Source organism: Podarcis erhardii (assembly GCF_964252035.2).
Source record: "Podarcis erhardii genome assembly, chromosome: 6".
In the NCBI taxonomy this organism is placed as follows: domain Eukaryota; kingdom Metazoa; phylum Chordata; class Lepidosauria; order Squamata; family Lacertidae; genus Podarcis; species Podarcis erhardii.
The window spans coordinates 94,324,569-94,435,109 of NC_138510.1; the positions used below are offsets into that span (position 1 = coordinate 94,324,569).

At 45.8% G+C, this 110,541-nt stretch overlaps 1 protein-coding gene across 1 annotated transcript; it reads right to left on the reverse strand.

Annotated features, from left to right (window-relative positions):
* Positions 1–17,460: 17,460 nt before the first annotated feature.
* On the reverse strand, positions 17,461–91,511 carry QSOX1 (quiescin sulfhydryl oxidase 1). The gene is made up of 12 exons (XM_081865153.1): positions 91,158–91,511; positions 66,226–66,326; positions 54,093–54,141; positions 52,560–52,662; positions 47,384–47,474; positions 43,842–43,987; positions 37,079–37,213; positions 35,627–35,756; positions 28,062–28,178; positions 25,671–25,806; positions 22,333–22,509; positions 17,461–19,311 (listed from the first exon to the last, which is right to left on the reverse strand). The coding sequence occupies exons 1-12, from the start codon at positions 91,444–91,446 to the stop codon at positions 18,485–18,487; spliced, it is 2,301 nt and encodes a 766-aa protein (XP_081721279.1). The 5' UTR covers positions 91,447–91,511; the 3' UTR covers positions 17,461–18,484.
* Between the last annotated feature and the right edge of the window lie 19,030 nt (positions 91,512–110,541).

Below are 110,541 nucleotides of genomic sequence, written 5' to 3' on the forward strand. Positions count from 1 at the left end.
CCAAATGGTCAAATACCGGCCCAGGTCTAATCCAAAGAGCAAGTTCCAAAGTCAATCTGTAAGGTCAGAAGATCCAGGGTTGGAACACCTGGGGGCCAGTCCTAAAGTCACCGTCCAGGGCAGTTCCTGAAGCAGGAAGTGGAGCAGAGAGAGTGTCTCTCTGTTTTGCTTCCCTTTTACCCTTCCCAGTCTGGAATGATGCACCTGAGTTTGCTCCAGCTGTGCCTCTCTACTTGATGAAGCTTGGGATCCTCACCTGCCCTGAGCCTCATGACCTCCACCAAGACCTAATGAGCCTCATTACCTTCATCTAGTGTGCTACTGAGCTGGGCTGTATTCCCTTGCCTGCCTCAGTCTCCTGGAGTGCACTTCCTGATGGCTCAGAGCCCACCATGACCACGGAGACAGGGGCACCTCTGGTTCTGGTGCTATGTCTCCTTCCCCTGGCTCCGATGAATTGCCCCCTGCCCCCTCAACATCCTCTGAGTAACTCCCAAGTCCCATATCTTGAACTTGTCCCGATGTGTACCAATCACGGCTACCCCCTTGCTGGGATCCTTCTCCCCTTCCTTGATGTCCTGCCAACTCATGACCTAAGTGTGCTGGGAGTTTTTAGGAGACTCCCTGTTCCCCTCACAGGGCTGCAATGCTCAGAGTGGTTTAACAGCCAATTCCTCTTCCCAGGGAATTCTAGGATCTCAATCCATAGCAGTCAACCATTCTTTATTTAAATCTTCCCTGGTCTCCTCGCTGGCCCTAGTAGGACCAACTTGGCCAGCTAGCCGTGGTGATCATTTGATGTCTACTGACTGGGTTTTTCCTTTTCCTTTTTTCCTTTTCCTTTCTTTCTCCCCCCCCCCCAAAAAAAATGACCCCTGAATTTTTGAACTTTATTGATATTGATGCTGCATTTTATGTTGCATTTTATGCTGTTTTCAAGCCGCATTTTAATCAATGTTTTATATTTGCTGTTAATTATTATTATTATTATTATTATTATTATTATTATTAATACTCCGCCCTCCCCAGCCAAGGCCGGGCTCAGAGCGGCTTACAAGCAATAATAAAAACAAGTTAAATGATTGCAACTTAAAAACAAAATTAAAATACAACATTAAAATATTGAAACATTAAAATATTAAAATGTTAGCCGCCCTGAGCGGGCCTTAAACCGGGAAGGGCAGGGTATAAATAAAAATTGATTATTATTTATTATATTTAGGTTTTTTAAAAAAAAAATGTTGTTGTTTTATTACCCATTCTTCAGTCCCAGAGCAAATTACAACAATTTAAAATGCAGCATTAGAAACAAAACATACGCCTCTCAGTTGTCAAAAAGGCCAGTGTAATCCCTTTTTATGATGTGGATTGTGCAAAAAAAGACTTTCTAGCAAATATTCTCCACCTTTGCATTGCCAGGGGTTGGTGGGGTTTGTTGTTGTTGTTGTTGTTGTTGTTGTTGTAAACTTCACTGCTGGTGGCAGACAATGTAAGTTTGTAGGACATAAGGAAACTAAAACCACATACAGCTAAAGTGGGGGTATTATAATTGAGAGAATTCTCCCCTCCGCCCCATTTTTTTTTATGAAGAGCTGGGTCGGGTAGGGGAGGAGACCAGTTTGCTGAAAAGAGGACAGTTGGGTGGGCATGTAAAACCTTAGGCTCATTAGTACAATTTCTAGCATGTGCCCAAGGGAAATCAAGGTGAAAGGCAGCAGCGGAGCTTTGCTAATGAGAAGGAGGAACAAACACACACACCATTTATCAATCTAAGGGTTGAGGAGGGGACAGGGCACTTCAGAGTCCGCAAAACAACCGGTTGTACAATGGGAATTGTCACAAAGATATTGGGCGCCCAACACATACCCTCAGGCAGGGGAGGGACTTGTCTAAAGGGAGGGCAGTTCTGAGTGCCAAAATCACTAGGACCTGCCAGCCACAAACGTAGCTTTCTTTTTAAAAAGGAATAGAGTGGCACCTCGAGTTACAAACACCTCAGGTTACAAACGCTTCAGGTTACAAACTCCACTAACCTGGAAGAGTTACCTCAAGTTGAGAACTTTGCCCAGGATGAGAATGGAAATTGTGTGCTGGCGGCACAGCAGCAGTAAGAGACCCCATTAGCGAAAGCACCTCTCTAGTTAAGAACCTTGCCAACAAAGGTCCGTATAGTTAAAGCTATGGTTTTCCAAGTCGTGATGTAGGGAAGTGAGAGCTGGACCATAAAGAAGGCTGATCACCGAAGAATTGATGCTTTTGAATTATGGTGCTGGAGGAGACTCTTGAAAGTCCCATGGACTGCAAGAAGATCAAACCTCTCCATTCTGAAGGAAATCAGCCCTGAGTGCTCCCTGGAAGGACAGATCGTGAAGCTGAGGCTCCAATACTTTGGCCACCTCATGAGAAGAGAAGAGAAGACTCCCTGGAAAAGACCCTGATGTTGGGAAAGATGGAGGGCACAAGGAGAAGGGGACGACAGAGGATGAGATGGTGGGACAGTGTTCTCGAAGCTACCAGCATGAGTCTGACCAAACTGCGGGAGGCAGTGGAAGACAGGAGTGCCTGGCGTGCTCTGGTCCAGGGGGTCACGAAGAGTCAGACATGACTAAATGACTAAACAACAACAACAAGTTAAGAACAGTTCCAGGTTAAGAACTGACCTCCAGAACGAATTAAGTTCGTAACTAGAGGTGCCACTGTACCTTCTTTCCACTAGTCAGGCCAACACAAGACATTAAGCAAGTGAAGTTTTCCCCACTACTTGTGCCAGGAAAAAAGCAAACACCTTCATCTGCTAATTTTTTGTGAGCCAGAGTCTCTGTGTCTGTATAGGCAACCTTGGAGAGAAAATATGCAGAGCTGGCTGGACTGTGGCGCAACGGGTCAGTGCCTCTGGCTGTTAACTGGAAGGTTGGTGGTTTGAGGCCGCTCAGGCCATGGGCAGGATTCCTGCACTGCAGCGAGTTAGACTGGACGACCTTTGGGGTTCCCTTCCATCTCTATGATTCGAGGATTCTCAAGCTACAACAAAAGCTGCTGTGGCATTTAATACAAGACTTGGCAAATTGCCTCCTTGCTGGAAAACAGTAGATGAGGCTTCCTGGTAAGTCTGCAGCACAATGCATCCCATTTTATAAAAAAGAACAAAAGGGACGCTGGAAATAATTCATAGAATCATAGGGGTGGAAAGTACAAAAAGTGACCTTCCAACCCAACTGTCAAAATGCCCAGACCCATACAGCATCAATTTATACCTTCTTCAGTTTATTTTTGGGGGATGCAGGTGGCACTGTGGTCTAAACCACCGAGCCTCTTGGGCTTGCTGACTGGAAGGTCAGCGGTTCGGATCTGCTTGATGGTTGGTGAGCTCCTGTTGCTCTGTCCCAGCTTCTGCCAACCTAGCAGTTTGAAAGCACACCAGCATGAGTAGATAAATAGGTACTGCTGTGGTGGGAAAGTAAATGGCGTTTCCATGCGCTCTGGTTTCTGTCACGGTGTTCCGTTGCGCCAGAAGCAGTTTAGTCATTCTGGCCACATGACCCAGAAAGCCGTCTGTAGACCAACACTAGCTTCCTTGGTCTGAAAAGCGAGAAGAGCACCACCCCGTACAGTGGTACCTCGGGTTACATACGCTTCAGGTTACATACGCTTCAGGTTACAGACTCCGCTAACCCAGAAATAGTGCTTCAGGTTAAGAACTCTGCTTCAGGATAAGAACAGAAATCGTGCTCCGGTGGCGCGGCAGCAGCAGGAGGCCCCATCAGCTAAAGTGGTGCTTCAGGTTAAGAACAGTTTCAGGTTAAGAATGGACCTCCGGAACGAATTAAGTACTTAACCCGAGGTACCACTGTAGTTGCTTTTGACTGGACTTAACTGTCCAGTTTATAAAAGCCAGGCCTCGGTATTGCAGAGGGTGATATCAGATCAAATGATCCCATATGAGTAACCCAAGTCATAACACTACAGAGGAAGCAGGGGGTGAGAAAGGGTTATGTTTGTGGTGGAGGCACATTTTCAGGTTGTAAGAGGCAAAATTATGGAAGGGATCTATTCCAGAGAAAGAGGCAGTGGCAACAGTTCTGGGCAAGGAAAATGTACATCTCAGCTTCTTCCTACTGGTGCAGAATTTCAGCTGTTGGCTTCCAACAGCCTTCCATCATTACACAGTCCCTTCTTTGGCACAGATAAACTCAGGTCAAAAGCCCGGCCAAAGCTTCTCCTTCTGCCACCTACACAAGAATTCGTCTCTCTCTTAAAGCTGCTTCAAGATCCAAGGCAAGGGACAAAGTTGCAAGGGGTGGGGGGAATCGCATATCTCCACAGAGAGTTCAAGGTTTTTGCTTAGCTATGCTTTAATGAATTTTTATAGTTTTAGGCTGCCATAAGGCCCTTTACGATTTGATTTCAAGAGAGTGTGTGCATCATCACCTCATGATATTTTGGAGTTGGGCAAACTCAAATCCCAAATTGGCCACAGATTCAGGGAGCGGCTTGACGCTGTCTCCCTCAACCTCTCATTCTGTGAGCCTGTAAAATGCGAATAATATGTCAGCTACCTCATAGTGTTTCAGGGGTGATTAATGAGATACAGAATGTGATTACTTTGCAGAGACTTAAGGGGGAAAGCCATGGTGCAAATCTTAACATTGCTGTAAAAAAAAAAAAATCACCTTGCAGAACACAGAACTCTTACAAAATGCACAAAAGTCCTAAGTTATTACTTACCACTATGGGTAAAAAGGGACGCAGGTGGCGCTGCGGGTAAAACCTCAGCGCCTAGGACTTGCCGATCTCATGGTCGGTGGTTCGAATCCCCGCGGCGGGGTGAGCTCCCGTCTTTCGGTCCCAGCTCCTGCCCACCTAGCAGTTCAAAAGCACCCTTAAGTGCAAATAGATAAATAGGTACCACTTTACAGCGGGAAGGTAAACGGCGTTTCCATGTGCTGCGCTGGTGCTGGCTCACCAGAGCAGCTTCGTCATGCTGGCCACGTGACCCGGAAGTGTCTCCAGACAGCGCTGGCCCCCGGCCTCTTAAGTGAGATGGGCGCACAACCCTAGAGTCGGACACGACTGGCCCGTACGGGCAGGGGTACCTTTACCTTATGGGTAAAAAAGTTAAAGGGTCCCCTGACCATTAGGTCCAGTTGTGACCGACTCTGGGGTTGCGGCGCTCATCTCGATTTATTGGCCAAGGGAGCCGGTGTACAGCTTCTGGGTCATGTGGCCAACATTCCTAAGTCACTTCTGGTGAACCACAGCAGCACACGGAAACGCCGTTTACCTTCCCAATGGAGCGGTACCTATTTATCTACTTGCACTTTGATGTGCTTTCGAACTGCTAGGTTGGCAGCAGCTGGGACTGAGCAACGGGAGCTCACCCCGTCGTGGGGATTCGAACTGCCGACCTTCTGATCGGCAAGTCCTAGGCTCTGTGGTTTAACCCACAGCGCCACCTGCGTCACCACTATGGGTAGGTGGGAGTTAAGATGTTTGATATGAACTTCTCCATGGCCCAGGGCTGTCCCCTTCCTCCTCACACATCTGGCTTGGATTTAGACATGTTGGCTTTCAATAACTGCTCCCCCATCCCAATATTATCTCTTGTGTGCCCTTGTTGCCATCTTGCTGATAAAAATGGAAGCCACAACAGCAGCATGGTTTTTCAGTGTCACCAAGAGGGAGAAAATACTGTACCTGTCAAACAGATAAGTTGGCCATTATAATGCTTGATGAAATGTCTCTCTTCCGTTCTGCTTTGGGTTCTGTCATGGTTTGAGAGACCTGTGGTCAAATGCCTGCTCAGCCACAAATGTGGGTTTTTTCCCCTGTTACCCCTTAGTGTAAACTACTTCATAGTGCTGCTATTTCCACTGTGAAATGGAGAAAAGGAAGACATCGAAATTACATTAATACCTAGAAAGATTTTACCGATAGGAGTCTGAACCACAGCACTGTTAAGCAATTGTTCTTAGGATTATGAATAGCATAAATTGGAATTGACTAAATCCTGATACACACACACACGTTTGATTTGATGTAGTACATGGGTGTAGTCAAAATATATGGGAAGATCTTCTTTGTATCCTATCCTATGTCAGGCCATATTCTGAAATTTGGCATGCCTCCCCGCTCCTATGTGGCAGAGAGCTATGTGGGATTTTTAAGTATGGGTGATGTTAGTTAGAAAGGCCAAAAAAAAAAAAAAAAAATCAGGGCAAGTCAGAGACAGAACATAAAGGAGATGAGGAGGATGCAGGAAAATATAACAAGGGAAAGAGAAATAAAAACCCAGTTGCATAATTACATAATACCACCCCTCTGAGATGCGCCAAAACTTTACTGAAACCAATTTAATTGCCTTCACAACTTGCCTCAAAATTTGCCTTAGGAGAAATTTGGTGGCAGCTTTTAGAAGGAAAGGAATGGGGAAAACATCTAAACCTTTCATTGACACCTCTTTCTTTCTTTCTTTCTTTCTTTCTTTCTTTCTTTCTTTCTTTCTCTCTCTCTCTCTCTCTCTCTCTTTCTTTCTTTCTTTCTTTCTTTCTTTCTTTCTTTCTTTCATGTGATGGCTGAAATGCATCAAAATATATCCCTCTAAACAGGGGCAGCGAGATCTCCCTTGTTGTCTTGGTACATCTGGGTCTCCCGATGGCCCCCTCCCCAACTCCATCCTGTAAAGTGAAGATGTAAAGTGGGGGTGGGGGGGGAAGAGTCCAAATCGGATTGACACCCACTACCCCCCTTAATAAAGTTTATTATCAGCGGTCTGTAATCCCTTTAAATCCCCTGCAGCGGGGGAAGGGCTGGGATTAGGGGAGGTCAATGTAATCCCAATGAATTGGTTACAGGAGGATTTAGCTAGTGCCAGGGGAGCAGATGGCCAAAGTCCCAGCTATGGAAAACAACCATTTTCTTTAATGATTTGTAACAAGGATAAAAGGACAAGAGAAATGGGAGCAGCGGTTCTGGATTTTGTTTTTGGGGGGTGGGGTGGGCGTGGGGGATTGAATGAAAGGAGGCAAGCTTTTGCCATATCCTCAAAAAAATAAAATAAAAAGGAAAAAATAAAATAAAAAGCAACTCTTGACACTCAGAATGGAAGCTTCACAGGCGCTAACCTTTGCATTGTTCTTGTAAAATGGGGTTTTGGTCTACTTCTCACTCTGGCGTCAAACCTATGTCACTTCTGCCCCCTTGTAAGTGTGGGGGGGTTCTTATGGTCCAAAGCGCCTTTGCTGGGGCTGGGGAGAAAGTCCACTCACACGGAAAGCACTGTTTAATGTCTGGATAAGATATAAGGATTTGCTTGAAAATAAAACTCCAAGGTGGTTGTCACCAATGGAAGCAAAGGCTCAGAAAAAGCTCAATATGGAGGCCAATTGGCCAAAATATTGGGAAATACTGGAACAAGAAGGAGACAGATTAAAGCTGCAGAGTTTTGAAAAACTAAAAAACAAAGTACGGGATTGGCTTCATTATTACCAAATAATGGAGGCTTATAATTTGGATAAGAAAATTGGTTTTCAGGTGGAGAAATCAAAATTGGAAACAGAACTGTTAGATCCTAAAACTAAGAACGTGTCAAGAATGTATAACTTGCTGTTGAAATGGAATACTCAGGATGAAATGGTGAAATCTGTTATGATAAAATGGGCACAAGATGTTGGACATAACATTATGATAGCTGACTGGGAACAGTTATGGACCACAGGTATGAAGTTTACGGCATGTAATGCCTTAAGAGAGAATATAATGAAAATGATATACAGGTGGTACATAACACCAGTCAAGCTTGCAAAAATTTACCATCTGCCCGAAAATAAAAGTTGGAAATGTAATGAGACTGAAGGTACATTCTTTCACCTTTGGTGGACATGCCCAAGGATTAAGACTTTCTGGGAGATGATCTATAATGAAATGAAAAAGGTATTTAAATATACCTTCCTGAAGAAACCAGAGGCCTTTCTCCTGGGCATGGTCAGCCAATTGGTGCCAAAGAAGGACAGAACTTTCTTTATGTATGCAACAACAGCAGCAAGAATACTCATCGCGAAGTATTGGAAGACACAAGATTTACCCACCCGGGAAGAATGGCAGATGAAAGTGATGGACTATATGGAACTGGCGGAAATGACTGGCAGAATCTGAGACCAAGGTGAAGAGTTGGTGGAAGAAGATTGGAAAAAATTTAAAGTTTATCTACAGAAACATTGCAAAATTAAGGAATGTTAGAAGGTTGTTGGAATGAAGTAATGTGGATTTAGCAGAAATGATATAAAGGACTAGGTTAAAATTGATTTTTTAATTGGTGAAAGACGAGAATTACAGTATATTAAGATAAATTATTAGGATAAAAACAAAGCTGGAAAGGATTTGCTGAAACATCTAATTGAACTAGAATACAAAAAAGGGAGGTGTGAGGAGGTCAAGGAAATAAGCAAAGGAAAGAAAGTTATGTAAAGGTTTGATCTGGTGTTTTTTTATCAATTGTTTGTATTTTTTCTGTTTTTGTTTTTTCTCTTTTTTGTCCTTTTATTTTTTGTATCTTTGTAAGCTTTAAAATTTGAATAAATACTATTTTTTTAAAAAAAAAAAAAAAGAAAGTCCACTCACACAAAACTGGTTAGGGAGAAGAGCTCAGTTCTACGTCTTCCCCACAGCCGGCCCACCCATTCATGAAAGGCAAAGTGAGGCAAATGCCCCAGGCGGCAGGATCCACAGGGCCAGCAGATCCTGATTTAGATCACTATTCTCCCCTGTTCCTGATGTAGATCGTCCCTAACCCCTTCTTTCCTGGTGGAGTGGGGGGGGTGTGTGCGTGTGCCATTTTGGGGTCTGCCTCAGGTGCCAAAATGTCTTGGGCAGGCCCTGATCTTCCTTAATATTCTAGTTCTCTCTATGGATAAAATTATTTTGGGCCTTCCATTTGATAGGAATATGGCCTACTTCCAGGGGGTGCAAAGACCTGGACATGGGTGCACCCCCTGGAAGTCAGCCATATTCCTGTCAGAAGTTTGAGGGCAATGGACAGGGTTCATGCTTGGCTTTGCAATAGCCTGAAGGGAGAAGGGCCTGGCCGAACACAAGAAAAGGTGGAGAAAAGGTTGCTTGTCGCCAAGAATCTGAATGCCCGTGGAAGAACCTGCATTTGTGCCTTGAGTTTGGCGCACAAAATATAGCAAACGGAGCTGGCACAATTCTGAACCAGTAGTGGAAGTTGGCATTTGTAAATATAATCCTCTGAGTTAAATGCACAGTGCAAGCAAAAGAACCATCCTATTAGGGGAAAATGTTCCAAGGCATGTCAACTGCTGCTGTTATTTTTCACCTTATTAGGAATTTGTTTTTTCCTAATGGTGGTGGTGTGGTGTGTGGGGGGGAATATACCGTAAATTTTGTCTTAAAACGGGTGAGGCAAGCTTTTTAAATACAAGGGAGTAATGTCCCTGTAGCCTTATGAAGCTTTGCCCTCGGGTGGGAAAAATATTGCGCCCGGGAAAGGGAAGTGGGAGTCAACAGACACTCAAGGAATAGTTTCGGAGAAAAAGCTTTTTTTTTCTCCCATCCATGAACTGGTAGAATCATAGAATCATAGAATCATGGAATCATAGAGTTGGAAGAGACCACAAGAGCCATCGAGTCCAACCCCCTGCCAAGCAGGAAACACCACCAGAGCACTCCTGACATATGGTTGTCAAGCCTCTGCTTAAAGACCTCCAAAGAAGGAGACTCCACCACACTCCTTGGCAGCAAATTCCACTGTCGAACAGCTCTTACTGTCAGGAAGTTCTTCCTAATGTTTAGGTGGAATCTTCCTTCTTGTAGTTTGGAACCATTGCTCTGTGTCCGCTTCTCTGGAGCAGCAGAAAACAACCTTTCTCCCTCCTCTATGTGACATCCTTTTATATATTTGAACATGACTATCATATCTTTTTTTATATATATAAATATTTATTAAAGTTTTTGAATACAAATACACAAATAATAAACAATCTTACTTCCAACACAACGTAGTTTCATCAATTCTTTGGACTCCCTCACGTCTCCCGCTCCCATGTACATCGTTAAAAGGTTTTTCCAAGCAAATTATCAACTTGTTTACGGTCTTATATCCACTCATTTAAATATAATCTAGCAATTCTCCAAAAAAATTTATGTTTTCTTTAATCTCACTTATCATCGACTATCATATCACCCCTTAACCTCCTCTTCTCCAGGCTAAACATGCCCAGCTCCCTTAGCCGTTCCTCATAAGGCATCGTTTCCAGGCCTTTGACCATTTTGGTTGCCCTCCTCTGGACACGTTCCAGTTTGTCAGTGTCCTTCTTGAACTGTGGTGCCCAGAACTGGACACAGTACTCCAGGTGAGGTCTGACCAGAGCAGAATACAGTGGCACTATTACTTCCCTTGGTCTAGATGCTATACTCCTATTGATGCAGCCCAGAATTGCATTGGCTTTTTTAGCTGCCGCGTCACACTGTTGGCTCACGTCAAGTTTGTGGTCAACCAAGACTCCTAGATCCTTTTCACATGTACTGCTCTCAAGCCAGGTGTCACCCATCTTGTATTTGTGCCTCTCATTTTTTTTTTGCCCAAGTGCAATACTTTACATTTCTCCCTGTTAAAATTCATCTTGTTTGTTTTGGCCCAGTTCTCTAACCTGTCAAGGTCGTTTTGATGTGTGATCCTGTCCTCTGGGGTGTTAGCCAGAAGGAGCAAGTGTGATAACTCACAAAAAGCATGCACGGGTTCAGTCATGTGCACAGAGTATATATTCCCCTTCCAGTTCCCTCCCCCTTTCTCCTCCCTCAGGAGTCCTGCCTTGAGTTCCCCTGAGCATGAACAGAAAGCTCCCCTGTCTTGGGACTCTTTTGGACTCTTGGCGCCCTTGCCAGGAAAGGGGGGTGAGAGCCAAGGGGTTGAGGAGCCCTGGTGGTTCAGCATGTCCAAGATGTTGCAACCGAATGAGATAAGATTCAGTTCTCAGGCCTGCTCTGACAGAGTCTATTCATTAGCTTTTTGAAGCCTTCTTGTACTGATAAAAAGTACAGTGGTGCCCCGCAAGACGAATGCCTCGCAAGACGAAAAACTCGCTAGACGAAAGAGTTTTCCGTTTTTGAGGTGCTTCGCAAAACGAATTTCCCTATGGGCTTGCTTCACAAGACGAAAACGTCTTGCGAGTTCTTGCAAGTTCCCTCCCCCCCCTTTTCTATTTTTTTTTTTAATGATATTTATTAAAGTTTCCAATAAGACACAAAAACACACAAACATACGCAAACAAAATACAAGTATAATTTCAATCCCTTTTTTTTCTTAAACCTTATTTCCCCGACCTCCTCACACCTCCCCCTTCTGTATTATAATTTCATTATTATCCGCTCAACAAGTTCTTGTCTTATTTCTCAACCTTAACTTAAGAATTTTATTAAGTCATGCTATTATTTTCCTTTTCTTCTTTCTTTCATTCATCAATTTATTTTTAGAACCTTATATCTATTTGATTTAAAAAACCCAATTTTAACTTAATCTTAAACCTTTTTCCTAAAGTCGACCCCAATTTCCCTTCCACGATTTTTACACATTCCATAAAAATTGCAAAAATAAATAAATAAGCATATAAACAAAATCTAAACAGATTATATTTTAACACCCTTTGGATTCCCAAATCCCACCCTCCCTTTCCCGGTTTTGATCCCCAAACCAATGTCCATCAGTACATCTATTCTCAGCCTGGATCCCAAACGCCTGAGGCTTTTAAACCTCTCTCAGTTTCTCTCTGCCGGTCTTTTTGACAGTCCTTTATTTTCAACACCGACTCTCGAAGAAGCTCTGTCCCAATAATGTCCATTTTTCTTCCAAGCAGGCCTCTGTATTTAAAAGTGGAGCTCAAATTTTGTTTCTTAAATCTTTTAAATCTATATGTCCCAAAAGCTCCAATTTCCATCTTAATCAAATTTATGCTACCAGGCCTCTGGTCCAGCTTTGTCTTCCACCACATTATGGCTTCACCTTCAATTTCCAAGTCCTCATGTGTCTCTCGGGATTTGTCAAACTTCATTTCCCCAGCTGCAGCAGCTTCTGTTTCAACTTCAAGGGCTTTTGGTTCAGAAACAAAAACTTGTGTCAAGTCTCTTCCTGTTCCCATAAGATTGTTTACTGTATCATTCAATGCTATTGTCCTTGTTGTCAACATATCACTCTGGTCCTGGAGCTTTCCCAGGAGATAAAAAGTCCTATTCAGCTCAGCAAGTATTTTTCCACTTACAGCCATTTCTTGCAATATCTCAAGAGTCCCCTCTAGGGGGATTCTGTTTACTTAGTATCTTTCCAGTTTCAATCCAATAGACCAAATGTAACTTATTTTCCTTTGCTCCCGACAATTTGTATCCAAATTAAAGAAAATCTAACCAGCAGAGTCACCAAAAACAATGTTTCCTTTTATTTCCCAGCTTTGACAGCTAGTTTGACTGCTGTCAAAGTCCGTATCTTTTCAGCAGGCTCTCTCACCGATCGCTCCCGGGTCCCGGGGGGTTGCTCTTTAATTTAAACCGAATCTTATCCTCCAGCAAAATCAATTGTACTGTCCAATCACGAAGATAATAATTTTCTTCCAAAAGAACAAAGATGTTTCTCCCAACTTTAGTTGGCTGGTCCTTGCTTTAGATTATCTACAAAGTGGGGGGGGGGGGCGGACTTCCTTTTACACCTCCCCCGATCGTGCCGAATTTAAAAAAGAATTTCCCTTTTAAATCCAATTTCCATATTACTCACGGGTTGTTGCTTTTAGTCCGAATATTTAAAGGAAAAAGTCAGCGCTCTCCATTCATGGAGATCGGAGGGAATCCGCCATTAGATGTTGGCGCTAACCCGGAAGTCCCCCCCCCCTTTTTCTAAGCCGCTAAGCCGCTAATAGCCGTGCTTCGCAAGATGAAAAAACCGCAAGACGAAGAGACCCGCGGAACAAATTAATTTCGTCTTGCGAGGCACCACTGTAACGGTTTGCCCTTGCCACAGCAACTTTTGAGAAAAGCAGAGAAGAGCAGAGAAAAGTTGTTTTGGATTTTTAGAAGACAAAAGGAATTTTGGACAGTTTTGAGGCCTGGTTGGGGGGGTGACTTTGGGTCTAGGTGGGGTCACCTGTCCTCACCTCCTTCATCCCCAGTGACTGATCCTGTGGTCAGAAGCGCCACGTGGCACAAACTGAAATGGTCCGTCCCCCCGCCACTTGTTTTACAAAAAAACCAAAAACAAACAACCCCAATTCTTAACATGCCAAGAAAAGAGGCAAAGTGTTCTCCTGCTGCTGGAAATATGGCAAAGATATTTCAGGAGTGCCTAGAGTATTGGCTGAAAAATGGCTTTAGTGGTGAGGAATTTCCCCCCAAAAGGGTCCAGAAAGCAAACCAACACTTGGCAGTTGAAGCCTGCTATGAGAAAGGCAAAAATATTCAAAACAGGATGTGACATGGCGCCCCCCCCCCGCAAGAACACTTCCAATATATTTTACTAATCTTGCTGGAATCCTCTTTGTGTTCCCCAAAATTCCTACAAAGGTTTCATAGGAGCAAATTCACTTTAGGAAAACTTCCAAGGCTATTCCAGATTTATTTGAACAGTTTTGTGAGCTGCGCCCCCCCCCACCCCCGCAATGCATACTTAGGAACAAAAACTTTGGTCAGACGCGCACCAATATTTATTAGCAAAAATAAATTTATTCCACTAATGTAGTTAGACACAATAACAGCGCGAGAGATCAGGAGCTCCTTGGATCATTCCTTTGCAGAGGCAGAAATGGAGAAAGATGGAGGAAAGGCAGTGTGCCAAACTCATTTGGATCTAAAGAAGTGACAGCAAACTTTCCTTTCATTTATTTAAAGAAGCTGGTTCTTCACTGTTCCGTTATAAAATGCTTCAGGGGTCTGGGAGTGCAGAGAGAAGGGGGGTACAGAATAAGTAGCATATGCATTTATTAGTCTGGTGTAAAACAAGGAGGGGTGGCCTGTTTCCAAAATGGCTTCCAGGTAAACTGCTGTAAAAACAGGGTTTTGAGAAACACAAAACACATACGTACCGGTGACCTGCTCTAGCTACAAGTCACCAGTTCATACCCTCCCTTTCCCCAGTTCAGAGTGTGGTCCAAATATATAGGTCTGGGTTTTCTCCCCCCCCCCCCCCACTTTTTGTTAGAAGTCTGCACATGAACAGTATGTCCAAAGGAGATCACCAACAGGCCTATTTCTCTCATTTAGTATTATGGTAACGAAGTGGGTCAGACTTGGCCCAAATGAATTGTGGAGTTACTAGCCAGTCGTTCGGGCAAATATGGCAGAAGAAGATTGAGCATGGAGATGGGCCTACGTTCCTACTCTTAACTAAATTATTTTTCTTTGCGATGGGGTCGAAAAGGCACGAAGCTCCTTCGGAAAATGCCTCCGGTTTCACTCGTAAGGACAATAAGCAGCCCACCACCTTCAAGCAGTTCAGTGGGAGATGGAAGCAAGTTCCACACTTTATATCATCAGATTTTGTACATATTTTAACAATTGAATCATGCCAAACTGCATAGAATCATCAAATTGTAAAGTCAGAAAGGGACCCTGGAGGTCATCGAGTTAAACCCTCCACAATGCAGGAATATGGAGCTTTCCCCTAAATGCTGCCAACTTTATTACAGAGTCCGAGCAACTATAATGTCAGTTTGTGCCATGAAACACATTTGTAGCCTCTTAGCAGAACACCCCACATGCAGTTCCTTTGCAAGCTACTACTAAGAAAATATGGCCGAAAGACACTCCTTGTTAATGCCATAGTCTCCTCGATAGGGATACCTGAGAAGGATTGACAGCTTCTCAAAGCTGCCATTTAAACACAAGCAATTTAATACTTAAGGCCCTGCAATTGCTGTTAAAAGACATACAAGCACATTTTGGGGGGTGGGGGGCAGAGATGCTTGTAGCAAGAGGGCTTGGGCACACAAGAGACATTCATACCATCTGAAAGAAAACCCCAGGCCCCTTTGAAGAGAGAAAGGGTAATCTAAGGCTTTCAGGGTCATTGATAAGCATACTTAAACGTGAGAGAACCTAAGAGCAGCCCACAGGCAGGGATAGACAATCCTGTTCTTTTACACACAAATGTAGCTGTTTTCCCAACCACACAGAAAGGTTTCTCTGCACAATCTGCAGCCCAGAAGGCCTATGTTCGCAATCTGCCTAGTGACTATATATGATTCAGTTAACGCTCGACAGGGTTATTTGTTCCACAGAGCTCTCCTTTTCCTTTCTTTCTTTTTTTACTGCATTGTTATCCATAGCTGTCAACGTTTCCCTTTTTTAAAGGTAAATTCCCTTATCCGAATAGGATACCTCGCAAGAAAAAGGACAAGTTGACAGCTATGTTGTTATCTCAAGCATCTTCAGGGTTATTTGTTCCACAGAGCTCTCCTTTTCCTTTCTTTCTTTTTTTACTGCATTGTTATCCATAGCTGTCAACGTTTCCCTTTTTTAAAGGTAAATTCCCTTATCCGAATAGGATACCTCGCAAGAAAAAGGACAAGTTGACAGCTATGTTGTTATCTCAAGCATCTTCTGGAAAGGCAAATGACTGCAGGAATGGCCAACCTTCTTCAAGGGAGTTTGAAAGAAGCACATTTGTTCCTTGAGATGCACACACACTGCTCCAAAGGTTTCGTATAATTTTAGCTAACGTATTATCCAGAAAGGGGTTAGACCAGTCCAGTCCCCACATCTAGGGAAAGCTAGTGATGATTTACCCCCTTCAGGTGTTTTGTGTCAGAATATCCCTCCTTTCCTAACTTTTTCCAAAGCCTTTAGATGCCATAACTGAGCATAATGTGGCTGAATAAAATTGCCAGCATCTCTCTGGAGTCAAGAGAGAAACAAAGGAGAAAGGGCCAAGCAAACACCAACAGGTAACAGGAGGAAGTCTCCCAGCAATGAACAAAAGCATTTAGATGCGTCTCGAAAAATAGGTCAGTCCCAATCATATTAATGCACATCTATGTAAGTGGGTTTCAAGTGTTCAAAGCATTTCACATATGTTAAGCACCTCAGTAATCCTGACCAGTTTTGTAAAACAAGCCAGTATTACCATTCCCTAGCTTGCAGGTGTGGGGTTGAGGTTTTGAGAAGATGGTTTGCTTAAGGCCAGCTTGTAAGTTCTGGACAGAGGCAAGATGTGAATCATGGACTTCCAAGCTCACCCCTTGCCACTGAAGCCACCATGCTGCCCCAGGCCAATGGGGCTACTCAAAGGCAGGACGAGATGGTGCAAAGCCCTTGTGCAAAAAGCGAGCAGCTTAACTTTCAAAGGAGAGCGGGGAGACACCAATGAAAGGGAGTGGTGGCAGTAATGCAACCTGGGATGGGGGGTTGGCGGATCGCGGATCTTTTGAGGAATGAGTCTTCTTCAATTATCTGCCTGTGCTTTATTTCAACATGGCTCTATTTCCATACTTCTCCAGAGCACAGCTACCTGCTATTGTCACCAGTAAAAAACTCCATATTTACCATGTCTTATTTGAAAAATAGGTTCTATTTGAAAACTAGGTTCCATTATAGGGATGACGGTGCTGCTATCATTAACTTTGCTTCGTATTCTTAGTGAACAGCCAGGCTCATTCACTTGTTATGTTTCCACTCTAGGTGTTAAAACCACCAATAATATACGTGTCAGGGATCTCTTCCAGTCTCTAAAACTGAAACCCAGCTGTTTTCCTCTGCGTTCAGGAGCCTAAGCAGCTAAGGCATGCTAGTTACCCAAAAGGGATGACGTGGACCAGAACTGGCGGGCTCCTGAGGTCAGAAATGGTCTGTTCAGTCAACAGCCCTCCTACGTTTGAAGTCTCTTCCCTTCTGAACAAATGGAGATAGTTAACCTGCGGCTCAGGACCAGATTTGCACATGCAAATCTTTTCTCTTTTATTGGCAAGGAAATCATAGGCCGCTGGGTGTTGATAGTGACAAGCGCAGCATGGAAGATAGGGGTGTCCCTTTGGGGTGAAGGTGAGGGTTGCACGTCACAAGCTGGCTTGGAAAGAAGACGAAAGGGAGGTAGCGGGCAGGTTGGCTGGTGGGAAAACAGGCAAATGCTTGCTGTGAGGTTCTTTGGCATGGGATCTGCACTCTCCATTGCTCAGCCATGACTGTTAGGAATAGCATTTGTGCCTGTTGCCATCCCCAGCACCCTTCTATTTCTTTACAACATCGTTCAAGTCCAAGACCGTATGGGGCAGTTTTTAGCCTTTGCTCTCCTAATCCAGGGAGCAGAAGGGACACATGGGTGAGGCAGACAACAAGGCCTGACTATGCCCTACCGCCAGGCTCATAGGAAGGACTGCAGAAGAAGGAGACAAACCTTTAAAATGCTTGTGCCACTCATATATACCCAAAAGTACAGGTGAGGTTGTTGGTGGAGATAAGAGTTCTAACTCTCTCTTTTTTTTAACAGATGCAAACATTGGCTTTATTGAAGGTAGTTTCACAATGGCTCAGAAGCTTTGGAATCCAGTTTAGTAAAAAGAAATCAAAGTATCTCCGGCGGGCTATCGTGGAACTGCGCTTCTACACCTAAATTCAAGAAATCAGGACTGAGTTTTCTTCCAGGTAGGAAAGGGCTCAGATATACCTCAAGACACCAGGCACAAAAAGTTCAGCTTCGTATCCACAAAGTCCATCATGTCACTTTAACCTGGAACAAACCAGCTTTTACAAATTATACAGGTCTCCGATTCATATTTGAAAATAGTCATTTTGCCGCTGCTCCCAAACCATCCACATAAAAGCTCTGCAAGAACCTTGTTACACACTCTGATATTCTGAAGAAGGAATATGCTACATTTCCATGGTGGGGTCAGAATGTGTTCAGCTAAAGATCCCACAAGGCGAGGACGTTTTTATTTTTTAAGCCCATTCACTCCCCAGACAATCACACTATCCATATGTGGTCTGAAATGGAAACCAACACCCCTTTCAACAACATGTTGCTCAACAATTCGTACTCCATTATAGATACAGAAATGAAACACCCACACACATACACACTGCGGAAATGGTGGCATAATGAGCACTTGCCGTGGGTGGCGTTCAACTAAGTTTTACTCAGAACAGACCCATTTAAATTAATGAACAGTACTAAGTCAAGCCCATTAATTTCAACAGGTTTAGTCTGAGCAAAACTTCAATTGAATACCACCCCTTACTTCCCTCCATCCACAGGCTTGCCGATTCCTTACCTGCCCGTGGCCACTGTTGCACACTCAGTCGGTCAAGCACCACACCACATGTATGTACTTTTACAACTGAGATACCTGCATGTTTTTTGCATTTGTGCATCCATAAACCAGAGTAGGAATTGTTGCTGAGGAACAAGCATCGTGGGCATGCAGCGCATGCGCACAAACACACACACACACACACCCCTTCTCCAACCCGCTATCTGCTGACGCTCTGCTTGTCTCTCTCAGGCTTGGAGGAAGCCTGGGCGGCCCTTGCGGTACCTCATGCGCATGCGGAAGAAAGTGTACATGCCCAACAGGCACATGGAGGAGAGGAAGTACAAGACAATGCACAAGCTGACGTCCAACCTGGAGAAGCCCGCCCCCAGGATGTGGAACCATTGGCTCCTCCTCTGGATGACCCCGCCCTCCTTCTCAGACTCCTCCATGATGCCCACGATGTGCTGGGCTCCCAAGCCCTTCTGCTGCAGGAGCCGCCAGGCGGCATCATAATCAAGAGACTGGTGGCCCCCGTCCTCCATCCGCACTAGCCCAACGTCCCTCTTACTGCGGCTGTTCCTGATGCCGGCCTGGCCTGCCATCTTCAGAGCCTTGCTCTTGAAGTGTTGCTCGCTGAAGGTATCCAGATCGACAATGTTTTCCTCCAGCTCTTTGGTCTTGGTGTTCATCTTGACGATAGAGGGTTTGTGTGCCTCCAGGGAGCCTGACCGTTCAAAACCAGATTTCTTCCTTTCTGTCCTCTTCTTCTCTTCCTCAAAGGCCTCTCCATCTCCTCTGCTAGTCTCTTGTCCTCCTCCTCCTCCTCCTTCCAGCTTCCTGTCAGCTTCGTACTCTCTCTCCTCAACATCTCGGCCCTGTCTGACCCGAAGCCCTTTCTCAACTTTCAGGAAATCCAGGTAAATGTTGCCTCGTGAGAAATGACTCTTGAAGAATCTCAGGATGGCCCTCTCGTCCCACATGAGCCTTCCGTTAATGGTGATCTGGCATGACCAACACAAATCTTTGGGAGGCCACTGGATCTTGGGGAATTTGGGGTCCTCACTTGCAGTGCCTAAACAAGGAAGATAACAAGGGAAGTCTTAGATATTACCATCTGTGCATATTACCAGTAAACTATATTGGAAACTAGCAGTATCTATAAGCAATTTTGCTCTTAGGACAAAAGGAGGGCAGCAATTTTTTAAAATCAAATCATTAGTTGCCTAGGCTCCGCAGAAGAGGGGGAAAAAAGGTTCAGCTCAGTTTTTTAAAGTTCATTGGAAACAATGCCAGAAATTATTCAGCAAATCATAGTACAATGACCAAAGCTCTATATGGGCACGTGAACAGTACCCCATAGTGCAATCCTAGCCGTGTCTACTCAAAAGTAGGTACTATTCAGTTCTTCAGGTCTTACTCCAGGGAAATGCACTGGATTGCAGTATCAGTTATGAATGACGCACCTCGTGTTTGCTTAATCACCAAGGACCACTGAGCCCAGTATTTTGTTTCCAATCAGTCAAATGCCTCTGAAAACTCACAAGCACAGGCCATGCAGGAGATGGCCAGCCCTTGTCATTGGTCCCCACACAGCTGATATTCATAAGCAGACTGTGCATCCAGGTATACTAAGTCAGCATTTAAATCCTTAGCACAAACACTGCCAAGACTACACTAGGAGAGGCAGGGAATCTGCCTTCTAGGTGCGTCCAATTTTCTGAACCAAGTGGAAGGTTAGTGCGAAAGTATGGAGGCTGGTATGCTTTACATGCATTGCATGGTTGTGTTACAAATCGTATCCTAAATGTGGAATCCGTTGACAACTACAAAGGAACGCCAGCAGTCTGAAGGGAACGTCTGAGACTACGGTGTTACCGCAGTAGTGAATGTTGACAATGGCGATTTGCCCGTGTTCGCTGAGTTGTCTTTATATTTTTAAGACAGATGCGCCTTTGCACTTGTTGACAGTCCCAGCATTTAGAAGATTAACCAAAACACGCAGCCACCGAATGGCGTGGTGAAATTCCGAAGAGGATTTAGCATGTTTCAAGTGGCTGTTACCTACCGTGGGCTTGAAGAAATAAATAGGTTTGGGAGGGGCGTTAGGAGAGAACCATATCGGATAAACAAACATCAGAGGCATTGTGAAGCTGGAGTACATGCTTTAGAAAAAGGGAGATTATGTCCCAGGGGGAGGGAAGAGAAGGTATAAAAGCCCAAGAGGGACAAAGAAGGAATAATTCCTTTGATTCCTTGGCTGGGCCAATGTGCCCCTCCTCTCTGCCACAATCATCTGTCAGCAGGAATCACCCCCTCCTCCCCATGTAAAAGGAAACAGGCCCGGGGAACAAGGGGTTGCATCTGTCTGCAAAAAACTGAACATGTGGGCAGCCGTCTCGGGAGGAGGGTCCTCCCAGGGCACGTGTCGGCCTTTAGAAGCCCCCCGCAGCAGGAAAGGCAGAGAAGATTTAGTAGGTACATCGCCACCAGCTGCTTGTTCAAGGGCTGCGGTTGGCCCGCATTTCTGCCTCACAACTGAACTTGTGCGTACGGCAGGGGGTTAACCATTAGTGATGCACTTGGCTGCATTACATTGCTTCAAACCCTCCCTTTCCAGGAGGCGGTTGGGCAGCTCTCTCCAGAATGGTGGGTGTTAAGGCTGTCTTCTCTAAACTGCAAGGGCCTCCAGGGTGGATAACACGCAGGGAGTTATAGGGACACCAGAACCAGAAATATGGCACGTTGCTGGGTGTCTTTTCCTCCAAAGCACGACGGAGTACAGAGCAAACTACTAAGAGAAAGAAAGGCCAATTTGCTTCCATCAATGAGGGGCGATTTATCTTAACTCAGGAACGCTTTCTCCCTCAATCAGTCACTGACTGCAACACAACAGAGAAGATGAGGGTATCTTGTATCAAAAAAATTGCTCCCCCTTTTTACTTTCTCCAGCTGCCCACTCCCCACTTTCTGAATCGTGGTCCAGTAATTGCAGCAAAGAATCTGGGCAGAAAAGGCCAGTGGCCTTAACAACCAAATCTGTGGGCACAAGGTAGGTTTATAAAGCTACAGTCCAAATTTATCAGCAAGTTTTGAACATAAATGTCCTTTCTGAAAAAGAAACTACTTAATACACTATCTATTTATGGGAAGTTTCCACCTTCAACTGTTCTGAACATGTCAGCTGCATTCAGGGTTCCCAAGTATTTTATTTTTATTTACTTTATTTATTATATTTGCATTCCACCCTTTATCCATGGATCTCAGCGCAGTTCATGACATAAAAATACAATATAAAAAATACAGGGTACATAATAAAAATAAGAACAAAAACAAGCCAATAAATGCCCCCACCAACTTACAGTGGTGCCTCGCAAGACGAAATTAATTCGTTCCGCAAGTTTTTTCTTCTTGCGAGTTTTTCGTCTTGCGAAGCACGGTTTCCCATAGGAATGCATTGAAAATCAATTAATGCGTTCCTAGGGAGACCGCCTTCAGACCAGGTCCGGGGACAGTCTGTCCCCGGACCTCTTCTGAAGGCTGGCGGGGGGAGAAGGACTTTTCTCCCCACCGCCAGCCTTCAGAACAGCCTTCTGAAGGCTGGCGGTGGGAAGAAAAGCCCTTCTCCCGCCGCCAGCCTTCAGAAGAGTTCCTGCAGGGCTGCCTAGGCTGCGGATAGGAGCCTGCTGCCCGGCGCGAGGGGCTCTCTGAAGCAGAGCGCCCCTCGGGCGGGGCAGACATCTGCAGCTTGGGGAGCCCTGACGGACTTCCCCACAGGGCTCTCCAAGCTGCGATAGCAGCCTGCTGCCCCGCACGAGGGGCGCTCTTAAGCAGAGCGCCCCTCGGGCAGGGCAGACATCTGCAGCTTGGGGAGCCCTGCAGGACTTCCCCGCAGGGCTCTCCAAGCTGCGGATAGCAGCCTGCTGCCCCGCGCGAGGGGCGCTCTTCTTCAGAGCGCCCCTCGCACAGGGCAGACATTCGCAGCTTGGGGAGCCCTGCAGACTCTCCAAGTCTGCCAATAGGGAGCACTCATCCATGTTGCCCTGAGACAGACAGACAGCAATCTACATGCAGCCAACCAGCAGCAGTGCCTTACCTGCCAAGCGAGCATTGACTCTGTTGTGTCTTGACCAAAGCCAGAGAATACTGCCATCTTTGTTCCTCACTTTGTTCATGGACTCTGCTGCCATGGCCTCGAAGTGGTCTGCGCACTGCCGGCAGCCAAAGAAGTAGTGGATGTACCCTCTCATTGTAGGGAGGACTTCCGGTGGTGCTGGGGGGGAGAGAAGGGAGGGGAGGGGCAGACTCGTTAAAATGCGAGTGGGCAAAACACCCAGACCAACCGCATGCACCCTGAGCCCTCTCAGGGCTGTTTGCTGAAAGTATTACTGTGTGGAGTAAAGTACCGTATTTTTCGCTCTATAGGATGCACCCGACCATAGGACGCAACTTGTTTTAGAGGGGGAGAACAAGGGGGAAAAATTCTCCCCCTCTCTGCTCAGCGCCCCGGCAGGAGAAATGGAGTCCCTTCCATTTCTCTTCCCGCTTCGCTGAAGGGACGCTGCGCAGCTCTCCCTCTCTGCTGAAGCCAGGAGAGTCTTGCTCTCTCGGCTTCCGCAAAAGGAACCCAAAGCCTCTGGAGCGCAGCACGAGGTCCTGCTGCACTCCAAAGGCTTCAGGCGGCTATCCCTGAAGCCTGGAGAGCGAGAGGGGTCGGTGCACACTCCAGGCTTCAGCAAAAGCAACGCGAAGCCTCCTGAGCATGGAGGGAGCGCTCCCTCTGCGCTTCGGAGGCTTCGCGTTGCTATTGCTGAAGCCAAGGAGCCTGCATTCGCTCCATAGGATGCACACACATTTCCCCTTAATTTTTGGAGGGGGGAAAGTACGTCCTATAGAGCGAAAAATACGGTACTTCACTTCCATACTGTCCACGCTGTAAACTCAAGTCAAACCTAAATGTTTGCAAGCAAACCTCAGTTGCCAAATTGCAAAGTGTTGGGAGGAAAGGCCATTTTTTTCAAGGCGAAATAAGGAGATGCTTAATATTTCACTTGTGTACTACTTCTCCCCCCCGACCCCCGGCCGCTGGGGTTCTAGGCAAACCTTTGCCAGAAGGAAAGTGGCTTTTGGGGGGAGTGCTATAGGAGAAAAGCAGAATGTGGGGGTAAGGATTTGGCACAGCTTTCTCTCCAGGTTCTTCTCTACTGCAAATATTATGTTCTTATATGAGAGTGTTGCTGTTGCTGTTGTTGTCAGGTGCTGGTGTGGTTGCTCGAGAGTAAACAGGCAAGACTCCGACCTGTCTTTTCCAGGCTTTATTCTTGGTGCAAACTATTTACAGTGAAGAGCGTCGTAAGTTCATGTCTGGCTCAGTCGCTAGCAGAATCCGGGAGTGGTCGTTTTTTGTACCTCCCCCAGCATAAAAGTCGCGTCACCGCCAACCTTTTCCGCCCCTCCCTGCGCTGAAACCTACTGAGCAGAATGGGCGCTGGGAGGGGCGTACTTCCCGCCTCTCCGGTTTGCTCAGGCTCGGTGTTGAGGCTCTCCCTAGCACCCCCTGGTCCCTGCCCCTCTTCTTCACTAGAGGTGGGGCTTCCCTCCTGGCCGGAAGAGGAACTGCTTTGCAAGATTTTCACAGGCTCCCTATAACACAACTGCCCTTCCATCTCTCGCCTCTGAGCTGACGGCAGTTCCCTGACAATTATTATTATTAACTGCCCTTCATCCAAGGACCACAGGGCAGTTTACAATATAAAAACACAAAAATACATTACAGTACAGTAACAAACAAAAACAATGCCCTCCACAAAGTTTAAAAGGCCATTTATTGTTTAATCAGCAAGAGGCCTGGGAGGAGAGGAATGTTTTTGCCTGGTGCTTACAAGATATATAATGATGGCACCAGGCGAGCTTCCTTGGGGAGAGCATTCCACAAACAGGGAGCCACCACGGAAAAGGCACTTTCTCGTGTTGCTGCCCTCTGGACCTCTCGATACCTTGAGGTATTGCAGTTTAGACAAAGTAATGGAGGATAAGGCTAAAAATGGCTCCTAACCATGATGGCTATGTTTTGCCTCGAGAGTCAGGGGCAGTCTACCTCTGAATACTAGTTGCTGGGAATCACAAGTTGGGAAAATGTGACTTTGCTCGGGTTCTGATCCATCCAGCCTTTTACATTCTTAAATCAATGCCTTTACCTTCTACTCTGCACATATTTCTGGCATTAAGTAGGGAGCAAAGAAATTTGGCAGCATAGATAGCACAGGAATGAAGCACTTTACTCAGTCAACTATCATGGTTTCAGAGCGTAAATGCAAAAATCCTGTGGTTTTTTTTTAATTAAAATTCGCAGATGTAACAAAAAGACAGTTCTGCACCAGCATCCCTAGTCACATTTATTTTCACTTTGGTGTGACCTCTCTGAATGCTTCCCATATGTGTACATATTTCTTCCTCTGAAGTTCTTAAAATATATACAGTGGATGCTCGGGTTGCGAACGTGATCCGTGCGGGAGGCACGTTCACAACCTGCAGCATTCGCAACCCGCAGCACCGTATCTGCGCATGCACGGGTTGCAATTTGGCCCTTCTGCGCATGTGCAGTAACCTTTTCTGGTACTTCTGGGTTCGGCGCAATGCGCAACCTGAAAACGCACAACCTGAAGGTATGTAACCCGAGGTATGACTGTACAGCCGTATCTTGGTTGTCGAATGGCCAGGAACTCAGACGTTTTGGCTCCTGATCAATCAAAACCCAGAAGCGAGTCTTCCGGTTTGTGAATGTTCTTTTGGAACCTGAACATCCGACGGGGCTTCCACAGCTTCTGATTGGCTGCAGGAGCTTCCTGCAGCCAATCAGAAGCCATGATTTGGAAGTTGAACGCTTTGGAAGTCGAACGGACTTCTGGAACGGATTCCGTTCAACTTCCAAGGTATGACTGTTTAACTGAATATGGGCAACGACACTCAATTTTAAATACTCATTTCATTGCTGTAATTTTTGGCAAAAGACCAGCCAACCAACAATGGGGCAGATGAACAGACTCCCACGAGAGGTGGTAGACTCTCCTTCCTTGGAGGTTTTTAAGCAGAGGTTGGATGGCTATCTATCATGGATGCTGAGACCCCTGCAGTTCAGCGGGTTGGACTAGATGATCCTTGAGTCCCTTCCAACTCTCTGATTTCTATGTTTCTATGGACTGACCCAAGAGAAACCAAAGATAGCCAAGCCGGGGTGTGAATCCAGGCCTTCCACTGCCAAGTCCATTAGCCTAATACACTCCTACACATTGGCTGGGGATTAGAGGGCAATACAGATGATAAACTGCCATGTTGTATGTGCTTTGGGGGAAGAAAACGGTACCTGAATTCACCTGGACATGACTTGGGCTGTGGGTTTACTACAGACCACTGAGCAGGGGCTGCATTACTCACTGTGAGGTTGAGGGCTAAGCAGTGCTTCCTGCACCGTCAGGAGATGGAAGAGAGTCCAGAGGCCACATGGGAAACCTCTCTTGCTCCCTTGACACCCTACCCAGGTTGGATTCTCTGGCAGCCAGGCATTTGGAAGCTGAAAGAGAGAATGCAAAAACAAGGTGAATATTAGACATCTCTCTCTCTCTGTGTGTGTGTGAATATGTATAGGAAAGTTTTTAATGTTTGATATTCTGCTGTGCTTAATGTGTTTTATTTGCTAGACGCTGCCCAGATGGGTGTCATATGAAGAAGAAGAAGAAGAGGAGGAGGAGGAGGAGGAGGAGAGAGAGAGAGAGAGAGAGTACGCATGTGTACATACACACACACAGTAAAAAAAAAATCCCATACTAAGATTATGCAAAACTAATACAGAATAAGGCAATCCCTGTCTTCTAATTATAACCCATTATTGACCACTGACTAGCTCCTGGAAAAGAAATATTAGCTATTTAATCCCCTATGCAGGATTTAGAGAATGTTTTACATAATGCATCCAATTTTGTCCCTCCCCTGATGGAAGGGCTCTTTGATCCAGCACAGGCTTTGGGAGAAGCACAATTTCTGCAGATTCTCCCTTCCCTCTACTCTACCCCGAGTGAGGGGTAGCAGCAGTGGCACAAACCATCTCTCCCCTATCACAGGCACCTCTGCTGGATCAAAAAGCCCCCCCACCAGCAGAAGGACACAACTGGAAACAAACCAATGTTTATCTTCACCATAAATGATATATTCCATAGTTTCTACACTTTTCAAAAATAATAAAGCCAACTTTGCCCGCCCCACACAATCCAAATGGAGGCTATGTTTAATTTTGAGGCTAACAAACTTAATTTAACATCCAATGTTTCAGTAGCCCCTTTTAAATAGGACAATCTATGGATCACAGAGAATATCTAAGCTAGCCATACGTTCATTGAGATTTTAAAAAGTTGCCCAATGAATTTTAATCATAAGACCTGCTCTCCCCAAAAGTGATAAAGAGAAACATGAGTTACATTGACAGTGTATGTATACTTTAATCTTTGACAGGCATAGGCAAATTCAGCCCTCCAATGTTTTGGGACTACAATTCCCATCATCCCTGACCATTGGTCCTGTTAGTCCTAGGGATCATGGGAGTTGTAGTCCCAAAACATCTGCCTATGCCTGATCTATGAGGAAAGAGATACCACTTAGTGCCCACAGAACTGTAGTTAGAAGGGACCCTGAGGGTTATCTGGTCCAACCCCCCGCAATGCAGGAATCTCAACCTGTGGTCTCCCATCCAATTAGAAACCATATTGGACCCTGCTTAGCTTTGCAAATGTGTCAGCAGTTTTACTGCTGCACCACTAGGTCATTTTTTTTTTAAAAAAGCCAAATCTCTGGGACGCTTCTAGGTATGAGTTCCCCAAAGTGATGCCTATGGGCACCAATGCGCCTCCCTCGACGCCCACCAAATTTGTCTATAACATTTCCCTCTCTCTTTTACCTTTGGTAGCAGCTAAGTTTAAATCAAAGTGATATTAAAAAAACAAACATTTAAATCTCCTTGATTGTAACCAGAAATAATAAGAAAAAGAGGTTGACTTAAATCCAGAATGTGGCAGCTAGAGTGGCCACCAAGACCATGTAACACCGGTCCTGAAAGACCTACATTGGCTCCCAGTATGTTTCCGAGCACAATTCAAAGTGTTGTTCAAGCCCTAAACGGCCTCAGCCCAGTATACCTGAAGGAGCATCTCCACCCCCATTGTTCAGCCCGGACACTGAGGTCCAGCGCCGAGGGCCTTCTGGCGGTTCCCTCACTGTGAGAAGTGCGGTTTCAAGGAACCAGGCAGAGGGCCTTCTCGGTAGTGGTGCCCAGTCTGTGGAATGCCCTTCCATCAGATGTCAAGGAAATAAGCAACTTTCTGACTTTAAGAAGACATCTGAAGGCAGCTCTGTTTAGGGAAGTTTTTATCTCTGATGTTTTACAATTTTTTATGTGCTGTAAGTCGCCCAGAGTGACTGGGGAAAACCAGCCAGATGGGCAGGGTATAAATAATAATATATTATTTTAAAAAATAATTGAGCCATTTTGTGGTGGTGCCCACAGGTCCAAAGGGGTTGGGGCTATTCTAGATCCACATTCAAGCCACTCAGGGCAATGGTCAGGCCCAATGGATTTGAGCTGTCTGCCCCAGCATGAACCAAAGGCACCTCAGAGCCTGCCCCCGGGGTATTCCATGGCAGACCTGGGGTTTTTTCCACAACTTAGTGTGGACAAAGTTCCCAGAAGACAGAGCATTTCAAAACCACCTGAGCAGAAAATGGAAGAGACCACCCATGCTTTTGAGGCAGAAGGAAGGCCAGTGAAATACTGTATACCTCATATTTATTCCTCAGCGCTTCCTCCCACTCGCTCTTGGAAACGTTTGTCTTTGGCCTTAGCCAAAAGTCCAGGTTGCGAAGATAGTTCATGATCGGCAGGCGTCCGGGAAAGTACTGGTGTAAAGAAGAAGAAAAATGCAGACAGGAAACAGGAAGGATAAGTAACAGAAGCCAACTAATGTCTACTTGTACCAGGTGAAAACGAAGGGGGTGGCCACAGACCATGACACTCCGGGGGCCAAAAGTGTATAATACCAATCATGTGGTAGTGCAGAATAAATAGTATGGGGGAGAGAATTCAATTCTTGTGACGTCTTCTTTTTCACGGACAAAAAAATTGGATCAAACTTCCTCTATCCTCAGGTACAGAATTATATGCACAGGTACAGAGGAGGAGTGGATTATTCATGTAGTTTGCTTCAAGATGGTAATTCCTCTCAGGGCAAGTCTCTACACTGGTTCATCTGGTTGCGAACAGGATCCGTTCCAGAGGCCTGTTTGCAACATGAAAAGCCTGCAACCTGAAGCACCGTATCTGCCCAGGTGAACAGCGCGATTTGGTGTTTGTGTGCATGCGTGAAGAGTCATCTAGTCCAGTGTTTCCCAACCTTGTGCCTCCAGCTGTTTTTGGACTGCAATTCCCATCATCCCTTGCCACTGGTCTTGCTAGTCAGGGATGATGGGAGTTGTAGTTCAAAAACAGCTGGAGGCACAAGGTTGGGAAACACTGATCTAGTCTAACCCCCCTGCAATGCAGGAATCTCAGCTAAAGCATCCATGATGGACAGCCATCCAAACTCTGCTTAAAAGACTCCAAAGAAGGAGAGTCCACCATCTCTTGAGGCAGGAGTGCAGGAAAGGGTGGATGGGGGCATGAACCATCATGGAGGGGGGTGACAAATTGTCAAGGAACAATTACTGCCCTACTAGGGCGGTTCATTAAAAACTTTTTTAAGAAAATGCCCGCTCCAAAGGTCTTATCTTACAACACTTAGTTGTTGGAATCCTGCCTCTGTCAGAGGAATGTGCCACGCTCCAGGCACCGGCTGAATTCCCTTGTAGACCTCCCCCTGCGACTCCCGGCAGCTAAACATGCGAGGTCTGTAATCGGCGATCTTTCCCGGACGTGAGAAAAACACACCACTGCTTCTCTCTCCTCCCTGCTATCCCCAGGGAGGGGAAACAGACAGAGAGAAATGTATCTACATGCTTTTATTTCTGTCTTTTGCAGCCGTACAGATAAACATGTCTGCACTCTTTACAACAACAGCAGAGAGAATAGAACTCCACCCATGTACATCCTGTACAGGTCAGATGACACACTCTGAGCTAACATCCGGTGCTCAGTACGGTGAATGGACTGCCCCTTTCTTACCATGGTAACAGTCACAAACATCCTGTCTGGCTTTCCAGCCACCTGAAGCTAAAGAAGCTGCTGCTGCTCGCTGCTGCATTCCTCCTTTTTGGTAACACATGGAGGGGGGTGACAAATTATCAAGGAACAATTACTGCCCTACTAGGGCGGTTCATTAAAAACTTTTTTAAGAAAATGCCCGCTCCAAAGGTCTTATCTTACTACCCTAGGGATTCTAGAGCTACATATGAAATTTCATGCATATCAGTTAATATATTGACCCTCCTCCACGAAAACAGCTGTTTACTTAGCCGTTTTCCTTTGTCGTGAAGGCTAAAATTTCAACAAAGCACGTGCCTTTGCTAGACTCTTTTTGGGCACCTGCTAAAAGCATCCTTCTTTAGGCAAGCATACCTAGATGATTAGGAAGTTGAAGTCATTTTAATCTTAACATTTTAGTTTTTGTATGTTTTAAAGTAGGGTTTCTTGATTTTACTGCTGTGTTGTTGTTGTTTTGTTTTGGTAAACCACTTTGCAGGTTTTTTAAAAAATAAATTTTATTAAATAAATATAAATAAAATAACACAAGCCAAAACATAATCCATCCTGTAGATTTAAGTATCTGTCCATAGTCACCTTCTTGTTATCAGAGGCTCAGAATCCACATTCCTTTGTAAGAAAATATGAAATAACGTAAAATCATTTTTGCAGGCAAATAATAATAACCAATGTTTCTGAGGATGGGTGACAAGAAATGTTCCGCACCGGGTACCACCTGACCTTCCTACGCTTCTGTCTCGAAGGAGACCCTTCCAATAGGAATAGTCCCAATATTTGCTGCAACTTATTACCAGTGGCAAGGACGCGGGTGGCGCTGTGGGTTAAACCACAGAGCCTAGGACTTGCCGATCAGAAGGTCAGCGGTTTGAATCCCCGCCACGGGGTGAGCTCCCGTTGCTTGGTCCCTGCTCCTGCCAACCTAGCAGTTTGAAAGCACCTCAAAGTGCAAGTAGATAAATAGGGAAGGTAAACGGCGTTTCCGTGCACTGCTCTGGTTCGCCAGAAGCGGCTTAGTCATGCTGGCCACATGACCCAGAAGCTGTACGCCGGCTCCCTTGGCCAATAAAGCAAGATGAGCGCCGCAACCCCAGAGTCGGCCACGACTGGACCTAATGGTCAGGGGTCCCTTTACCTTTACCTTTTACCAATGGAAGCCACAAACCTATCCTTGGGTATTCCCTTCTGCCTGCCTGCTGATTGCTCTGCTCCAAGTCCTTCCTCCTTGTCCAACTGTTGGAAGCTGGAATTCCTCAAACTTGCTCTGCTTGCATCCAGCTCTCCTTCTGCTTTCCTGTGGGCGATGTGGGAATTCCCTGTCCGAATTCATCTTAGCCACTGCTAATACCGGGAGATCCTTTTGTTCATTCTGTACCCTTAGATGCTGCAATAAGCAAAGAAGCCGGCCCCTGCGGGCCAAGGGCCAAGATCCAAATCTTGCTCGTAACTCCAAAATAGTCTCCAAGGAACCCGCAAAGCTACTTTGACAATAAGTCAACTCAAATCCAATTAGCATCAGCACTTTAAAACCACAAGCACTCCAGGGAGAGGGGGCCAAAGAGCTACATACGTTCAAAGAGGCGATGGAGAGGGGGGAGAGAGAGATGGGGGGGGCATGTCACAGGAAGGCAGACAGACAAGTGGGAAATTGACAGGTTGAACAGGGGAGGAGATGGGGGGAGGGAAGGAACCAGGAAAATTGATTGGGAGGATGAATAAAAGGATATTAAGAACCCTATGTTGCTATTCATGAAAGCTCTGCCGATATACCTGCTCTGCTACCCAATCATGGGGTGCAACTTGCTCTAAATGGGAGAGCAGCCATTAACTTCCAAATACAGTAGGTTTAGGGACGCGGGTGGCGCTGTGGGTTAAACCACAGAGCCTAGGACTTGCCAATCAGAAGGTTGGCGGTTTGAATCCCCACGACAGGGTGATTTCCCATTGCTCGGTCCCTGCTCCTGCCCACCTAGCAGTTCAAATGCACATCAGAGTGCAAGTAGATAAATAGGTACCGCTCCGGCGGGAAGGTAAACGGCATTTCCATGCGCTGCTCTGGTTCGCCAGAAGCGGCTTAGTCATGCTGGCCACATGACCCGGAAGCTGTACGCCAGCTCCCTTGGCCAATAAAGCGAGATGAGTGCCGCAACCCCAGAGTCGTCCGCAACTGGACCTAATGGTCAGGGGTCCCTTTACCTTTACAGTGGGTTTAAAAACCAACCAACCAACCTAGGGAAATACTCCTTTTCCCTTGATTCCTACCTTTCCTAAGTAGTCTGCAGGAAGAATAGAAGGATCAAGCACTTGCCGTGGGGCTACAGCGCTGCCTCCATTCATGCAAAGTTGCCCCATGCAGAATCAGACTGAAGTAGGGCCAGGGGAGGGCAGCAGCTGTCTTAGGGTCTGAGGCTCAGCTCTCCCCCATCCTGCTACCCAAATATCTTTTGAAGCAGTGATGTTGGGGCCTGAACCTAGGATGTTATAGATACAAAGCTATGGGTCCTCCGGAGCTTTAGATTTTTCAAGCGTGTACAGTGGCTGGGTGCATTGGGGTGGGTGGGAGAGAGAAACACGACTATTGGATGAGAGAAAATCCAAGAGCGGTAATTAGTTTAATACTTGGATCCTAGTAAGACTGCTCCATCTTGTGGTCAGATCTTGCATTGGGCACAAAACTGTTGCTTTTATCCCCGTTGCGCTTTTCCGGAAGGGTAGTTAAAGAGCCTGTTACTAAATAAATAAATATTTATTTATTTTGCGATTTATATGACGCAACAATTTCATGGTTGGCACGTCCTCACTAAATATGAGTTTACTTGGCGGCATGCGTGACTATTTGGTATGAACCTTGTATTCCACAATGGAATTTATTTTACGCCATTCATTCATTTTTTCCTTTTTTAAAGCTTCCTATGATTATTACAGTTGCTATTTTATTCTCTTGCAATTTTATTCTTCCTGTATTTATGACTGTTTTCAATTACGGAGAGGGGGAATCTACAGAATCGGCACGTTGCTGCAATCAGCTCTTTGGGACTTCCTTCTTCTCTGTTAGGGCCACTTACTTTTAAGGAAAGGGCTGGTGCCATGATGTTTTTATGGTAACAATCAGTACATGATCTTTTATAGGTAGTGTGCGTTTGTGTGTGTGTGTAAATCTATGCAAGAATCTTGTAGCACTTTATTGTCTACAGGATCTGTTTGCTGCATAAACTTTGGTGGACTCCAGCTTTCCTTGTCAGAAGAACAAAGTTGATATAAATCCACAGCTGGCAGGTGCATAAGTGTATTTTCATTCTAGGGCCAAAAACCCCCTTAATTTAAGATAGGGAATGCAGAATCTGTTACCTTCCAGTTGTCGATGGATTTCAGGCACCAGCCAGAATAGTCAATGGTCGCAGGTGATGGGGAGTGGAAGTCTAGCAATATGCGGAGAGCGTGAGAGAGCGTGAGAGAGCGCCACAGGTTCGCCATCCCTTGCTTAAGTTAAGACTTAACAGTCTTACAACTTCCCCCATCCACTAAAAAGCACCGAAGTCGTACACTAAGGCACCTGCTTGCACCTTCCACACAACATAAGTGTTAAGTTGTGGGTGAACATATCAGCCGACACAGCGATTCTTCGAACAGCTTTTGTTTATTCACAGGCCAGAACAGAACTGAACTGAAGGGTTCAACCAGCCTGCTTATATGGAGCTCCACTACAACGCAACTGTAACAACTTTCTGTAACTATCCAATCACTGAACGTCACTTTCAATCCCTTATTTGCATATGTGGACCTAAGTGAAAACTATCTACAGTATCCCCCTGCTGGCCCAGGGTGAGAACTTCATTAAATAACAATAAGCAGCTAACCGTGTACTGCAGCCTCACATATTGTGAACACCTGCAACTTTGCTTCCATGCCCTCCCTTCCATCTTTCAGCCTCTGTCCCCTTACTCTGCAGATGGTGGGGGGAGAGGGACACACTGATGATCAGGGCACTACAGAGGCCCCTTGTTTCCATTCCTGCTTGTATTTGGGTTAGAGAGAATGGCATTCATTTGTAGAGACGGTGTGCGCAGGGGAGAACAGACACACAGATAACTTGATAGATGTAAATTATTTTTCTGCACCTATTTTTCCTCCCAACACCACCTGTCTCTTAAGGCATTCCAGCCCCATCCTTTCCCATCTTCATTCCCTTGGCAGCATCCTTCCTTCTCTCAACATGTATGCCACAGTTTAGTAAGAGACTACTTAGGCTGGTGACAGGCATTTAACTTCTGGGACAAGGCTCCAGCCAGCCAAAGCCTTGCCAGCAATTCCCCTCCTCCCCATTTTGCTTCGTAACCAGAAAGGAGGCATGCGGTGTACTATTTGGCCTTGCGTGATTTATGGTTTCAGCTTTGAAACCTCACAACTTCAGACACAGGCGATGTATTGCCACGAAATTGCAGAGAGGGAGACCACTGCAATATCCCATAAATATCTGATAGAAGATATTTCCCTCCCCTTCTGGAGGGAAGGAGAGAATGAGATCACATTTCGGGTTGGCAAAAACAGGGACACAAACATTGCGAAAGGTGTGGCTTTAACTCATCTTTTTTTCACCACCCACCTCTGGCGTTTGAACCCCTTATCCCCCTCTGCAGGTAGATTCTCTGTCTCAAGTCTTAAGATTATTATTGCCTTTTTTAAATCAATCAATAAATGATTTGACTTTGTGCTTCTGCCGCCTGAGGCAGGTGCTTCACCCGGCCTCATTGGTGGGCCGGCTCTAGCTAGAATGTCAAAATACTCATATAACACAGGCACAAAGAGAGAGAGGGAGAGAGGGAGAGAGAAACTCTAGAAAGCACTCAGAGCAAAAGACCATGCAGTCTGTAACATTCATATGCAAAGGTCAAACAGAAACAAAATGTATCTGAGCTATAACTTAAGAGCTTTGAAAATAAATGTCACAGACTGTACCCGCTTGTGCTTTATGGCCTTTCGATACCAGGGTTTAAAAGATTTATTGCAGCAAAAGAAACAAAACCAAAAAGTGCCTTTCAGAAGCCGTGTTAACTCTTTTGTGGTTTTGTTATTATGACACTCTTGTCACAACCAGAGCAAGCCCCTGTGTGATAATCTCAATGGAAGAGGCTTCGGTGGCAAAGAGGGTAACTGAGAGACTGTAGAGAAGTTTGGGTAAAGTGACAAGACTGAAGGCCAGGGAAGAAAATGTACAGCAGAAACTCTACTCTCTAAATGTTGAAGCCCATGGAATACAAGGTCTAGAAGCCTTTTTCCTTTTTAAAAAGGAATGGAAGCTATAGTTTTCAAAACTCCAGATTCTGTGCTATAAAACAAAGCTGATACGATTCTCTCCGTGTTTGGAACCACGGAGCTGGAACAATCATGACTACAAACAAACAAATGGGATCTGCATCAAAATGTTGCAGTGCATCTTGTTCCCAGTTCAGGCCTCCTGAAGGGGGAGTTTCAGGAAAGGGGACGGGTTAAAGAACTCACAGCTATATGTTGTTGCCCCTGCTCTGCTGTAACGTGCTAGAAATTTGCCAACCCTAAATTTGAAGATGTTATAGCTATAAAAATATTGTATAGCAAGCAGTTCTGTGGACAGGCAAGGAATTTCCCTTGCCTTAATCCCACCCTCAAAATATTCCTTACAAATTCTCAGAGGCTTGAGGAAATCGCTTCATATTACCTCTACTTTCCTTTTTTTGTGGTTTTGTTTTCAACAGAAACATACACATCCCATGTCTCAGATTTCCCTCAACTACAGACTAGATCGGTAAGACTCACCCAATCTGGTTTAAGACCTTTGTCGCCCCTCTCCCTCGCTTCCGCTCTGTAGGTTCAACCACCACCGACATATTATGCAAACTCGCAGGTCAAAGTCCACCCCCCCCTCAGAAAGACTTTACAAAATAATAATGATAACTGAGAAGTTATTGTATTGTTTTTGAGAAAAGAGGACACTTGACATTTGATTTTTAAAGAATAAAAGAAAGAAACCCAGAACAAGATTAGTAGCTCTCACATATCATTTTAAAACAAAGTCACTACCGAGATAACAGGGAGGCAAGTCTGTATATATGCAGAAGCTAAGATTCACGAGGAAGGGGGAGGAGAGGCAGGAAAATAATTCATCAAAGCTCACCTTGACCAAAACAGCCACATACTGCTTCATTGCGGAGAGTTGCTCTTTCTCTAGGAAATCATATCGTGTTGCCTCTCTCCTTAGCGTGTAAAGCACTGCCGATTCCACGTCAGCCATGTACAATTTTCTCCTGTGGCAGAGAGAGAGAGAGAGAGAAAGAAAGCAAGAGCTCAACATGGCAGCTACATTTTAGAAGTTGAACGTAATCCGTTCTGGAAGTCCGTTCGACTTCCAAAGCATTAAAAAACCAAAGCAGGAAGTTCCTGCAGCCAATCGGAAGCTGCGGAAACCCCGTCAGGTGTTTGGCTGCCAAAAGAACATTCAAAAACCGGAACAGTCACTTCCGGGTTTTGATTGTTCGGGAGCCAAAACGTTTGAGAACTAAGCTGTTTGAAAACCAAGGTACATAACTTATACAGGAAGCATCAACCTGAAGGCTAAATCCAACTCCTCCTTCAGCCCAACTGTAGCCACAGAATTTGCAACAATCCACTTTGCAGATGGGGGAAAGGGGACCTTTGCCCATCATCTCCCATTACCTCTTTGGAGTGAGCCTTCAGTAGAGCTGATGGCTGACACCAGAGAGTCACCCACAGTCTCTGCAGAGACTGCAGAGGAGGCCACCCCTATCCATTTGCTGTAGCAAAAATAAAGAAGGAAGCACCTCAACAACTAGCAGCTGTATTGCGGCATGCATTTTTGTGGGACAGGGCTCATCAAAAGCCTCCTGCATCCCAATAAAGTTGGCCCTAGAACCCAAACACCTGAAGTCATAATGAATCTCTTGGTTTTCAGAACGGCACAAGACTTGCTTGTTGCCTTTGCAGCTTATCCCAATTATCTCATGTCCGGAGTGAAGAAAAATGCTCTCTTCTCTTGGCCTGAAGGGTTGGTTTTTCTTTTTAAAGGAATGAATTTGACCATCCTTTTCCAACTTAATTGACATTTTCTGGAGGGAGTTTTCAAAAATTAGGGGCACCGTAAGGCTACTTTATCTGTTTTGTAGTACAGTCATAACTCAGGTTACAGATGCTTCAAGTTGCATTTTTTCGGGTTACGGACTGCTGAAACCCGGAAGTACTGGAATGGGTTACCTCCGGGTTTCGGCGGTCACGCATGCTCAGAAGTGTTAAACTGCACTTCGCGCATGCGCAGAAACACCGAATCGCAACCCGCACGTGCGCAGACGTGCAGCTGCGGGTTGCGAATGCTGCAAGTTGCGAACTGTGTGGGTTCCGAACGTGCATCGGATCGCGTTCGCGACCTGAGCTTCCACTGTATTCAACAGAGCTACAGTGTTGTAAAGGAAGGGCCCTCAGCTAATGAGCTTGTGGTGTCGAACCCTGACAGGGCCTTCATAAGCCACGAAGTGATGGAGGTGCTGCAAAAACAAAGCAGTGCTGAGCGAGAAGAAAGAGCAGAAGAACTGGAAGCATCAAAGGTGGTTCTCACCTGTCTATCACCTTCCAGGGCCCAGGTGTAGTAGTTGGTACAGGTGGCAGCACAGTGGGCTTGAAGGTGTCTCCTCTAACAACCCCAGGCAGTTTCTTCAGGAAGTCTGTGTAAAGTGGTCTCGAGTCAACATGCCTGCGTGGAAAGGAAAGCAGACCTTGAGATACCAACTGAGATCATGGGTGCTTTCACCCTTCCACCTGGCATCACACAGCATTTCTGTATCCTTCTGCTGTGCTGAAGAAGAATTCCACTTAACAGTGGGTATATCCAGAATCACTGTTCACTACCTCTGTTTACAGACCACTTCGGCAGCATTGGACATCATAAAACAAAGCTTTACGGCTTGTTTTCAGCAGATAAGTATCTGACCTACTGCTTCTTTCAGAGACTTGCATAGGCTACAAAGACTTTCAGAGACTTATATTTATTTGGTTCTATGTTTTAAGAGAATCCACCAAGAGTGTACATTTTGTGACTTTCAGAGATTTATAAGATTTCTGTTCCGTATAGATTACAGTGGTGCCCCGCAAGACGAATGCCTCGCAAGACGAAAAACTCGCTAGACGAAAGGGTTTTCCGTTTTTCGAGGCGCTTCGCAAGACGAATTTCCCTATGGGCTTCCTTCGCAAGACAAAAACGTCTTGCGAGTCTTGCGAGTTTTTTCCCTTTCCCCCCCTTTTTCTAAGCCGCTAGTAGCCGCTAAGCTGCTAATAGCCGCTAAGCCGCTAATAGCCGCTAAGCCGCTAGTAGCGCTAAGCCGCTAAGCCGCTAATAGCCGTGCTTCGCAAGACGAAAAAACCGCTAGACAAAGAGACTCGCGGAACGAATTATTTTCGTCTTGCGAGGCACCACTGTATATAAAGAGTTTATACTGATATTGCATTGTTGTACTTGGTCATCGTGTTGCTTTGAATATTACTGATAATTGTTTGCAACATAGGGGTTTAATTGTTTGGTTACTTATTGTCATGTGTGGGAAGGAGGGCAGACCTTGAGGGACCAACTGAGAACCTGGGTACTTTCACCCTTCTACCTGGCATCACACAGCCGTCTGGGTTTCAGAAAGTCAGCTTAACTTGCACGCAAAGGCAAACCAATCTGACCGCTCCCCCCTGAATCATTAATCCATACACATGCACAGCTGCAACTTTTCCACATCACTACCAGAAGTAAATTTCAGATGTTGGGCCAAGGAATCTGGGACAGAGTGAGGGAGAAATTTCTGGAGCAACCATGCGATATCAGCTCCGCCCAAGGCATGATGGGTAACAGCAGCAACCAGGGAAAAGAGAGACATAACATTTCACAAGGACAGGAAGAAACACAACGGACAGAATAATTGCCACACACAGGAAGAACAAGGATATAATTCTGAGTGCCTCACTTGTAGTTTTATAAATCATTTAATGTGTCACTACAAATAGAAGTTACTAATATTGCAGTTGTTGTATAAGGGATTATTATGAGGACTGGAATATAATTGAAATTAATAAGATTTTGGAACGCAGAAGTAAAGAAAATCATCAAACAAAAATTCTAGCACACTTTGTCTAAATTATATAATTTGGTCTTAATAATTGTATTATAAATTGGTATTGTTATAATGAGGCTATTATTGGATTGTAACTGAAAACTAGTAACAATTATTATTTTAAAGAGAGAGAGAAGGAGAAGGTGCTGTCGCTATGAGCTTGGAACAATAACCGTGGTTGTGATAGTGCTGGCTGATCCAGTCTTAACAGTTCTGCAACATCAAACCTGACTTTCACCTCCCATGCTGCCTCCCATGGGCCCTTATGCGCTGAAAGCTGCGTCCCCCCCCCCCGGCCCTGAATTGTTTGACTCTAGCTCACATCAGCCCTGGCCAATGGTCAGAGACGATGGGAGCTGTAGCCTAGACTTCTTTCCCACCGTCTTAGGTTTTCTGTGTCTCCCTGCCTCTCTCCCTATCACTGAATTCCCCATGGAATAAATCTCACCCTCCCCATAGGATGCAAGAGGGAGCAAGCTCCGCATCAGCCAGCCAGCCATTTTCAGGCAAGGCGGCACAGAGCAGGAGGCAGCTCTGAATATCCTGATGAGAAAACCCAACTCTGCCCGCAGCCCAAAGTGGAACGAAATGAGCAGGAAAGCTGCCTGCCCGTTCTATTTGAAAGACAATTGTAAACAATTAACATCGTCTTGAAAGACCTGCATTGGCTCCCAGTACATTTCCGAGCACAATTCAAAGTGTGGGTGCTGGCCTTGAAAGCCCTAAACGGCCTCGGTCCTGTATACCTGAAGGAGCGTCTCCACCCCCATCGTTCAGCCCGGACTGCAAGGTCCAGTGCCGAGGGCCTTCTGGTGGTTCCCTCACTGCGAGAAGCAACGCTACAAGGAACCAGGCAAAGGGTCTTCTTGGTAGTGGCACCTGCCCTGTGAAACGCCCTCCCATCAGATGTCAAAGAGATAAACAAGTACCTGACATTTAGAAGACATCTGAAGGCAGCCCTGTTCAGGGAAGTTTTTAATGTATTTTTAATCTTTGTTGGAAGCTGCCCAGAGTGGCTGGGGAAACCCAGCCAGATGGGAGTGGGGTACAAATAAATTATTATTATTATTATTATTATTATTATGTTAGTAGGGTTACAATAAGTTTTGTTAGGTTAAATTTATCACTTATTATTAAGGGTGATTTTTAATTGAATATTTATTTAAGAATAGGATATAAGGGTAATAATAATAATAACAACAAAATGCAATATTAGAGTATAAATAAGAAAACCATGAGCCAAGGAAGAGGGAATTCACAGGCCGAGATGGCCAATCGGTTTTTATGTATTATATATAAGATGGGTGTCATGTTTAAAAAATATTCGGAAAATTTTATAAAAAAATATTATTATAAAAAAAAGGAAAGCTGCCCACCCGTGTGGGGGGAGGCGATGACAGTGGCAACAAAGCCCAGAAGGCAACAGCAGCCACCAGCAGCCACTCTGCTTTTTCAGCCGCGTGCCTCCCTGCAAGCAGATGGTCAGGAGACATCAACATCAGGCAAACAATTTTCTCCTCTACCAGCAAGGAAAACAATGGCTCTCCTGTTGGGTGAAGCTGGCATGGAAGAACAAAGGGAGCCTCCTGCGGCATGGCTCACCGCCTCCCTGATTCGTTCTTGCAAATCCCATGTGCACCAGCTAGGAAGCCAGCTACAACAAGCGTGGAAGAGGCTCCCCCCTCTTTGGCAAGGGGGCGAGCAGAACCGTCTCCTCTCCGAGCCCCATTCCTGAGGAAGACACAGTGCCCATGTGCCCCTTTGCCTGCCGCACTAATGCCTTCGCTGCCAGGTGGACATCAATCAAACTGCATGGAGGTTGCGGGGCTGGGAGGGAGGGAGGGAGAGAGAGACCATCTGCTTGTTATTTTCATGCCCTATTCAGCAGCAAGAATCCACCAGAGGGTCCAAGCCCAGGTTCTATTGTTCTCCGCCAGCATCTCCATTGTGTGGCTCCTAATGAACTTTTCCGCAACAAGAAAAGCAGGCAGAGGAGCAGAGCAGCTGGGTGAGAGGAGGGTCAGGAAACGAGAGCCGGTCGCTTGCCAGACTTGGAACACCGTGCTTGATTATATTCAACGCTTCAAAAAAATAAATCAAGTAAAGGCTCCTCTTCACAGTCTAGGTGGAGTCTTATAATCTGCAATTCATTAAGGAGAAAAAGACAGAAATCCACAACAGAAAATGAGAGCTCCTTGGCTACAGGTGTCAGCTACCAAGGCCACTGGGACAACAAGCGTATTACAATATACTGCCTTATCACAGAGCCTTCCAGTTCAGGTGGGACTATAGCTAAGTGACAAAAGTGTGTATTTTGCATGCAGAAGGTCCTAGGTTCCATCACTGGTATCTCAATGTAGGGCTGGAAAAACCTTGTGAGGTGCTGCCACCTTCCTCCGCCCAAATAGTCCAGCTTTTCTAAGGTCTCAAGCTTGCAGACAAATACTTTAGAGGACTCTGTAGGTTTTCAGTGTAGGAGGTTGTGGCACAAAAAAGCAAGAGAAGGACAGACATGCAATTATCTGGTCCAACTGCCTATCCGTAATGGCTGCTCTACTGGTGCTTCCCATAGGAACATTCCAAGACACATTCCACACCCTCCATAAAGCGAGAGGCCTCCTTGCTCATTGGTTTCATCGCTAGGAGACATCCATGCTTGAGAAACACCCAAAGAGACATTCCCGTTCCTGGCTTCAGGTGCAACAGGATCCTCCCTCCAGTGGAGAGTCTGTCATGCGGAGCGCAGGGTGGCCCATGTTTTTCCCAACAAGCGCTCACAGGCCCAAGCATCTGGCTAAGAACAGCCTTCGGCAATGCAGTTGCCAGGGACCTGCCCACCTGCACAGATGGAGCTTCAGAACCAATGTCCTACCACAAAGATCGACCGGAAGAGGGGATATCTAGGAATCTGGATAGCTTTCGTTGTTTTGCGGGTTGACCAAATGTGACCTCCCACAAAGAAAGTTATAAAAACTGGGGAAAAGAATCCTGTGGCAGGGGGAACTCTGGCAAATTTCTAACCATCATTGTTACAGAGCAAAACCTAGGAGGACAGGGAACAGAGCCATAGCTAGGGGATATTGCAGAACCATCCAAATTGCATCCCCTAGCCATGGACAAATTAGCTCTTCTTTCTGCCTCTCCTCCAACCCCCCTCCACCCATTCAATTCACCCTCTATTTAAAATTTTCTTATGAGGCAATAATCATTTTTTTAATTTATGGACATATTTTAGCCAATTTTGCACCCTCCCCTGCTAGTTTGAATTATGCTATTTCCTGCAGCATAATTCAAACTAGGTAGCAACTGAGTGGAAACTCCCCAGAGGGGTTAACTGGGATGCCTTGAAAGCCTGGGTCATCCATTCCCTGGACAGCCACCCACACCAACATTATCATATTAATAATTTTTATTTATACCCCGCCCTCCCCAGCCAAGGCCGGGCTCAGAGCAGCTAACAAGCAATAATAAAAATAAGTTGAATGAATACAACTTAAAAACAAAATTAGAATACAACATTAAAATATTGAAACATCAAAATATTAAAATGTAGCCTCATTGCAGGAGGAGAAAGGAAAAGAAAAAAGAAAGGGGGGGGAATCAAATTGGCTCCAAGCCAAAGGCCAGGCGGAACAACTCTGTCTTACAGGCCCTGCGGAAAGAAATCAGATCCTGCAGGGCCCTGGTCTCATGGGACAGAGCGTTCCACCAGGCCGGAGCCAGAGTTGAAAAGGCCCTGGCTCTTTTTGAGGCTAATCTAACTTCCTTAGGGCCTGGGACCTCTAGGGTGTTGCTATTTATAGACCTTGAGGGAGAGGCGGTCCCGTAGGTACGAGGGTCCTAGGCCATGAAGTCCCAAGCATAAAAGCATAAAAGCCAGAGCTGAAGCTCACGACCACAGAAGCTGGTACTTTCATTGATTGCAGAAGGCTAAGGCCAGGCCAGGGGATGTGGGTGGCGCTGTGGTCTAAATCACTGAGCCTAGGGCTTGCCGATCGGAAGGTCGGTGGTTCGAATCCCACTGATGGGGTGCGCTCCTGTTGCTCAGTCCCAGCTCCTGCCAACCTAGCAGTTCAAAAGCACGTCAAAGTGCAAGTAGATAAATAGGTACCGCTCCGGCGGGGAACTAAACGGCGTTTCCGTGCGCTGCTCTGGTTTCGCCAGAAGCGGCTTAGTCATGTTGGCAACATGACCCAGTAAAATTGTCTGTGGACAAACGTTAGCTTCCTCGGCCAGTAAAGCAAGATGAGCGCTCCAACGCCAGAGTCATTCGCAACTGGACCTAACGGTCAGGGGTCCCTTTACCTTTACCTTTTTAAGGCCAGGACAGGCAGCACACAACCATCTGGACCACAAGAACATGCCCAGTAACCCTACTGTATCTCCTATCATCTCCAGTGCTTGCACTCCCTTCCCCCACAATCACTGCATGCCCTCAAAACACACACCAACAAACAAGCAGTGCAGCTCACAACACGTTAGTCACATTTATGCAAATTTGTCCCGCATGCATCATGGATTGCAATGGCAGAACTGGGCCTTACCCTGGTGACTGAATTCAGAACTGTTCAGAAATCCAGAGTCCCTCCGACACAAAACTTTCAACCTACTAAAGCAGAACCCAAAATCATTGCTCTGGGGCTTGTGGAGCAGCCGACTCTTTTGCACTGGTCTTTTAAGAACCATTAATGCAGAGCGTTCCCAGGTTGTACAACTGGCACAAATAAGTACAGTGGTGCCCCGCAAGACGAATGCCTCGCAAGACGGAAAACCCGCTAGACGAAAGAGTTTTCCGTTTTGGAGGTGCTTCGCAAAACGAATTTCCCTATGGGCTTGCTTCGCAAGACGAAAATGTCTTGCGAGTTCCTGCGGGTTTTTCCCCCTTCCCCCCCCTTTTTCTAAGCCGCTAAGCCACATATCTGCTTATCTGCTAAGCTGATAAGCTGCTAAAAGCCGCTAATAGCGCTAATCCGCTAAGCCGTCAATGGGCTTGCTTTGCAAGACGAAAAAACCGCTAGACGAAGAGACTCGCGGAACGGATTCTTTTCGTCTTGCGAGGCACCACTGTACATATTTCTTTGGACTCCCCCCCAAGATCCGCGACTGTATGGTGAACCAGGTTGTTGTCATATTTGGAGTCTTAAAGAAAACGAATAGGGATCGTAAGAGAGTTTACGCATGCTAAAGAATATTACTAGATAAAGAGGTATGGTAAGAGCGGCAACTCACACAGGGATGCTGCTGCACGAGCCGTTCTTGACAAGGAGAACGCCAGAAGGGAAGGTGGTAACGTTGAAGCTCCTCACAAGCTCTTCGTTGCTCTTTACGACTCGCCTCACTGCAATGTTCTCAAACTGTAGCATGTCCAGTGTGACCTAAAACCAGATACCACATTTAGTTAGTGTTGTGCATAGAGTTGGACTTTATTAGAGGGATGCAACAATATATTTTTCTCCTCTGCCTCTAAACCCTCCATCTCAAAAATCTGTTTCTTCCAGAAGTGTTGCTGGACTCTTCTCTGCTGTTGACATTTTACCAAAACCCTGGCTGTACGGAACCCGCTCTCTCTCCCCACCCATCCAAATACTACTACTAATAATAATAATAATAATTTCTTTATACCCTGCCCATCTGGCTAGGTTTCCCCAGCCACTCTGGGCGGCACCCAACATAATATTAATAACAATAATAAAGCAATAAAACATCAAACATTAAAAACTTCCCTAAACAGGGCTGCTTTCAGATGTCTTCTAAAAGTCAGATAGCTGTTTATTTCCTTGACATCTGATGGGAGGGCGTTCCACACACAGAAGATGTGGAATGGGAAACAGAGGCGCTTGTGACCTGGACCACCACAGATCTTGAGCATTTGGCAGGATATCTGCAAAGCGAAGTCTACGTCTGCATTCAACATTTGGGAAACATCACCGTACAAGGCTCCGTATCGCGTGGAGAGACTATACACGAAGGCTCGATTTTGCAAACGTCCCACCAAACTTGCCAGTGTTGGGGCGAGTAGGTGCTGCAGGCCCACTCCTGCCACCATGCAATGAGTGCATGTGCAGGAGATGTGCCATTTGAATAGGGCTTTGGAAAAGGGCAGGACTGCTACTGTATTCTGGCCTCCACTCATGCTCTACAACGGCATCGTTAACTGGAAGTCATCTTAATACAATTACTGCAAGATTAGTAAAGGTAAAGGGATCCCTGACAGTTAAGTCCAGTTGTGGTTGCACTTTTTTGGGGGGAGCCAAATTGTTGAGCTTCTTGGGGGGGGAGCCAGTGATCTACCAGTGATCTACCACAGATGTCCAGTGATCTACCGGTATAGGTGACGTGCCTGGTATAGGTGAAGCAGGAATGGCACAGGTGTGCCAGCTGTAGAAGAATCACTTTTTCCCTGCCCTTCTCCAACAGAACCATGAACCAAACTGGGTGGAACTCCAGCTGCCTCCGAAACCAGTTGCCCAGTGTGAGTAATTTTGCTGAATTTCAAACTGCTAAAAGGACTGGCGAGTCAACAATGTTAAGTACATCCACAAATGGAATGAGAAATTCTCCTTGCCATATGCTTGCTTCCCACCTCTTTTCCAGGGATCTGCCCACCTTTACCAGTACTATATGTGCAACACTCCCAATGCCTTAGTCATGGAAAACTGCTCTGTTGACAGCCCGGCTACAGGGTACACCTACCTTGCGAGAGCTCTGCCTGGGCAAAATTTGGAAGGCTCTCCTGCCAGCAGGCAGAGAAAGCTGGCATGCATTGAAAACTGTGTGCATGCACAATGAAAGGGGGCCTCTCTAAACATCCCTTACTGATCTCTTTTCTAACTTTATCTGCTCCTCATCCTCCCCCACTCCCAAGTCTTCAGGGAAGGTAAAGGTAAAGGTATACCCCGGCCCGTGCAGGCCAGTCGTGTCCGACTCTAGGGTTGTGCACCCATCTCACTTAAGAGGCCGGGGGCCAGCGCTGTCCGGAGACACCTCCGGGTCACGTGGCCAGCGTGATGAAGCTGCTCTGGCAAGCCGGCACTAGCTATCTGGAGGTACCTATTTATCTACTTGCACTTAGGGGTGCTTTCGAACTGCTAGGTGGGCAGGAGCTGGGACCGAAAGACGGGAGCTCACCCCGCTGCGGGGATTCGAACCACCGACCATGCGATCGGCAAGCCCTAGGCGCTGAGGTTTTACCCACAGCACCACCCGCGTCCCCTAGTCTTCAGGGAAGTTAGCTGCAAAAGAGAGAAATAAAGGGAGAGATCAACAGACTCAGAAAGTGAGCCAGGGTGAGTGGAGGCTGTGTGTGTGTGGATATTTGTGTGCGTTGTGCGCACATACAGGTGAATTTTCTGTACTTTTCTCTGCTTGCTGACTTGAGTCAAAAGGCAGAGCTCTCACATCATGGTCCTGGCCACCACACTTGGGAGTGTTGTAGAAGGATAGATTCTTTTGTCATGTATTTATATTAAAAAGGTAAAGGGACCCCTGACTGTTAAGTCCAGTCACGGACGACTCTGGGGTTGCGGCGCCCATCTCACTTTACTGGCCAAGGGAGCTGGCATTTGTCCGCAGGCAGTTTTTCTGGGTCATATGGCCAGCATGACTAAGCCGCTTCTGGCGAACCAGAGCAAAGCACAGAAAAGCCGTTTACCTTCCCGCCAGAGCGGTACCTATTTATCTACTTGCACTTTGATGTGCTTTCGAACTGCTAGGTTGGCAGGAGCAGGGACCAAGCAGCGGGAGCTCATCCCGTCGTGGGGATTCGAACCACTGACCTTCTGTTCGCAAGCCCAAGGCTCCGTGGTTTAGACCACAGTGCTACCCGCGTAGTATATATTAATATTATTTCGGTATAAAAGGCCTGTGTGACTTGGCTTGCCTGGGTCTGACCTGAAGCCAGAAGTTCTAGCTTAGCCTGTCAGGAAAAGGATGCTGAAGCAGCTCCTTGTGAAAGCACAAGACCCTGTTGTTTTGCTTAATTTATGTTTGCTTTTGCTAATCGTACAGTTTGCAAAGGGGATTACTCTTAATGCTCTTGAAGAAACAAGAAGTATTGTGAAGCAACTAAAACACTTCCTTCTAGCATGGATTGAAATATGCTAGCCAGAAGAAAGCATCGTTCAGGCTTCCTGCTCAACTGTATCTTTCCTGTTTGTCAGTTGACTACATTGCAGACAAAGGCGTCCCTTGTGCATTTGTTACACACTGTTACACACACACACACTCACGGCCCACTTTGCCGCAATACCAACCACTAGGTATACCTCTGATTGTAAAGGAGGGAATGTGTGTGTTTGTGTGTGTAACTAGGTGAGGGACCTGGACCCCAAAGAGGCAGAAAACATAATGGGGGGAAAGGTGGAAAACCCACAAGGGAAGGCTCAACAAAAAAGGAGAGTTAGATTCAGGGCTGCTAGACTATTTTGTGCCAAGCATGCCCACTGAATGCAGTTATCTCCAATTTTCCATTCTGTTACAAAAGGGAGAGAAGATCCAGTTGGTTTTATGTTGGCTCCACTTCCCAGTGATGCCTGAGCAGGAAAAGGCATGAAGGACTGTCAAACATTCCCAGAGGCTCTGCGATAAAAGGGGCATCTTGTGTAGTTCCATATAATTAATAAACAACTTTTTAAAAAAGAAAAAGTCACCCCATATTTCCATGCAGACCTGCAGGGGGCCATTTGCAGCAGAAAAGAGCGAAGGACCCGCTTCTCTAAAGCTAGGCTGCTGCAATGCATACATAGATTGTCAACCAGTCAATTAAGAGTCACCTCTCTGCCCAAAAAGGAGTCCTCCTTTTCAAATATCAGGGCCAAATAAGTCACGTTGTTGGTGTGGAAGAAGTCGTGAAGTTCTGCCGCACTGCAAAAGACAAAGAGCAACACACACGCTGAGCAACTCTGCTTTAAGTACAGGGCAAACAATTATTTCACTCAGATTCAGACATCTCAACTTCTCCACCGTTGGAGGAGATCTTCCCGGATGCTCATATTTTTCCCCCTGGGCACAGTATGGAACAGCACCTATCCTTTAATCTAACTGGATCTATGGCCCTGTGAGGGATTATTATGGGATGGTTGGGTTGACACCTTTTCTTTACCGATCCTATTTTTGTGTTCTTAAGAGAGCAGCCCAATAGAGAAATCTAGCAGGTGGTTCGTTGTTGTTTTCTTGGCGTGGAGATCAGTGGTGCAAAAGGCTTCACAGCTGTTGCCTGGGCATGCCAGGATGGAATTATACATTACAAGAGATATGGAGCTGCAGCCCAAAATAGTGCAGAATTCTCCATAATATCATAGATTCATGATATGAATTCATGATAACCCCTTGCAATGAAGAAATACGTCCTCTTACATCTCCATTGCCTAAGAGTCAGTGCTATGATTTCTAAAGTCACAAAAAGATACCCCTGATACTGATTTTCAGGCATCTCTTGGGGACCTTTTTATAATTTAAGTCCTTTTAATGATTGCTTTGTACTGTTGTTAATGGTGCTTTATGTTTTATTGTGTGTGAGAGAGAGAGTTGTGTTGCGGCACCCTGATCTTTTTATGAGATTGGCGGATGATGAGTACTTTATTAAAATAAATAAAATTAGCCGCAGGCGGTGGCGATTCTGGTCTGCTTACGGGATGTGTGAAAGCCTCAAGATGGCTTGCGAACCATTTCCCTAGAAACCGACCATTTTCTGAAAACCGGATAGTTATTAGATGCTTCGGTAAACGGTAAATAATTGTTAGAAGCCAGCCTCTCCAAACGTTCTACCCAGCCTGGGCAAGTTAGAATCATGCTCTGAGCTTGTGAGCCATAAGCCTTCTAAAACATGCATAGCTCCGCTCTGTTAACAGGTCAGTTCCTCTAATCACCCATTTCCTTGCAGGAGATGAATGGAACATCAGTGCATGTACTCTGAGTGGATAATTGTATCTCCAGACCAAACACATAAGCTTGAACTGAAGACTAATCACTGAAGATGCACAAAGAAGGATTGGAACAGGAAGCTGCAGCATTCTGGAACTGAACTGCTCAGCTGCTATTTGGAGTTCAACAGCCTGGAGCAGGTAACACTAAAACAAAGGCTTGACAGTCATCGATGAACAAATGCCGTTTACTTTCCCACGCCAGTGAAGCACACTTCTGTTCTGTGTGGCTTTCAGTATGTGGACACTTGATTCCGCTTCTCGTTTTGAAATATTTCCTGCTCTTTCCTTTATCTGGTTTTATTGTTTTAATTTTTGGTCACGGGCCAGATCCAGGCACTCTCGGAGGAAACGGGTTTTCTAGATCCATTTCAATCAGGGTTTAGGCCCTGTTTATGGGTATGCGTCCCCCAGGGGGGGAAAAGCACTGGAGAAACCTCCCACCTTTTGCACAGCTAGAGCAGCCACGAGACTCTTAATTCAGGGCTGTGGGTTCAAGCCCCACATTGGGCAAAAGATTCCTGCATTGCAGGGGGTTGGACTAGATGACCCTCTATGATTCTATAAGCCAGCACGAAGTCAGATTCATTGGGAGCCGATTGCAGGAAGGGAGCTGTAGTGGTTCTAAGGGGGTTGCTCATGCGTAAGTTGCCGCCACTCCTGGCTAGGTTGCCTGGTTGAACCCTTTCTCTCTGGACAGCCTTGCACTTGTGGCTGTCTCAGTCGCTGGCAGAATCCATCAGTGGGCGTTTCTTAAACTTCTTCCAGCAAAATTAGTTCTTTGACGCCAAGTCTCCTCCTACTCTCCCTGCGCGGAAGTCTTCTGCGCAGGGAGGGTGTGGGCAGCGGAGTACCCGTGCTCTCCCCACTGGTCTCCGGTGAAGAGTCCTGGAGCCTTCTCTCCGATTCCCCCATCTGCCCTCCTTCACCCCTGGTGTTACGCTGATTTCCTTCTCCCGCAGATGGGCTGCCTCTCTCCCTGCTGGGACCCTCTCCGGCATCGCTCTGGAGCCTTCCCTCCGCCTCTGGCTCCGATGGCAGTTCCCTGACAGGAGCTGAAGCCATCAATGAAATACCATATATACTCGAGTATAAGCCGACCCGAGGCACCTAATTTTACCACAAAAAACTGGGGAAACTTATTGACTCGAGTATAAGGCGGTTCACCACACCACAAACCTCCTGGTGGGCTGGAGTGCATGTGTGTGCATGCACATGTGCACATGGTAGAGGGAGCTTCTCTCTCCCCCCCCCAGCTCCTCCCGTCCCCCTGCCTACCTAGGGCTGCTTTCAGGCTGCTCGTTCCTCCTCTGCCGCCACTGCCAGGGACCCTCACTTGAGTATAAGCCGAGGGGGGCTTTTCCAGCATAAAAAATGTGCTGAAAAAGTCGGCTTATACTCGAGTATATACGGTACGTAAGCTATCTATATCTACATATCTCTCTCTGTGTGTGTACATTTCAAAACACCATCGTGGAATGTTACCCGGAAGCCAACCCTAAATTGCAGCAATACCTATGCCTAACATTCAGTCACACACACCAAGCAGGAAGTCTTTTGAGAACTAACTCCTTTTAATGAAAGGGCTGGTGCTGTTGTTATTGCAATTATCTGTATGTTTCTAATAGATCATATATATTCATATACAGTTTTGATTCCTTCCAGTAGCACCTTAAAGACCAACCAAGTTAGTTCTTGGTATGAGCTTTCGTGTGCATGCACACCTCTTCAGATACACTGAAACAGAAGTCACCAGACCCTTCTATATAGTGAGAAGGTGGGGAGGGGTATTACTCAGAAGGGTGGTGGGATTGGGTGATTGGCAGATAGCTGTGATGAGCCTGTTGACGACTCTTAACGACTGCAATAGGTCTTACAGGAAAAAGCAAGGGGTGAGAAGGTGAAAAATGGCTTTGTCATGTATAATGAGATAAGAATCCAATGTCTTTGTTCAGACCAGGTCTCTCCATGGTTTTAAGTTTGGTAATAAGTTGCAACTCAGCAGCTATATAGAAGGGTCACTATATAGAAGGGTCTGGTGACTTCTGTTTCAGTGTATCTGAAGAAGTGTGCATGCACACGAAAGCTCATACCAAGAACTAACTTAGTTGGTCTTTAAGGTGCTACTGGAAGGAATTTTTTTATTTTGTTTTGACTATGGCAGACCAACACGGCTACCTATCTGTAGTTTTGATTCCATAAGTGTTTCACTTATGGTTCTTAAAGATTTTTTCTTTCTATGTTTATAGCTGCAAGCTGCCTTGAGTCCCTGTCTGGGGAAAAGGCGGGGAATTAATTGGATGGATGGATGGAAAAGAAAAACAACAACTCTCCTCCTAGTTGTTACTTCAGCTCACATGTGGAATATGCAGCAATTAAGGCCTCCCGTTTCCAGTTGTATTCAAAAGGCACATGGGCCTTTGGTAAACAGCAGCTTCTGAGGCAGTTATTGTCCCCATGTGGGAAAGTTCAAGAACCTAAATATACAGAGACTGTGTCATAGTTCCCATTATTGCTTCTTTCCCCACATGGGTAAGTCAAGATAAATGGGTTGAAATTTGGGAGGTTTGTGGGGGGTTTTTAACAGATGTAATCCCCTGGCCTCAAAGTCTTGAATCTGAAATTGATTCTCTTTCTAAAGGACTAAGTAAAAATGGACTGTTAATTGGTGGAAGAAGAGAATGTAAAATTACAGTATATTAAGACAAATTATCAGGATAAAAACAAAGATGGAAAGGATTTGCTGAAATATCTAACTGAACTAGAATACAAAAAAGGGAGGTGTGAGGAGGTCAAGGAAACAAGCAAATGAAAGATAAGTTATGGGAAGGTTTGATTTGTTCTTTTTTAATTGTTTGTATTTCACTGTGGGGTTTTTTCTGTTTGTTTTTACTTATTGTGATGTATTGTCTTGTGTGTTTTTTGCTTAATTTGGTGTTTTTTCGTTTTTTTCTTTTGTAATCTTTAAAACTTGAATAAATATTATTTTTTTAAAAATGAAATTGATTCTCTTTCTTCTTAAGGTATAAAAACCTGCTTGACATAGAAATGTTAGAAGCATCCCAGATAGTAGAGCCTTGCTGCTGCTGCTGTTAAACATACCAGGACAAGGTTTCCCAAAGTGCTTGATATTGAGCCCCTGGGGTCGCTCGGACTGTGCAGGGGGTGAATGGAGACCTAGGGGGTCTGAAAGGGGGTAAAAAGTACCTGGGGTGGAAATAAGTTTACAGGGTATAGCATGTAAAAAAAATTAGAAACGTTAAGCTTTAGAATTAAGGGGCATGGGTGTCCAGACTGGACCTCCCTTGTCAATGAGGAACCTCTGTATTTGATCCTAAGATTCCACAATACAACAATATTCTCAAAGTCACAAGCCCAGTCCTTATACATTTGTTAAAGCGCATCAGGTGCAGCCATCTCAGCACAGAGGTGAAGAAGCATGGTATCATTAGAGCTGCCTCCCTTACTTTTTGCATTTTATGATTCCTAGTACAGTAGTGCCCTGCAAGGCGAACGCCTCGCAAGACGGAAAACCCGCTAGACGAAAGGGTTTTCCGTTTTGGAGGCGCTTTGCAAAACGAATTTCCCTATGGGCTTGCTTCGCAAGACGAAAATGTCTTGCGAGTTCCTGCGGGGTTTTCCCCCTTCCCCCCCTTTTCCTAAGCCGCTTATCAGCTGATCCACTGATAAGCTGCTTATCAGCTGATCCGCTAAAAGCCGCTAAACCGCTAATAGCGCTAATCCGCTAAGCTGTCAATGGGCTTGCTTCGCAAGACGAAAAAACCGCTATACGAAGAGCCTCACGGAACTGATTAATTTCGTCTTGTGAGGCACCACTGTAATAGGGATTAATAAACGCCAATTGGATACTGATATTTCTTGACTTTATTCAGTTTACCCCTCTAAGAGGGAGTCAATGGAAATTTTGCAAAGGGTGAGTGAACTCACAAGTCTGGGAAATCCCATGCTAGGCTTTGCATTGCTATAATTGTTTTTCATGCTATGATGCATTCTCCACCCAAATTACCTAATTGGCTCCAGTGGTGGGCAGGCGGGAGGCCACAGGTCTTCATGGCTCTCTATTGAGGTGATGATGGACTCTGTGAGGCTCCGAATGTCGTCTCCTTTATCTGTACAAGGAAGAAAGCATATCAGGGTCACAATTCAGGCCAGGAGCTCTGCACCAGCCTACATGCACCTGCCATATCCTAGGAAATGCCCAACAGCAGCTTCTCTCATGTCGGATTCCTTGGGATCATTATGGGATGGCGTTACTCAAAGTCAGGCGTTCTCCTTACTCTACCTTTCGGTGGCAGGAAGCAACCTGGGCCTGGGAATCTAGAGACGAAATAAATGCTGCCTGGATACGAGCTAAACATTGTGCCAGGCTGCCACCCATATGCACAGCCCTACGCTTAGACCTAAACAAAAGCCAGGGAGCCACTCCCAACTTAACTCCTACGTGGTTCATGTCAGACAGATACTATCTTTTTTCCAAAGTGCAATCTTCGGTCTTCGTGCCTGAATGGGGATTCCCTTTCCAGAAAGCATGAATCATTTTGGAGACTTTCCTCACGCAGAATTTCTCAAACTCTGCAATAATGAACCTTCCGCAGGTGAGGAAGAACAGGCGAACGATCCTCCCTTTGGTTCAAATGGAAGCAGCCAGCGCATAGCTGTCAACTTTTCCCTTTACTTGCGAGGAATCCTATTCGGAATAAGGGAATTTCCCTTTTAAAAAAGGAGAAGTTGACAGCTATGAGCCAGGGCCTATTGGGTGCTTTTCTTTTCTTGATTATGGGATTCTTGATTATGATTATGTGTGTGCCTTCAGACACACAGGCCCAGTACGAGAGTGAAAGACTTCCAGGAAAAGCATTAATCTGCCTAGAAACACAGGGAGACAAAGAAGCCCCATCTCAAGTTTGATTTGGAGGGGAATATAAATCCTGAGACAAAAATGAAAATGAAAGTGTGGAATTGGTCTCACACTGCTGATTGTGAGGTGAGGGACATGTTGACATTTCCTGGTCAAATTAAGAGACATCACGGAGGGGAAAGTTCAAAGGGATTGTGCCACACCCATCAACGACCTAGGGGACATTTTATGGAGGGAGACCACCAGCGTTGATTACCGGGGCCCTATAATTCCTCCATAAGCCTTCTGATTCATGAGCTTGGAGGATGGTGAGTGGGTACCCCTCTCTAGGCAGGCCCAGCCTAGTAAACTAAACTCCAGCTGTTATGTAGTGAAGTTTCACCCTGGGCCAGCAGGGGGATACTGTATATAGTTTTCACTCAGGTCTGTAGATAGTTTTCACTCAGGTCCACGTCAGTTATTTTAGGCGGGAACTCTGGGCTGTTGTTGCTACAATGTTGACAGCCGGCTGCCTATAAAAGCAGGCCGGCTGAGCTGTTTGCAGTCAGTTCTATTCCAGCTTACGAAATAAAGAGCTACTTGGAGAAATCGCTGTGTCGTCTGCTATGTCAACCCACAACATAACACCAGCCATAACTTCTTGCTTCTAGCTTAGGTAGGAATTGACTTCAGGATACGTACGGTGAAGTCTGACGCCATCCTCGGGCTTCGTGGAGAACGCCTTGAAAAACTGGAAGGAAAGAGACCCTACGGTTACGTTTTGCTTTTAAAGAGTCGCTTCTGTCAAGTCTGTTAGTGTGCCTCCAATTGCCTAAATGGCTGAGTTGTAAGGCTGAAACCTCGTGAGATCACCCGCCTCTTAAGCAGATATGGAGCTGGAAAAGAGGATGAGTGCAGCCAATCCCTGGACATTTTGGAGAAGAATAGCAACGTGGGGCAGGCGTTCCTTGCCCCCCACAGGGTGCCAAGCCAAGGGGGTGCAAAATGGAGAAGGTCCGTAATTGAGAAGATCCATTTGGGGTCGCCAAATTTTGGCCTCGCACAGGGAGCTGTATTATGAAAGACTATCAGATTCCACCCCCGAGAACAGCAAATTGGGTCCCTTTTCCCTTTTCTCCCAGAAAAGGGAAGTTCCTCAAGTTCGCCTGCCCCCATTTCACTTTTCAGCGAGAGCACTGCATGTTGGAGTACGGTATGAGTATAGTACCGTATTTTTTGCTCTATAAGACTCACTTTTTCCCTCCTAAAAAGTAAGGGGAAATGTGTGCGCGTCTTATGGAGCGAATGCAGGCTGCACAGCTATCCCAGAAGCCAGAACAGCAAGAGGGATTGCTGCTTTCATTGTGCAGCGATCCCTCTTGCTGTTCTGGCTTCTGAGATTCAGAATATTTTTTTCCTTGTTTTCCTCCTCCCAAAACTAGGTGCGTTTTGTGGTCTGGTGCAGCTTATAGAGCGAAAAATACGGTATTTAATGTGGATACATTGTGCTGCTGTTTGTACATGCCAGTAGATTGGTGGCTGGGGTTGGGTAGAGCTTAGATTGAAATTTGGTGGTATGCAGTCTAACTGCTAGTGATTGGTTTTGCAAAACCACTGAATACAGAACGAAATATCAAGCGTTGCAAAATGAGATGGCGAAACTCCTGCTTTCCAAAACCCTGCTCCAACTGCCACTGAGCAACGCAAGAGCACACAGTTTGCTTTGGCAAATGGGAGGGAAGGATTGGCAAAGGGAAAGAGAAGGAGCAAGGGTGCGAGGAACTGAGCCCATCCTGTTCTGCAGCTGCAGCAGATGCGTTAAACCAGACCAGCTCAACCCGCCAAGCCAAGCAGGGCCTCAGGAAACCTAATGCCGTTTCTGTATGCTCTGACACTTGTCAGGGTGTCCCGTTGTGCCAGAAGCGGTTTAGTCACGCTGGCTACACAACCCAGAAAGCTGTCTGCGAATAAACGCCGGCTCCCTTGGCCTGAAATGTGAGATGAGCGCCACAACCCCATAGTCGCCTTTGATGGGACTTAACTTTTATCATAAGTCTAAGGTCTCAAATATAGAATAAATGTTCATAAATGTACAAGGCAAACACATACATAAATATATAAACCACCTGTCTGAAATAGTACAGGAGAACAATCCTGAAGCCATTTTGACCTCAAATATTTCTCTGCGAGGAGGAAGAAAATGGGGAAAGCTTTCTGGTTGTCTTTGGACTGGAGGGGCTTACACGTCACTTTTCAAAAAGGTAAAGGTAAAAAGGTAAAGGACCCCTGGACGGTTAAGTCCAGTCAAAGGCGACTATGGGTTGTGGCGCTCATCTCGCTTTCAGGCTGAGGGAGCCAGCATTTGTCCACAGACGGCTTTCTGGGTCATGTGGCCAGCAGGACTAAACTGCTGCTGGTACAACAGAACACTATGATGGAAATGCCATGTACCTTCCCGCTGCAACAGTACCTATATATCTACTTGCACTGACGTGCTTTTAAACTTCCTAGGGTGGCAGGAGCTGGGACAGAGTGTTTCTCCCTTTTCAAATACAGTCTGGCAAGTATATGTTAAGCTGAGCAAACTATCAATATGCGTAAGAGATTCAGGAACTAAAGTATGTACCTTCTCAAAGGAATGGTCAGTCTACCCAGAAAATGCAATCAAGTAAGGCATTATCAGGCAGACAGGAGATTCTGCTGGAGGCCTCTCCTTCTGTGATGTATGTTTGGGAGGGGGGTCCTTGGGCTACAGGGTGGGCAATTTCAAAAGTCTTTATAAGGGTTTGTGCACCATTGTTAGGTGTTCTCCTCCCTCCTGCGTGTGGTGAGTGTTGTAAACAAATAAATCTGCCTTTTCCCCCTTATGGGGTATCCAAGAGTCCATATAGAGTCCTTATGTAGGTTCCCTATTGGTAGGAGAAAATAACAGAGGCCAACCAGAGTATATTGAGAAGCAAAGCAGCTAGTAAGCCTGATCTTTATTGATCTGTTGCAACAGGGTGCTCCCCTCACACGTAGGAGGGAGGAAGAACCCAGAACAAAGGTGTGCCCGCCCTTATATAGACATTTTAAATTCCCTCCCTGGAGTCCAAGACCACCCCCAGAAACATCATACATACATCACAGAAGGGGTGTAGCTCAAGACCACCACTCCAGATACATCATACCTACATCACAGAAAGGGCGGTCTACAGCGGAAATCTGAGTGCTTTGTTTACCTCCTGTCTGCCAGGTTATCTGTTTAATGGTCGCTTGATTGGATTGCCTGGGGAGCCTGGCCAGTCTTTTGTACAGTGGTGCCCCGCAAGACGAATGCCTCGCAAGATGAAAAACCCGCTAGATGAAAGGGTTTTCTGTTTTTCGAGGCGCTTCGCAAGACGAATTTCCCTATGGGCTTGCTTCGCAAGACGAAAACGTCTTGCGAGTCTTGCGAGTTTTTTCCCTTCCCCCCCCCTTTTTCTAAGCCGCTAAGCCGCTAATAGCCGCTTAGCCGCTAATAGCCGCTAAGCCGCTAATAGCGCTAATCCGCTAATAGGGATGCTTTGCAAGACGAAAAAACCACTAGACGAAGAGACTCGCGGAACGGATTATTTTCGTCTTGCGAGGCACCACTGTAATGATAAATACTTAGTTCCTGAGCCAGGTCACAGGCTCACACCCTATTCATATCTTAAATGTGCCCTTAAGACAGAATTTGTAAAGGAAAAGACAACGGGGAGGCTTTTCCATTTTCCTTTGACTTTGCAGAGAAAACATTTGGTCATTTTTGGAATCAAAATGGTTTCAGTTCGGTCTTCCTGTGCTGATCTATGTACGTGCTTGGTTGGTACACTTATGAACATTTTACATATATCTAAGACCTCAAAATTCCTATCACATGAGCGAGGACCTTGTTGCAACAGTTTATTTCCTTTAATAAAGATCAAGCTTACTAGCCACTTTGCTTTCAATATACTCTGGTTGACCTTTGCTTTCTCTCCGACCGACAGAGATCTCCTGGAGAAGAGGAGGTTAAGGGGTGATATTATAGCCATGTTCAAATATATAAAAGGATGTCACATAGAGGAGGGAGAAAGGTTGTTTTCTGCTGCTCCAGAGAAGCGGACACGGAGCAATGGTTCCAAACTACAAGAAAGAAGATTCCACCTAAACATTAGGAAGAACTTCCTGACAGTAAGAGCTGTTGGACAGTGGAATTTGCTGCCAAGGAGTGTGGTGGAGTCTCCTTCTTTGGAGGTCTTTAAGCAGAGGCTTGACAACCATATGTCAGGAGTGCTCTGATGGTGTTTCCTGCTTGGCAGGGGGTTGGACTCGATGGCCCTTGTGGTCTCTTCCAACTCTATGATTCTATGATTTTAGGAGCTCTGGATACCCCACAAGGGAATTAGAGGTATTTTTCTTATAACATAACCATCCAGAGGTTACCTTTTTACCTAAATGTGGAAGGGCTGGCAACCACAATCAGTAAAATCTTGCAAGCTCTGAGCTGTGAACAGGCAACCTCACCGGAGAGGCATGGGCTGTGACCAGCCTTTGCCCTCAGCCTCGCTGTGGGAATTTTGTCAAGTGCGGCTAATCTAGGACAGCCAGTGCTCCGAGACCTTCAGAAAGGAACAAGCAGTCCGAGATAAGGGAGATCTTCCTTTCTTTTTTTGTACACTCCTCCAGCGCTGCAGGAATCCTGCCTCGGAGGTTCTAGGCACAGGCTGATTAGGCGTCACAAAAAAGGGGGGAAACAAACAATACAGAGAAAGAGAGAGAACAAAAACTCTCAGAGCCAAAAGGGAGGCGGGGGGGGGGGGGGAATAAATCCGCTTGGCGGTCTAACTCCTGGCAAAGGTCCCAGTGAACAAACAGAGCTTGTAGCTACAAACACTGCACGTCTAGAGGCACACAATCGAATGAACTCCAAAGCTGAGTTCCTTTCTCCCCACATATTTAAGCAGCAGCACAAGCTGAGAGGAGCCCTCACAGATCCTGTCTGAGCGCTCAGTGGAGGCCCCAGAAAGACAGAGAAGGTTGAAAGGGGGCTTCTGCACAGAATTTTGCTTATTGGTTGCCATAAATTTGATTTTAATTAATTTTTATAATGAAATGTTTTTAGAATCGTTGGATTATTTTGATTGTTGTTAGCCGCCCTGAGCCCAGCTTCGGCTGGGGAGGGCGGGATATAAATAAAATTTATTATTATTATTATTATTATTATTATTATTATTATTATTACTATTATTAATCTCCACAGTCAAATTTTCAAACAAAGCACATTTTGAGAAACCTTCATCTCCAAAGAACTCTGTTAAAGCATAATAATAATAATAATAATAATAATAATAATAATAGGGGGGAGAGAATATCCAAAGAACTCTGTTAAAGCATAACAACAACAACAACAACAACAACAACAACAACAACAACAACAACAACAACAATAATAATAGGGGGCAGAATATTGCAGCCCCTACATATTGAAACCATACATAAAGAATTTTAACAATAGTGCTTGCCTTCGCTTTTCTCCCTTCCGGGATTACAGTGGTACCTCGGGTTAAGTACTTAATTCGTTCTGGAGATCCTTTCTTAACCTGAAACTGTTCTTAACCTGAAGCACCACTTTAGCTAATGGGGCCTCCTGCTGCTGCCGCACCGCCGGAGCACGATTTCTGTTCTCATCCTGAAGCAAAGTTCTTAACCCGAGGTACTATTTCTGGGTTAGCGGAGTCTGTAACCTGAAGCGTATGTAACCTGAAGCGCCTGTAACCTGAGGTACCACTGTACTAGGATTACACACAAACCTGAGCCTTCTGCCTAAACTGCTGAAGGCAGTTAGTGACATTTGCTGGGAGCTGTGAGTGGGTAAAGTGTTGTTGTGGGGCATGTTATCTGTCGAGGAGTGAGCTATCAAGGGCCTCGTGGTAGCAGCAGAGAGGACCAGAACAATGAGCGGGCTAAGCAATCCTTTCTCCTTTTCTGCGACCCAATTCTCTCACACTCAGGCTTCCGGGGAAAGGGCTAATTGCTCTTGACAGTTGCCCAAACTGCTTGCTTGCGTTTGGGCTTCCCTCCATGCCCCTACTGAATTAGGCCTGAAGCCACAGGTTATCTGCTCTTGCTCTATTAGGCCTAGGAACACAGGAAGATGCTTGCTTCCCAACCCATCCATCTCACTGCTATCCGGACCAGTACTGTGGTCTAACCTGCAGCCCTCCCAGGTGTTGCCGACAAGCAACTGCCTCGTTAATGAGCAACTGCCTCATTCAATTAGGCCTGAGGCCACAGGTTATCTGCTCCTGCCCTATTAGGCCTAGGAACACAGGAAGAGGCTTGCTTCCCAACCCATCCATCTCACTGCGGTCCGGACCAGTACTGTGGTCTAACCTGCAGCCCTCCCAGGTGTTGCTGACGAGCAACCCTGGCCATTGGGCTATGCTGGCAGGGCCTGATGGGAGTAGTAGTTCAACAGCATTTGGAGAGCAGCAGGCTAGCGACCTCTGGGCTAGACTGACAAGCAGCAGCTCTTTCCAGGGCTTCAGGTAGAGGCTCTACCTGGACCTTACCTGCAGCATCGAAAGCAGACGCTACGGCCCATGCTCCAAGCAATTACCTTGGAAACGAAATGCTTTGGTCCAATCGAGGAAGGTAATCGTTACGTTTGCTAGCTCTTCCCTTACGGAAAATGGTTTGTTTTGTGGGAAATATTGCCAGCTCAGTGAGGTCTCCTTGACTGCCCTCCCTGGGTGAGTTTATTCTGCTCCCTGACTGCTGTCTGTTATGTGGTTCATTCAGCTTTCACTCCATCCTCAAGCTTTCCCTGCCAGCTGTGCGTTTACTTCCTACCTGCCTCAAGGTATCCAAGTCAATGTTTGTTTAATGGGCTGGCCCTGAAATCTGTTTGCAGGAGTAGACAGTGCGTGAGCGAAAGGGAAAGCGGAGGTCAGTGCCACATCAGCAGGTTTCCCCGGAGATCTTAGAAGGCTTCTAGGAAGCGGCAGAATAAAAGCATTTGCAAGTGGGAGAGAGGGAGGGAGGCATGTCTGGAAAACTAATGCTGGAGATCTCTGAATAGGGTCTCCTGCACTTAAAAAAAAATGTATATAACTAAAAAGATGTTGAATTTAATCATTTAACACTCCTCTGATGGGTCTAGGTGCCAGCACAGGGGGATGCGTGTCTTCCCCCCTCTTATTATCAGTCCCCCACCCTCCTAAGTTGCCATTTGCCTCTGGTCCCTAAAAAAATACATGGGGGGGGGGCAGAGACTGCATTGGCCCCTAGGAATTGGCGCCTATGTCCTGAGCTATATCTAGTTTGGCCTTAACCCTCTCCCAGGGAATCTAATGTGTCATTAGATTAAAATCGTGCTAAAGTGGCAGGTTTTTTTTTTTTTTAATAATATTTATTACTTTTAAAAGGAAAGAAGACAGAAGAGAAAAAAACAAAAGAAAGGAAAAAAGACAATGCAATATATAAACAATACAAAACACAACCTAAACCCATTAAACTAAACAAAACAAAACCCACTCCCTAACCCTAACCCTAGATAAAACAAAACAAAAACAATTAAAAAAAAATACATCCCCCCTTTTCGATACTCTTTCTTTCATTCCCTTGTTTCCTCGACCTCCTCTCACCTCCCTTTTTGTATTCCACTTCTACTAGTTATTTCTGCAAATCCTTTCCATCTTTCTCTATTCTCTATCATATTATAAATAACATATTTTTTAACCTTTTTTTAGCATTAAATCTAAAATACTTATATATGCTTAACTCCTTATAACATTTCTGCTAAATCCATAAAATATCAATCCACCATTTTTCTATCACTCATTAATTTTGTGATATTTCTATATATAAACTTTAAATTTTCCAATCTTCTTCCATCAACTCCTCTCCCTGGTTTCGGATTCTGCCAGTCCTTTCCGTCAATTCCATAAAGTGGCAGGTTTATAGAAGACCTGTCAAGTCCCCACCATCGCCCTCCCAGGTCAGACTGGGCGATGGGTCCCTTTTCTCACTGACTGCTGTGACCCCAGACAGAAACACTGGCTCCTGCTGGCTAGAAAACAAAGCAGCTTTATAATGTCAAGACATGCGGCAAGTTGCACCCCACACTGTGGGAATGGAGGGGGTGAGCTTTACACTGGAGTCGGGAGCATTTCTTTCCACCGAGGGTTCCACCTTGAAAAGCCACCTAGCTCTTTAGCAGAAATTCCCAGGCATTTTTAAGGTTCTGTTCCGTAATCGCGAGGGCTGAGGGCTCATGGTTTACAGTGGTACCTCTGGATGCGAACGGGATCTGTTCCAGAGCCCCGTTCGAATCCTGAAGCGAATGCAACCCGCGTCCACGGGTCGCGATTTGCCACTTCTGTGCATGCGCGTGGCATCATTTTGAGCGTCTGCGCATGCATGAGCGGCAAAACCCGGAAGTAACGCGCTCCGTTACTTCCGGGTCACCGCGGAGCGCAACCCAAAAATGCTTAACCTGAAGTTACTTCAACCCAAGGTATGACTGTACTTTACATGCTGTAGATGGAAATGGAGGTTCCCGGGTTCTTCTCTGAAGGCCAACGGTTGCGTTTTTGTGCACCAATGCATTCCAGGTTTAATACAGAACAACCCTACCTATTGACACACATCCCTGGCGTGTGTCATATAATGTTGCCGGAAGGTTAGGGAAGGGATTGCTACCCCACACAGCCCATGTAGAAAGGAGAGTTTATGGGAGGAGAGAAACTATGGCTATTCTAATGGCACACTAAGATGGATGCATTGCATCTATTTCTTGATGCAATGTATCCATCTTAGTATGCCATTAGACTAGCCATGGTTTCTCTGTGCCTGAATTCCTTGGGGCTGCCCTAACTTTCCTTTCAACGGATTCCAGTACATGGCTCCGGGATAGATCACACAGCTCCATCAAATCATCATAGCAGTTATGAGCACGAGTCCAGAACTGGACAGTTCCCAGTTCAAATGTCACCTCCTTCTTGAAAACAGCTTTAACTATGCAAGCCATTGTTCCCAAAAGCTTACTCCAAATGTGCTATGGCTTACCTTATAATAATGTTGCAAGAGCAGCTGAAATACTGTGAAAATCTTCATGCCCCAAGGAAAAGGACCATATAAATGCTAATGAGTGCATCTGAGGAACATTCTTTCCTTAGGAGAGCTGGGAACAATTCATTTCAAGCCTAACCATTTTCTGGTGAGGTTTTGGCACTTATCCCAAGGTTTTCTAAAGCAAGACACTAATTATTCCTACCCAGCAATGTAGTCAAGGTCCCCACAGGAATGAGCCTGGCTTCTTCCTACAAACCAGTCATGGGGGCTTGACAATAAACACAGAAAGAGGGTGAGAGGCAAGGTACTGCACAAAAGGAGACCAGACATTGTTGGTGCAATTGCATCAGGCTTTTTAAGGCCGTGTCCGGTTCCCAGTTCTAACTTCTAACACACAAAACACTCGCGCAATCGTTCCTGTGGAACTGCTGTAGCAGCATCCCTACATCTGAGTCCATTATCTGGAAGCAGTAGGGGCAGCAAATGAATGTCCATTTAGAAGGACAAATCCTCCTCCCAGCTCCCAGGACGTTTCCGAGCACAATTCAAAGTGTTGGTGCTGACCTTTAAAGCCCTAAATGGCCTCGGACCCAGTATACCTTAAGGAGCGTCTCCACCCCCATCGTTCTGCCTGGACACTGAGGTCCAGCTCTGAGGGCCTTCTGGCGGTTCCCTCACAGCGAGAGGCCAAGTTACAGGGAACCAGGCAGAGGGCCTTCTCGGTGGTGGCTCCCGCCCTGTGGAACTCCCTCCCACCAGATGTCAAAGAGAACAACAACTACCTGACTTTTAGAAGACATCTGAAGGCAGCCCTGTTTAGGGAAGCTTTTAATGTTTAACAGACCATTATATTTTAAAATTTTGTCAGAAGCTGCCCAGAGTGGCTGAGGAAACCCAGCCAGATGGGCGGGGTATAAATTTATATTATTATTATTATTATTATTATTATTATTATTATTATTATTATTATTATTCAGGTGGAAGCAGTGCTATGGTCAGGCTCAGGGAGGCTCCTTCACATGTAAGGTAATCATGTTTAGGCATTACTTCTTCGCCATGTAATCCTTGCTATGCACGGGTTCACCCAGACCAGAGCAACCCAGAAGTGAATGAAGCTGCAGAAAAGGAGTGAATAGAGGGAAAAACAGAAAACAAGCCAATTTGCACATATGAACCAGCCCTGATGCTTACTGCATTCCTAGACCATGGGAACTAAGGCAAACACAGGATTACCTATAAGCAACAACTTTGGGGTGTGGGTGTGATTTTTTTGTTTTGTTATTATGTTATGTATTTTGTGTTTTCATTTTGCATTTTTATGTTGTAAACCACCCTGTGATTTTCAGATGAAGGGCAGTATATTAACAACAACAATTTTAATCACAAGAAGTACCAACAGTGGAGGAATGGCAGAAAGATGATGGACTTTTGGGAACTAGCCGACCTGACCGGAAGAGTCCGCGACCAGAAGGAATAGTACCAAGAGGAATGGAAGAAATTCGAAGACTACTTAGCTAAAAACGTTAAGATAAATTAAATAGACTTACTTGCGAGTATCAGATAGGCCTAGGATTTAAATATGTGATGTTGTAGAATACTATGTTAAGTTAAAATGAAAAGAAAGAAAGATGTTAATTGACTAGGTAATTTTTAGTGAAAATAGTTTTGGAAAACTGCTACAATGATCTATATGGAAACTCAGGGGGATTCGAGGAAGTCACCCAACAATGCTAACAAAAGCAGAACTATTACAATTAGGATAAATGTTTGTTTTTTTATTCCTTTTTCAATTTGTTTGTTATAAATTTGGAAAACTAATACAAATTTGTTGGAAACAACAATTTCAAAACATATTTTGCATACAAGCAAAGTGCTTAAACTTCAAAATCCGTTCAGCTGCTTTCTATTAAACACGGCTGTTTTCAGCTTCTGTCCTCTTAATAAAAATGCTTGCTAAAAATAAAAAATAAAAAATCCACTCTGCTTGCCTGGCAAAGCAGGTGAGTCAGAAACCTCTCCAGATAGCTAGGTGGGGAAACTTCTGTAAACCAGAAGAGCCACGGTTCTTCTCCCTGCCATCATCACCACAATTGGCTAACACAGGTATGTGAGGCCAGGTAGGCTAGTAAAAGTTTATAGGCGCTTCTGACGACATCGTTGCAAGGGAGATCTTTTGTTTAGGAAGGGTTCCTGCAGGTACACACAGGTAACTCTATTTGCTCCATCCATCCTTGCTCTGTAATCTCCATTACTGAGATGAGATAGGTGAGCAGGACCTTCAACCAGTGCCCAGTGCCTACAAGCTCACTGGCTCCCACCAGCCCTGCCCCACAGTCTGCCCCATCGCCTGAGGACCCCAGCAGGAGCAGCGTTGGGCTGAGAAGGCTTAGCAACGGGCGTTGTGTGTATTCTATGCGTATTTTAATGAACTGAACAGAGTGGAAGATTATGAATCATGGGGGCATGGGAAGTGTATGTATGAACTTAACAGCAATTAGCTTTTCCTCCCAGTTGCTATTTTGTTACCATATTTTTCGCCCTATAGGACGCACTTTTTCCCCTCCAAAAATGAAGGGGAAATGTGTGCGCGTCCTATGGGGCGAATGCAGGCTTTCGCTGAAGCCTGGAGAGGGAGAGGGGTCGGTGCGCACCGACCCCTCTCGCTCTGCAGGCTTCACGGACCTCTCCGCAAGCAGCGGGAGCCAGCGCTGGGCTCCCATGGCTTGCAGAGAGCTGCCTGTTTGGGGGCTGGGGCGGGGGAAGCTCAGGCCTCCCCCGCCCCAGCCCCGCACCTGGGGGGGGGGAATAATTTTTTCCCCTTTATTTCCCCCCAAAAAAACTAGGTGCGCCTTATGGGACGGTGCGTCCTATAGGGCGAAAAATACGGTAATGTTGTTAATGTTGTTTTATAGATTATAAATGATTTGTTAATCATATAACATGACTTGCTGTAATTGTGCTGTTTGGCTTATTGTTTAGTTGCTGTTTCGCTTTATAGATTGCAATTACCGTATTTTTTGCTCCATAAGACACACTTTTTCCCTCCTAAAAAGTAAGGGGAAATGTGTGTGCGTCTTATGGAGCGAATGCAGGGGGGAGGCAGGCAGGAAAAGCCCCCAAGAGCCACACAGGAGCGAGAAGGGACTGATGCGGCCAGTCAGTCCCTTCTCCCTCCTCGTAGAAAAGCCCGCAGGAGCCGCGTGCTCCTTAAAGGGTGCGCGGCTCCTGTGGGCTTTTGCGGGAGGTGGAGGAATTGCCATAGTCGTGCACAGCCTCTCCCAGCCAGAGAGGTTGCGCGGCTAAAGAGGAAGCCAAGACAGCATGCAGCCACTCCCCGCCTGTCCAAATAATTTTTTCCCCCTTGATTTCCCCCTCTAAAAACTAGGTGCGCCTTATGGTCCAGTGCGCCTTATGGAGCGAAAAATACGGTATTTTATTGATGACTTGTTTATTGTTTTATATCATTTACATTGTATTTGTTCTTTTGTGTTTTGTTATTCTGCTGTTATTTACTGTTTGTAAGCCAATTTGAGAAAGCAGCATTGCCCGTTTAAACAGGCAATCCAGATTTTCCTGCTTTGCTTTCTGAACAAAGGCCTGGTTTTACAGAAAGGCCCCTCTCCTTCAGTTTGGGGGCTCCTGCTCTTCTGCTACCCTTCTGCAAAGGCATAGGGCCTTCAGCATCAACCCTAAATGCAATAGGAGGATCCAGCTGAACTAGCCGCAGCGCCATCACCCTTGAACTTGCCCTCGCCTACCCCAAAGGCAACTTTACCTTCAGTGTTGGGTAGCCGGTGATCCCGAAATCCGAGCAGATTTTCTGGTTGCTTGCCTCAGCACAGTCTAGGACCCCCAGAGTCACAGCAGGTCTCCAATCTGGAGGGGGAATAAGATACAGACAGCAGAATAAAAATTATTAAACTCATACCTCGGGTTACAGACGTTTCAGGTTGCTTTTTTTCAGGTTACGGACATGCCAAATCCCGGAAGTACCAGAACGGGTTACTTCCGGGTTTCGGCAGTCGAGCATGCGCAGAAGCGCTAAATCGCACATTGAGCATGCGCAGAAATGCCGAATCGCAACTCACGCGTGCGCATGTGCTGCGGGTTGCAAACATGCATCTCGCACAGATCATGTTCGCAACCTGAGCGTCCAATGTATTTTAGATAGATGATAGATAGATAGATAGATAGATAGATAGATAGATAGATAGATAGATGATAGATAGATGATAGATAGATAGATAGATAGATAGATAGATAGATAGATAGATGATAGATGATAGATAGATATAGATGATTGATAGATAGATAGATGATAGATAGAAAGATAGATGGATAGATAGATAGATAGATAGATGATAGATAGATAGATAGATAGATGATAGATAGATAGATAGATAGATAGATAGATAGATAGATAGATATAGATAGATAGATGATAGATAGATGATAGATAGATGATAGATACATAGATGGATAGATAGATAGATAGATAGATAGATAGATAGATAGATGATAGATAGATAGATAGATAGATGATAGATAAAGATAGATAGATAGATAGATAGATAGATAGATAGATAGATGATAGATGATAGATAGATAGATAGATAGATGATAGATTAGATAGATAGATAGATAGATAGATAGATAGATAGATGATAGATATAGATAGATAGTTGATAGATAGATAGATGATAGATAGATAGATAGATAGATAGATAGATAGATAGATAGAGATAGATGATAGATAGATATAGATGATAGATAGATAGATGATAGATAGAAAGATAGATGGATAGATAGATAGATAGATAGATGATAGATAGATAGATGATAGATAAAGATAGATATAGATAGATAGATAGATAGATAGATAGATAGATAGATGATAGATAGATAGATGATAGATATAGATAGATAGATAGATAGATAGATAGATAGATAGATAGATAGATGATAGATATAGATAGATAGTTGATAGATAGATAGATGATAGATAGATAGATAGATAGATAGATAGATAGATAGATAGAAAGATAGATAGATAGAGACAGACAGACAGACAGCAGGCGTTATTTCCTTTCCTCTGCTCATTCTTCCACAGTACAGAAAAATTACCGGAACAAAGTTGACTAGTATTATCTTCCGTGTGGTTTTTAGCTTATGACGGAGACTGGCTGAGCCTCCCTAATGTCCCAGAGAGGCAAAGAGTTGGATAGGAAGAAATATCATGGGAACAAAAGGTAGGAGGAGAAGCAGTGAAGAGGAGGAGGAGCCCTGCAGGCCAACTGAGGTGAAGGTTGAAAGAGGAGCAAGGAGAAGAATGAAATCAAAGAGGAGGAGGAGACCTGGGAGGTGACCAGAGAACTTTTAATGGCCGGAAAGGCTGAAGTTCACATACAGACTATACAACTCTATATATTTATCTAGACATTGAGATTGTCACTCTCCATGAACAGACATGTGTGTGTGTGTGTGTGTGTGTGTGTGTGTGTGTGTGGCAATTTAATAAGGAGTTGTGTAAGATGGGGTCAACTTATTTATAAAGTTGGTCAAGAACCCCGTTCTAATGCATAGAAAAGGTTCAAACCATCAAAGACCACATTTTAGGAAGTACCAACAACCCAGAAAATCCCTGATGAAGGGCAACAGAAATACACTTTTTGAAAAGAACAAAAGTCTGTGGGGATTGGAAGTTTGTTGGCTCCTGCACCCCACGACTGTTATCATGACCTTCTGGGTTCCTCCCATTTTCTTATTTATTTATTTCTTACTTATTTATTTCTTATCATAGCAGCATATGTAATTATAACACAAAATGAATAAGATTCTTAATCTTAACTGAACAACAAAACCATGATCTCTAAATAACCACTTAACAATAAGGTTACTAACCAAACGCTTACCCAAAAGATATGCTTTAATTTTCCTACCGGCTGTGATCCCATGTTAAAATAATTCTAAAGCAGCTTTCTCATAAGGTCCTTGATCTCCCTCGTAAGAAATTATATATATTCCATAACGCTCCTTCACAAATATTAGCACATCATAAATCCATAAATCTTATTCGGCTCGAAACCGTATCTCTTACTATAATCAATACACTTCTGCTGTTTTGCCAAGAAATTGTCTTCTTTCTCGATCTGTTAGAAAATATGTTAATTTGGACATTACTGCAGGGATTATTTGACCTGGATTTTCATGAGGTTTCACTGTCCCCATATCTTATACTTGCAAGAGGCTTAAGAAGAACAGCAAGAAATGCAGTGGTGCTCCATATGTGCTTAGCACTTTAAAAAATCCTAAAGTATCAGGATTTGGGCCTGACAGAGGAAGAATATTGGTCCAGACAGACAGTTGGCTTGACCCAGATAAGGCTCATTTCATGTGTTACTAAAATGTTAGACTAAGGCCAGGGAAACCTGGATTCAAGTTGCAGCTTGGACCATGAAGTCAAGTGGGCAACCTCGGACCAGTCATAATCTGGCTACCTTGCGGGGATGTTGTAAGAATAAAATCGTAGGAGCCACATGTGCCATATTGCATCTACAAGGAATACCCTGGCCCAGAAGAGCTGACTTCTGAGCTGGTTCCTTAGGCACAGACTGAACTGCTTTTCCCCCCACCCCTACAAGTTTGCTCAACATCTTGCTTGCCTCTGGGCGTCCAGTCTTGAGCCTGCCATCTTTAGTCTCGCTCCATTACAGTGGTACCTTGGGTTACGTACTTAATTCGTTCCGGAGGTCCGTTCTTAACCTGAAACTGTTCTTAACCTGAAGCACCACTTTAGCTAATGGGGCCTCCCGCTGCCACCTCAGCATGATTTCTGTTCTCATCCTGAAGCAAAGTTCTTAACCCGAGGTACTATTCCTGGGTTAGCGGAGTCTGTAACCTGAAGCGTCTGTAACCTGAAGCGTCTGTAACCTGAGGTACCACTGTATTCCCTCGACATCAGTCAAAACATTGTGTTGAGCAAATACAAGGAACGCAAATTCAGGCTCAGGACATGTTACTACAGGGAACAGCAGAAGGTGTTAACCAAGAGAGCTATTTCCAGACTGCACATTGCGAACCATCTGCATCAGGAGACACTCTCAGTCGCCACCCTAGCAGGGAGTCACAACAGCAGCCCAAATCCCAGCTGCTCCACCCTAGGCTTTTGGTCCCAACTTTTGTGGAGATTAAGGAAGCCCTTGTTAAAATTCCCATTCCTTGCCACGCCTTACTCTTGTTTCATGGGAGTGGCAAAGATGCTCGCCCATCCACATGCTTGATCCATGGCCAAACTACATAGCCCAGACTACCTTGAAGACAGAGGCTGCACGTGGACCTACAAGGCCGGAAGTCAAATCCCAGCTCAGGCACAGATTTACTGGAACTGCTTTGCTGAACTCATCGGAACTTGGCCTCAGTTACCACACCCATCGCCTCTCAAGCCTTTCTAAGCCTGGGGTTGGGCCAGGCAAAAGCTACGGTCTGGCAAAGAATCATAGACACCGAGAGACAATGGGACTGCTTAAGGTGCCCCGACCATAGCTGTCAACTTACAGATTTGAAAATAAGGGACCAGCAGTCTCGAAAATAAGGGATCAGCAGCCAAAATAAGGGATTTTAGTCAACCAGCAGCCAAACGAAGCCTCCATTTAGAAGGACAAATCCTCCTCCCAGCTCCCAGGACGTTTCCGAGCACAATTCAAACTGTTGGTGCTGACCTTTAAAGCCCTAAACGGCCTCGGACCCAGTATACCTGAAGGAGCGTCTCCACCCCCATAGTTCTGCCTGGATGCTGAGGTCCAGCTCCGGGGGTCTTTTGGCGGTTCCCTCATTGCAAGAAGCAAAGCTACAGGGAACCAAGCAGAGGGCCTTCTCGGTAGTGGCGCCCGCCCTGTGGAACGCCCTCCCACCAGATGTCAAAGAGATAAACAACTACCTGACATTTAGAAGACATCTGAAGGCAGCCCTGTTTAGGGAAGTTTTTAATGTGTGACATGTTAATGTATTATTAATCTTTGTTGGAAGCAGCCCAGAGTGGCTGGGGAAACCCAACCAGATGAGCAGGGTACAAATAATAAATTATTATTATTATTATTATTATTATTATTATTATTATTATTATTATTATTATCTCTCAAGACAGGTGGATGCCAACAATAACTTAGACAGCCTCGGTGTCCACAATAAACATACACAGAAGAACGGTGTTTGTTCCCCAGGTGCTTACAATCCAAATTTTGACCAGGGGGTGAGAGAAACATCCAGGAGAGCAGTAGAAGGCAAGAGTGGCAGAACACCAAGACAACAGAGAGGCAAGGGAGATTGCAACGTCCACCGTGAGTCATTTTGCTTCGCTTCTGTTCCCTCAGATTCCATGCAGAATACAAGCTGTCCTTCCCACAGATGACGAGAGCTGGAGCCTGGGACTAAGAACATGCCAATCATCACTTCCTACAGGAGAAGCATTTGCGTTTCCATCTCTGCCACTGACTCAACAAGACGTTGGGCTTGATCTTGATCTCCATTTCCTCATTTAACCTAATAGAGGTAATCATAATGACCCGATGCCGGTAAAAAAGGACTTTGAAACATACCACGGACGTGCGCCATTCTGAACACAACACATTACTCAGCCTTCCCCGCATCGTCCCCAACTTGAGGGGTTCCCAGAGATTATTAGCTTACCAAGGCAGTTCCTGATGGACAACGCAAGAATGAGGAAAGCTAGAGGAAAGGCAAAGCATCAGCATGGTACTTGAAAAGATAAATTGTAGGAAAGTGGCACAAAATGCCAAATGTGCTTTCATGAAGACCTTCAGGGCCACAAAGATAATTTACCTAATAAGGCAACATCTCTTTAAAAACAAACAAACCCGGAAGGTTTGTCCCAGCTTCCCCCTTGAAGCAAGACCTGCACATTTGCTGGGGAAATTAGGTGGGCCCAATTGGGGTGGGGGGCGGATGGCAGGGAGATGTGGGGGTGCACAGGCAATCGGAAGCTTTATTAAAGCTGGGGAAATTCCAAAGAAGCAGTCGAATTCAGCTACCTGAAACAGGTGCATGCAACATTGCCCCCTACAACTGGAAGGCAAAATGAAGCCCCTGGATTGGACAGGCTGGGTATTTGTCAATTTAGAAAGACTGAGAGGATGCTAAATCACAAAGCACTTTTAAGCAGAGGACAGTGGATGCTCGGGTTGCGAACATGATCCTTGCGGGAAGCACGTTCGCAACCCACAGCGTTTGCAACCCGCCGTGCCGCGTGTGAGCACACCGCAATTTGGCGCTTCTGCGCAAAGTGCAATTTAGTGCTTCTGCGCATGCGCAAGCACCGAAACCCAGAAGTAACCAGTTCCGGTACTTCCGGGTTCGGTGCAGTGCGCAACCCGAAATCGCGCAACCCAAGGTATGACTGTACACAATAAAATTATTGATAAAGCATATTTTTAATCCCCCAAAACTGAAAAATGCACACACGTAAAATAATTATCAATAAAAACATAAAAGGTAAAGGTAAAGGTACCCCTGCCCGTACGGGCCAGTCTTGACAGACTCTAGGGTTGTGCGCTCATCTCACTTAAGAGGCCGGGAGCCAGCGCTGTCAGCAGACACTTCCGGGTCACGTGGCCAGCGTGACGAAGCTGCTCTGGCGAGCCAGCACCAGCGCAGCACACGGAAACGCCGTTTACCTTCCCGCTATAAAGCGGTACCTATTTATCTACTTGCACTTAGGGGTGCTTTTGAACTGGTAGGTGGGCAGGAGCTGGGACATAAAAACATAGATAATACTTTAAATAAAAGCATAGATAATACTTTAAAAGCAAACATAAATAACTACATTTTATGGCTATGTAGTCTTGCTGAAATAAAAAGGTTTGCTGCAAGCAAACAAGGTAGCGAGGGGGCCTCTGCCTTGTGTCAACAGCTGACGCCACACTGAAAGATCAGCAAAAGGGAAACATTATGAAGAGTAAATAGTAGGAGCACAACCTTGTCTAGGCAAGGCAGTATACGTATTCTGCCTGTAAAACACCAGCCACAATCTGAACTACACATTGAAAACAATGTCATACCCCTTTAACCAGGCGTGCCTTTCGCCAAGGGATCCTGGAAACTGTGGTTTGTTTAAAGGGTGCTGAGAGTTTTTAGGGGACCTCAACTCCCCTCACAGAGCTACCATTTCCCTGGGGTGTTAAATCACTCTGCAAACTGTAGCTCAGGGAGGTGAATCCGGGTCTCCTAATAACTCTCAGCATCCTGAAAAAAACTACTTTTCCCAGGATTCTTTGGGGGAGGCCACAACTGTTCAAAGTGGTATGGTGTGCTTCAAACCTTAAATGTACATGGAGCCCCCAGTCTCTTAGCACCTCGAGTCCAGCTCCAGCTCCAACTGACCTCAGAGATTCTGGGTTGGAGAAAAAAAACACTACAGGTCAGCCCGCTCACACTAGAGACGTTTGGCAGTAGGCACACTCTGAGTAAACTCTGACTTTTAAAGTCACTTTAAAAGTCATTTCTCCATGAAATGCACAGATGAAGCTTGAGAGGCGCAACTCCCCTCTTCCCCTACAGTATCACTTTAAAAGTAATAGTAGTCAGCATTTTCAAGAGTTAGATTTGGGGGACCTTTCCGTTGCTGAATGGAGAAAGCAATTAACCAATGGATTCTTTTGGAACACACACACAGAAACATAGATTCTGAAATGCGGAGTGGAAATCGAATCCGTAGGGCAAGGCATGGTCAGTGGAGAAGTCCAGGGTGTTTTGGCAGCACCCTGATCCCTCTGTTTCACTGACATCCCATTGAAGGGAAACTGAAAAGGGGACTCCCGACAACAGGGGTCAGCAAGGGTTACTTTGCCTGGGCCAGTTCACTCCAGCGGAAATCCCTCTGTGGGCTGGCTAGCTCACGCGCCCGCAATTTTCAGTGTCTGCATCTGCGCAGACGCAATTCCCAGCACCGTGGAAGTGAGTCCCCGTGCCAGTTTAGCGCAGCCCAGGGGGACCCGCAGAGCGGGCAGCTCAGTTCGGGAGTGGCTCGTGGGCCGGTTAAATGACCTCCGTGGGCTGCTTGTGGCCCATGGACCTTAGGTTGCTGACCCCTGCCCTACAAGGAAGACAACTAATTGTACCTGTTTGTCTTCAGTGCACCGACTGATTGACTCCTTTACAAGAGATTATGCTTTCCCCAAAACACAGATGAGACACACATCAATAGAGCAGAGGAAAAAGATTATTTCCCCGCCAGTTATCCCTGAGGCAAATAAAAGGTTTATGTAGCACAAATCATTAGTAATGAATGCAAGACTGAAAAGGTATGGCCCATATGAATAAGAATGAACATCACCAGGACATCAATGGAGAGAGATAAAGGTCAAGAAATGACAGCCACTTGTGGGGACCATAATCTGCTACCAAAACACTGAGAATTTTAAATCTGTCTTTTAAAAACTAAAGGCACAAGCAGTCACTGGTCCCATTCATTTCAATGGGAGGGTGAGATCGCTGGAATCAATGGGATCCCTTGCTCAGTTTTGGTTGGATCATGTTTTGTGGTCTAGACTGCTAAGATTTTTGAGTGTTTCTTTAATGGAGGAAGGGAATTGTCTGTGAATAGCCATGGGAAAAGAAAATGTGGGAAGATTCCTATCCCCTTGCTCTTTCGTTCAGCCAATGGGAAGGGGGATGGCAAAGTGGGGGTGCTGCAAAGGGCTTTTGGGGTATCAGTTGGGGAGGGACAAGAAAAACTGTTTGTCTATGGAGTGTCTTGTGGTTTAAGCATGGCTAGCTTAATAAACTATGGTTTAATAAAGTTAAATTATGGTTCAACTTTGGCTTAGGGAGGTATGTGAACAAGACCAGAGACTCCTCTGTAGTTGAAGAACACCCTCTCCTTGTGATCTCAAAGTCCAAGCCACATACACTTTGGAAAGCTGGAGCAATGAAGAGTCTTGCAAAGGTAAAAAGGTAAAGGTAAAGGATCCCTGGACGGTTTAGTCCAGTCAAAGGTGACTCTGGGGTTGCGCCGCTCATCTCGCTTTCAGGCCAAGGGAGCCGGCGTTTGTCCACAGACAGCTTTCCGGGTCATGTGGCCAGCAGGACTAAACCGCTTCTGGCACAATGGGACATCATGATGGAAACCAGAGTGCACAAAAACGCCATTTACCTTCCCGCCACAGCAGTACCTGTTTATCTACTTGCACCGGTGTGCTTTCAAACTGCTAGGTTGGCAGGAGCTGGGACAGAGCAACGGGAGCTCACTCCATCGCGGGGATTCAAACCGCCAAACTTCCGATCGGCAAGCCCAAGAGGCTCAGCGGTTTAGACCACAGCGCCACCCACGTCTTGAGACTAACACATTTATTGCAGCATTTTTGTGCATGACAACTTTCACCTGGAGATTCGTACTGTGAGTTTTGATTGACTGATTGAACCTACATATTAGTCAATATGATTTATAGAATCATATAACAGGAATAGCAGAGTTGGAAGGCTATTCATTAGGGTCATCTAACACAACCCCCTGCAATGCGGGATTCTGTCCTAAAACATCCATGATCTTAAAGCAAGCATTGCTTCCTGGATGAATACAATTGCCACTGGTCATACACTGAATACTTAAATGCAATTAACTTTTATTCTTAAAAATCTGCTGCCCGTTTTTAAATTGGCTTAAGCTTACAACACTCATAACAAATTTATCTCATCATTCCAAAACACTGCAAAGCAGTTCCAAGCTGCTGAGGCAATCCCATTCCTTCCTTATCACAGCAGGCTGCCCACAGCCTGTGTCTGTAATGATGTGGGTTCCTGAAGTCCAAAACCATGGCATGCCTGGCAGATAACATTTAAAACTGGTCATTAGAGTGTGGGTGGAAAGAGACATGACCATCTATGCTGACTGACAAGCCAACTGGAAGCAGAAATGTATAGGCTACAAAAACTACTGTGTAGACTCCCGATGGGTGAGATTAGGGGGTCTAGCATAAAAGCAAATGTTTGGGAAATGTTTGGGCTCATCATCTTAAGACAAGCACTGGCACAATTATCCAGCTGTAAAATACAGATTCAGCGTTTTAGGAAAGGCTTCCTCAACCTCGGCCCTCCAGATGTTTTGAGACTACAATTCCCATCATCCCTGACCCCGGTCCTGCTAGCTAGGGATCATGGGAGTTGTAGGCCGAAAACATCTGGAGGGCCGAGGTTGAGGAAGCCTGCTCTAGGGTGAATGTCTTCTCCTCATATTCTAACCCTCAGATCAGGAACACCATAAAACAGAAATCTAGTCCCTGGTCATCCTGGCTTTCAAAACCATTAACGTACCCATCATCCACAAATGTATGTCAACATTTAAAAGAAACAGAAAAGAAACCCAGCCATACAGTATAATTACAGCCATCACAACATCCCCTGGCAGCAAGTTCCGCAGGTTAACTATCTCTTACCAAAGACAACAAACTTCCTGGTGCCCAAAGCAACACTCATTTGCATTTACCCACAGCTATGCTAAACTCAAGAAGCAATTTCCCATCTCCCTATGGAACAAGGAATGCTGAGCAGAGAGATATGTCTTCCTCAAAGTCTGGGGGTTGGCCATGCCTAATTCTCCCTTTGTTCTGCAAAATGGGAGAAAAACCTGTCTCCCTTCTTTGAGGCAACCCATTCACTCATACAATCCCCTCAGGGGCTTTGGAAAGATGGGGTAAGCTAAGTCCTTTAGCACCGGGCGGGGGCATCTTGCTGTTGCCTTCAAGATGTGATTGGACTAAAACTTCCACAATTCTTGACCATGAGCCATGCTGGCTGGGACTGAAAGAAACTGGCATATTACACACACACACACACACACACACACACACACACACACACCTGTTTTAGCAGGAAGTCAACACAGCAGACACTTCCTTAAAGTAGGCAGCAGGAATTGTGGTAATTAACACCTTTTCCTAACGTACCACTGGGTGCTAATCTATGTTGAGTTTTGATCATGGTTTATGCCAAGGGTAGGCAACCTAAGGTCCGTGGGCCGGATGCGGCCCAATCGCCTTCTCAGTCCGGCCCATGGACGGTCCAAGAATCAGTGTGTTTTTACATGAGTAGAAGGTGTCCTTTTATTTAAAATGCATCTCTGGGTTATTTGTGGGGCCTGCCTGGTGTTTTTAGATGAGTAGAATGTGTGCTTTTATGTAAAATACATCTCTGGGTTATTTGTGGGGCACAGGAATTTGTTCATTATGTTTTTCCAAAATATAGTCCAGCGCACCACATGGTCTGAGGGATGGTGGACCGGCCCACGGCTGAAAAAGGTTGCTGACCCCTGGTTTATGCAGAAGGGACAGCAGAGGAGGCCTCTGTAAAACCCACGTTCTGGCCAGCACTGGCTTTAGAATCAGCATTACAACCTGATTGAAACAAGAGTTGCCATAAGCCTTTGGGTTTCAAACCACCTCGAAGCGCCAGTTGCCCTAATGACGGAAATACAGCGAAGGATGCCTGCCGCCTCTCAGCCAAGACATACAGTGGTACCTCGGGTTAAGTACTTAATTCGTTCCGGAGGTCCGTTTTTAACCTGAAACTGTTCTTAACCTGAAGCACCAATTTAGCTAATGGGGCCTCCTGCTGCCACTGCACTGCCGGAGCACGATTTCTGTTCTCATCCTGAAGCAAAGTTCTTAACCCGAGGTAATATTTCTGGGTTAGCGGAGTCTGTAACCTGAAGCGTATGTAACCTGAGGTGCCACTGTACTGCCAAGCTGCAGGATCGCTTCCCGTAAAGGGAAGAGGGCTGACTCAGTCCACTCGAAGGCAGAATCAAGTCACCGTGCTTACAATTTCCTCTTGCCACCTCAAAGGGATGGAAATGTTCTTCACTTCCTGCCCTGACCCAGCACAGCAGCAATGAAGTGGACCTTTTTGATCAGCCGATGCACTCCACCCCAGAGATGGCGAAACTTCCACGGCTGCAAAGTGGTTCAGACAGCCCTAATTGTGGCAATCAAATAACAAAGTGATTGGCAGCACATTTCTGGAGGCACATTTCTGGACGCACAGACCTATTAGACATGGGTAGGCAAACTAAGGCCCGGGGGCCGGATCCAGCCCAATTGACTTCTAAATCCGGCCCCCGGACGGTCTGGGAATGAGTGTGATTGGACTACAACTTCCACAATTCTTGACCATGAGCCATGCTGGCTGGGACTGAAAGAAACTGGCATATTACACACACACACACACACACACACACACACACACACCTGTTTTTTCAGGAAGTCAACACAGCAGACACTTCCTTAAAGTAGGCAGCAGGAATTGTGGTAATTAACACCTTTTCCTAACGTACCACTGGGTGCTAATCTATGTTGAGTTTTGATCATGGTTTATGCCAAGGGTAGGCAACCTAAGGTCCGTGGGCCGGATGCGGCCCAATCGCCTTCTCAGTCTGGCCCATGGACGGTCCAAGAATCAGTGTGTTTTTACATGAGTAGAAGGTGTCCTTTTATTTAAAATGCATCTCTGGGTTATTTGTGGGGCCTGCCTGGTGTTTTTGGATGAGTAGAATGTGTGCTTTTATGTAAAATACATCTCTGGGTTATTTGTGGGGCACAGGAATTTGTTCATTATTTTTTTCCAAAATATAGTCCAGCACACCACATGGTCTGAGGGATGGTGGACCGGCCCACGGCTGAAAAAGGTTGCTGACCCCTGGTTTATGCAGAAGGGACAGCAGAGGAGGCCTCTGTAAAACCCACGTTCTGGCCAGCACTGGCTTTAGAATCAGCATTACAACCTGATTGAAACAAGAGTTGCCATAAGCCTTTGGGTTTCATACCACCTCGAAGCGCCAGTTGCCCTAATGACGGAAATACAGCGAAGGATGCCTGCCGCCTCTCAGCCAAGACATACAGTGGTACCTCGGGTTAAGTACTTAATTCGTTCCGGAGGTCCGTTTTTAACCTGAAACTGTTCTTAACCTGAAGCACCAATTTAGCTAATGGGGCCTCCTGCTGCCACTGCACTGCCGGAGCACGATTTCTGTTCTCATCCTGAAGCAAAGTTCTTAACCCGAGGTAATATTTCTGGGTTAGCGGAGTCTGTAACCTGAAGCGTATGTAACCTGAGGTGCCACTGTACTGCCAAGCTGCAGGATCGCTTCCCGTAAAGGGAAGAGGGCTGACTCAGTCCACTCGAAGGCAGAATCAAGTCACCGTGCTTACAATTTCCTCTTGCCACCTCAAAGGGATGGAAATGTTCTTCATTTCCTGCCCTGACCCAGCACAGCAGCAATGAAGTGGACCTTTTTGATCAGCCGATGCACTCCACCCCAGAGATGGCGAAACTTCCACGGCTGCAAAGTGGTTCAGACAGCCCTAATTGTGGCAATCAAATAAAGTGATTGGCAGCACATTTCTGGAGGCACATTTCTGGACGCACAGACCTATTAGACATGGGTAGGCAAACTAAGGCCCGGGGGCCGGATCCAGCCCAATTGACTTCTAAATCCGGCCCCCGGACGGAATGAGTGTGTTTTTACATAAGTAGAATGTGTCCTTTTATTTAAAATGCATCTCTGGGTTATTTGTGGGGCATAGGAATTTGTTCATTTTTTTCCTCCAAAATATATTCTGGTCCCTCACAAGGTCTGAGGGACAGTGGATCGGCCCCCTGCTGAAAGAGTTTGCTGACCCCTGCTATTAGGCCACAAAGCAAGAAGCCTCGAGATTTGAGGCCACACCAGGCCACGTCTTAATTTAGAGAATAATGGAAGAGGTAAAAGATAATGTAGCTGTACATCAACAGCCTGATGCCCAAATTCCTCCACTGTGTTTTGGACAGATGCATTCCTCCTTTGGGGAAACAAAACCTGTAGGATGGAAGAGGGGAAATGTAAGAAAACTACCGTATTTTTTGCTCTATAAGACTCACTTTTTCCTTCCTAAAAAGTAAGGGGAAATGTGTGTGCGTCTTATGGAGAGAATGCAGGCTGCACAGCTATCCCAGAAGTCAGAACAGCAAGAGGGATCGCTGCTTTCACTGCCCAGCGATCCCTCTTGTTGAACGCCCTCCCTTCAGATGTCAAAGAGATAAACAACTACTTGACATTCAGAAGACATCTTAAGGCAGCCCTGTTCAGGGAAGTTTTTAACGTGTGATTTTACTGTATTTTTGGTTTCTATGCAAGCCGCCCAGAGTGGCTGGGGAGGCCCAGCCAGATAGGCGGGGTATAAATAATAAATTATTATTATTATTATTATTAGTCATGGATGCTTTAGCTGAGATTCCTGCATTGCAGGAGGCTGGACTAGATGACCCTCGGGGTCCCCTCCAACTCTGCAATTCTAGGATTCTGTGATATGTCAGTAGCCTGCTTTCATTGGGGGTATTCTTGGGTGGGATAAATACCAGTGGTGAGCAGGGGTGGAGCCTTTTTTTCTGCTGCCCCCTTTTCTGGCCTTGCTACTTGTTTATTTCATTTATACATGCAAAATTTCTATACCGCTATATCAAAGAGGGCAGGATATTCTCAAAGCAGCATACAAAAAAATTAAAAAAATGGAAACATAAAAAGGCAAAAGGATCAGAGCTTAAAACTGGATCCCATGGCATGGCAGGCTTGCGCAAGTAAAAATGTTCCAGTGGCAAAACAAAACACGACTTGCCTAACATGTAGTGGCAATTAATTCTACAATATGGGGGCTGCCCTCTTGGGCGAATGCCATAAAGTATAAAAGGTAAAGGGACCCGTGACCATTAGGTCCAGTCGTGACCAACTCTGGGGTTGCAGCGCTCATCTCGTTTTATTGGCTGAGGGAGCCGGCGTACAGCTTCCGAGTCATGTGGCCAGCATAACTAAGCCACTTCTGGTGAAGAAGAGCAGTGCATGGAAACGCCGTTTACCTTCCTGCCGGAGTGGTACCTATTTATCTACTTGCACGTTGACGTGCTTTCGAACTGCTAGGTGGGCAGGAGCAGGGACCGAGCAACGGGAGCTCACCCCGTCGCAGGGATTCGAACCGCCGACCTTCTGATCGGCAAGTCCTAGGCTCTGCGGTTTAACCCACGTTCATTGTCCAAGAGGAAAAGACTCTCTTTCGTCCACAATGAATAATCTATCCCATTTCTTTTATTGGTAGATCCTTATTGTGCAAAGCGGGGGGGGGGGGGTGCTTCACTGCAGTCGTGACTGCTTTAAACCAAGTTGACAAGAATTTAAAAGCCAAAATATATATGTATTCGAATCTTGGAAATAGAGTTGAATCTGTAAGAAAAGTATATATGGGTGGAAAGTATTCTGTGCACATATCCAAACCAAAGAATGGCAGGATAAGAAGTGGGGATGTAGGCATTAAGGGTGTGAGACTGTCGTGGGCACACAGGGTGCGTCAATGTTGCACACACAACATACCGTATTTTTCGCTCTATAAGACGCACCAGACCACAAGACGCACCTAGTTTTTGGAGGAGGAAAACAAGGGGAAAAAAATTCTGAATCTCAGAAGCCAGAACAGCAAGAGGGATCGCTGCGCAGTGAAAGCAGCGATCCCTCTTGCTGTTCTGGCTTCTGTGATAGCTGCGTGGCCTGCATTCGCTCCATAAGACGCGCACACATTTCCCCTTACTTTTTAGGAGCAAAAAATACGGTATTCCCTGGCTGCAGAATTCATAGCCATCGTAGTTGCTTCCATTTTGAAACACAACAAAAATGAAAAGAGTAAAAACGTATGCATCTGCACTGGAAAAACACTCCAAACTATAATCCCAGGTGGCGGCAGCAAGTAAGAATTTCAAGGGAATTCTATAAAAGGTGTTTTTTTTAATCCCAAGAGTGCATAAAACTGCTAGCTGCAGCATACCAAAAACACATAACTAATCATGAAGCAGAGAACCGAAGGCTATGAGATTGCACAGATAAAAAGTAATGTGGTTGCAGTGCAGCCTTGTAAAAAGAAACAGCCTGGATACAACGTTTTTAATGGCACGTGTTTTAATTGCAGCATCGGTCCAAGACGGAGTCGTTTTGCTCAGAGTTAAGTGTGGTACAAGTCGAATTGATTAAAATTAATGAACTGAATCAGGACTTTCAGCTTAGAAGCACAAGTAGACTGATTTATATGAGAGTATCGTGGTTCAAGGGAAGACTTCTAGGCCACAAGGCAGAGAGGTTGATTGTGGTTTATTTAAACCACAAATAAAGACAGAAGAACCAAGGCAGCAGCTGTACCAGTACAGATGGAATTGGGAATATAGTATGGATGGCTACTGCCAACGCAGCAAGAGAACAGCACCATCAAACAGAGCAGGGAGGGGAACCATTAGGAATAATTATTTGCAAGACTGGGGTAGAAATCTGGTGGAAGTTTGCCAATTCAGCTTAAATTTGGTTTGAAATGTGTATGCATCCAATTTTCCATCTTAAGATTCTGCCTTATACCGAATCAGACCATTGAGCCACCTAGCTCAGAATTGTCGACCCTCTTAAATAACTTTTAAGGTCAGCCTGAGGAGAGCTGCACAACATTGCGAAAGCTAATGCATTTATTGAAACATAAACTTCCGTGTGCTGCCAAAGCCCATTTTGTTAGGGAGAGGTTTAGCACACACAGTATGGGCAGAACTGAACACACCAGGCCACTACACGAACTGGCCCTCACAGGCTAGGTAAATGGGGCGCTGGAAAATATGGGGGCCACCCTGCTGATCCCTACACCAGCCAGAAACACAAGGTGGCATAATACAGAAGTAATAATCCTCTAGTCCTGGAGTCTTCCCAGGCCTCCTTAGAGGGGGGCCTGCACCAGCTGGTTCAAGCATTCTGCAGGGTCCAACAGTAAAACGTTTTTTTGGACTATAGCAATTCAGGCCTCTGGTGAGCGTCCTAGTTCCCGTTTAGAAAATATGATCTATTCAGCCTGCATATAGTAAACATCACATATGGAGGCAGCCTTATGTGAAAAGAGTACTATTAATAGTAATTTATTATTTGTACCCCGCCCATCTGGCTGGGTTTCCCCAGCCACTCTGGGTGGCTTCCAACAAAGATTAAAAATACATTAAAATGTCACACATTAAAAACTTCCCTAAACAAGGTTGCCTTCAGATGTCTTCTAAATGTCAGATAGTTGTTTACAGTGGTACCTCAGGTTAAGTACTTAATTCATTCCGGAGGTCCGTTCATAACCTGAAACTGTTCTTAACCTGAAGCACCACTTTAGCTAATGGGGCCTCCTGCTGCTGCCGCGCCGCAAGAGCACGATTTCTGTTCTCATCCTGAAGCAAAGTTCTTAACCTGAAGCACTATTTCTGGGTTAGCGGAGTCTGTAACCTGAAGCGTATGTAACCCGAGGTATCACTGTATTTCCCTGACATCTGATGGGAGGGCATTCCACAGGGCAGGTGCCACCACCGAGAAGGCCCTCTGCCTGGTTCCCTATAGCTTAGCTTCTCGAAATGAGGGAACCGCCAGAAGGCCCTCGGCGCTGGACCCCGGTGTCCGGGCTGGACGATGGGGGTGGAGACGCTCCTTCAGGTATACTGGGCCGAGGCCGTTTAGGGCTTTAAAGGTCAGCACCAACACTTTGAATTGTGCTCGGAAACGTACTGGGAGCCAATGTAGGTCTTTCAAGACCGGTGTTATATGGTCATGGCGGCCACTCCCAGTCACCAGGCTAGCTGCCACATTCTGGATTAGTTGTAGTTTCCGGGTCACCTTCAAAGGTAACCCCCCACGTGTGTGTGTGTGTGTGTGTGTGTGTGTGTTAAACATCAAATGTCCTAATCTGCAGCCTGAAATTCAATTCAGGAATTCCATTCCCATTTCATAGGGGTGAATGCGCAAACTGGCCCTAAATAATCAGTGTTCTAGAATCTAGAGAACCTGAATCTTCTGCTTGCTTTACTCAAACAAGAAGAACAGGTTGCTCCTAAAAGTCCAGGACTGACCTTTTTTTATTTACTACGTGTTAACAGTGGATGATCTATCATCTAACCTGTAAGGTTAGAACAGCTGATCTAACTTCTATCGTCACTGTAAACATTTCACAAACTTCCAGATAGGTGTTTTTTTTGGCAAGAGTTGACGCATCTGTCTTATGACAGTAGTTAATCACTTTAGACAGAGCAAGAAAAATCCCAAAGAAAAGGTGGTTGTCTTTTTTTTGTGATAGCCTAAAGCAACAATAATACGTTTCATGCAACAATGTATATGACTTTACAGTAGATGCGATCATATCGCCTTTAATTTTCATACGGGAAGGGATTGAACAAGAAGTCACACCAAACAATCTATTTCATTCAACAGTCTGAAGAAGGAGCCCCATTTAAAAATGGGAGGGGGGTAATTCTGCTTAGCCTTACATGATTATTTTCAACCTTCATCCTTCTACTGCCCTCTTTGGGGGGGGGGGCTATAATCTCCCATTTGCTTTTAGTTAGGAATCTCTGCTAGCTCAGATTAGCAGAGATAAGGGAATAGCCCAGCCCCAAGACAGAATCCTGCACCTCTCACTTTTAGAATTTGTGCATAACAATAGCAAACTTTAGCCCCTGGTCGCTCACTCCTGACCAGAGAAGTCAACTGATTTTGTCCAAAGCATATGCCATATTTTTTTTATCTCAGTAATGCATGGTATGTCAATATTTTCTCCATACAGAAATCAGGGTGGTGGAGGGGAAACTGAGGCTGAGACACAGCTGCTTGCCTGAGTTCAGCGAGTGAGATCATATCAGGGAAGAGATTCGAATTCAAGAACTGATCACATTCATTCAGTTCACAAGCTGCCCAATAACAATACCTCTCTGGGTGTTGTACAAGACAATTGGGCCCCATCTGCAATATACATTAAAGGCAGGATCATGAGACTTTAAACCGCGCGGCTGAAGAATCAATCCCTCTTCACAGGGAACTCTGGGAATTGTAGCTCTGCGAGTTGAATAGGGGTCTTCTAACAACGCTTAAGATCCTGAACAAACTACAGTTCCCGTGAAAAAAGGTAGGATCCTGCTTTAAATGTATAGGGCATATAGGGCATTGGATCCAAGTTTCAAGATATGAACAGATACCACGGTTTCAATCAAATGACACACAGAAGCCAAAACTGTGGTTAGGTTTGCACACTTCCATAGACAGAAATGCACAACCCCTCCATAGATCTCAATCTCATACAAACGCATTTCTTGCACCTTGGCTACTGATTCACTAGGGAACCTGCAAGCATCAACTGTCTCCGGATACATGCTGAATCCAGACAGGAGTTTCAGTACAAGAGGAAAAGGATTGTGGCGAAGACACCTTGATATGATATGACAAGAGACACAATGGACTGCAAACTGCAAAGCCAAATGCACTCACTTACTGAAACACGAGTAAGAACCACCCAACTAGCTTAGGGAAAGGAATGGCAGTCAAAAAACAGAAATAGTACAGCAGGAACGATCCAGTGCTGCGCATAACTCAAAGAGAATTTATGATGCAGTTAACCCTATCCTGTAGAAATAATCACACGGCAACTATAAAAGTTCTAAGTCCATTGCTTCTTTCTTTGCCAAGTAAGATTGTCTTCCATAAACACAGTTTTAACAATGAGTCCGTAAGCGACTGTGGAGGCCAATTCTGGATCCACACGTCCTTCCACAGTGGGGACATTGGTTTCCGGGCAGGAGTTGATTATGGTGAGGGTTTGCCAAGTGTGTTTGTCCCTTGCGTCCTGAGTTTGAGTGTCTTCAAAACCCATGACACCTTTGGTAAAAGCTGTTCTCCAATTGGGGCACTCGCAGGCTAGTGTTTCCCAGTTGTCAGTGCTTATACTACATTTTTAAAAAATATGCCTTGAGACAGTCTTTAAACCTCTTTTGTTGACCGCCACCATTACGCTTTCCATTTTAATATAGCTATATCTGGTTATACAAGAGGCAAAGACCAACTGGTGCATGTCCAATCGATGCACATATCGTCTCGAGCCCGGAAGTGACTTTTAAAACAGCAAAAACGGCCCTAAGAGAGCCCAGAAAGGGCGAAAAATGTGCTTAGCAATCCCACGAACCTTTGCAAGTGCAACCCCAGGAGGCCCGGCACTAACTGTTGTGCCACTGGTTTCCTAAACTGGCTTTTCAGGGGTTTCCAGAGCTTTAGCGAGCGTTCACAGGCTTCTCCGATCATGTTTCAAATATATGTGATTTCATGTAAATGTACAGCGCCCCGGAACGTAACCCCCACATAAACTGGGAGTTGCCTGATATGTTGGAATGAATTAAATTAGCTACATTTGTTATGAGGTGTCATCATTAAGTTTAAAGTGCAGTTGCACATATGGATAATGCTAATAATAAACAATGCTAAATAATGCTAAACAATAATGAATAATGCTAATAATAAACTTGAGAGTCCCATGGACTGCAAAGAAGATCAAACCTCTCCATTCTGAAGGAAATCAGCCCTGAGTGCTCACTGGAAGGACAGATTGTGAAGCTGAGGCTCCAATACTTTGGCCACCTCATTAGAAGAGAAGACTCCCTGGAAAAGACCCTGATGCTGGGAAAGATGGAGGGCACAAGGAGAAGGGGACGACAGAGGACGAGATGGTGGGACAGTGTTCTCGAAGCTACCAGCATGAGTCTGACCAAACTGCGGGAGGCAGTGGAAAACAGGAGTGCCTGGTGTGCTCTGGTCCAGGGGGTCACGAAGAGTCGGACACGACTAAACGACTAAACAACAACAATAATAAACACGTGTACATGTCACCAGAAAGCTCCGCTCTAGCCATATTGAATCACACCAAGCAGCAGAACGACGCAGCAACACAACACAAGAAGCACGGCAAAGAAGCTGCAGGGAAGGAACACAAGACTGGAGAATATCCATAGGGATCATGGCCAATGGCCAGTGCTTGATCATAAATAAACACGCATGTGCTTTCCCCCCTTCAAGGAACTCTTGGTTGCCTGCAGCTTCCTGAGACAAATACCTATATCTTTAGATGCAGAAATGTTATATAAGCAGCTCAGGAGAATCGTTTGTGGAAAGCAAGGGGGATAAAAATCAATGATTTTTTAAATAAAAAAACCCAACAGATTTTTTTTTTATTTAAAACGTTTTTTTGTTTTTGTTTTTAAATCAGATTTTTAAAATAAAATGCTTTTGGAGGAAAAATCTTTCTAAAGATAGTTTTCTATTTAAGTTACATTATAGTCCAAAGGCTATTCATCAGAAGATAAAGATGTGTGCTAAAACTCAGTCTAAGTTGGTTAAAAAAAAAAAAGTTTAACCACATCAGTTAACAAACATTGATACATATTCTATAATGTTATTTGCTTTAGTTTTTTAAATTGTTATTAAGGAAATGATTATTTTTCTCCTGCCAACAAAGTACTGCTGCCACCCACTCTTACCGGCGCTGCGCTGCACGGCTGCCCACTTCCGGGTCGGAGGAGCACCGGAAATAGCTTGTGCGCATGCGCAAGCGTTATTTTCAGTGCACATCCGGTCAGAGGAGGCCCGTGCACATGCGCACAAACTATTTCCGGTGCTCCTCTGACCCAGAAGTGCGCTGGAAATAGTGTGTATGGACATGCGCTCCCCCACCCTCCGGCCCGCCACGCGATCTGGGCTGGAGACACCGGCCCAGTTTGCTGACCCCTGACCTAGAAGGTAATTGGCAAATTCAGGCAGCTGCATTGCTTTCATTAACTCCTTGTTAGGGTTACAGCAGCTTCCTTTAATTTAACCTCCAGATGTTGCATGTCAGTGTTTTCAGAGGGATATATTTTCAACAGAGTATTTTCAGAGGGAAGAATTCTTTTGAATTGCACACCTACTATTTGGAAGCTGACAACATAAATGGTTTCTTAGACGGATAATGATGCCCTGGAAAGATAAGGGTACAGCTCCAATGTAAAGAGAAAGAAGGTTCTTTTCATCATATATGGTGGTCTTGTAGTAAGCTTAAAGCTTACTGGGAAACGATATATAATGAATTGAAAAAGATGTTTAAAATAATGTTTGTAAAAAAAAAACCTGAACCTTTCTTTTTGGGAATTATAGGGACAGAACTACCCAAACTGTACAGAAATTTATTCATGGATGCAACTCTAGTGACAAGAACGTTATCCAAAAATGGAAAGAAAAAGTCCCAGTGAAAGAAGAATGCATACAAAAACTTGTGGAATATGCAGAAATGGCGAAACTTACTGAAAAAAATAGAAATCAAGATAACAAACTTTTTATAAAAGAATGGAAATGGTTTGTTGAATATTTATGAATAAACTGTAAACAGATAAGAACATTGGCAGGATTATTGTAATAACCTGCAGTTTTATAAGAGCATATTTAAAGTAGATGAATAAATGAGTAAATTAAGTTAAACTGGAATATGCAGAATTATTATTTTTTTAATTAAGGAACCGCAGAAAGGAGGAAGGAAGTCGAGTTTTGAAATGTTAACATGATTGCAAAATCATTGAAATGTATAAAACTGAAAATCATAAATAAAATAATAATGAAGATTTGGGGGGGGGAGAGATAAGGGCACAGCTCCGTTTAATCAATGGATATAACCACACTTGCAACTTATGAACGGATAAGTATATACAGGACGCGGGTGGTGCTGTGGGTTAAACCACAGAGCCTAGGACTTGCCGATCAGAAGGTTGGTGGTTTGAATCCCCACGACGGGGTGAGCTCCCGTTGCTCGGTCCCTGCTCCTGCCCACCTAGCAGTTCGAAAGCACGTCAAAGTGCAAGTAGATAAATAGGTACCGCTCCGGTGGGAAGGTAAACGGCATTTCTGTGCACTGCTCTGGTTTGCCAGAAGCAGCTTAGTCATGCTGGCCACATGACCTGGAAGCTGTACGCCGGCTCCCTCGGCCAATAAAGCGAGATGAGCGCCGCAACCCCAGAGTGGTCCACGACTGGATCTGATGGTCAGGGGTCCCTTTACCTTAACTAGATAAGTATATATGGAATTGGAATTGTTAACTCTTATAATGTTATAACATACCTTTTGGGGGTTTTCCACTTTTTATTTTAATTGTATGTTGTTCAGTTAAACTTTTTTATTATTAAAAAATTCTTTTTATTAAAAAAATTAGCAAAAAAAATTATTTAAAAAAATAGTAAAAAAAATTATTAAAAAAAATAGTAAAAATTATTATTAAAATACTAATTAAAAGAACTCCAACTCCCATCAGGCCCAACCACCATGAACAAGCACAAGAGATTCTGGGAGTTGGAGTCTGTCATCATCTTTAACTTTAACTTTATGTTTACTTCTAGTAATAGCACCAGCACTGGTACATGTTCACAGTTGCCTGACAGCATTAAATCAGCTATTGCTGAAGGACCCAGTTCTGTTAGTTGCACATAGGAACAGCAAGAGCAGTTCTAGGATGCAGAGAAATGAACTGAAAGCCCTGGCAGGGCAGAAATAGCTCTGCTGGATCAAAAAAGGTCTAACTGGCTCAGCATCCTGTTTCCTACAGCAAGCCAGCCAGCCACTTCCAAGAAGTCCACAAGCAGGACTTGAACCTTGGCGCTCCATGTAGCCCATGACACATTGGTCCTCCCTACATTTAGTTTCACGCCCGTTGAAAGCCATCTAAGCTAGGCTAGCAGCTGGCAAGAGGCCTTGCGGTAGTTTTGATAAGATCCTGGTAATTAAACACAGCATCCTCCCGTGCTTTCTGTAGAGATGTAAAAAGATACACAGAAACTGACATGACAATGGGAGGAGGAGGAAACACTGAAATACCTAAGCAGCTTATCTGCCACCAGGAGGAGAGCGGAATCAGCCCCCTGGAAAACAGAAGTGCACCATAAAGCAACACAAAGTTCATGGGGACATATGCCCACAAGGGCAGAAATCTACACAACCCAGAGAGGTGTGGGGATACAGTTGTTGGTTAAAAAAAAAAGTATTCTTAAGAGCAAACAGAGGAAGAGAGCATTTGCACAGGAAACTCGCTTGACAGGCAAGAAAAAAGCGTGTGACATCCTCTTTCTCTCTCAAACTCCCTGCCTTAGATATAAAAGCACCCAAGCCCACGATACAGAATACAGTGGTACCTCGTGTTAAGTACTTAATTCGTTCCGGAGGTCCGTACTTAACCTGAAACTGTTCTTAACCTGAAGCACCACTTTAGCTAATGGTGCCTCCTGCTGCTGCCGCGCCGCCGGAGCACGATTTCTGTTCTTATCCTGAAGCATAGTTCTTAACCTGAAGCACTATTTCTGGGTTAGTGGAGTCTGTAACCTGAAGCGTATGTAACCCGAGGTACCACTGTAACACCAAGGGTGTAATTGTGAGGACCCAGGGCAGTTGCTTCCTCCATGTGTTTCAGGCCCTCTACTGATTATTCCTCAGGACCTTGGGCCCTCCAGATGTTCACAGGATTGTACAGTTGGAAGGGACCCTGAGGGTCCAACCCCCTGCAATGCGGAAATATTTCATGCAATGTGGGGCTCAAACCCGCAACCCTGAGATGAAGAGTCGCATTCTCTGCCAACTGAGCTAGCCTGGGCAGTTGCTGAACAACAAGGGAGCAGGAAAGAGAGAAAGGGGAAAAGCTGGCCACACGCAGGGCCTCTCTCTGGTCATGTTCCTGCTTTGCCCCAACTGCTGGGGGAAGTGGAGGGACCCAATTCATATTAAAAGGCTGCCTGCCCTCACCATTCGCTCTTCCTTGCTCCCCTCCAAAAGTGAATCTCGACTTCCCTCCCCACGGCTTACGGGTTTCTACTTTGCTTAAGTTTTATCAAGCATGGCAAGAGTATTGTTAGCCCAGAAATGGAAACAAGAAGAAATTTCAACGAAAGAAGAATGGCAGCTGAAATTAATGGACTATGCAGAATTGGACAAAATGACAGGAAGGATTCGAAACCTGCGGGACCAGAGATTTACAGAAGACTGGAAGAAGTATATGAATTATTTGAAGAGCAACTGTAATCAACAAATTACGCTAGTAGGACTACAAGACGTTTTGTAAGGAGAAATATACGAAGTGTTACAAAGTAGAAAAAGACAGAGATATTGGTTATGAGTTTGAAATGTAATAGGGAAGATAAGAAATGCATACTGAGAGATTAGATTGGAAAATTTTCAGACAGGATTGATGGAAGTCAAAAATTTGAATAAGATGTAAAAGTATGGTTAATTACTGTTGAAAATGATATGTTAAAAAAAACTAATAAAAAATATATTTTAAAAAAAAGTTTTATCAAGCACGTCAGGGGTAGAGAAGAGAGAAGCCTTGAATATTTTGGAAGAGCCGTGTCTCTCCAGTCAACGTTGCCAGTTCGATCCTGGGTGGGCGCAGAAGGGGAGAATCAGAAGTGAGCAGGGAGGCAGAAACGCTGGAAGGGGAAAAGCGCACCAGGAAGTCGGCGCTCCTGGGCACCGCGAGGTTTGCGCGCGCGCGCTGCAAAGAGGCGCAAGCCGATTCGAGGGCTAACTGCCCAAACAGGGGAGGCTTAAATGCAAATAAAAACGCAACGGAGTTCCTAGTCACAGGGAGAAGGGCCGGCGCCCCCAGGGTCCGCAGGGAGAGGGGCATCGCCAAGCAGCTTCTTTGCGTCTCCAAGTCCTCTCCAAGAACCATCACCGGGCAGCGCGCATCAAGAGACAGCGCGCCTCTGAGCTCGTGCAGAGTGCCCTTCCTTCCCACTCAGCCATCACCGACAGGTGTCCCACCACCCTTCCAGCAACCAAGTCGCCGCCCTTACCTTGGATGTCGTTGGCCAGCGCTTTCCAGGTGGGGGCGAAGTGGATGCAGTGGCCGCACCAGGACGCGTAAAACTCGACCACCCAGGCGCTGCTGGAGTTGAAGATGCTGCGCTCCAGGGTGTCCGCCGAGAGCACCACCAGCGGGTCGTCGGGAGTGTAGAGGCCGACGCCGAGCGCCCCGGGCACGGGCAGCAGCAGCAGCAGCAGCCACAGCCGGAAGGAGGAGGCGGCGAGCAAGGCGCCGGCAGCGGGCAGCCCCGGCCGGGCCCGGGAGAGCCGCTTGGGCATGCTGAGCAGCGAGACGCGAGGAAGGGCACGATGGGGCGCACGGCCAGGAGCCCGTCCAGTGCCCAGTGCCCGCCGCCCGGCCGACAAGTCCGTCGGCCTCTCGCAGGAGGAGGAGGAGCCGCGGGCGGAGCACCGCCAGCCAGCGCCGCCTCCGCGCCGCCCAATCGCCCGGAGGACCGCCCCGGCGCAGCGCACGTGCGGAGGCCCAGCGCGCACGGCCGGCCTCCGGCGCCGCCTCCCTCTCCGCGCCTGCGAGGCGAGACCGGGGCGAAGCGCGCAGAGAGAAATCCCATAGGCTAAAGCGGGCTGGCTCCCGCGTAAAGCGTGCGGGTGATCGGACTGGCCAGCAGAGGGGAAATGAAAGCGAGCTGGAGAAGAAACGAGGGAAAACGCAGAATTCAGGGCCCCCTATTACTTATGGGGTTTTGAATTATGGTGCTGGAGGAGACTCTTGAGAGTCCCATGGACTGCAAGAAGATCAGACCTCTCCATTCTGAAGGAAATCAGCCCTGAGTGCTCACTGGAAGGACAGATCCTGAAGCTGAGGCTCCAGTACTTTGGCCACCTCATGAGAAGAGAAGACTCCCTGGAAAAGACCCTGGTGTTGGGAAAGATGGAGGGCACAAGGAGAAGGGGACGACAGAGGACGAGATGGTGGGACAGTGTTCTCGAAGCTACCAGCATGAGTTTGACCAAACTGCGGGAGGCAGTGGAAGACAGGAGTGCCTGGCGTGTTCTGGTCCAGGGGGTCATGAAGACGCGGACACGACTAAACAACTAAACAACAACAATTACTTATGGGATGGGTAGCTCCTCTGGTAGTGGGGGACACGTTAGGCTCCTTGTGGGGTCGTTTTTGTCCACCTTTGGTCCCCACCCTGCACTCAGCTCCTGTGGCTCCTAGGAGCTGGGAAATGGCTTTGACTGACGGATGAAGCAGGTGATGGTAGCGATGGGTATTAAACCCAGCGTGAGATATGGACTTGCCCAGCATGCAAAGACAGATTCGGGCAGATTGAGTGCACAAGACCAATAGAGGGCTCAACAATCAAGAGGGCAGTTTTTGCACATGCTGTAGACCGTGCAGTGGTTCTCAGCCTGTGGGTCCCCAGATGTTGGACCACAACTCCCATCATCCCTGAGCTCTGGCCTTGCTAGCTAGGGGTGATGGGAGTTGTAGTCCCAAAACATCTGGGGACCCACAGGTTGAGAAAGGCTGCTTGGGGGGCAGGTGGGGCTCCTCCACCTGGGAAGGCAGCCCATCTAGGAGAAGGACAACTCTGATCGTAAACCTCTACTGCCTTGCGGGATATCTGGAGAAGAAAAGACTAAGCAGTAAACGGAACACACGTCTGGAGTGGAGTCCCTAAAATGGCTCAATGATGCCTTGTATGCCTCCTTCCAGCAACTCCTGCAGCCAAGCTGGTGCCAGTCCTATTGTTCTGCTTTCCGTTGGACCACATCAGTGAGGCCGAGAGGTCTTGTCGTCTGGGCAGCCCAGGAGGACCTCCATATGCTTTTGCATCAGGGAGGTCACTTTGATGCTTCACCTCCAAAGGTGACCTGTATTGTCTCTTGAGACAGACAGGTGCCAACAGCTTGCTTTACTTTTCTTCTTTTTGCTATTTTGCAAGTCCTGTCCAGCTTTTTCTACAGCTTACCTGAGCTGCACCTGTGTGGTTAACTGATGCTGTTGCAGGCCAAACTATAGTCATCTCCTGTGCTTGCCTTACTGGTCCATAGCTCCAGAATAAAAACCAAGCAGGTATAAAGTATCTGTCTCTTGGTTGCTCTCTTATCCCTCCCATGGGAATATACACTGGACAGGATCCAACTGCATAGTTTCAAGTACATCACAGTGCTTCCCTCTCTGCAGAGCATGATGTACTTTTTGCCCCAGCAGTAGATTTGTTCCGTACTTTCCTTACCTAACAGATGTAGGGAAACTAGGGCCCCCAGATGTTACTGAACTACAACTCCCATCAGCCTTGGCCCTTGATTGTTCTCTGTAGGGCTGGTGGGAGGAGTTGTTCAGCAACTGCCCAGGCTAGCTCAGTTGGTAGAGAATGCGACTCTTCATCTCAGGGTTGTCGGTTTGAGCCCCACATTGCATGAAATACTCCCGCATTGCAAGGGGTTGGACTGGATGACCCTCAGGGTCCCTTCCAACTGTACAATTCTGTGAACATCTGGAGGGTCCAAGGTCCTGAGGAATAATCAGTAGAGGGCCTGAAACACATGGAGGAAGCAACTGCCCTGGGTCCCCACAATCACCCTTGGCATTATTCTGTATCGTAGGCTTGGGTACTTTTATATCTAAGTCGGGAAGGAAAGAGAGAGAAAGAGGAGCTGCTTTCTGGGAAGTCACACCTGGTCTGAGAGCCGTCCTGTCTAGTCTCATGGCTGAGCAACGCTTCTTTCTTGCCTGTCAAGCAAGTTTCCTGTGCAAATACTCTCTTCCTCTTTCTTCCAGGGGAGCGCCAGAGCTGGCTGCTTATTTTGCAGTACAGTGATACCTTGGTTTACAACCATAATACGTTCCAGAGGTCCAGTTATAAACCAAAACAGGTTGTAAACCAAGACACAATTTCGCCAATGGGGCCTCAAAAAAAGGGGGGGTGTTGTAATCCAAAAAAAAGGGACACACACTTCAGGGTTTGACGTGATTGTAATCCAAAATGGTTGCAAACGAAGGTACCACTGTATGTTGCTTGTATTCTTCTGATTGACTCTTACAAATGTCGCTGGAGACACCCTCCCCATAAGAACACAGATACAGGGAAATCCTTTGAATAAACATCCCCAGACACAAGCTACAGTGTAAGGAAGAGGGCCTTCTCGGTAGTGGTGCCTGCCCCTCCGATCAGATGTCAAGGAAATAAACAACTACCTGACTTGTAGAAGACATCTGAAGGCAGCCCTGTTTAGGGAGGTTTTTAATGTTTGACGTTTTGTTGTATTTTTAATATTTTGTTGGAAGCCACCCAGAATAATTTATTGTTATTATTCTTACAGTGGTACCTCTGGTTACGAACTTAGTTCATTCTGGAGGTCCGTTCTTTACCCCAAACCATTCTTAACGTGAGCCATGCTTTCGCTAATGGGGCCTCCTGCTGCTGCCATGCCGCTGGCACGCAACTTCTGCTTGCATCCTGGGGCAAAGTTCGCAACCAGGAGCATCTACTTCCAGGTTAGCAGAGCTCGTTACCCAAAACGTTCGTAGGGAGGACAGTACATAAGCCGAGGTTCCACTGTATTATTATTATTATTATTATTATTACTACTACTACAGTGGTACCTCGGGATGCGAACGGGATCCGTTCCAGAGCCCCGTTCGCATCCTGAACAGAACGTAAGACGCAACTGTGTGTGTGTGCAGGTCACGGTTTGCTACTTCCGCGTATGCACATGATGTCATGTTGAGCTCATGCTCGAGTGGCAAAACCTGGAAGTAACACGCTCCGTTACTTCCAGGTCACCGCGGAGCACAACCCGAAAATACTTGTCCTGAAGCATATTTATCCCAAGGTATGATTGTACAGTGGTACCTCAAGTTAAGTACTTAATTCGTTCCGGAGGTCTGTACTTAACCTGAAACTGTTCTTAACCTGAAGCACCACTTTAGCTAATGGGGCCTCCTGCTGCTGCCGCACCACCGGAGCACAATTTCTGTTCTCATCCTGAAGCAAAGTTCTTAACCTGAAGCACTATTTCTGGGTTAGCGGAGCCTGTAACCTGAACCGTATGTAACCTGAAGTGTATGTAACCTGAGGTACCACTGTACTACTACTACTGTAGTTTTTCCCCTTTGTGGTCCAAGCCAAACCCCTTGGAGGTTGGGACCTTGTAAAGTGTCACCCCACACACACACACACACTCCCTATTCCTGGGCTTTGCTTGCCACAGACTGGGTGTGGGGTAGGTGTCAATCATGGGCTCTGAGGATCACATGCTCAGAAAGGGTACCTGTTGTACATACTTGAAAGGAGACCGCAGCCCACAGCATTATTTTTGCAACATTCAGTCGTTTCCCCCAATGGGCAAGCCCCTGTCAGCCTCAGCCCCTTATGTTCCCTTCCCCACTTCTATGATCTGCAATGCATGGATAATGCTTCTGGCCTACTTTACAATACTGTTGTAGTATCGTGAAGGCGAAGCCCTTTCAGCACTCTATACAGTGGTACCTCAGGTTAAGAACTTAATTCATTCCGGAGGTCCGTTCTTAACCTGAAACTGTTCCTAACCTGAGGTACCACTTTAGCTAATGGGGCCTCCCACTGCCGCCGTGCAATTTCTGTTCTCATCCTGAGGTAAAGTTCTTAACCCGAGGTACTATTTCTGGGTTAGTGGAGTCTGTAACCTGAAGCGTCTGTAACCTGAAGCATATGTAACCCAAGGTACCACTGTATATGGACTATATCAGTGGTAAGCATTATTATTATTTTGGAGTGAAGCACAAAAAAGACTCATGATTGGGTTTACTCATTCAAAGATCGCTTTAAGTGCAACTGCTGTTTCTCATTGGCTTCTGCTGGCTGGCAGCATCTGCTGCCCATAATCCACTTCATGGCAGTCTGCAGCCCACCTGGGCAACATTCCAGGTGGACAGTTAAAGTTTTTTACTTTCCCATTGCAGCCGGCCATGCCCATGCAACAATCTAGCTGACAGCAATACCAGAGACTGTATGTTTTTCAGAGTGAAACAAAACACAGTGGGCACAGAACTCCATGTTATATTTAAAATAAGCTTTGCTCACCTGAATACATTAGAAGAATGTATTCAGTTAGAGGGACGCGGGTGGCGCTGTGGTAAAACCTCAGTGCCTAGGACTTGCATGGTAGGCAGTTCGAATCCCCGCGGCGGGGTGAGCTCCTGTCGTTCGCTCCCAGCTCCTGCCCACCTAGCAGTTCGAAAGCACTCTTAAGTGCAAGTAGATAAATAGGTACCGCTTTATAGCGGGAAGGTAAACGGCGTTTCCGTGCGCTGCTCTGGTGCCGGTTCGCCAGAGCAGCTTCGTCACGCTGGCCACGTGACCCGGAAGTGTCTTCGGACGGCGCCGGCTCACGGCCTCTAGAGCGAGATGAGCACGCAACCCTAGAGTTGGACACGACTGGCCCGTACGGGCAGGGGTACCTTTACCTTTACCTTTACTCAGTTTGGATTTGATATCCCGCTTTATCACTACCCTAAGGAGTCTCAAAGCGGCCAACAATCTCCTTTCCCTTCCTCCCCCACAACAAACACTCTGTGAGGTGAGTGAGGCAGAGAGATTTCAGAGAAGCGTGACTGGCCCAAGGTCACCCAGCAGCTGCATGCGGAGGAGCGGGGAAGCGAACCCAGTTCACCAGATTACGAGTCCACTGCTCTTAACCACTACACCACACTCCAGCCAGAGGTGCATTTAGGGCAGCGTGACTGGTTCCCCCACACAGGGTGCCAAGCTGAGGGGGTTGCCGCAGGGCACCACAACTATGAGGATGCACAGAATGGAAGGCAAGAGACCAGAGGGCCCCAAATTTTGGCCACTGGAATTTGAAAGATCCAAGTCTGTCCCTGCTCCAGCCTCACCCCAAAGACAATCTTTACTTCCAGAGAGTGCTTGTTGTTTAAAAGTTGCTTCCAAATTGCCTTGTATCAGAAACAGTAAACCTGTGGCCCTCCAGATGTTGCTGGAATTCCAGCTTCCATCAACAGATGATCGGGGATGATGGGAGTTGGAGTCTAGAAACATCTGGAGGGCCAAAGTCCTCCATCCCTGTATGAAATGAACAGAATCTGAAGAAATCACTCACTGCGTATCCTCTAGACCAGGTTGTTCCTCCCATCCCTGGGCAAGATGCTTTGAGCACATTACACAAATCTTGGCCAGACTGCACTGGCTGCCAATTAGTTTCTGGGCCCAATTCAAAGTGTTGGTTTTGACCTATAAAGCCTTAAAGGGCTCAGGGACCACAAAACCTCAAGGAACACATCTCCCCATACAAACAGATCTGGGACCTGAGATAATCATCTGAGACCCTTCTTTGTGTGCCTCCTCCACAAGAGGCCCAGAGGATGGCAACATAAGAGCAGGGCCTTCTCTGCGATGGCTCCCTATTTGTCAAGTGCTCTCCCCAGGGTGATAAATAACTTTCATGATACACCTTTAGGCACCAGGCAAAAGCATTCCTCTTCAACCATACCTTTGGCTGATTGATAGCCTATGTCCTTTTAAATGGGTTTGTGGGAGCGGGGGGTTATTGGTTTGGTTTGTCCTTGTTTTTATTATGTATTTCGTGTTTTTATTTTGATTTTTATGCTGTCTTCCCGCATGAGATCTTCGGATGAAGGGCGGTATACCAATTTACAGTGGTGCCCCGCAAGACGAATGCCTCGCAAGATGGAAAACCCGCTAGACGAAAAGATTTTCCGTTTTGGAGGCGCTTCGCAAAACGAATTTCCCTATGGGCTTGCTTCGCAAGACGAAAATGTATTGCGAGTTCCTGCGGGTTTTTCCCCTCCCCCCCTTTTCTAAGCCGCTAAGCGGCTTATCAGCTGATCCACTAAGCCGCTAAAAGCTGCTAAAAGCCGCTAAGCCGCTAATAGCGCTAATCCGCAATGGGCTTGCTTCGCAAGACGAAAAAACCGCTAGACAAAGAGACTCGCGGAACGGATTAATTTCGTCTTGCGAGGCACCACTGTAATGAAGAATAATATTAATAATAGTAGCCATCACATGGTCCTTGAGGGTTCCTACATTCTTTAGACGTGTGCACACTATATTTTTAAAGCGCATTTGAAGCATATTTCCCCCCTCAGAGGATTCTAAGCACATTAAGGGAAGCTGGGAATCATAACTGAGGAGTAAAGAACGGTACTCAGAATTCTTTGAGGGAAAGAACGTGCCTTAAATGTATAGTATGCATACCGCCTTGGGCCATATCTTTGCTAAACATTTCAAACAGTAGCATGCTACCTGAAATAGTCATGCCTCCCCCCCCAAAGACTCTCGGGAAATGTAGTTTCTTAAAGGTGTTGAGCAGGCATAGGCAAACTCAGCCCTCCAGATGTTTTGGGACTACAACTCCCATCATCCCTAGCTAGCAGGACCAGTGGTCAGGGATGATGGGTATTGTAGTCCCAAAACATCTGGAGGGCCAAGTTTGCCTATGCCTGGTGTTGAGGGTTGTTAGGGGACCCTCTATTCCCCTCACAGAACTACAATTCCCAGAGTTCCCTGGGAAGAAGGATTGACTACAGTGGACGCTCGGGTCGCGAACGTGATCCATGAGGGATGCACGTTCGCAACCTGCAGCAGTGCATCTGCGCATGCGCGTGTTGTAATTCAGCGCTTCTGTGCATGCACAAAGCGCGATTTAGTGTGAGCCCCGAAACCCGGAAGTAACCCATTCCAGTACTTCTGGGTTTCGGCGGTCCGTAACCCAAAAAAACGCAACATGAAGTGTCTGTAACCCGAGGTATGACTGTATTCAGTTTGGGAATTGTAGCAACAAGCAACTGGGATCTGTGAGGCAACACATGACCAGGCCAAAAGGGTAAAGAGCAGCTCAAGGAAGCTAATAAAGTAAATTCCCAGAAGGAAGACGGCAAATTGTACCTGTCTGTCTGTCTCCAGTACATGATTACTTCCTTTACAGGAGGCAATGTTTTCCCAAAAATGCAGATGAGACACACATCAATGGAGCAATAATAATTTTTTTAAAAAAGATTATTTCCCACCACTTATGCCGGAGGCAAAGAATTTTTTTTTTTTACATAAGACAAATCACTGCTAATGAACGCAAGACTGAAAAGCTATGGCACATGTGAATAAGAATGAAGACAGCCAGCGCATCGACGGTGAGCAACTGAGACCAAGGATGCCTCGCAAGAAAATTATGGCCACTTTTACCAAAGCATTAAGAATCAAAGGGCCTGACTCTTAAAAAGGAAGGGTGCAAGCAGTTTCTGATCACTTTCATTTCGATGGGAGAACTAAATCAATGGGATCCCTTGCTCACTTCTGGCTGGATCATGTTCAACTCCTACGCCCTTTGCAAATTGTAGGGAGAACATCTGAGATATATATATGTGTGTGTGTATATATATATGTATATATATACATATATATGTGTGTGTGTGTGTGTGTGTGTGTGTATCTCAGACCTCAATCTTACTGTATCAAAACCAAAAAATGGAGCTTTCTTGTATCCAGTTTCATTTTAATACTATATATATATACACACAGACATATATATGGATTGATATATATCAATCTTATTGTATCAAAACCAAAAAATGGAGCTTTCTTGTGTGTGTGTGTGTGTTATTATATTATATTATATTATATTATATTATATTATATTATATTATATTAAAATGAAACTGGGGGAAGAATACTTGGTGCACTTGATATAGCCTTCTGTGCGGGTGGCGCTGTGGGTTAGACCACAGAGTCTAGGGCTTGCCGATGAGAAGGTCGGCGGTTCGAATCCCTGTGATGGGGTGAGCTCCCGTTGCTTGGTCCCTGCTCCTGCCAACCTAGCAGTTCGAAAGCACGTCAAGTACAAGTAGATAAATAGGGACCGCCCCAGCGGAAAGGTAAACGGCGTTTCCATGTGCTGCTCTGGTTCTCCAGAAGCTGCTTAGTCATGCTGGCCACATGACCCGGAAGCTGTCTGCAGACAAATGCCGGCTCCCTAGGCCTATAGAGCGAGATGAGCGTCACATCCCCAGAGTCGTGTGCGACTGGACCTAACGGTCAGGGGTACCTTTACCTTTACAGCATTTGTCTACATAGAAGGAGTCCAGTTCTTACAGCATGGTCATCTCAAGAGGAGCTTGTTCCCCACAGCAGTGCTGGAATCCAGACCACTTCTGCCTTCAGCCAGCCAACTAAGATCTTTTTGCTCTTTTTTCAGCCATTCCAAGCCCCAAACTCTTCTTGTGACATCACACCCAAACCCCGTTTCTGTCTTCACCTCAGGCCAGTGGGGAAGAACAGCTCCCTTGCATTGCAATGGCCCTCAATGGCCCTGCATTGTTCATTAATGGTCCTAACTTGGCCAGGTCCTTTTTGCATAGGCTAGCCCAAGAATTTCCCTGCAGCTGTTTCCCCCCTTTCATATCCCAAATAATAAAAAAACCTACCATTTGTTAATTTCTACTGTTCACTAAAAGACTCTGCTACCTTGTATCAGTAGCATTATGATTAATGTGTTCCCGTCACGAAGCACATTTTCTCACTATGCTTCAGCCACCCTTTACTAGGAGGGTGGTGTCCTTACTCTCTGTGTGCTGAATGTGGAAACAAAAATCCAGGGAGCCACCCAAGGTGTTTCTGAGTCAGAGGCAAAGGCTCAATCTATGGTGGTGGAAAGAGCACTATTGTATTTGGTGTGGCTTTTAACTTGCTGGGCTTGTGGTGCCTCTGCCTGGCCTTGCCTACACCTTCCCACCCTCCCAAATCCTTAGCGTATGGTTACCATATGCATATAACTTATGGTTACCAGATGTCCCCGTTTCCCAGGCAAACTGAAGCACAGCAATCTTTCGAAATTTGCACTTCTCCGAATTTCGCAATACAGTTTTCCAGCCAAGTAATGTGCTCAAAAATGCATATAACTTATGGTTACCAGATGTCCCTGTTTCCCAGGGACAGTTCCCGGATTTACAAATCTGTCCCCGGACAAAATCCGTCCCCGGAATGTCCCCAGATTTCATTTATTGTCCCTGGATTTATTTTTTAAGTGTTTTAGATTTCTTAGTAGGGAATGAATGTTGCGTGATTGGTTCAGCGGCACAAGACACATCATATGGGGACATCCAGTGAGGAAAAATGGCGGGTGCCACAGCAGCGAACAGCTCCTGAAGCCAGCCAGAGCCAACTGCGCTACCAGCCTGGCTCCAGGCTGCTGAGACTGCCGCCGCTGCCACAGCCAAGGGGGAACCAGTGATGCCCGGCGTGTCAACTGGGGGAAACTCTGACACACACCCCGCTGGGACCCAAATCAAGTCGTGAGTGAGAGCGCCTGGCCACCCGGCTGACTGCCCAGCGGCGCTCCGGGGACAGTAAAAACCCCGGAGCTGACACAGGGAGAAGGAGGAGAGGAGGAGGAGAAGGAAGAGAGAGAAAGAGGAAGGAGAAAAAAGAGGGGAGCCCTGACCTTGCTGCACTGCCGCTGAGGAGGAGAGGTAGGAGAGCACCGGGAGGGCAAGGACATGTGGCCGAGCCCAGGCCCGATCCGAGCCTACTCCACGGTGGCTAGCGCTCCAAGAGAGCAGGCCGGGGCGCAGAGGAAGGCTGCGCAACAGAGAAGACCACAGAAGAGAAGATATGAGTTCTTTTTAAAAAACCATAACTTTTTTTAATAACTTTTTTTTCTCTTAAAAAAAAAAGTGTCCCCAGATTCTTTGAAAAAAATCTGGTAACCTTACCTTAGCGTGTTTCCCAATTTTGTGTGTTAGCCTATGTTTCAGAAGGGGGGAGGGCGTGGGACTATCACCTGGAGTTGCAGAGAGATGCCACCTCCAAATTATCTATACAAAGAAGTTTAACTATGGCCCAGGCTGCAGGGAGTTCAAGGAAGAAAGGTGCAGAAAGGAGGACTGCTTAGCAGGAAGGAATGATTCAAAGTAAGTAGGCTCACCGGACTGACAAGGGGCTGGTGCTTCTGTGAATTGGGCACAGTGGTTCTTTCCATGCAGTCGAGGCCTTTGCTAAAGGTCACCAACCAAATGTGGACAGTCAATTTATTAAGTTTCCATTTAACCTCCAAGCATTCTGAACCAGATAACTGTCCTTTGTAGAGGACTGGACAGAAGAGGGGTCCTTCGGTGAGTTTATTATTATTTATTACATTTATAGTATACCACCTTTCCTCCCAAGGAGCTCAAGATGGCCCACATGGTTCTCCTCCCCATTTCACCCTCACCGCAACCCTGTGAGGTAGATGGGGCTGAGAGACTGTGACTGGGCCAAGGTCATGTCTGAGTGGGGTCATGTCTTCATGGCTGAATGGGAATTCAAACGGTATTAAATTTACGGCATGTAGTGCCCTGAAAGAGAACATAATGAAAATGATCTATAGGTGGTACATGACCCCAGTCAAGCTTGCAAAGATATATCATTTGCCCAATAACAATTGCTGGAAGTGTAATGAATGTGAAGGAACTTTTTATCACCTTTGGTGGACCTGCCCAAAGATTAAGGCCTACTGGGAAATGATCTATAATGAAATTAAGAAAATCCTTAAGTGGACATTTGTAAAGAAACCGGAGGCTTTTCTCTTGGGCATGGTCGGCCAATTGGTACCAAAGAAAGATAGGACCTTTTTTATGTACGCAACAACAGCAGCAAGAATCCTTTTGGCGAAGTATTGGAAGACTAAAGAACTACCTACTCTGGAAGAATGGCAGACCAAGGTGACTGAATTTATGGGACTGGCAGAGATGACCGGCAGAATCCGTGACCAGAAGAAAGAGACAGTGGAGGAGGACTGGAAAAAGTTTAAAATCTATCTTAAAAATTGTTGTAAAATTTCGGAATGTTAAGATGTCAGGGGATTGGACACTAAGAATTACAGCTATAAATCGAAATTTATAAAGCAGAAACTCTTTTTAAAGAGAATTAAATATAAAAATGGGATGAAGAATTGCTAAAAATTTTGAAATTTGGATGCAGTGAAGGGGAGGTTTGGGGAAGTCGCATTATGTTTGTTTTGTTTTTTCTTTATGTTGTAAAATCAATAAAAATTATTATAAAAAAAAAAAAATGAATGGGAATTCAAACCCTGGTCTCCCAGGTCATAGTCCATCGTTCTGTAACACAGGGATAGGTGACTTGTGGCCCTTTAGATGTTGTTTACCAGCAACTCCCATCATTCCTGATCCTTGTCTATGGTTGCTGAGGCTGATGAGTGTTGGCCCCCAACAATGTCTAGAGGACCACTGGTTCCCCATCCATGTCTGTAATAGATTCTGGGTCACAGAACCCTCCTTCCCTCTATGATTTAGCAAAGGCTCCTCAAAAAAAAGCCATGGTTATTCCACAGTCAATGTGATCAAAGACTACAGATGCTTTAGAAGAGAAGAAGAGTTTGGATTTGATATCCCGCTTTATCACTACCCAAAGGAGTCTCAAAGCGGCTAACAATCTCCTTTCCCTTCCTCCCCCACAGCAAACACTCTGTGAGGTGAGTGAGGCTGAGAGACTTCAGAGAAGTGTGACTGGCCCAAGGGAATCAAATCCGGTTCACCAGATTACGAGTCTACTGCTCTTAACCACTACATCACGCTGCAACATTAATGCCAAAAACTTCCTCATCTCAAAGACAAGTTCCATTCTAAAGCGGCTGAAGAAATGTTCTTGGACAAGGAGACAGAACAGCAAGGAGACAAATGGGGCAAGGAAAAAGATTGGGGGGGCGGAGAAGGAGTTGGTGGCAGACAGATTACAGTTTGAACATTATGATGAGATGACCCTCCTGTTTAAGCATACTGGTACTTCTGTATGCAATTCCTCATTGGGGGAGGGTTCTAATGGGTAATAAAAGGTTAGCAGTGTCAATATGAGTTGACTATTGCATTTCTTACCTTTGGGGTGTTAAAATGATTAGTACCCAATAGAGAATTAGGCACACGTCAACCCATTGAAGCGAATGGGTTACAGCATAACTAAATCTGGGTTGGATGAGCCCAATTATTACATAATTCTGAATTAATATATTGCACCGTCTTTGTCAGCAATGCTTCCTTCCCCAGAGTAATTATTTCTAGTTCTGTTACAGCTAATTGTCGTAATTATTGTCCACGTAATTTCAGAAGTTCCCATTTGTGATGGTGGTTCTTTCCTTTCCTCGTTCCTGTGCTACATTCTGGGAGAATATTTCAAGGGGTCCAATTAAAAATCTATCCCACAGGGTCGAGTTTGTGCTTGTGGGAATTTTCCCTCATTCGCCTGTGACACCTTGGGAGGGCAGGGAGAGGAGGAGTAAAGTCTGAGGACCTCAGTGACCACTGGTAATGAGGATGTTGAATGCTTGTGGCAGATCAGTTAATAGGTCTGCACTGGATCCCAGCCAGGTTCAAACCTTGGCATCTGTACAATCCCCCCCTTCTTTTTTCAGTCCACAGAAATATTAACTCAGCCTGCAAAGACTGAAGAGGGAAAAAATAATGATAAAGCATGCTATTTGCACTAATCTGCATGTGATTTGCATGAATATTTTTAAGGCACACTTTCAACTGGTTATATTATATGCATTTTTTAGCACATTACTTGGCTGGAAAGCTGCATTGCAAAATTCAGAGAAGTGCAAATTTCGAAAGATTGCTGTATTTCAGTTTGCGTGCTGCCTCAGAAAGTGCATTGGGTAAGCTCACTGTTAAATGTGAACTGAATTGAACTTCTGCCCTATTCCATCCTCTGGACAGGAAGATCTGATTAGCTCCCCTAAGGTGCTCATTTCTATGTGGAAGACACCAAGGAAGATCCTTGCCTTGTATTTTGGGGTTGAAGGACGGGAGATCATCATGGAGCAAAGACTCCTGTGGAGACCAAGAGAAGATGTGGATTCACAGATGTCCAGTTTGAATCAGAGATAGTCCAGCCCTACAGACAATATGGGATCACAAAGCATGCACTTCCAACTCCTGTGGTGTCCTGCTTCAGAGAGAGAGCCAGTGTGGTGTAGTGGTTAAGAGCGGTAGTCTCGTAATCTGGTGAACCAGATTTGATTCCCCGCTCCTCCGCATGCAGCTGCTGGGTGACCTTGGGCCAGTCACACTTCTCTGAAGTCTCTCAGCCTCACTCACCTCACAGAGTGTTTGTTGTGGGGGAGGAAGGGAAAGAAGATTTGTTAGCCGCTTTGAGACTCCTTAGGGTAGTGATAAAGCGGGATATCAAATCCAAACTCTTCTTCTCTTCTTCAGTCATGGCTAGCCTGAAACTGTGCTTCAAGATAAGAAAACATTTGAGTTGCCTAAATAATAGATTGCAGATGTTCTCCATCTTTTCCATGGGCCAATTACAGCTCAGTTCCCTTTGGTGGTAAATCTTCCAAGAGAAACATCCACTTCTTTAGGAATTTTCTGATGGTGAGGTAGAAGTTGCTTTGACTTCTTATTCTGGAGTAGCACTTGGGATAAATTCCAGCTCTCATCAAAACATTTGATCCACCTCTAAAATATTTCCCTGCAAAGACACTCCTCTTGACACATGCATTCTCACTGTGTTTATCTGCCATCCCCTAATAACATACAGACATACACAAAACATCCATTATGCTATATTTTCATCACCTTTGCGGCATGTGTTGTGTTTTTTAAAAGAGCACCCAAGACTAAGGTTGTGACATACAATCGGCTAAATTTAGTCACTGCATATTTGTAGATCTGTCAGCGGTATCCTCCCTGGTCCTGATCTCTCCCTCGTTGCAACCCTCACCCACTGGAACATGTGCCAACTCACATACACTTTCACTTGGAGCCAGTGTGGTGTAGTGGTTAAGAGCGGTAGTCTTGTAATCTGGGGAACCGGGTTCGAGTCTCCGCTCCTCCACATGCAGCTGCTGGGTGACCTTGGGCCAGTCACACTTCTCTGAAGTCTCTCAGCCCCACTCACCTCACAGAGTGTTTGTTGTGGGGGAGGAAGGGAAAGGAGAATGTTAGCCGCTTTGAGACTCCTGAAGGGGAGTGAAAGGCGGGATATCAAATCCAAATCCAAACTTGGCTGGGCCATAAACCCTCTAACCATAACACCTCACGTTGCACACTCTCTGTTGTTGAAGAAGAAGAAGAAGAAGAAGAAGAAGAAGAAGAAGAAGAAGAAGAAGAGGAGGACGAGTTTGGATTTGATATCCTGCTCTATCACTCCCCTTCAGGAGTCTCAAAGGGGCTAACATTCTCCTTTCCCTTCCTCCCCCACAACAAACACTCTGTGAGGTGAGTGGGGCTGAGAGACTTCAAAGAACCCGGTTCACCAGATTACAAGTCTACCACTCTTAACCACTACACCACACTGGCTCTCTGAAGTGCTGGAAGACCATGAGCAGCAATGAAGCTCTGGGTCACAGACCAAGTGAGCTCCCTGATCAGTCCTTCAGCATTCAGCTCCTCCCAGCCAATGAGTTCCTGGGACTTCTTAACTGTTGTTAACACAGCTTGTTATGGCTTTGTTTATTTGCTAGGCCTATTAACCTCCCAGGGCTCCACCCAGCCAGTCAGTGCGGACAGGTTCTGTTTGCTGGAGGAAGGCAGAATTTTTACATGGCAATTAGAATTCCAAAAGCCACCGAGAGGCTAAGCCAAAACTCTTGCCTCCCGCAGCTGGCTGTGGCAGGAGCTGCTCTACCAAAACTAAGTGGCTGTAAAGTACGGCTGCACTCCTGATGCCTCTGGGGCATTCCTGAGTTACACAACAGCGTAAAAAGGATGGACTATTCCCAGAGATGAAGCGGTGAGGAACTTGGAACACGGTATAATTATTTCAGGGTCTCCTCTGCTATAGAACCATGAGGAAGGCGACTGCAAAGAGTTCAGCTGAGGCCAGGAAAGGAGTGCATACTAAACTCAGTGCAAAAGAGGAACATCAGCAGCACAGCAGCCTGATCAGAGGACAAAAAAATTAAGCTTCTGGACAAGGGATGTACAAGTGTAACGCTCAGAAGAGTACATTGGTTTTGTGTCAGACCACGTGCTTTATTGTAGAGCAGGAATTCCGCTTTCTGCAGAATCCTGAGATGTGCGTACTTTAAGGCTCTGTGTTTCAACAAGGTGATTGATACTGGTTTAGGAAGGAGCCATTGGCAGAGAGAAATGGAACTGGTATTCCAAGAGACAGGGGATGAGTAACCATGCAGATTAGAGGGGTGCCACCCTCTTGCCCTAACACTGCTCCTGACACAGCAGCTTTTGACACACTTGGGAGTTCCCGAAAGTCAATAAAGGTTTCCTCATTTGCTTCTGTGTTGGTGAAAGCTCTGGGCAGGCATCGCCTTGACACTGAAGTGAACTATTTACTCATGCGGGAGCTCTGGCATATGCTTTGGAGCCCTGCTGAGCCAATTACTTAATTTATTTCAAAAGCACAGGGCCGGCCCATTCTTGAAGCAGACTGAGGCAGCCGCCTCGGGTGGCAGAATCCAAAGGGCGCCAAAGCGAGGAGAAGTGGCTGCGGTGGCGTCTGTGTTCCGGTCAGAGATTATAAGAGCCCCTCATAATCGGTTTAGAAGGGCTCACGTGAGATTTCGCCAGAACCTGGAAGCCACGCTGCCACAGTAATGGGGTGGTGGTGGCAGAGGCAGCAAGGAGGGGCAGGGGGCACACAGGACAGCACCTTTCCATTTTGCCTCAGGTGGCAAAACATGACTGGCTGCCCCTGCCTACATGAGCAACAAAAAGCTAAAAAATCACCCTGAAAGAGAGCAAAAAGAAAAAAATATCTAAATCAGGGAGACCTGCCGCCCTCCAGGTGTCAATGGACTACAACTCCAATCATCCCTGATCAATGGATAGTGACAGGAGTAGATGGGAGTTGGAGGCCAACAAGAGGGAACCTAAGCTTTACAGATATCAAACGTAGTACAAAGATTTTACAGCTGTGGAGTTTATGTGCAGGGCACCAGCGCCTGGGACCCAACCCTTTGCTCCCCCTAATATTTTGGGGAGTGGGCCTGCCCCTGTGTTAAAAAAAACTCGGCCCAAGCATCGAACCGAGCGCAGCTTCAGTGGCCAGTTCCTCCTCCTGCTGCATAGGTGTGTAAAGGAGTAGACCTCAGCTTCTAGCTCTTGACATCACACCTTTTTCTTTTGGGAAATGAGTGTTGCATGTGCTTGTGTCAGAAAACTTTGGGGTTCGGCAGTATTGGGGCGGGGGACAAGTTCATTGTCCCTATGCTGGTGATATAGATAGCCAAAGGCACATCATCTAGTCCAGCAGCCTGTTTTCACTGTGGCCAACCATATGCCTGTGAGAAGTCCGCAAGCAATACATGAGATGCAAAAGAGCCATGGGGTTCATGGCCTCCATGACAACCACAAGTCTCTCAAATGGAATCTGGTATCCAGACCATGGGTTTAGCGTTTCGTACTGGGCAAAAAGAGTGTGATCTGTGGGTAGGTGAATCCAGTGTGAATCTATTGCAGAGGTCAGATAAACCTGAGGACAGGGCTCCTTTAAGAGATGGGCTAGAAGGAACAAGGGATATATTGAAAGTGAAGAGGTGTGGCTAGCAACAGAAAGGAGTCATACAACTGAATGTAACAACAGTTTCTAGCGTTGCTTCATGACACAAGGAACAATACAGGGTTTAGCCTTTCTAACCACCCTAAACGGCTGCTAAGGTGGAAAAACCCATTAAAATGGTTCCACCTTGAGAGGACAGATTCCTGATGGCTCTCACAGTGTTTCTCACTATCTGGGAAAAACTGGCCAGTCTCTGAAACAGGGAGATGACGCAAACAGTTGAGCCAGATTTCTCCTAAATATCCTCTTCTGCTTTTAAGAACCATTTGCCCATATCCTTGCCAGCTCTTATTCTAGAAATTAAATGTCAAGACAGATTAGGATGGGTGTTGATCTGCCAATTCCTTGTGAGTTTTGTTGGAGGAGAGGCTTGCTGCGTGCTACGTTTTCAAAGAGGGTCTAGCTATACTGCCATAGCGCTGTTGATGTAATTTGACAATAGAGTAAAACCCCACCAATGCAGAATTCCAACCCAGATGGACTCAAGCCAGATGGAATCAGTAGCTGGTTTCCACCCAGGACAGGTTCCACAGCAGGGGGAAACACTGGTGGCAGCTGTTGCATCTCCATGCATATTTGCAGCCAGTGGCAACTTGATCTCTCTTGGCATCGCAGCCCACAAGGGGACCAGCCAAAGCCTTTTGCTAAAAACTTCCCCCATAAAAAGTGTTTTGTCTCTCTATTTGGGCTCTCTGCTTGGAGTTCAGCAAGCCTCTTTGGCCTTCCCTTGAGGAGAGAGCTGGAAACAAGGGGGAAAGTCTCAGTGACTATCAAACCCTTATATTTGTCCTGCTGTACTGGAATGTGGAATTTATGTAAAAGCACAGGAAGTCTCCTCTTGAATCAATCGAAAAGTTCACCACCATATTTATACCTGTTTAAAGACCTGAATTGATTGATTTGCTACCAAGTCATGTTCAAGTCAAGTCATGTGATGCTTAAATCACTGGCCCTTTCACCTACTCAATTACTTTGATCTACAGAACGTGCACTCTTGCAAATATCATGCGAGGTGCATCTGTGAGGAGTCCAGTGTTTCACTGTGGCAGCACCTGTGCCCTGAAACTCTTCTCTTAATATTTGGCAGGCTGTTCTAAATACATGCTAAAAATGATCTTGTTTCAGCAAAGCTACCCAGACATGTGCATAAATTGTCAGTATACCTGTTTTTATGTGGTGGTCATGTGGTGGGAAACTGCTCATCTCACCCACTTCCTCGTCAACCCCCCAAACACACCTCCACTTTCCGTTTTGCTGGCTGACCTCTCTCTCGCTTTTGCACCACGGCTTGCTGCCTAGAGATGGAAGCCGCTCTCTTGCAAAACTGGCAACCTGCCTGGCAGCTGCGCATGCAGCATGCGATGGAATTTGTGGGTTAGCAGTTTGGGTGGAGGTGCGGAAAGAAAGGGAAGGTACAATGCTGTAAAATGGGGAGAAGTGCTGTGGTGAAGCAAGGGGCGGGGGAGTGAAATGTTGAAGGGAAAGAAGAGGGAGGGAAAGCTTTCCTGCATCCCTGGAGAAACTGAGCCAGGGAAGAGGGATCACCGCCACAAGCGAGGAGGCATGGAGGCAGGAGCAGACGCCAGGTGCAAATCTGCCGCTCCTCCCAGAGTGCCGCTTGAGGTGACTGCCTCGGAAAGGTTTGTGGTGCTGCTGGGCCTGTCTCTTGGCTGAATGTCGTGTAGCTTCCTTCCAAGTAGCTGTTACTCTCATGTCCAGGCCTCACAGTAGAGAGGCAGGGTGGGGGAAAGAGTTTTTCCATTTTGCGGCTCTCTCAACCCCTCATTTTTCTCAGATTTGTGTCTCAGGATGAACACAAATTAAAATTGTGTTGTTGTTTTGTCTTCCTTTAAAGTCACCTCAGAAGCCC

Excerpts from the sequence above, each read along its gene's own strand:
- QSOX1 (XM_081865153.1), bottom strand. The coding sequence starts at position 91,446 with ATGCCCAAGCGGCTCTCCCGGGCCCGGCCGGGGCTGCCCGCTGCCGGC. Across the intron at positions 66,327-91,157 it reads GCTGGCCAACGACATCCAAG|ATTGGAGACCTGCTGTGACT; the intron begins GTAAGGGCGGCG and ends TTCCCCCTCCAG. Across the intron at positions 43,988-47,383 it reads ACTCCTTTTTGGGCAGAGAG|GTCACACTGGACATGCTACA; the intron begins GTGACTCTTAAT and ends ATCTGGTTTTAG.